This window comes from Hibiscus syriacus, unplaced genomic scaffold (genome assembly GCF_006381635.1).
Source record: "Hibiscus syriacus cultivar Baekdansim isolate YM2019G1 unplaced genomic scaffold, ASM638163v2 tig00020682_pilon, whole genome shotgun sequence".
NCBI classification, from domain to species: domain Eukaryota; kingdom Viridiplantae; phylum Streptophyta; class Magnoliopsida; order Malvales; family Malvaceae; genus Hibiscus; species Hibiscus syriacus.
Genome location: NW_024062499.1, coordinates 136,543 through 278,491, shown reverse-complemented (window position 1 = coordinate 278,491; position 141,949 = coordinate 136,543). Strand labels below are relative to the sequence as shown.

The 141,949-nt window shown below is 33.8% G+C and overlaps 7 protein-coding genes, 1 non-coding gene and 1 pseudogene across 8 annotated transcripts; 4 read left to right on the top strand and 5 right to left on the bottom strand.

Annotated features, from left to right (window-relative positions):
- Window positions 1-11,209: 11,209 nt before the first annotated feature.
- Window positions 11,210-22,108, bottom strand: LOC120209885 (dof zinc finger protein DOF4.7-like). The gene is made up of 3 exons (XM_039208769.1): window positions 21,171-22,108; window positions 11,282-11,294; window positions 11,210-11,220 (listed from the first exon to the last, which is right to left on the bottom strand). Exon 1 carries the CDS (start codon window positions 22,106-22,108, stop codon window positions 21,215-21,217), a length of 894 nt encoding a protein of 297 aa, XP_039064700.1. The 3' UTR covers window positions 11,210-11,220; window positions 11,282-11,294; window positions 21,171-21,214.
- On the top strand, window positions 15,910-17,697 carry LOC120209886. The gene is made up of 3 exons (XM_039208771.1): window positions 15,910-16,100; window positions 17,009-17,208; window positions 17,350-17,697. Exons 1-3 carry the CDS (start codon window positions 16,011-16,013, stop codon window positions 17,606-17,608), a joined length of 549 nt encoding a protein of 182 aa, XP_039064702.1. The 5' UTR covers window positions 15,910-16,010; the 3' UTR covers window positions 17,609-17,697.
- LOC120209868 lies at window positions 19,038-19,481 on the bottom strand. The gene has a single exon (XM_039208755.1). It carries the CDS (start codon window positions 19,479-19,481, stop codon window positions 19,038-19,040), a length of 444 nt encoding a protein of 147 aa, XP_039064686.1.
- Window positions 22,109-78,428: 56,320 nt separating the features above from the next.
- Window positions 78,429-79,912, bottom strand: LOC120209884 (protein LOL2-like). Its single transcript, XM_039208768.1, has 4 exons — window positions 79,738-79,912; window positions 79,159-79,266; window positions 78,772-78,881; window positions 78,429-78,616 (listed from the first exon to the last, which is right to left on the bottom strand). Exons 1-4 carry the CDS (start codon window positions 79,835-79,837, stop codon window positions 78,512-78,514), a joined length of 423 nt encoding a protein of 140 aa, XP_039064699.1. The 5' UTR covers window positions 79,838-79,912; the 3' UTR covers window positions 78,429-78,511.
- A 763-nt stretch (window positions 79,913-80,675) lies between these two features.
- On the top strand, window positions 80,676-81,388 carry LOC120209883 (CASP-like protein 1C1). Its single transcript, XM_039208767.1, has 2 exons — window positions 80,676-80,869; window positions 80,975-81,388. Exons 1-2 carry the CDS (start codon window positions 80,715-80,717, stop codon window positions 81,303-81,305), a joined length of 486 nt encoding a protein of 161 aa, XP_039064698.1. The 5' UTR covers window positions 80,676-80,714; the 3' UTR covers window positions 81,306-81,388.
- A 3,614-nt stretch (window positions 81,389-85,002) lies between these two features.
- LOC120209881 (callose synthase 11-like) lies at window positions 85,003-91,485 on the top strand. Its single transcript, XM_039208766.1, is given in 2 exon segments — window positions 85,003-90,417; window positions 91,178-91,485. A coding segment is annotated over 1 exon segment (5,340 nt). The 5' UTR covers window positions 85,003-85,070; the 3' UTR covers window positions 90,411-90,417; window positions 91,178-91,485.
- Window positions 88,054-88,136, top strand: LOC120209906. The gene has a single exon (XR_005524453.1). It is a non-coding gene; the product is annotated as a small nucleolar RNA J33 (small nucleolar RNA).
- A 580-nt stretch (window positions 91,486-92,065) lies between the features above and the next one.
- Window positions 92,066-93,511, bottom strand: LOC120209880. The gene is made up of 2 exons (XM_039208765.1): window positions 93,012-93,511; window positions 92,066-92,177 (listed from the first exon to the last, which is right to left on the bottom strand). Exons 1-2 carry the CDS (start codon window positions 93,449-93,451, stop codon window positions 92,105-92,107), a joined length of 513 nt encoding a protein of 170 aa, XP_039064696.1. The 5' UTR covers window positions 93,452-93,511; the 3' UTR covers window positions 92,066-92,104.
- Window positions 93,512-120,077: 26,566 nt separating this feature from the next.
- Window positions 120,078-125,606, bottom strand: LOC120209867 (annotated as a pseudogene).
- Between the last annotated feature and the right edge of the window lie 16,343 nt (window positions 125,607-141,949).

Below are 141,949 nucleotides of genomic sequence, written 5' to 3'. Positions count from 1 at the left end.
GAAGAATTGAGGAAACAAACCTTAGAATTTAGGTAGCCAACCTCAAAACCAACATTTCGATCTTGATATTTGTTAAAGATTTGCAGCTATCAAATATTAAAAGAGCAATTGATTTTTTTAATATCCAATGAACTCCTGTTTTATGATTTGTTTCAGTTGTGAAACTTAGAATGAGGCAATATTTTTCAAAATTCTTTTCGATATTTTTCAAAATTTTGAAAATAAAAAGAAGAAGAATAAAAACATTTTCAAACAAGATAATCTCTATGGAAGCATATCTTGGAATTCAACGAATATACCTCCAAAGCTCAAGATTGAAGCTGGGGCAAGGGAAAGCCAAATTGTTTTGGGCCAAAATTTGATGGGGAAAGGAAAATAAGTTTTCTCGGGTCGAGGTTTGCAAAAGTACACCCTGGTGGGAATGAAGACAAACTAAAATCAGGGATAGACTGAATACTGCTATTGCAACCATTCCCCTTACAGATTAACATATACATGCATCAACACATACATACATGACGCACAAAATTTGCATCTTTGAATTCATCATCATGTGCAATAAAGACTTTGATTTTCCCTCTCTTGAGGATAAATTCACTAATTCAACACATAAAATACAAACTTCATCATGACACCTGTAAGCATCCTATATAGGCAGTCATAAATACATCATTTCAATATTTCAGGAAATAAAAGCTCGGAAATAACCAAATGTCTTCAACTTGAAAGAACAAGGTCATCCACAGATTTGACTTCCTCAAGTCAACAATCAGATCTACTGAAGACATTTCCTCAACATGCATGAGTGGGTAGTTTATAATCCTTTGAGATAGTCTTTCTCAAAACAAACTTCGTTTCGCTTGAGACATTTTCTCAAAATTTTGAAATATTTAGAACAAAATTGATCTCACATGAGATAGTTTTCCTAAGAACAAATTTTGTCTCGCTGGAGACAATTTTCCTTAAAACAAAATTAATCTTAATTAAGATTATTTTCTCTAAAAAATGAATTTTGTCTCACTTGAGACATTTTCCTTTCAGAAAATTTTTTGTCTCTCTTAAGACAGTTTCTCTTGAAACCAAAATCTTTGAATTTGTTTCACTTGAAACAAAATTGTCTCTCTTGAGACAGTTTCTCTTGAAACCAAAATCTTTGAATATGTTTCCCTTTAAACAAATTTTGTCTCCCTTGAGACAATTTCTCTTGAAACAAATATTGTCTCCCTTGAGACAGTTTCCCTTGAAACAAAATCTTTGATTCTGTTTCTGTTGAGTTAATCGATCGACGGAATTAGCCAAGAGGGGGGTGAATTGGCAATTAAAAATTCGGTGGAAGCTTTTGCAGAAAATTGAAAAGATTTGTACAACGATTTAAAGTGGTTCGACTTTCTCAATCAAAGTCTACGTCCACTACCTTAGCTATCCACACTAAGGATTTTCCAACAAATTCACTAATTTGTTCTTTCTTTTGAGGCCAAAGAGATAACCTTACAATACCCTCAAGAATATACCCCAATTCTTGAGAACACTCTTTTCCCAAAGAGAAGATTACAAATTTGCAAACTTACAAGGAAAACCTCACAAGGTAAGATGTTTGCACAATTCTAGAACAAGAAAAGAACACTCAAAGATAATTACAAATGGGCACAAATGGTGTTCTTGAAAGCAAAATGAATATTGAAAGGAAAATTGGCTTGATTTGCACAAACTTGGTGTTTGATGCTTTCTCTCTTGTTTCTCTATGATTTCTTGTTGATCAAGGGCTTCAGAAATTGTTTAAATACACCTTGAATCACTTCTGAACGTTGGGGATGATTAGTGAAGATCATATAGCCGTTTTAGTGTGAAAACAATTAATAAAACAGCTTGGAGCGTGGGGGGAATCGGTTCCCCCTCATAGGGAATCGGTTCCCTAAGTGTAAAATTCAAATATTTCGACCGTTGAAAAGGGGGAATCGGTACCCCCTATGGGGGAATCGGTTCCCTCCGAGCATTCTGGAAATCTCGGAGCCAAACCATTCAGGGGGAATCGATACCCCCTTGGGGGGGAATCGGTTCCCTCTGAGCAATCTGGAATTTTTGGCTTTGAAATGGTTCGAAATACTTTGAAAGATTATTTTGAAATTGTTTTAAGATTAAAACTTAATTTTACACTTAAGTAAGGATTAAAAATGATTTTTGAAATATTTTGAGTAATGTTTTGATATTCGAATAATTATATCGAATATACTTAGAAAATCATTTTGGAAAATCTTAAAATTCATTTAACTTAATTTATTATATCGAAATATCAAAAAGTTTTCAACAATCTCCCCCTTTTTGATATAACAAAACATTTTAGTAATTTTAAGATTTTGAAATCAAGTTTTGAAATTACTCCCCCTTACTTTAACACTTCTCCCATTTATCATTTTAAAACACACTTAAAACACACACTTCTTAAAACACACACTTCTCCCCCTTTTTGTTAAATCAAAAAGATTCAAAGAAACATGAAAAACATTTAGCCAATTGATTAGGTATATGTATGCATAAGCTGCTAAGATCACAATTAAGAGAAACGTTAGACATTAGTTCCGTAATCAATATTCATAAATAATGTGATATGGCAAAATTGGTCATATTGCTAATAATGATGTAAATGATGCAATAATAAATAAATCACACCAGACATATAAGTTCAAACCATCCATAAATCCAAACAAATTCACAATCCACAAATTCAAACATTCCAAAATATTCAAAATGTTAAAACAATAAGTTTGGAAAGTAAAACATTTAATCACATATCCGGATCAGGAGGAGGAAAACGAGCTCGCATAGCGGCCATTTCGTTAGTGAGGTCATTAATACGTGCGTTGGTTGCTTCATTATTTGCACGCATTTCCCTAAGAATTTCTAATTGTTGAGCTCCCATTGTGGATAAATGGGATTCTATAGAATTAAAGCGCGAATCCATGGTCGCATATCGGTACTCAAACGTCTCCATAAAAGATTGAAAATATGGAGGCATTTGAGTCGATTGTTGTGCTTGCTCTTCGGGCTGCTCCTCGGGCTGCTCAGGTTTATCTTCAGCTTCATCGATGTCTCGCATTAATTGCTCGAGATCTTCGTCAGCTTTGGGTGGAGCTTGTGAAGAACTAGCTCCCGGTGTAGTTGCAGAAGATCGAACCCATTCACCGGTTTCTTTATTTTTGACCCATCCCGCTCTTGTTAAAGAAAGAAGATTGATTTGTTTCTTAAGAGGAAAAACGACATCTAGACCAACTCGAAGTTCGGCTTTAGAAAAGAGATTACTAAGGATACAACCGTAAACTAGTGAAGAACAGAGTTTCTTATTTGGCACTAGGTTAACGGTTTCAATGATCTCAGCAAAGATAATCTCGGAAAGGTTTATTTTTATGTTGTGTTCAAAACAATGCAACCACCATAGGTCTAAAGCTCTAAGAGTAGAATAATGACCGCCGGATGGTCGAAACCACCAAGTGATCATGAGATGAAGAAAACGCTCATGAAGATCTAGAATGCTTGCACTATCATTCCGTTTATATCGTGAGCCTAAAACTTGTTTTTCATTTGATAAACCTTCATTATCCAAGCCTAAGGCATTGGCTATGTAATCCGGATCAAGATGGAAATATTGACCTAGGAGGTAGGAACGTACTCCTATGGTTTTGGTCTTGTCACGATTTTTGATACAAACGGCATTACAGTAGAAGATACGAACAAGTTGATGATAGACAACGGGTTCAAGTTCGAAAAGTTTATCAAATTTCCATTCGTGCAAGATAGGGAGATATTTAAAGTTAATAGCAACCATAGCTTGAAGAGATGGGATACGTTCTTCCCTAATCTTATACGAGTCAAAATATTGGTAAAACCAATAACGATAATCTTTAGGACCCGGTTGATTGAAACAAGAATTTTGGATAGTCAAGTTAGGATCAAGATTTGGAATAGGATTTTGAGGAATAGGAGGAGGATTTGGAGGTGGATTTGGTTGACGACTAGAACGACTAGATGAAGACCTAGCATGTTTAGGATTAGACATGGTGAAGGAAATCGGAATTGATTGGATAACCTGCAATTTTAAAAACAAATGTATGCAATTTAATTAATCCCAAAACTCAATTGAGTCCTCAATATTTCAAGGTTCTCTAAATCAATCCTAATGGGCAAAGTTTTTGAAAACCTTTTGAAAAATATGGTTTTGAGAAACAATATATGTATAGTTTTCATAACAACAACATAATTTAATCAAAACACAATAATTTGAAAAACAAATTTTTTTTTTTAAAAAAAAAATCGAAAATTTAAAATTTTTGTGTTTTTGATGAAATTAGTTGTAACATCTAGTTTCTAATCACTAAACAATCAATGCCCGATCACTATTTCAACCTAGAACTAATTAAAACTAATCCTATGTTCAAAAATCAATGAAATAGAGAGTTTAGAAAAATTTACCTTGAAAGATGAAGATTGAGGGGATTTAGATGTTGTTTGCACGATTTTAATGATGATTGCAAGTTTAGGAGATGATATTTGAAGTGTTTTCCGATTAAAATCAATGATTTGAGGCAAAAATGGAGATTTGAGAAATTGAGAGAGAGAACGGCGGAAGGGTTTTGGTTTTGGGTGTTCTGGCCCGATTTTAACAGAACCCCAGGGGGTATCGATTCCCATGTGGGGGGAATCGGTTCCTATTCAAAGGGGGAATCGGTTCCCTCATGGGGGATCGATTCCCTCTGCACCAAAATACTAAAATCCGATTTTTAAGCACACAAAATGCTAAATTAATTTTCTCTAGTGGTATAGGCAACTCATATATTGAAAAATAATTATGTTCAAACAATTAAATTAATCTTTAATCGATATTTGAACATAAAATTAATTTTTCATCAAGAATCATAAACTCCCCCTAACTAATAGCAATGAATGCAATCAAAAATTACTATTATGAGCATTTTTCAGTATTTATTAAAAGTGCTGAATTATTTTAAACACTAAGTGAAGATAGGTCAGTTAAACCTAATTCTCTCCTAAGTGTCCAAAACCTTTCCTTATCTAAGGGTTTTGTAAAAATATCCGCTAATTGATGCAAAGTATCAACAAATTCTAGAACTACATCTTCCTTAGTGACATGATCTCTAATGAAGTGATGTCTAATTTCAATGTGTTTAGTTCTAGAGTGTTGGATGGGATTTTTAGTGAGACAAATAGCACTAGTATTGTCACACTTGATAGGAATAGTACCTACTTCAATTGCATAATCAAAAAGTTGTTGTTTCATCCATAAAACTTGTGCACAACAACTACCGACTGAAATGTATTCCGCTTCAGTGGTAGATAATGCAACACAATTTTGCTTCTTTGAAAACCAAGAAATCAGCATATTTCCAAGGAATTGACAAGTACCGGAGGTGCTTTTCGTATCTAATTTGCATCATCCATAATCCGCATCAGAAAAGGCATGCAAGCTAAAGCTAGAGTCTCTAGGATACCAAAGTCCTAAACTAGGAGTGTCCTTAAGGTATCTAAAGATTCTCTTAACAGCTAGTAAATGTGATTCCTTAGGACATGATTGAAATCTAGCACATAAGCAAACACTAAACATAATGTCCGGTCTACTTGCAGTTAGATAAAGCAAAGAGCCAATCATTGACCTATATAATTTAACATCTACACATTTACCTCCTTCATCTAAGTCAAGCTTTGTTGAAGAGCTCATTGGAGTGTCATGAGGTTTCCCATTTTCCAGTCCAAACTTCTTGAGCATATCTTTGACGTACTTAGCTTGATTAATGAAGATGTCATCTTTTCTTTTCTTGATTTGGAGTCCCAAGAAAAATGAGAGCTCCCCCATCATGCTCATCTCAAACTCACTTTGCATTAGCTTAGAAAATTCTTGGCAAAGAACATCATTAGTAGAACCAAATATTATATCATCAACATAAATTTGAACTACTAATAAATCTTTACCTTTATGCTTTAAAAACAATGTAGTGTCAACATTTCCTTTTGAAAAACCTTTTTCAATTAAAAAATTTGACAATATTTCATACCAAGCTCTAGGAGCTTGTTTTAAACCATAAAGAGCTTTTGTCAATTTAAGAACATGATCTGGAAATTTTGAATCTTCAAAACCTGGAGGTTGTTCCACATACACTTCTTCTTTTATAAAACAATTTAAAAATGCACTTTTAACATCCATTTGATATAATTTAAATTCATGAAAACATGCAAATGCTAATAACATTCTAATTGCTTCCATCCTAGCTACGGGAGCGTATGTTTCATCATAGTCTATGCCCTCTTCTTGAGTATACCCTTGAGCAACAAGTCTAGCCTTGTTTCTCACTATATTACCACTCTCATCAAGCTTATTCCTAAATACCCATCTAGTACCTACAGTAGATTTATTACTAGGCCTTTCAACTAATGTCCATACTTTACTTCTCTCAAATTGATTTAACTCTTCTTGCATAGCCATAATCCAATGTTCATCATTTAATGCTTCTTTAATATTCTTAGGCTCTATGCATGAGATAAATGCAACATAATTACAAATATTTCTAAGAGAAGATCGAGTTGTTACCCCATGGATCACCTATAATTTCACCATCCTTGACATAGTTGTACTCTCTTGGATAAGATACTTCCCTTTCTTCAATGGTTGGATTCTCAAGAGGATCATGAGTTTCCTCATTTTTCGTTTCTTCCTTTGATGATGGTTCTCCAACTTCATGTCTAACGTTATTTGTATTTATAAAACCTACATCATCATTCACACAAGAATCCTTCCTTGGAAGGGGATTATCATCGAAAACAACATGTATAGACTCTTCTACAACTAAAGTTCTTTTATTAAATACACGATAGGCTTTAGAATTTAAGGAATAACCCAGAAAAATTCCTTCATCACTTTTAGCATCAAATTTGCCAAGGTTTTCTTTACCGTTGTTTAAAACAAAACATTTACATCCAAAAGGATGAAAATAACTAATGTTAGGCTTTTTATTTTTTGAAAATTTCATATGGAGTTTTCTTTAAAATTGGCCTAATCATTACTCGATTTACAACATAACAAGCGGTATTTGTGGCTTCCGCCCAAAAATATTTTGGCAAATTATTTTCACAAAGCATGGTTCTAGCCATTTCTTCTAAAGTTCAATTTTTCCTCTCAACAACTCCATTTTGTTGAGGGGTTCTAGGTGCTGAAAAATTATGACTAATACCATTAGAATTACAAAATTCAATAAATCCAAGATTTTCAAATTCAGTGCCATGATCACTCCTAACACTAGTTATAGAGTAGCCCATTTCATTTTGGATTATTTTTGAAAATGTGATGAACTGTTCTAATGCTTCATCTTTAGTACTTAAAAATAGAACCCAAGTATATCTAGAATAGTCATCTACCAAGACAAATGCATATTGTTTTCCACCCAAGCTAGTAGTCCTAGTTGGCCCAAAAAGATCTACATGGATCAATTGTAATACTCTACTAGTTGATACGTCATTAATGGATTTAAAAGAAACACGCTTTTGTTTTCCTTTAGCACAAGCATCACATATTTTATCATTATCAAATTTAAGCTTAGGCAACCCTCGAACTAAATCACCTTGAATTAGCCGTTGCAAAACACTCATACTAGCATGTCCTAGTCTCCTATGCCATAACCAACTATCATGTTCATCTTTAGCAACTAGGCATAAATTAGTCATATCAAAAGAATCTAAATTCACCATGTAAATGTTCCCTATTCTATGACCAACAAGCATAATCCGATTAGATGCAATGTCAATGACTTTACAACCATTAATTTCAAATAAGACATTGAATCCTTTATCGCATAATTGACTAATACTCAATAGATTATGCTTTAATCCATTCACATATAAAACATTCTTAATTTGTATGGAAGAGGTATTACCTATTGTACCAATACCTTCAATGTGACCTTTTGAATTGTCTCCAAAAGTCACTTCTCCTCCATTTTTGGCGTTAAGCTCAATGAACCGACTTTTGTCTCCGGTCATATGTCTTGAGCATCCACTATCAAGGTACCATGAATTTGAATTTGTTTCCCGTGCCTTGTAGCAATGCTCCTTTCCCTACAAACATAGATTAACTTTTGATTTTTGGTACCCAAATTCTTTTGGGTCCATATTCATTAGTTTCCAAAATCCTAGTCCCCTTAGGTATCTATTTGTGTAGGATATTTTTATCTTTAGTAGTAATGAGTTCTTTAGGAACCCACATACTTCTAACGATTTTTCCATTAGAGGTTCTTTGGGGACCTCTATGATTGTAGTTTCTAAAACTTTTTCTAACAAAGTTGGATTTTGAATTTCCACCTTTTTCAAAATGTTTTGTTCCAACTTTATCAAAAGAAGTTTTAAGATCATCAATTTTCTTTTGATGATCATCATTGATCTTTGAAAGTAAATTTTGCAAATCTAAATTTTTCTTTTCAAACTCTTCTAGTTTGATTTGCAAGTCTTTGATTTTACTTTCAAGATCGTTGTTGGTTTTGGATATGAGTTTGTTTTCATTTTTCAATTTTGAAACATCATTTTTATATTTTAAAAATAATTTCTCATAATCCGAAGCCAACCCATTATATTCCTCTAATAACTCATCATAGGATAAATCATCAAAATCGGATGAGTTAGAGGTTACCTTAGAATCTTCCCCAAATGCCATCAAGCACAAGTTAGCTACTTCTTGTTCCTCTTCATCGGAACTTTCTTCATCGCACCATGTAGCCACATGAGCCTTGTGCTTATTCTTTGATTGACCCTTTTTCTTCAATTGTGGGCAATCATATTTAACATGCCCTGGCTTTTTGCATTCGTAGCAAATGATTGGGTCCTTCTCTTTCGGTTCATTTTTGAGGCCTTCATTTCATTTGAATTTTCTTCCTCGATAAGGTCTCATCATTTTTCTGAACCGTTTGGCAAACAATTCCATTTCCTCGTCATCGTCATCGTTATTCGAATCACTCTCATCTTTTGTGGATTTGAGAGCAACTCCAATGTTTTCTTCTTCTCCTTCTCCTTTGGTGTCTCGTCAATTTTGTCGAGGTCCACCTCATCTTCGAGCATCATTTCATGAGTGAGGAGTGACCCAATTAGCTCTTCAAGAGTTAAGGACGTTAAGTCCTTAGACTCGATGATTGTCGTCTTCTTTGATTGCCACGATTTTGGGAGGGAGTAGACTAACTTCCTCACAAGCTTTTCATTTGAAATGATCTCTCCATATGATTTGAGACCATTGACAATCGTTGAAAATCTATTCGTCATAGCTTTGATATCTTCATTTGGTTTCATCCTGAAATTTTCATAGCTATGCGTTAGAATACTAATTTTAGATTTCTTTACCTCATCGGTACCTTCATGAGTGACTTGAAGTTTGTCCCATATTTCTTTGGCGGTTGTACACGATGAAACTCTTCCGTATTTATCTGGTCCAAGAGCATAAAAAATGATATGGATGGCTTTGGAGTTGAGCTGGAATATTCTTGTATCTCCTTCACTCCACAACCTTGGATGAGTGAGAGGTTTGATGTATCATTCTTCTACAGCATTCCATGCTCCCATGTCACTTGCTTGAATGAAGTACATCATTCTATTCTTCCAATAGGCATAATTAGCTCCATTGAAGAAATGAGGCTTGTTGACGGGCATCGAATCGAGACCGGAGTCAAAGTTTGAAGCGGAGGCCATTGATGACTTTGATAATCGATATAACTCTTCCCGAATCGACTCAAGAGGCGATTAAACCTTCAAATGAGTTAGGATCTGATGCTAATTGTTGAGTTAATCGATCGACGGAATTAGCCAAGAGGGGGTGAATTGGCAATTAAAAATTCGGTGGAAGCTTTTGCAGAAAATTGAAAAGATTTGCACAGCGATTTAGAGTGGTTCGACTTTCTCAATCAAAGTCTACGTCCACTACCTTAGCTATCCACACTAAGGATTTTCCAACAAATTCACTAATTTGTTCTTTCTTTTGAGGCCAAAGAGATAATCTTACAATACCCTCAAGAATATACCCCAATTCTTGAGAACACTTTTTTCCCAAAGAGAAGATTACAAATTTGCAAACTTACAAGGAAAACCTCACAAGGTAAGATGTTTGCACAATTCTAGAACAAGAAAAGAACACTCAAAGATAATTACAAATGAGCACAAATAGTGTTCTTGAAAGCAAAATGAATATTGAAAGGAAAATTGGCTTGATTTGCACAAACTTGGTGTTTGATGCTTTCTCTCTTGTTTCTCTATGATTTCTTGTTGATCAAGGGCTTCAGAACTTGTTTAAATACACCTTGAATCACTTCTGAACGTTGGGGATGATTAGTGAAGATCATATAGCCGTTTTAGTGTGAAAACAATTAATAAAATAGCTTGGAGCGTGGGGGGAATCGGTTCCCCCTCATAGGGAATCGGTTCCCTAAGTGTAAAATTCAAATATTTCGACCGTTGAAAAGGGGGGAATCGGTACCCCCTATGGGGGAATCGGTTCCCTCCGAGCATTCTGGAAATCACGGAGCCAAACCATTCAGGGGGGAATCGGTACCCCCTTGGGGGGGAATCGGTTCCCTCTGAGCAATCTGGAATTTTTGGCTTTGAAATGGTTCGAAATACTTTGAAAGATTATTTTGAAATTGTTTTAAGATTAAAACTTAATTTTACACTTAAGTAAGGATTAAAAATAATTTTTGAAATATTTTGAGTAATGTTTTGATATTCGAATAATTATATCGAATATACTTAGAAAATCATTTTGGAAAATCTTAAAATTCATTTAACTTAATTTGTTATATCGAAATATCAAAAAGTTTTCAACAGTTTCCCTGGAAACAAGTTTTGTCTCCCTTAAGACGGTTTCCCTTGAAATAAATTTTGTCTCCCTTGAAACAAATTTTGTCTCCCTTGAGACAGTTTCCCTTGAAACAAATTTTGTCTTCCATGAGATAGTCCCCCTTGAGATAGTTTCCCTTGAAACAACCTTAGCTTGTTTCCATCATATAAGGAGTTGGAACAATATCGACTTTTGCTCATCCATCACATAAGGAGTTGGATCAACATCATCATTTCACTAGTTCATCATATATGGAGTTGAATCAGCAATGCCTCACTCGAGGGATCAACATTTCCAATGGAAAGATCGTGATAATAATAACTCTTAACCATAAGAACTGAAGATGAAGACTCAACCAAGAGAACGAAGTAAAGATTACATCATTTGCAGCAAAGACTCGACGAATTTTACAGAAAAAGAAGAATTGACATTCCCAATGAAGAGTTCGCAATGTGACAAGAAGAAAATAGATGAAAATTAGTGCTTTATGTGTTTGCTCTATTCTTGTTCCATAGAAATGAGCAAAGAGGGGCAGTTGTACGCACCAATTTTCACGCCCAAAGAAAAATATATTACAGAAGTTAATACCTATTACCAGTACCTAGCTGGCCTAATCCAGAAGTCGGATGACCCAGATTCAACCCGAGGTCCAGCTGAAGCCCAACCCGGATCCGACCCAACCCCCTAGGGTTTCTGAAACCTAACCCCAAGGGTATGATTTGCTATGGTCGTCGCCTGCTTCTCTTCTTATATGCCCCTACACCTGCAAAATAGTCATCACCATCATTAATCCTATGCTGAGTCAATCATCATCCACCAACAGTAAATTTTTTTTATATATGTAATGGGTTATAAAACCCCAAAAATCAATGTAAAAACGGGAGAAATGAACCCCTTTATTTACTGTAAAAAGGGTGGGTTTTTTTAATCTCCCCGAAGAACATTTTGAAACAATACAAGAGGTATTTTTTTTTACTTCATTTCTTTCCTTTTTTTTCCGAGCAATATGTTACATTTATAGGGAAGATTTTTGATCTAAAAAAATAAAGGAAGAGAAGAGTGCTTACCTTCCTTATTGGGGCTCCTCGTTGGAATATAGATGGGTGAGGGTTGGGTTTTTGGTTTGGTTTCGTTCGGGTTAGAGCCCGACCACCGATGGAGGTGGTCAGAGTAAGCAGCGACCGGTTGGAGAGGTGAGGAAGAAGAAAAAAATGAAAAGGGAGATGGGTTTTTGCTTTTAACGTTTCTGGAGATGATATAAAAAGGGGATAAGTTTTTACATTAGGATTTTGGGTAAATCATGCATCAAGTCCTCCTTGTTTATTATGTTTTACGCTTTAGTTATTAGTTAAGGGTAAATCACGCATAAAGTCCTCTATGTTTAGTATATTTCACGTTTTAGTTACTAGCTAAGGGTAAATTGCATACCAGGTCATTATAGTTTCAGCGTGTTTAAGCTTTGGTCACTATCAGGGTAAAATCACCTTTAGCTCCCTGTATCTTTCCCTTGTTTTAACGTTTTGGTCACCCGGTACCTCATTTTGTTATTTTTATGAATTTGACATTATGGTTCATTTTTGTTATAATTTAGTCATTAATTGCTTGGTTATTTCCTTAAACTGGGGTACTGTTTTTATTTATTCCATTTTAGCCCTGTATATTTATGGTTTTATTACGATTATGGTGCTCTTGTTACATGATTTTTTTTGTTTCATGCCTAGATGTTTTTATTTATATTTATGATCTCAAATTTACTTTACACTTATTTTTGTCACTATATTACGAAGGAATGCATATGAATATTTTTTTATGTTGTACCATTAAGTATGTTTTATGTATTACATATTTATTTTATGTATATTATTATGTATTTATTTTACGTATATTGTTATATATATTACTCTATTATATATATTTATATAATACTACATGTATTGTATTGTGTGTATGAATGTTATATTTTACATCTTAGTACATTTATAATAAATATTATGTTCTATGTTAAATATCATGTTTGAAAATATATGTATAGATTTTATTAAGCAAAATAAAGTTAAAAATAACCTTAAAATTGTTTTTTAGTCCATGTGTGTATTTATATATTTTTTCTTTAAATGCTTCAATGTATCATTTTTATTTCGTCTAAAAGCCTCATTAGCATAACTCAACCGATTACATAATTGGTTTAAGAGTAATATTTATTTATTTTAAAATATTAAGGAGGAACAGTCTTAAAATAACTAGATGTCCTTTTCTGATATTGTAAAATAAATAAATATCTCACTAGAAAGACCTAAAAAATTGATTGCATTAAAATTAAATAAGTTTGAAGGGAAAATGAAATATTCACTTATTTAAACTTATCGAAACAATTCACCTAATTTTATTAGGGATTAAGTTTCAATATTTTTAAATAATTGAATATCTCTTATCTTTTATAATAATATAATTCGGATAAATTGGCTTATTTTCTTTCTTTGATAGAATAAAAATTATTTTAATCTTGAATTCTTAGGAAAAATTATTATATTCTTTTTATTTCAGTTAGAAAGAGAAATATTCATCCTAAAATATTTTAGGAATTATTTTCTCTTCGATTGGAAATATTATAATATTTTTCATTTCTCCTTAGAATTTTCCATTAAATAAAAATTTTATGGTTGAATCTGAAATAATAGGATCGTAACTTAAATTTATATTCGAATTCTTAGATTTCCACTATTAGAGACAATTTATAATCGATGAGGTACCAATTTTGGGCGTTGTAGGGGTGTTATTCCTTCCCTACACGTAATCGATCCCCGAACCCATTTTTCATTTCAAAAAGAATGAATCTTATGTTACACGCAGACTTGTTTATCTTTTAAAATGATGTTTTCTTAAAAACTCTTTTAAAATATATTTTTAGGTATTCGACCTACCTAACTTAAAATGTCGATGACGACTCCAAAACATTTCAAAATCTTTTCAAAAGAAAACCCACAAGTCGTACTAAGTTTTCTCCGTCCGGACGAAAAACGGTGTCGAGAATGTGTAACGAGCGTGAATTCAAATATTAAATTACACATCAAATTAAAATTTATTTATAAATTTAAATATTTGGCCCACTCAATTAATGTAACTTTGAAATATTTGTTTGTAAGAAAAAAAAAGAACTTTGAAATATTTAAATCCTTCATGTGCGAGCTGTTCATAAATGAAATGGTTCGTTCTGGTTTGTTTGCTCAAGATCAGCATGTGAATTTGAATTTTTTTAAAAATATAAAAAAGTTTTGAATTCGCGGTATTACCGCATAGGACAAAGAGAAAGTCAGCAGAATGATATCCCACGCATTAGAAAGGTTAGATTATGCATTCTTTTAAATTTTAGGGTAAACTACACGAGTGACTATCAAACTATATCTCTTTTTCATTTTGACTACCGACGTTTTGATTCAATCAATCAGACCATCTAATTATTTAAATAGTTCAATCAAGCCATTGACCATTAATTTTTAACGGAAGTGATGACGTGATCATTAATAAAATTGACATAATTATATATTTAAACTTTAATATTTATATGTTCTATAAATTTAATCATTATTTTAATTCAATTAAATAAATTTAACCTTTTAATCTGGAGGTGCCATGTGTCACTATATGATTATATGATGGATTTAATTAATCTTAATATTTTTAATTAAATAAATATAATTCAATAAGGGGATTGTTTAAGAGGGGATTCAAACCAAGGACATCTTTGGTCCCTAGGCATGCCCTTATTAGGGGTGTAAACGAGTCGAGTTGAGCTCGAGTATTGCTGAGCTCGACTCGACTCGAAAACTCTGAAATGGAGCTCGACTCTACTCGAAAACTCGCGAGCTTAAAATTTTCAAGCTCAACTTGAACTCGAAATCCTGAACTGAAGCTTGTGAGCAACTCGAAAAGGCATGAAATGAAAAAAAAATCTTAAACTTAACTCGATTGAAGCCTCAAACTCGAACATGAACCTTAAATACATGAAATCTTATTGTATTTTTAAAAAAAATCAATACATAAATATTAATATTATTAAGATTTTATTTTTTAAAAAATAAAATCTTAATATATTATATTTTTGAGCTGCTCACGAGCTTTTCGAGTCGAATATCGAGTAGCTCTTTTCGGCTCATTAAGAACTTGAGTCGAGCTCGAGCTTGAGTCGAGTCCATTCGATCCGAGTATTTATTGAGCCTTGATCGAGTCGATCTCGAGTAGCTCGCGATCTGTCTCGTCTTATTTACAGCCCTAGGCCCCTTATCACTGGACCAAACCATTTATTTGGTATTAATTTATACAATCTTTTATATATTGTGTTTGAGATTATTTCACACGTACATATATATTAAATTATTAAAATAAATCTAATAAATAAATTATATTTCACATATATATTAAATTATAGTTAATGTAAGATTTAAAAATAAAAAAGATTTTAATATTTTTTTAAATTGTTTTTAAATAATAATATATAAATTATATTTTTTTAGAAAACCCAAATCAAAAAATAATTTAAGTCTTACATTAACTATATATATGTGAAATGTAATTTATTTATTCTGTTTATTTTAATAATTTAATATATACATATGTATATATATATGTATGAAATAACTTCAAACACAATATATAAAAGATTGTGCAAATTAAATTCAAATAAATGATTTGGCCCAGTGGTAGGGGCATGCCCAAGGACCAAAGATGTCCCTGATTGAAACCTCCTCCTAAATTTAATTAAAATAAGATTAATTAAATTTACTTTTTAATTATATAGTAACACGTATTACTTTCGAAATTAGAGGGCTAAAATGAAAAGAGACTATAATGTAATGATCTCTAGTTTACTCTAAATTTTAATTGATTATTTTAGAAAAATGTTAATTATATTTTCCTTTAAATATCAAGTTATTGTAGGAAAACTGGAGAAGAGAGAATCGAGGAGCCTTGTATTCACTTTGGCCTTTGCTTAGTGACTTGCTAATTAATTAGAAGGTTTTTTTTCATCAGAGTTACCACTAGCTTCTTTCTTAACGTTTTTCTATCGTCATTTTACTTCCCTGCGTCACATTTTCTCGAGATTTTTGCTTTTGCTTTCTGGGTTTTATTTGTTTTTTGAACTATGGCTTCAACGTTGTTACTAGCTCTGGTTTTTGTGATTGATCTGATTGCTTTCGCACTTGCTGTTGCTGCTGAGCAAAGGAGAAGTACTGTAAGTTTTTCTATTTCTTCCCTTCATATTCAGTAAACTGCCTTTTGTAGCAACACTTCCCTGTTTCAGTTTTGTTTCTTTTTTCCTGGTATATCCCTGTTTTAAACCCCCTGTAATTCCAAGAATTTTGGTTAGCTTAAGATTTGCGAATTTGGGATTTTTATTTGATATAGAAAAGAAAAGCTTAGGCCTTTTTTTCTTTTCTTATTGTATGAAGAAAGTTCTATCTTTTCGTTCCTTGCCTTTCCAAAGATAAATAATTGTTATAATTCTTGCGTTAGATCCGTAACCTGTTGCTCAGATGATGTGTAGGAAAAGACTAGAGGAAACAATGCTGAGAAATTTGTTTGTCTTTAATATCATTTAAGATGCTATATTACTGTACATTTTGAACCCAAATTTAGTGCTTTAGTACGGTTGTGTTCAGTTATGCTGATGGAAATAGGTGTTTGCATTGAAGAATTATAATTGTTGATTCTTTTTATGGATGAGATTTGGGCAGGGTGGCTGTTGGTTTTATGATAATAGACTATATGGTTCTTTCAAGAGCAGCTGAAATGTTTGATGAAGTGTCAAATGGTGTCACTGTGAGTTATATTACACTTCGTAAATATTAGTGTTTCATCCTATCACTAACTCTAGCAACCTATGTAGTAAATTTTATATAAGTTGGCGCATCTTACAGTTAAATTTAGTTTCACTATGCCTACCTACATGGTGTTAGGCAAAATATGAGTCTGTAGAAGGAATCAGTATTGTAAATTGGTTTGTTTCAAGGAATAGATTCTGGGATCAGTGTGATGGTTTATCTCTGTTAAGCTTGAGTGTAACGATTTCCCACTATATATCGGATGGCAAACTGGTTTATAATATAACATGGCGTTCTGAACGTCATTTGCTTCTTACAGGCGACTGTTGGTAATGATGGAAAACAAAGTTATTGTGTTTATGATGATGACATTGCAACTGGTTTGGGTGTGGGTTCATTCCTATTCCTTCTGCTTAGTCAAATGCTAATAATGGTGGCTAGCCGATGCTTATGTTGTGGGAAGGCCATGAGACCAAGTGGATCTAGGGCATGGGCAGTTGTCCTATTCATCACCTGCTGGTATGTTTTTAGTTACAATAATTTAAACAATCTCGTCTTCATGGTCAAGAAAACGGCTCAAACAACATTGTCAATGACTGCATTGTAATGCTTTCTGTTAATTTCCTATCATCTAAATGTTGTCCTTCATCGGTATTTCAGGGTGTTCTTTTTCATTGCGGAAGCTTGCTTGCTGGAAGGGTCCGTGCGGAATGCTTATCACACCAAGTACAGGAGCCTCTTAAACAATCACCCTTCATGCTCGACGCTGAGAAAGGGTGTCTTTGGCACTGGGGCTGCATTTGTTTTCCTAACAGCCATTGTCTCTGAGCTTTACTATGTGAGTTATTCAAAGGCCGATGATGCAACAATCAACTACGGCAAAGGCAAAGACACTGGAGTGAGGATGGGAAACATATAGACGGATGTGCTCGGATACCGTCGTAAGGATTCTGAATTTTGTATTCATTTTTAATTGACCTTAAGTAGACAAGTTGGGTGACAATGTGTTTTTGAGTATCCGTATATCTTAACCATGGACATGGACATGTACTTGTGTGTTTCCCTGTTGGAGCAAAGTATTCAGCAGATATATTGTTGTTCTTACAACTTCTGCCCAGAAACTCCATTTTTTCGTTCAGAAACTCCATTTTGCTGAGGTGTATAACCCACTGTAAGTTGACGCTCAATTCCTCCAGCTTCACTGAAAACATCAAATTCTGTAGAAGTATACTTTTTGCCTCGATCTAATATGAGTTTTTGCAGTTTACACCCACTTTGGGTTTTTGCGAGTGCTTTGAATTTTTGAAGATATTGAAAACTTATGACTTTTCTTTCATGAAATACACCCATGTAATACGAATGAAATCATCGATGAGGATGATGAAATACTTGTTTCTACCAAAAGACCAGTTCTGTGAGGTCCACAAACTTCTGTATGAACTAGTTGTAATTTTTCTGACGCTCTCCAGACTTTTTCTTTTGGGAAAAGTAGCATATGTTGCATGTCAAGTTTACAAGGCTCACATAGGTCATTGCTTAAGGAAATTTAAGGAAAGTCTCTCACCATATTTTTCTTGTGAAGTTCACAAAGAGCACGTATATTGAAATGTCCATACCTCCTCTGCCATAGCCATGTATTGTTCGAGTGAGTTGCATGCGCTCCTTCTGCTGCAAAATCCCATTTCAAAGCAAAGCTTTTGTTTTCCAGAGGGATATTTGCAATCTCCTTTTTCTTCGGATACATGATAGTAATGGTTATTTTCAAAGATAAGTGAATAACCATTTCTGACCATTTGAGCAACACTTAGTAAACTCTCATTCAAATCTAGAATAAGGAGAACATCGTTAATGTATTTTGTACCTTTCTTTGTTTGTACATCAATCGTGTCTTTTCCAGTGGACTTTACCATAGCTCCATTCCCTATGCAAACTGGAACTTTGATTGAAGAGTCAAGCTTGTTGATTATGCTTGGATCATTTGTCATGTGAGAAGTGCACCCATTGTCAATCAACCACTTATTTTTGCTTCCACTAGAGGTGAAAGCTTGTCGTGCATAAAACAAGGAGTCTTCTGCTTCATTGGAAATAAGAGCTTGTGATTGTTGTGCCGTTTGTTTGTGCTATCAATCTTTCTCCAAATATGGCCAAATTACTTGCAATAATTGCATTTTGACTTCCCCTTGTGATAGCAATTTTTTTAAGGTGATTCGTTATATTACATATGCCACAAGCAAGGTACTTGCCTTTTGATTGTAGCTGTATGTCCTTGTTCTTGAACCACCGTGATTATTTTGATTGTTCCCCTTATTGTTTGAGGATTTTTTTTGTTGCTTTGATGGAAAAACAATTTAAGAGGATGTATTTTCTTCATTCTTGCTGAATTTGTGCTCATGGGCAAGCAAAGAACGCTTTAACTCTATCACGCTGAGTTTTGTTACATCTTTTGATTCAACAATGATGATGGTCATCGTGTTGAACTTTCTGTCCAGAGATCCTAAGATCTTTTGCACTATTTTTGCATCAGAGATATTCTCCCCATGTATCTTCATTTGGTTTACAACTTCCATGAATTTAGAAGTGTAACCTTTGATATCCTCATTTTCCTTCATCTTCATGTTATCATATTGACTCCTCAAAGTGTTGAGTCGAATATTTCTGATTTTTTCATCACTATGGAACTCCTCCTGGAGAAGTCTCCATGCTTCTTTTGCGGATAAGGATCTCATAATTTTGGGAAAATTTGTATCTGAGACATGATTGATGATATGAGATAAGGCTCTTGCATCCTTCATCTCATCATCACTGAACTTTTTTAATTCTGCATCAGTGTACTGCACATCTTACTTTTTCTCTTCATAACTAGTCTACACGATCACTCATAATACACTTGCTTTAAGAAAAAAAAACTTCATTTTAATGCACCAATAATCATAGTTATCCCTCGTGAAGATAGGAGGTGATGGCATAGAAGTTTATATGGAAGAGGTTGACGTTGAAGCCATACTTCAACTGTTCAAATTCTTCTTTTTCCTTACTTATATTCCTTTTGAGTTTATTTGTAATTTCTAGGTCCTTAAGATCATATGGCTCTTGATACCAATTGTTGGAGCAAAATAGGGAAAATATGGAGATAAGTAAAGGAAAAGAAGTAGAAGTAGAGAGAATTTTGACTTTGATTGATGTGTTTGTATATATATTTAATGAGTACAAGAGTTCTTTATATAGGGGTGAGGGATGCCTTATAATAATTGTGATACAATGAATAGTCACAACCTTTTGGCATTTCAACTACTCCTATTAACTCTAAACACTTCATCTTCTCTTAATTAAACTTGACATATTTATGAATATAATTTATTGAGTAAGCTAAAAGTTCTCCTTAACTAACATTCCCACTTTACAGTACAGGTTTCTGTCTAATGACTAATCATTTTGATTGAGTAATTCATTAGTGGCATTTGACAGTGTATTTTTCAGTAATATATAGTTATCTCCATGGCAACTTAAGGAAAAAAAGAAGAGAGAACCAGTGGAAACCTGAGACTGTCCATAAATAATTTTGCAGGTGATGTACGAGGAAATATGAAAATGACTTGTTTTTAGAATTTAAAAGTATGACGCGAAGCCGACCATTCATGAAACCGACGTGAAACAAACTCCTTTCATTTTTTATGAAAGACACCCATGTTATCAGTAATCTTACAAGTAGAAATTTCTTGATTTAGTCATGCAAAACATATTAAAAAGCCAACCTAAAATTTAATCTAATCCACCCTTGTACATATTCAGTTCATAGTACAAAATTTCTTTTATATGGTGAAAGAATAATCGCTACTTGTGCAGCTGCACAAGCAATGAAACGTCAGATCGTATTGAAACAAAGATTTTGGAGCCTGATAAAATACTAATAAACTCCACATGCACATAGTTTTCGACTGCCTAGAAGTGAAAAAGAAACTAATGCATGAAACAGCTTTACAACTAGAACAGTGTCAGGAGAAAGAAAATAGAATGATTCAGAACAAGTGGTCATAAATTATGAAGAAACGAATCCATGTAAATATTACTTGTATTCAGATATCCAGAAATATGCATATCCAAAAGAATCTTCAATGACATCCAGTTTACTCGGCATATCTGGAAGAGACCCCATCACATCTCCCTCTTATTCCTTTCATAACTTAATCAAGAACAACCCTAACATAAAATACACATTCATATATATACATACTAACATAAAATACACATTCATATATATACATACATATATATATATATATATATATAAGAGGTAGAGTACTAAATGTACACCATCACCCTGAAGCAGAATTTGAAAAATGGCAGCTTCCTCATTGTTTATCAGTAACAAGTTGAAAGGGGAGACTATACATAATTAATGATCAATATGAAAGAAATAGACACCCAAAGAAGAGGGGGGGGGGGGAAGAACGTTCATCATCAAATAAGAAAACCCAAATCAAGAAAAAAAGCTGTAGAAAATGGATATATGGTTAAAAGACCTTGTTCATGGTTTGATCTCAGAATCATCCCATGGCATGTTGAGATCAGTAGAGACAAGTGCATCGATATCATCCAAATTCCAGTAGTTTGCTATGTCCATGTCGCTGCTTGTGATAGGTACTTCCCCTGTGCGTGAAACAGTGGCACTTGGGGTTGGCATGGTGATGCTGGTGATGGTTGGATCTTGAAATGAGGTCGATATTGAAGATGGGGTTGTCTCAAAAGAAAATGAGTTTGAACTTGAAAATGGAAACTGTAAGCCTTGAGTTTGAGGCAAAGATGGGCACGTTGAAGTTGAGCCCAGAAACACACCATTGAAACTTTTGCTGTCCAAAATGGTGCAGTTGATGGGATTCTGCAGCAACAATAAAGATGGTGGAACTGAACGACCCATCACCTGAAATTGCGTACTCGATGTGTTGTTTTGATCAGCAAGTGGAAGCTGAAGATACTTCCTTTGTTGCTGTGATCTTTGAATATCGCCTATGAAGTTATTGAGCCTATTGTTAACACCAGAAGCAGTTGAGCTTTTGATGGCAATTTTAGTTGTGCTAGTGCAAGCAGTGGCGGCAGCGGAAGCTACGTTGTTATTCGATGTCTTAAGCCGCTTGTTTTTGCGGCCACCACCGACAGGAACATTGCGGAGTGTGCCACCTTTAGTCCAGTGTCGTTTACAAGCCTTGCAGAAATGCCTAGGCTGAGACTTCTTGTAGTTGTTGTAATAACAGAAATTTGTGTTGGTAGAATCACATCTGGGGCACTTGAGTGGCTCAGATTGCTGCTGGTTCTGTGGATGTTGTCTCTTCATTGCTTTGGGCAACTCCAGAGTTTGAGCCTGCAACAATGATTGGCTCCATCCTACACCATCACTGGAAACCTCTTTTGAACTCAGCCCCATACTACAACAGAATAAAGGATTATTGATGAGGTGAAAACTGGAAAAAGTAAATGAAAATCTAGCCTTTTGATCGAAGAGGGATGAAGAGCAGGATGATGAAATTGTTCCTTATAAGCCAAACAGGGTTATGTTTTGAAGATATTGGATATGGAAGTAAATTCCCTGGAAGGTGGATAAATGAGCATGCTTTGAGTCCCTCTCTCTCTCTGTAATCCAAGCTATTGGATATGGAAGTAAATTCCCTGGAAGGTGGATAAATGAGCATGCTTTGAGTCCCTCTCTCTCTCTCTCTGTAATCCAAGCTATCTCTTCAATATATGCCACCCTATGCTAACTATTATATCTAATCTAAAGGGAAGATAATAATAAACTAAAATTGTAATAATTATAATAAGATAAAAATATAAATCTAATTTATAAATGTATAAGCATTCGTCCTCTTGGTCTCTCCAAATAATTTTTATAGTACAAAATGAGAATTCCTTGGTCCTCAAGGTGAAAGTGGGTGTCGTAACCGTCTTTCGGTTGGGCTCTGGAATTGGGCTTCGACTTGAAATAATTGGGTTGGGAGTCGCCACCGACCACTTTAAAACGAATTTAGGTGGGTCGGACACAATCTTACCTGATCTGCGTTTTTACCAGAAATGTGTCGGGTTCGGGAGTCGGTTACGGTCAAGGAAGGATTAACACTTTTGAACCGCCCTTTTGGTACCAATTAATTTGTTGGTTGTCTTAGTTGCGAAAATTCAAAATTTAAATTAAAATTTATCAGACCCGATTCAAATTACTTACAATTGATTGATTTGAAAGCGTAATCTTAGAAAAGTCAACAAACGTATTAGAAAAAAGGTAATAAAAATTAACAAAATAGAAAACTGATGAAATAGAGAAGATAAAATAAAATGAATAAAAAAATAAAGAAAAGAATAATAATAAGTTAACGATAACAAGTAAATTAAATAAAAATAAATAAATAAATTAAAATACATAAAAAAATAAAATCCATAAAAAGAAATGAAATAAATAAAATACTAGAAAATAATCGTGAAAATAATATATACATAGTAAATAAATAAATAAATGCAAGAGGGGAAAAATATAAAATAAAATAAATAAAATAGATATAAGATAAACGAAATGATAATATGTATATATATATAATAAATAAAAACATAAAAAAATAGTAAATATATATATAAATTAATAAAACAGATAATGAAAATTAACATATATATATATATATATATGTAATCTAAAATATATATATATATATATATATATTAAAGTAAAAAAGAAAATACATAAAATGTAAAAAATATTATATGAAAAAAAATAAAAAAATAATTAAATAAAATGAGTAACAAGGGAAATGTGCGTATAAATAAAGTTAAAAAATAATAATAATTAAAACGTAAATGTAAGGGACCGAATCAAAAGTAAAAAAATGCTACCTTTTATTTCCTTTTCGAATCGTTTACAATAGCTTTGCCTTTGTATTTTTCATGCTTTCCTCTGTATTTTGTATCTAAATCATGTGTTACAAATGGGGAGGATTACTTGTATTTATAGTGAAAAAAACTAATTATTTTTAGAATCCTATTAACAATAGAATTCTAATGCAACTACACTCCTTGCTCGGTTGTTGGTGTGGTTGTTGCTTTAAAAGATATGGTGGTGGAAGAGTCCTCCTAGGAGAGGAACTATTGCTAGTTCTATCTTTTAAGAAAATGAGTGTCTACAACTGCCCCTCTTTGTCCTTTTTTGTGGAACGAAAAATAGAACAAAGATAAAAAGACACAAATTTTCGTTCAGTGGAGTTGAAGAATAACTCCCTGTCGAATTGAATTGCGGATGGCTCCTCCGTCGCGAAGTCGAGTCCATCTTGAAATGATTTGAATCAGAATGTGGTTTCTGTTGTAGTCCACTTTGGTCTTCTTCTCGGTTTAAAGACCTTGGCTAAAAATTTGACTGGAAAGTAATCTCTTGACTCTATAATATGGTTGATATGCCCTCGAGCTAAATGAAACCGAACTCGAAAAGTTTTCGCTGACAGATAGCTTTTTTTCGACTTAAGCTATGCTGATGGAAAAAAGTTTCTTGCTACTAAGGCACGGCTAACCCAGACCTTCTTCTCGGCTTGAAAAACCTCGATTACAGCCGGACAATAGTGTGATTGAGGTGTCATCGAGCTGAATGGAATCGAACTCGACAATTTTATTGACAAATATCCGTTCTTGCCTTGAGTTATGCTGTAAATGATATGCCTTAGAGCTAAGAATAGTAGAACTCGAAGGTCTTTTGGTGACATATAACCCTTCTAGCCTTGAGTTATACTGTAAATGATGTGTCCTCGAAGCTGAGTGTAATCGAACTCGAGGGTTTGGTGTTTCAAGAGAAACAATTTCAAAGGTTTTTTGTGTTTCAAGAGAAATTGTATTCAAAGATTGAAGTTTCAAGGGAAATTGTCTCAAGAGAGACAAAATTTGTCAAGAGAAACTGTCTCAAGAGAGACAAAAACTTCTGAAAGAAACTGTCTCAAGGGAGACGAGATTTGTTTAACCTAAAACATATTCAAAGATTTTGTTTCAAAGGAAACTGTTTTCAAAGTTTATGCGTCAAGAGAAACTGTCTCAAGAGAGACAAAATTTGTTTCAAGAGAAACTATCTCATGAGTGACAAAATTCATTTCAAGGGAAATGTTTTCAATGTTTATGTTTCAAGATAAACTGTCTCAAGGGAGACAAAATTTTGTTTCAAGGGAACCTATCTCAAGAGAGACAAAATTCATTTCAAGGGAAATGTTTTCAATGTTTATGTTTCAAGAGAAACTATCTCAAGAGAGATAAAACTTAGTTCCAAAAGAAAATGTCTCAAGGGAGACGAAATTTGTTTCAAGGGAAACAGATTCAAAGATTTTGTTTCAAGAGAAACTATCTCAAGAGAGACAAAATTTATTTCAAGGGAAATGTTTTCAATGTTTATGTTTCAAGAGAAACTGTATCAAGAGAGACAAAATTTTGTTTCAAGGGAACCTATCTCAAGAGAGACAAAATTCATTTCAAGGGAAATTTTTTCAATGTTTATGTTTCAAGAGAAACTGTCTCAAGAGAGACGAAACCTAGTTCTAAAAGAAAATGTCTCATGAGAGACGAAATTTGTTTCAAGAGAGACAAAATTTCTTTAAAAAAACAGTATTGAGTGAAATGAAATGCCTTCTTTCGAGTGAAAACGGTCTCAAGTGAGACAAAGTCTGTTTTAAGAAAAGCAAACTTGAGTGAAATAAATCTTCTTTCGAGTAAAACAGTCTCAAGTGAGACAAAGTATGTTTTAAGAAAAACAATCTCAAGTGAGATAATCATCTGCATTAAATGAGACTGTTTCAAGCGAGACAAAATTTATATTGGAAACTTTGAATCTAAAGATGAATGTTGATCTTTCAATCTGTCGAGTTGGCTTTTAATCTCATATTCTTTTGAAAGATCTATAAAATGCATTTGGATGTAATTATCATGATGATGGATGTTTGATGTATGCCAAAATGAAATTTATTTGCTGTTGAATTTGTCCTCAAGAGAGGAAAAATCAAGATTTATATTGCTCATGATGATGAATGCAAAGATGCAAATTTCATGCGTCATATATGTATGTGTTGATGTATATGTTGATATGTGAGGGGAATGGTTGCGTGTGCAGTGTTCATTCCATCTCTGATTCAGTTTGTCTTCATTTCCACCAGGGTATACTCTTCCAAACCTCAACCTAAGACAATTTTTCCTTCCCCTATCAAATTTTGCCCCAAAAATGGCTTCCTTTGCCTCAATTTCGATCTTGAGCTTCGGTGCGATATTTGTTGAATTCCAAGATATGCTTCCAGAGAACTTATCTTATTTAAAAATGCTTTTCTTCTTTCGAATTTTAAAAATTTTGAAAAATATCAAAAGGAATTTTGAAAAAAACTACCCCATTCTAGGTTTCACAATTGAAGCAAATCATAAAATAGGAGTTCATTGGATATCACAAGAATCAAATTCTCTTTTAAGCTTTGATAGCTGCAAATCTTTGACAAATATCAAAATCGAAAAGTTGATTTAGAGGTGGGTTTGTTTCATCGATTTGGTCAAGGCTCGCTCCTCTTTCTTGGTTTGATATTTTAATCGGATGCGACCAAAATGACACAACTAGCATAATCAATGGCTAGACCTTTCAGAACACTTATGTTTCAGTTCTCTGAAATCTTTCGTTTGTTCAAGTTTTGTAAGCTCCTCTAATAAAGGTAGTGCAAAAATATTGGTCTAAAAATGAAATTCTTGAGTGCTCGTGTGTATTTGACTATAACATGTGTTCCTTAACTCCCTTAGTCCATTTTCACCGAAACTCCTTATTTATATTTAATTTGCCATTTTCTGTCCAGCTGAATCCATAAAGACATGGCGTTCAACCAATTGCTTTAGAGGGACAACTTAGTATTATAATCACTTTTATCAGGTTTAACTAAAGGGTTTGTCTCATCACAAAGTCTTTGACCTGACAAAAATAGTGGAGCAAACACTGAATTGCCAAGTGTCCGAGCAATGTCATGGTTTGAATGTAATATATTCATAAAGCCAGGGCTTTCAAGTTTCCTCTATAACCAATTGCCTTAGTGGAATAGCTCAGCTTTAGAGGGACAACTTAGTATTATAATCACTGAAGGGTTCGTTTCATCACAAAGTCTTTGGCCTGACAAAAGTAGTGGAGCAAACACCGAATTACCAAGTGTCCGAGCAATGTCATGGTTTGAATGTAATCTATTCATAAAGCTAGGGCTTTCGAGTTTCCTCTATAACCAATTTCCTTAGTGGAAGAGCTCAGCTTTACGGATTTAATTTCTTAAGATTGTCAAGAAGAACCTGTTATAGTCTAGGTGTTTTTGAAAGTCAAAGTATCCCATCTTTAGAGTTCAATTTCCAAACAACTGACCTAAACTAGATTGGCTTACTCGATTATTCCATCTGTGAAGATCATTATCATCACTGAACATCATAAACAAAGGTATAAACCAATTAGTTTTGCAATCTCATGTGCTAGTTGCCCCATTCTGTTCACTCTTAATACGTGTTTGGATGCCAAACCTTGGATGGACTCGTCATGAGAAGAGAAAACTTAGCTCGGTAAGAGAAAAACATGTAGTCTGATGTATCTTTTAAATTAAGACCAAGGGGTCTTTGTTTTGCAGGGTTCGATCTTGTCATTTGTCAAAGATTTACAACCTCAATTATTAAACATTTTTTAATTAAGGTGATATTCAAGGAATTCAAGATTAAAATTTGTTCATTTTCTAAGAAGGAAGCATTTTATTTAAAATGTTTAAACGTCAAATGACTTAAAAATGTTCACGCATAAGAAGTACGAAAGAAAAACAAGTTCAAACAAGATGATATACTTAATAATGCAACAAAATTCCTGACGGATGCCCCATCTAACTCTCGATCAGAATGCCCCATTACATATTGAAAGTGAATGCCCCTGAGTCGATCAGATCTTGGACCTTATGTTTCAATGCCCCATAATTCTCAGTGGTGTGCATTGAGCTCCCAATATGATAGTTGCATACGGCGTTAATATAATGGCCTTCAGGATATGGGGCCTCTCTAGGTTTGGATTGAACCGGAGTCACAAGATTCTTATCAACTAGCATTGGGAGTAGCTCCTCATATGTCATTGGGATTGGACTGATGCGAATATTTTCTTTCCTTGGTTCTCTCTGAGTTTGTTTAGAAGTACCAGACGGTACAGCTGCAACAGTTTTTGGACTTGAGATCGTAACACCTTTGTTGGCGTTGTAGGTGTTGACATTGTTAATCTCTCCCTCAATTTTTCCTTGTTTTATAGCTAGCTCGATCATCTCACCAGCCATGACTAGATCTGAGAAAGTTCCCGATGTAATTGCCACCAGGTGCCTGAAGTAAGGTGCCTTCAAGGTCTGTAAAAATAGGTTTTTAGTTTCCTTTTCATCCAAGGGTGGATGAACTTGCACAGACAAATCCCTCCAACGTTGTGAGTATTGTCGGAAACTCTTGTTGTGCTTCTTCTCCAGGCCTTGCAGTATAACCCGGTCTGGTCTCATTTAGTTAATATGCTTATATTGTTCCAGAAATGACTTGGCTAAGTCTTTCCAAGTCTTGATATGGGTTCAGCTGAGCTAGTTGTACCGCCGGATGGCTGAGCCCGACAGACTCTCTTAGAAGTAGTGAATCAGGAGTTGGTTGTTTCTTCCATATCTCGTCATCTTTCGACAGAACATGGTGATGTGTGCGGATGGGTCGCTGTTCCCGTTAAACTTCTTGAATTCCAGGGGCTTGAATTTTGGAGGAAGAACCAAGTCCGGGACTAGACTGAGTTTTGCGGCATCGACTCCAGGGTAGTCATGATATCCTTTAACTATCTTCATCTGGTCCTCCAATTGCTTCATTTTCTCCTCCATCTTCTTTGATTTGTCCTCTTCGTCCGAATCCAGTATATGATAATAACCCGAATTGTTCTCAAGGTTAAATACAGAGAATGAGGGCTTCACTTTTGCAACCGATGAGTCCTTTCGAAGTTTCGGTATGATTTCAGGTGAGACAACCACTTGTGGGGTAGGTGGTATAGTTACCCATTCCGGTGAACCTACCCCAGGCGCACTGGTCTGTTGTAGGCCAACTAACTTGGCAACGATCTGATCAACCAAAGATTCTTGGTTCTTCATGATTGTATTCAGAGTACTCAGACTACTCTGGTTTATCTTATCTTCAAGTTCTTTTTGCAATTTTGCCATGTTCTCCTCGATTTTCTCGATTCTTGCTTCCATCTTCTTTTTTTAGAAGGGTGTTATGCGGATGAGGTGTGTCCTATGCTTGAGGTGGTATATCCTGTATGTGTTCCTTTTTGATGAGACATTCTTTTGTTAGATAATGCGAATGTAAAGAAAATAACAAAATGCAAAATATGTCTAAATGCATGATGCATGAAATGCTCGAGGCATTGATCCAAAAAAATATGCCTGTTATTATGAATAATCCTTATTGGGGACAAAAGTGTTTTATCTTTTAAGAGACAAAAATATTCTGACAGCTTCTGACATGTTGACTAGTCTTCTACCTTTGCCTTTCACCGGTTGAATAACTTGTCGAACCGCTCCGGGTTCTCTGGATGAACCGTGAAAATATTGAGTTGTTTTTTTTGTACTGGGCCAAGAAGTCTCGAATGACTGCATCTCCGGCATCTATCCTTGGAGTCTGTTCCCAACAAATACGTCACTGGAGCCCTTAATTGGGAGGAACTATGTGAAGTTCATTAGTCTGTTTCTTGAGTTCATCAGCAATGGTTTCCAATTTCAGCTATCGTTTTGCCATTGTTGTCTTCGAAAGGACTCCCAAGATCAGTAACCTTCTTCTTGCCCCTACAACCTCAGCCAGTTAGTTCTTCAAAGATAGACTTTCATTGTGCTTGATGTAGACCCGGTTCATTCTGAGCTCTTTATAATGCCGCAGAGTGATATACTCTTCAATTGTGGGCGCCCCGTCTTCTGGATTGAATACAACACATAGTCGTCCTGCAGACTGTCCTCTGTATTTTTATCTCTTGTATTACAACCCCTTTGTCCATTAATGCAGATTATTTAAGTTTTAAAAAACACGTTTTAGTGGATCAATGGCCTCATATATGATGCAAGTGCTAAAATACAAATACAAATGCAAAAAGTTAGTAAAATAAAAATATAAATAATGAAAGAAAGAAAGAAAAGTAGAAAGACAAACAAACAACATGGTTAGGGTGGAAAAAGTCTTAGGGTTTGAAATGGGGTTTCGGGGTAGGCTCTATTTCTTCATAGTCTCCCGAGTTAGGTTCTAAAAAAACGGTACCCGAGTTCTCCTTGCCGGTGCCCCCTTGGGCTTACCAGACCCTTAGTCCTAAACCCATCACAGGCTTGTGTGGACTAAGTTAAACTCGAGATGACACATTCCCTTATGTCTATGTGGAGAATAAATTCACACGAAGACATAAGATATATGAATCCCGAAGGCTACTTGCTAGGCATATGAGGTGAATAAATTCGCATGAATGTGTTGCTTTCACCCCCACTTAGAACGGGTTCAGAGCTCGGGTATAGAGCCTTAGATGGAAAAAGTTAAGATCTTTTCATTGAAAAAAATGTCAGTACAACTATTTATTTGAAAAATAATCAAAGATAAATAAAAAGAATCGAATAAATAAATTAAAATTTAAACTTATAATTTTCGCTCAAAAAGACAGACGGAAATTAATTTCGGCATGACTCACTTACCTGTCCCCAGCGGAGTCCCCAAGCTGTCGTAATCGTCTTTCGGTTGGGCCCCGGAATTGGGCTTCAAGTTGAAATAATTGGGTTGAGAGTCGCCACTGACCACTTTAAAACGAATTTAGGTGGGTCAGACACCATCTTACCTGATCTGCGTTTTTACCAGAAATATGTCCGGTTTGGGAGTCGGTTACGGTCAAGGAAGGATTAGCACTCTTGAACCGCCCTTTCGGTATCAATTAATTTGCCGGTTGTCTTAGTTGCGAAAATTCGAAATTAAAATTAAAATTTAACAGACCCGATTCAAATTACTTACAATTAATTAATTTGAAAGCATACTCTTAAAAAAATCAACAAACGTGTTAGAAAAAAAATAATAAAAACTAACAAAATAAAAAACTGATGAAATGGAGAAGATAAAATAAAACGAATGAAAGAAAGACAAAGAAAAGAATAATAATAAATTAACGATAACAAGTAAATTAAATAAAAATAAATAAATAAAATAAAAGACATAAAAAATAAAGTCCATAAAAGCAAAAGAAATAAATAAAATACTAAAAAATAATCGTGAAAATAATATATACATAGTAAATAAATAAATAAATGCAAGAGGGGAAAAATATAAAATAAAATTAAATAAATAAAATAGATATAAGATAAATGAAATGATAATATGTATATATATATAATAAATAAAAACATAAAAAAATAGTAAATATATATATAAATTAATAAAACAGATAATGAAAATTAACATATATATATATATATGTGTGTGTGTAATCTAAAAAATATATATATATTAAAGTAAAAAAGAAAATACATAAAATGTAAAAAATATTACATGAAAAAAATAACAAAACAATTAAATAAAATGAGTAAAAAGAAAATGTGCGTATAAATAAATTTAAACAAATAATAATAATTAAAACGTAAATGCAAGAGACTAAATCAAAAGTAAAAAAAAACTACATTTTATTTCCTTTTCGAATCGTTTACAATAGCTTTACCTTTGTATTTTCCGTGTTTTCCTCTGTATTTTGTATCTAAATCTTGTGTTACAAATGGAGAGGATTACATGTATTTATAGTGAAAAAAATAACTATTTTTAGAATCCTATTAACAATAGAATTCTAATACAACTAGACTTCTTGCTCGGTTGTTGCACGTTTGTTGGTGTTATTGTTGCTTTAAAAGATATGATGGTGAAAAAATTAAGAGAAGAATTCTTGTTAATTCTATCTTTTAAGAAAATGGGTGTCTACAATGATGTTGATGACACATGGAATTGCCTGGACCCTTGATAGTGGAGTGGACTATATCTATGGGCTCAAGGCTGTAAAGTGAAGGTAGACGGTTATACGTATACCTTCTAAAAACAATAAACTAAATTAAAGTTTTACTGAATTTCGTCCTTACTAATAGTGACCGATTCACATATATTTGAAATTTGATTTTTTATCAATTATTTATTTTATTAATATTATATATTATTAAATTTTATTTATATTTATTTTAAGATAAATTACAAAGTTGATTATTTTTGTTTTAATTTTCTAAAAGTATGACTGCTTAATTCAAAAAAATTAATATGTGATAATTTTTGTTTTGTTTTAAATAAGATATGATTGCTAGGATGTTAAGTTTCGTTAGTTTGATGATGTGATATTTTAGTAAAAATGTTTATTTAACACGTGAATTTTAGATAAAATAGTAATTAGAGATTATTTTATAAATTCAAAGTAACTTAGAGATAAAATTCTAATTTACCCTTCTATATGTTTTTCTCTCCACCCCATATTCTTCCCTCTTCTCTTCAGCAGTGATCCTCACAGACCTAAACCCACGCTGCCGGCCACTGTTCATGGAGGATACACTGACTTTACAAGTGGTCTTGTCAATGGCAGGCAGACATACATACCATTCAATGTGAGTGCATCTGATCATGGTTACTGTCAGTCACAAGCTGCTATCTTCATTTGCATTGTTTCTAACATCATTCTTGTCCCAGTTTCTTGGATAAACCGATAACAAAAAGAACCGACGGAATTGTTGTGGCGAAGAGGCTCCTCATTTCTATTGAGGCAGTAGGTAGTATGATTTAACTCAAATCCAAAAATTAATCAAATTAGAAGTTATCTAAACTCCTAATAACCTTAAATAATCTTATACAACCAGATCCATGAAAATCAACTAACAATCGGAAAAATCAAATAAATTTAAAATTTAAAATTATTAAATAAATTTTAAAACCCAAATTAACTTGATACAAATTGACGTAATCAATTGGTTATAAGCCCAGCAGCAACAATTTTAGTGAAAAAGGGTGATTTTGCGATTTCAGAAATAGAACCAAGTTGGAAGAAGTAAAGAAAGAGATGGGGATCAGATTCATATTGATGAACAAGCAAGGGCAGACCCGTCTCGCCCAATACTACGAATGGCTCACCCTCGAAGAACGTCGTGCTCCCGAAGGCGAGATCGTCCGCAAGTGATTAGCCCGTAACGAGCAGCAGGTTCTTCTTCGTTCGTTGAAGGTGGCGTTCGGAGTAGTTACCATTGATGAACGATGGCCCGCGGCGTGGGTTTAGGCTGTGAGGGTCACAGCTGCAGAGAAGAGGGAAGAAGATGGGGTTGGGAGAGAAAACATATAAAAAAGATAAATTAGAATTTTATCTTAACATTACCATCGTCGAATAAATAAAAATCAAAGTGAAAGAAAAAAAACGTCATGAAAATATTTAAAAAAATTAAGTTGAAAAAAATATTTGTACGTTTATATAATACATAATTGTATTTAAAAAACATTTTTAATATTTAAAAATATTTTAAAAAATAAGTTAAAAATAGATAATTAATAATAAAAGAAAGAACGGTCATGCATGCTGCAAATTGCAATAGTATGCATTTCAAAGAATATAATATATAACTTTAATATTTAAAAGATCAAAGATAAATTTTATAAAATTAGGGGTTTTTTCTCTAATTTATTTTTTTATTTTTTTATTATTTTTTTGTTTTCTCTTAATTTTTTTAACTATCTTAATATTAGTTGATAATCGTTGGTGATTATTATTTTTCTTATTTTTTTTATTCATATTATGTCTTTTATTTTTTTACGCTTTTTTAAATATTAAGAATTTATGTCCTTATGACACGTTTTTCCTACGGTCTTGTTGGTACTTACATAAAGATCCTTACGATATTTGTTTTCTAATTGATTTATAGGTGGTTATGTATTGTCAGATCCCCTCTTTGATAAAAGGTAGTTTACCGATATAATCAGAATTATGTAGCGAAACAATTTGTTAAATTGTTTTGTTCACTCACCACTCATTTATCAATCGTAAAAAGTCTCGTTCGACAGAGATAAAAATTTTGACTTCTTTTAGTGATGGTTATCATTCTTAATAGATGATTTTCTTTATATATATATATTTGAGTTTAATATTTTTATATGAATTTTTTTGTGTGTGATTATTGTCTTATTTTTTTTTATATATTTGAATATGATAATTTTGATTTTTTCTATTATTATTAAAAAAATTCAATTATCATTGTTTAACAAATATAATATATATTACTAGAGGTGATACATAGTGTAGAGATTTAGTAGCTTTAGAATCTAGTAAACTTTATTTAACCAAAAAAACAAATATAATATGTATTACAAGAGGTGATACTTCTCATCCTATTTTCACTAAATAAGTAGACTTATTTAATTTAATAACTTTAAATTTAATATTATTACGTTTCTCTGACATAAAAATTTTCAACGACAATTATTCAATTTAAGGATTTACAAATAATTCTTTTGCCGATATTACATTTATGGTTTAAAAACTAACGACATGATTTAAAATCACACACACACACACATATATACATATACATATATATATATATACATATATATACATATGTATTATATATATATATATGTATATATATATGTATATGTATGTATGTGTACAAATGAATCAAGTGTTTAATTATATATGAATATTTCTTAATCATTAATAGATTATTGTTATCTCTTAAGAAATTGAGTTTCAATGTTGTATATACGATACGAGCGTTTATTATCGAATGTTAATTTTTTAAACATATAATACCTTGTATTTATTATATAATTATAAAAGAACTATATATAAATATTATACGGGTTAGGATTACTTAATTCATTAATTTTTTTAATGAGTTAATTGTATCATATGCTCCGAAATTATAACTCTTATTTTAAATTTGTCCTTAAATTTTTTAATATTCTAAATTTATCGCTAAACTATGAATCTCATTCTAAATTAGTCCTTAAACTTTTAAACATTTTAATTTCATCTCTAAACTATGACACTTTCTAAATTGGTCCCCTTGATGTAAGGCTAACCAGGCTTCTTCAATAATGGAGAAGTTGGCAACCTTGTTGTTTCCCGATCTAGGAGAGACACCAAATGCTACACCTTGGATTGAAAGTAATCCGCACAAAAGAAGAAGAATTGATTAAGTAATATGATAATTAAGAAATGAAAAGTAAATGGAAATGGAAAGAATTGAAATGGATAGAATAGTTATCAAAGAAGGGCTGCGGAAGTGTTGTAGAATGATCCTTCAAGTGATGATGGATTCGACCTCCAATGGTGGTGATGGACGAATGCCTTGTTGAGGATGAAGGATAATTCAAAGATGAAGAAATGGAAATTTATAAGTTGGTGATAATATGGGCGTGATATGGTGATGATATAGGCGTGATAATGGTGATGGACTATGGTGAAGATATAGGCGTGATAATGGTGATGGACAGATTGTATCTTATAAAACTAAGAAGGAACCAATGCTATAAAGGAGCAAAGACATGTTTCTTATAAGTTTTATAAGGGATGGTATGATAGGACTTTGACCCACTAGTTATTTAAACTAGGAACCATAAGTATCAAGGTGAAGGAATGACGCCACAAGCTTTAGAAAGGCTTGCTTAATCGATATAGTTCTAAAAAGAACTTGAAGAGAGAATAATCTCACAAAAGGATTTTAATTATCAAAGGGTTCGTTTTACAAATGAATGCCAAAGCCTATTTATAGATTTGTAAAGGCTTGGCCGAATAAATACATGTCTTTTCGGCAAAATACATGTCTTAAAACAAAAATAAATGATGCTTGGATGAGGGGAGATGTCTTTGGTCGAATGGTTCCCATAACTCTTCATCTTGGCGCCAACATGAAGCATGATGATGTTTAGGCCGAATAGAGAGAAGCCTTTTCATTTTGGCGCCTAATTCATTCACATGCAAAGCACATGGGTGGCTGGTCATGTGGCACTCACATGGATGGTGTAGAATGATTAAGGCGTGGACTCCTCCATGGCGTGAAGATGAACAGCAACTTAGGCGTGACTTGTCATCAAACATGTGTCTAGGTGACATGGCATCAATGGGGCAGAAACTTAATTATGAAAGGTCACATTTGTGTGAAACAACCTTTCATCATTTGAGCTACTTCCCATGAGTTTGAGCTGAATTTGAGCTGGCCATAGACGAAGGACATGTGTACAAGTCATAGGACAGCTCCTTGTGAAAAGGCACTTCTCGGAATGGCAACTCTTCGCGGAAAGGTACGAATCCACAAAAATTGACCTAGACCATATTTGTAGTGCTATGTGTGGTGAAGATGATGGTGCAACTCTCCAGCTGAAATGAAGTCTCTAGCTAGCTCAAAAGTCCAGCTCAAGTGAGCTATGAGCTCGGAGGTCAGCTGACAACTTTTCATCATTTGTTCTTCATGATCTCCCGAGTCATCTTATGTAAGATTTCCAAGCTTATTGACTCCAATTCTAGCTTTAAATCAACTCCCATGATGTGGCCGAACATGTACCTACAAAAGAAAGCATTTATAAGCTAAGTAATATAAGATATAAATATGTGGTTCATAACAATAACTTCATACATTCATAATATCATCATCATAATTATAATTATAATGTATGTAAGCTATTATCATAACTATGGTATAAAGAAAGATTAAGTTAAGAAAAACCCCCCTTTGAATATTGAGAAAGGTTGGAGATGCAAGTCCATTTGTGACGCTGAATCGGATCACATCATCCCCCATTCTTTAAAGCAATTTGTCCTCAAATTGAAGGGTGGTTTCTTTTCAACGTTCCTCCATTCCATAGTTGCTGTTTCGTCGGAAATTGGGATCCCTTCTTTAGGCTCTTGAGTAAGATATGCCCATGTAAATTTGCTCTGAATATTTAGGTCCCTTGATATCCCAAAAGTGGTGTTTCTTAATACTCCAATAGACATGATTATTGAATTCTTATAGGTCACGTGCATTGGTTCTTCTAAAGACACATTCTTTGAATGAAAATTGATGTCCTTTTGCTTTTTAATGGTCACATCTTTTGGATTCCCAAAGATCACGTCTCCTAAATCTTTCTTTTGGCAAATGGTGCCTCTTGGTAAATCCTGCAAGTCAAAGAAAAAATCTGCATGTTCAAAGTTAGAATAATCATCTTTAACCTTGCATTTTGTCAACAGGCATTCTCGAATCAAACACTTTGAAGAATAAGCACTTGTTTCTGGATCAGTTTCTTCCACGGTTGTTGCTTTTCCTTTCCTCATAGCCTCAATACTCTGTTTCATTCTGACTTGATCATTCTGAACTTGTTTAGGTGTTAAAGGAGTTAGGATAATCTTCTTTCCTTTATGGTTGAACGAGTATTGATTGGTAAAACAATCATGAATAGTCCTTTTGTCGTATTGCCATGGCCTTCCAAGAAGTAGATGGCTAGCGTGCATAGGGACAACATCACACATAACCTCATCTTTGTATTTACCAATGGAAAAAGGAACTATCACCTGCTTGCTAACATTGAGTTCTCCTCGTTCATTGAGCCACTGCAACTTATATGGATTTTGGTGCTTCATTATTTTCAAACCAAGGTTTTCCACCAATATTGTACTGGCCACATTAGTACAACTTCCACCGTCTATAATAACAAAACATACCTTTTCATTCACATGGCATCGGGTATGGAATATGTTTTCTCGCTGTGCATTATCTTCCGCAACTTGAAGATTCAAACTTCTTCTAATTACCAAGGCTTCTCCTTGATCAACGGGATCTGCAAGAGTTATTTCTTCATTGACTTCAATGGGTGCCTCTTCTTCTTCTTCAGGTTCTGATTCTATTTCACCATTTCCAAGTAAGAGCATGGTATTCCGGTTAGGACATTGTGTAGCTATATGGCCCCTCCCAAGACATTTAAAGCACCTAATGTCTCTTGAACGTTCAGTAGTTTGCTTTCTTCGATTGGGGTCTTTACTTACTTGTTGAGTATTCGAAGATTCGGCTTGTTCTTTAACAGGAGAAGGAGTAGGTTTCTTTATGTTTGGATTCCATCTTGATGGTGTAGGCGCAACATTGCGAGATGTATGTCTCATCTTCAGTTGTCTTTCAATCTTCATTGCCATTTGCACCATCTCATCTAGTTCGATGTAATGATACAATTCTAAGGTATTGGAAATTTCGGGATTAAGTCCAGTAAGAAATCTTGCCATAGTTGCTTCACGATCCTCCTCAATGTTGACTCGGATCATGGCCACTTCCATCTCTTTGTAGTAGTCCTCCACACTCTTATGGCCTTGTTTAAGATTCTATAACTTTTGAAACAAGTCACGGTGATAGTGAACAAGAATGAATCGTTTTCTCATAATACCTTTCATTTCAAGCCAAGTTGAGACCGGTCGTTCTCCATTCCTCCTTCGGTTAAGGGTAAGTTGATCCCACCATATTAAGGCATAGTCTATGAACTCCATGGCTACAAATCTCACTTTCTTCATCTCGGAATAGTTGTGGCAACTAAAAATATGTTCCACTTTTCTTTCCCATTCAAGATAGGCTTCAGGATCAGTCTTTCCTTGGAATTGAGGAATTTTGATCTTAATGTTGCTCAAATTGTCATCAACAAAGGCACGTCTAGGGCCTTGGAATGCTCCTTGTTCACCATCGTCAAAATTTTCTTGAACAACTTCTTCTGGAGGGGGTGTTTGTTGTTGTCTTCTATTGGCTCCATTATTACGGGTTGGTGGTAGATCATGGTGTTGATCTATCTTTTCATGAAGAGCATCGAACTCTTCACGAAACATTCTCATCATTTCACCAATGAGTGCCTGTATTTGTAAGTTTTGTGTTCCTGTATTTCCTTGGGGACTTTGAGACATGGTTAGTGAAATAAAGTAATTTAAAACCTTACCAGCACACTCACAAAACCTCACGTGATCTCTCCAAGAAAATTCAGATTGCACTCCACTCACTCTCGTGTTTGCACTCGGGGATATGATCCTTGGCTTTTTCTGATCCCCCTTCTGATCTCACCCTCTCGTATGCCTTTTTCCACTCGATTATCTCTTGTGGGTCCTTTTTAAGAACTAACTCAAGATTGAGCAAGTTTCTTTAGTTTGTGCGTCGGTTTAAACAATATGGTTAGGGTATAGAAATGGTTATGGTAAAGGTAGGATAGAAAAGGTTAAGAAAAGGATAAAGTAATGAAATAAGAAAAGATGAAAGAAAATGAAATGAAATAGTAAATAAGTGAAGATAACTTACAACTCAAGTTGCAACACTTACTATCTTCCTTCACAAGAAACAACAAGGATACCTCCTTCAAGTTTGATGCTGGGCAGATTGTATGGTGCTTCTCTTTGAGTGTACTTTGCAACTTGCTTCACTTTTCTTTTGCTTTTGATTTTCTTCTTTTTTTTTTTTTTTTTTTGCACTCCAATTTTGATGTAGGAGTCTTTTTCTTTTCTCTTTTGTTTTCTTCTTTCTTGTTGTTTTTTTGTTGTTGTAGCACTTTGTATGTCAATCCACCAAAGCTCTGATTACCGCTTGATGTAAGGCTAACCAGGCTTCTTCAATAATGGAGAAGTTGGCAACCTTGTTGTTTCCTGATCTAGGAAAGACACCAAATGCTACACCTTGGATTGAAAGTAATCTGCACAAAAGAAGAAGAATTGATTAAGTAATATGATAATTAAGAAATGAAAAGTAAATGGAAATGGAAAGAATTGAAATGGATAGAATAGTTATCAAAGAAGGGTTGCGGAAGTGTTGTAGAATGATCCTTCAAGTGATGATGGATTCGACCTCCAATGGTGGTGATGGACGAATGCCTTGTTGAGGATGAAGGATAATTCAAAGATGAAGAAATGGAAATTTATAAGTTGGTGATAATATGTGCGTGATATGGTGATGGAATATGGTGATGATATAGGCGTGATAATGGTGATGGACTATGGTAAAGATATAGGCGTGATAATGGTGATGGACATATTGTATCTTATAAAACTAAGAAGGAACCAATGCTATAAAGGAGCAAAGACCTGTTTCTTATAAGTTTTATAAGGGATGGTATGATAGGATTTTGACCCACTAGTTATTTAAACTAGGAACCAGAAGTATCAAGGTGAAGGAATGACGCCACAAGCTTTAGAAAGGCTTGCTTAATCGATATAGTTCTAAAAAAACTTGAAGAGAGAATAATCTCACAAAAGGATTTTAATTATCAAAGGGTTCGTTTTACAAATGAATGCCAAAGCCTATTTATAGATTTGTAAAGGCTTGGCCGAATAAATACATGTCTTTTCGGCAAAATACATGTCTTAAAACGAAAATAAATGATGCTTGGATGAGGGGAGATGTCTTTGGCCGAATGGTTCCCATAACTCTTCATCTTGGCGCCAACTTGAAGCATGATGATGTTTAGGCCGAATAGAGAGAAGCCTTTTCATTTTGGCACCTAATTCATTCACATGCAAAGCACATGGGTGGCTGGTCATGTGGAACTCACATGGATGGTATAGAATGCTTAAGGCGTGGACTCCTCCATGGCGTGAAGATGAACATCAACTTAGGCGTGACTTGTCATCAAACATGTGTCTAGGTGACATGGCATCAATGGGGCAGCAACTTAATTATGAAAGGTCACATTTGTGTGAAACAACCTTTCATCATTTGAGCTACTTCCCATGAGTTTGAGCTGAAGTTGAGCTGGCCATAGATGAAGGACATGTGTACAAGTCATAGGACAGCTCCTTGTGAAAAGGCACTTCTCGGAATGGCAACTCTTCGCGGAAAGGTACGAATCCACAAAAATTAACCTAGACCATATTTGTAGTGCTCTGTGTGGTGAAGATGATGGTGCAACTCTCCAGCTGAAATGAAGTCTCTAGCTAGCTCAAAAGTCCAGCTCAAGTGAGCTATGAGCTCGGAGGTCAGCTGACAACTTTTCATCATTTGTTCTTCATGATCTCCAGAGTCATCTTATGTAATATTTCCAAGCTTATTGACTCCAATTCTAGCTTTAAATCAGCTCCCATGATGTGGCCGAACATGTACCTATAAAAGAAAGCATTTATAAGCTAAGTAATATAAGATATAAATATGTGGTTCATAACAATAACTTCATACATTCATAATATCATCATCATAATTATAATTATAATTATAATGTATGTAAGCTAATATCATAACTATGGTATAAAGAAAGATTAAGTTAAGAAAAATCTCCCTTTGAATATTGAGAAAGGTTGGAGATGTAATTCCATTTGTGACGCTGAATCGGATCACATCACCCAAACTTTTTAATATTCAAAATTTATCCCTAAATTCATCCAAATATGTAATTTGTTTCAACCATAGTTTAACCTAAACTTTTTCAATAATATAACTTGGCCTAACAATTTTATTAACAAGGGATGTGATTAGTATATGCATATAGTTTGAGATGAAATTGGAATGTTTAAAAAGTTTGGGGACTAATTTTGAATGAATGTAATAGTTTGGGGATGAAATTGAAATGCTCAAAAGTTTGAGGACTAATTTAGAATGATAATTATAGTTTAGGGATGAAATTAAAATATTTAAAAGTATAGGAACCAATTTTAAAATGAAAAACATACTTTGAGGACATATAGTGCAATTAACTTTTTTTTTTTAATTTTACACATTCAAGAACGTTTGATGAGTGGAAATAAAAGTATAAAATTAACTCCTTATTTTTTTCAGTGAATATATTCTCATGTTGTTAATCTTAGAGTATAATTTCACTAATATAAGATTCCAAATTTATATAAAACTAATTAGATATTTTCTTTATATATGTGTCATGCGTGTGTAAGAGAAAAAAATGAAGAGAGGGCAATGACAATGGGGTGCTGTAGGTGTGGAGTTAAAACGAGCTGGCAGCACGTGATGAGTGGAGTGGTAGGTGATGCAGCCCTAGAGGTTTATGATGACCCGAACTCCTAAGAGCTATATTGCATGTGATTGCAAAACTTGTGGGATCACCCATATGGTGACTCATCGGCTCCAAGTTGTCTACAAGTTTCCCTAAATTATTGCTAGGTACAGAGACCCATCAGCCATGTTAATTATGAGAAACACGATCTTTGGGGTTAGATTGCGGTTTTAAATCCACAACTCGTCTTGTCTAATACCAGGAAATAGTTGGAAAGTGATGCAGGATCGCGAGATTCATCGCCGGAATGGATACTTTTTGTATTTATTAAGTACCTAGGGTCTATGATACATAAGGATGGGGTGTAGATGATGACGTTACACATCGTATAAAGGCGGGATGACTAAAGTGGAGGGCAGCTACTGGAGTTTTGTGTGACAAGAAGGTGCCTCAAAAACTTAAGGAAAAATTTTATAGAATGGCAATAAGACTAGCGCTGTTGTATGGATCAGAATGTTGGACAATCAAGAAGGATCACGTAAGGAGGATGGAGGCCGCAGAAATGAGAATGCTTCGATGGGCATGTGGTAAGACTCTATGGGACATGACACCAAAGGATGTCCTTGGGGGTGGTGCCTGTATCCGAAAAATTGAGAGAGGGAAGACTACGGTGGTTTGGGCATGTCCTTAGGCGACACCCGTCGGATGCGGTCAGGAGGGTAGAGTCGATTACAGTCGACGGTGCCAGAAGGAGAGGACGACCAAGGCGGAAGTGGGAAGACTGCTTAAGATCTGATTTGAAGGATTTAGCCCTTACCGAGGACATGACCTCTGATAGGAAATTATGGAGACTTAAAGACCAGTGTAGTCGATTAGTGCGGGTCACATCTATAGGGTGTAGCATTTCTGTCTTCTTTTAATGTCTTTATAGTAATTCTCATGACTTCTACTTTTTATACGTTTCTGTCATTGTAATTAATGAAGGCTTAGAACTAGGGTAGCGGATTAATGTTGCATTAGTTTAGGTTTTAACCCATTTAACTTTATTAATTCTCGTAGCTTGCTATCGTTCAACTTCTGTGTATCATTCTCTTCATGTTTCCTCTCTTTAATTTTAGTCGGGTCTTAGGTTTCTGTCTATATGCTGAGATTATTATGCAGGGATTTATTAGCAAGGATTACTTCCCATTATATGACGCGCATATGAAGATTGTATATGAAGACTGTTCAAATATTTATTTACTTATTTATTTATACATGCATTGCATTTTATCTTTATTTTTAATTTTCTGACTGCCGGAGATCTTCCACGGAAGCTGCTCTTAACCATGCATTGAGGGCAGCCTACTACTCTACCTCCCTCTTACCCCATTGCATATGGGAATAAGATTTTGTTGTTGTTGTTGTTGTTGATGCCTAAATTTGGCAAAGGGTAAGACTAATATTAGTCAAAAGAAGATGACAATATTGTTCAGATTTAGACAGATCCCTTTTGATTATAAAAGATATGCAGAGAAACCTTTACCAGAACGGTTTAGCCTACAATAATTTATCTCGAGATTAAAACCTGACCAATTTCATTTCATAATTAATAAACGATTTGATTTGTTAAGTGATGGGATCCAAAAGGACCAGAAATTTCAAGCTTTGGACGGCAGAAAGGGGCAAAATCAAAACCCAAGCTGTCTAATTAGTAATGTTTAACTCAATAATTAGCATATATAACGAGATTTAATTAGCGACCAAAATCGAACGCGAACATCATGGTTCAGACTCCACACACTACTTGGTAAAGATAACGTTTCGAGAAAGAGGCATTTGAGATGACGTCTGAGCACCATTATTGCAGGATTGCTTGCATGAATTAAAGGTTTAATTATTGGACTCCATAACAGGTAGGAAAACGTTTATAAAGAATCGGTTTCATGTAAGAAAAGAAAACAAGCAACCAGTCATTGTTTTGGTGATGACAGTGGGCGGGGGATTGGTCAATGAAGAATTTATGGTATTGCTAGGTGTCGGCTAAGTACCGTAAAATAATTCCAAATTGTCAACAGAAAATGGAGAACGAATAAACCTCAGGCTTGGACATAAAGCATCAAAATAATTCCAATTTCTGTAGATAAGATTCTAGTTTCAATTTTAACGATGGACTTATTTTATGATCTAAACTAATGATTATACCATATACCGTCAAAATATAGGGTTTCTATTTGTCGTAACCATGCATTTTTTTTTTTGTTTTTTTTTATAATTTTTCTTTATAGGGTTATAGGGAAGTACTGCCCCATATTGTGGAGGCATGAGACTAGGTAGGTCAAGTGATGACTGAGGATGAAAGCAAAAAGAAAAGAAAAAACAAAATTCGTACGTGTTATCAATTGAAAAATTGGACTAATACCATCAACATTAGAAGAAAACAAAATATATAGATTTTAGATTAAAGAAAAAAATCGAACAAATAAATTGAAATGAAATTATGCAAACAAAAAATCATCCATTTCTCTTATGAATTGGAATCTTTTATCTTACACACAGCCCACGGGTACGATTACTTTATTTTTTGTTCACTTAGATATTATTATCTTTCTCATTGGTATTATTTAAAAATAATAAATGAGATTAAAAACATTCTTATTAATTAGTTAAATGGAATTTGAACATCCGTACGAATTGTACCATAAAATAAGTAGATAAGGCTGGATATGTTTGAGTAAAGCGGGAGGATAAAGTACGGTAAGCAATTGAAGCTGGTCCCGTGAGGTAAGCCTGTCGGTGTTTCGCATCCCTTGCGTTTCATGAATTTATTGTCATTAAAATATCCATTTCCCTTGCCTCAACATATTCACACTTGTCCAAATAATAATAAATTATTGTTATTTTTTATTTATCATTTCATGTTTATATCTTTCAAGTTATTATGTTTTTCTTTTCATATTCATGCCGCGTCTATTTAGGTGGGAGCCTTGTCATTTATAGGCTTTAGAATCTTCTTCTATGCATATAAAAACCAAAGCTACCTAAGACTTCATTCGTTCATTCAAAAAAGAGTAAAGGAACAATGATTCTCCACAAGATAATGAAATGAAAATTCAGGGTAGCCTTCGCTTGCCAAGCCATCAGCATTCCCAGAATTTTTAAACGCCAGCACCTGCTCCTAACACCAGCAATAAAATCTATGCAATAATAGCTGATTAGGTAGTTTAATTAATAGCATGCCATTGACCTGACATTGCTCTGGGGAGTTGAAAACTTCTTTATCACTGAAATCCTGTGCTCAAACTGGACCATAGCAGCATGGAAAATACTATGCAGTAATGTTTGCAAATGGCCCAAAAGGATTTTCAAACAAGATAAAATGCCTAAAGTAGCGAACTCCCAATAAACTTCTAAATTAAGCATTGCATATAACCAGGTAGAAAACAATCTGCCTTACCCCTTTTACCTGCCAACTTATCTAAGGTGGAAGTTTTAATCGCGTACATGTATGTAGGTATCGACTTAGGCGGGGCGGTTCCTCCTAAAAATTTAAAATTATTATATATATATATATATATTTTTATGTATTTTATATTAAAAATCTATTTTCGTCCCCTTTAAAATTTTATAAGTTAAAGTCCTCCCCTTAAAATAAAATCACTACATCATAATGGGGTTATAGCGGCGTTTTGAAATCAAACGCCACAAAGTTTGAACATAACAAGGTGTTTATTGGTAAAACGCTACAAAATTTAAAAAATTAGCAGCGTTTATGGGTTAGTACTGCAACAGTTATGTACCTTTCATGACGTTTCTAAGAAAAATGTTTCTATAGACGAATATAAGGTGGCGTTTATTAGTAAAACACCACAAAATAAAAAATATTAGTGGCATTTACGGGTTAGCACCGCGACAGTTATGTATCTTTCGTGGCATTTCTAGGAAAAACACTACTACTGACACCTACTTTAATGGCGTTTGTGGTGTAAACCCCGCAATAGTCTTGTACCTTAGTGGCGTTTGTTTGTTAAATGTTGTATTTTCACATAACGTTAGTGGTGTTTTTATATAAAATGCAACGAATGTACAACCCTTTAGCCATCGGGTTCCAAATCCCTAATTTTCCTACCGTTCAGTCATCACCGGAAGCGCAGCATCACGCCGCCGTTGCCAGTGTCCGGTCACCGGAAGCTCAGCATCAGGTATGTGTCTCTTCTCTTTCGCACTCGCTCGTTTTCATTATTTATTTGTGAAACAAAAACAGACCAAGCCACTTGAAACAATAAACTGCTGATCATTTTGTTGGTCCCGTGCTCCTGGTTTCACCATGATTTTCTATGCACTCCCTCATGGGATTGCTTGACTGGTTTCACCATTGTTGTTGACTTTTACTTTCTTAACTTAAAATATGATCATATTTATGGTAGATTTTAACTCTTATAGGTGTTCGTTTCATGATATTTTCTTTAATAAAATAATACGTTTGAGAAAAGAAATTAATATAAATAATCTCGGATGATTGTCGTGACTATTAGTGAGACTGTTTCATGCTCAAAACAAAGAATGACACACTGTGTAAGTATACAATCTTTAAACCCTAAATCTAAATTTTAAATTTCATAAATTCTCTAAATTCATAAAATTTTAATTTTATACAAATTATTTTTTTTAGATAATCAAACATTTAAGAGCAATTCATGCATCTACTGTTTATGAGAATTTGGCCAACATATTTGGGCAATTCTGTCTAGTTATGTGTGTTCAAATTGGAGATTTGAAACGAATGCATGAGAGGAAAGTGAGCGAGAGATTTCGAATGGCAATTGAAATTATTGACTTAGGAAGTATATAGAGTTATTGATTCTGTCTTAATGAACAATATGATCAAAAGCTATATGAATGCATGCAAACAAGTAACCACAGAACTGTTAAACAACATATGAACAAAAAGAACTGTTAACAGCCAGATAATCTACGTTTTTCACATTATTAAGCCACTTGAAAACTGATACGAGAGGTTTAAACATTACTTTCTATATATTGATTCTTCTGCTTGCATTGAAGAGTACGTGCTATGGTAGTGCATTTCATGCTTTGATTTTCTGTTATAAACTCAAGAAGTTAAGCTTGCGTCCTAGGCTTTCTTTAAGGCACTGTGAATGCTCCAGCCAAAATTTGTGATATGTTTTTTTAGAGTGTAACATAGGAGTGTTACAAATAAACATATATGCTAAAGTCTCTCTGTCTCCTGGACAAGTGTGAACTTCTAATGTGAATGAATTTTTTATCTCTCCATGTCATGTATTGGTTGAATTTTATAAGCATAAAATTGACAGCCATATTTAATTCATAATTTCTATAGTGAAAATGGTTGTCACTTTTATGCTTATAAAATGAAAATGACAAATACATGACATGGAGAAATAAAAAATTCATTCACATTAGAAGTTCACACTTGTCCAGGAGACAGAGAGACTTTAGCATATATGTTTATTTGTAACACTCCTATGTTACACTCTAAAAAAACATAGCACAAATTTTGGCTGGAGCATTCACAGTGCCTTAAAGAAAGCCTAGGACGCAAGCTTAACTTCTTGAGTTTATAACAGAAAATCAAAGCATGAAATGCACTACCATAGCACGTACTCTTCAATGCAAGCAGAAGAATCAATATATAGAAAGTAATGTTTAAACCTCTCGTATCAGTTTTCAAGTGGCTTAATAATGTGAAAAACGTAGATTTTCTGGCTGTTAACAGTTCTTTTTGTTCATATGTTGTTTAACAGTTCTGTGGTTACTTGTTTGCAAGCATACATATAGAGAGAACCAAAAGCCTAAAGATGTGGACGGTCGAAAACTCAACCAATGTATTCTGGCAAGCTTTTGTTCATTTATTAACTCTAAAAAAATTCATCCTCCATTTTGTTGCGAAGTGTTGTCTTAATGATATTCATTGTAGAAAAAACTTTTTTAGCACTTGTTGTAGAAACTGGGAGAGTCAATAGAAGTTTTACTGTTCGGAATATATATGGATAAGTGTTCACTTTCCTAGTAGCCACCAACCACTGACTTAGGTCAGAGATTGTCAACAATTTTCTTAGACATGAATTCCAAGATAACTCCACCTCATAATGACGCAATTCTGTTCGTAAATCATTATTTTCAACTTCTGTGAAATCCTCTGGATAAAATTTATTCACAAGATTGCAAACGTCTTCAACCTTGAAAATTTTGTCACCATCTCTTGGCTCCAAAGCACAACCAAGAATTAATAACTATATCAATTTCTCCTTAAATATAATGTTTAACTCTTGTAGTTGAACTTCAACTGTAGCATAAAAAATTTCTACTCGATAATGATGTTCAACTGTAAAATGATCTTGTTGGCTATGAGTGCGTCCTCATCTTTCTCTATAAATAGAACTCATAAATGGGATATCTATGTTGCGAATTTCACAAAAAAAGGTAACCTCCATAAAAAGATTATTCCATCAATCATCTCTAAATTTCTGCAAAAGTATCTTTGAACTCTCAACAAGATGTAGTGAATTCCAAATATCCTGATATTTTCGTTGTAATGATTGAGAAAGTGAATATGTAATTTTTAATATTTTCTTTATAAGATGTAAAATAAAGACAAAATCAAAGGAAGTCAAAGTCTCTAAAGTTGTCGCCGCTTCTCCACATTCAGAAGATGTATTTCCTTCATTAATGAGTTTATATAGAACAACACAAGTGGCACTAAACATTTTTATCAAGCTTGAAATTGATCTCAAGTAATAGCCCCATCGAGTATCACCTACCCTATGCAAATTACTTGTTTGATTCAAACCAGTTCTAGTTTCAAGTTGTTCTTCTTTAATCAAATGATTTATCTCGTCAGAATAAGCATTTTTTTAGTTCACCGTTGTGCTTATATGAGGCAAGAACAACATTGATAATAAATGATAACTTGGAAAAGAATTGATAAATAGGTATGACCTCTTTCGCTGCAGTTACTAGTGCTAACTGTAAACGATAGGAAAAACAATGCACATAGTAAGCAAAAGGACACTCATTGCTAACTAATGCTTGTAACTTATTCCACTTTCCTCACATGTTACTTGCACTGTCATAACCTTGGCCTTGAATATTCTTTATGTCAAAGTAATAACGAGAAAGAACGAAAAATATCTCATCTTTTAAAGTCACTGTTGAAGTATTAGGAACATGAATAATACTAAAAAACGTTCCTTTACTATACCAAAATTATCAACATAGCCATTTGTTGTTTTCTTGATACATCCCCTGCTTCATCAATAATAACACAAAATTTTTCTTCATCAATTTCTTCACGAATTGCTCTCTTAATTTTCTCTGCCAGAATATGTAAAATCTCCTTTTGTATCTCAGGCGAAGTGTAAGAAACATTTTTGGACCACTTTCTAATACAACATTTTCAATATCTTTATTGTAAGAGACTAATTGTTTCACGAGTTCAAGAAAATTTCCTCGGTTAGATGAAGATTCACTCTCGTCACTACCTCTCAATGGTAGCCCTTGTAAAGCTAGCCAATGCAATACATCTATAGATGTTTCAAGTCTAAGACTATTATTAACAATTTGTAATGATGTTTTCTTATGCAACACTTGTGGCAGGTGTCTAGTCTGGTTAAGAAAATCCTCCAATTCTTGCTCAAAAATTTTATGAGGTGAATTAGGTTCTAAACCTACATGCATCTTAAAATAATAACTTTTTCCATTTACTTTCTTCCAATTTCGAAGCCCATTCATAGTGAAAGTCTTGTGTGATGGATGATTGTATGGTTTGTTAAAAAGAAAGAAAATAAAACAGAAGGCAACATCATTTTCAAGAGAATTTTCTAACCATGAACGAAAGTTTTTATACCAGAAAGCTTGAAATCGGCGAGGGTGAGAAACATGTCTAGATTTTTTTGAATTCAGAGAGTACTAGTTGATATGGACCCTCAACAGTATAAGATCTTTGAATTGCATTTCTTTCTTGTTCAAAAGGATATTCCCATATTTTCTTGGGCTTACCAGGATCTCGCTCCAAGTAATTAGAGTTGGTACTTGGTTTCTGATTTCTAACTTTCTTTAAAGGTCTATCTTCTGAAGGTGAAACATCAATAGGTGTACCAGTTGAAGTTTCAGTTGTTGTACTTGTATTTTTCGAAGTTTCCCCATTTTTCTCTTAAAAATCTCAATAATTGTTAGATTTTTCAAATGGAAAGTTGCATTTATATAAAATTTATTCACGAACATAAAAAAATCAAATTTAGTAATCACCATTAACCTTAACAATTATTAGATTAACTAAAGGAATATTAAATCTAAATATAAGATCAAATAATTCTAATTAAAAAAATAATAAATATAATATTATTTAATTACATACCTTTAAAAATTGAGTGTCGAACAATGGAATCAAATTAAAGCAATATTAAAGGAGCTTTAGTCGATGGGGGGTGATTAACTTAAGGTTTTTCTATGAAAGATTTTAATATTTTACTCTATTCATAAGCCTTTTGTCGGATCCTACAATTATATTAGTACTATGGTAAAAAAACATAAAATTGGAGCAGGGGTCGGGGCCCCCAAGGGTCCTCCATCTCTGTATACACTTTTTTATTTTCTTTTCTTTTTAACTTTCTCTATGGTATTAACAATTAACATTTGAAATTGATATTTCAGAAATACATAATGGATAAGAGTTGGATGGATTTGTCTTGGGTAAGCGAAGACTATCAAAATGGAGTAGAAACTTCTCTAAATTTACCTTTTTTGAATGCAAGACATGAGGATGTGATTCTTTTCCCATGTAAGAAGTGTGTTAACATTAATTGGCACATTCATGAAGTTGTCTACGAGCATCTAATTGTTTTCGGTTTTGTTTGTGGTTATAAAAAATAGATATTCCATGGAGAGTGTACACCTCATAAATCTTATTCAAAGAATAATTCAACTTTTCCTCTTAATTCTCATCATCAATCTCTTAGAGAAGATGACATGAATGGTATGTTGTAGGATGCATTTAATATAAAAAATATTACTCCAAGTTTTTAAATGTCAATTTTACTCCTTACTTAAGTGTAAAATTGTTTTTCAATCTTAAAATATTTTTGAAACAATTTTTAAAGTATTTCGAACCTTAATAAAGCCAAAAATGAATTTTAAGTAAGGGTGTACCGATACACTCATCGGATGTACCGATACCCCTAAATTTTGAATGTAATAAGGATACCGATACACAGTCGAATGTACCGATACAATCCATGTATAAATTGGCTCCGAAAAACATCGAATGTAATTAGTGTACCGATACCCCTGGGATATACCGATACACTTGGTCAAATAACGATCGAAATATTTGAATTTTACACTGAGTGTACTGATACCCTTTGATGGTGCACCCATACACCTACGCTCCTAATAGATTTTTTTAAATGGAAAACATACAACAAAGGCTCTATTGACTTCACCAATGATCCCCAACGTTCAAAATTGATCCAAGGTGTATTTAAACAAGTTCTGAAGCCATTGATCAACAAGAATTGAGAAAGAATCAAGAGAGAAAACTTCAAAGATCAAGTTTGTGCAATCAAAGCCAAATTCCTTTCAATATTCATTTTACTTTCAAGAACACACTTAGTGCTCAATTGTATTCATCTTTGAGTGTTATTTTCTTATTCTAGAATTGTGCAAACAATCTACCTTGTGAGATTTTTCTATAAAGTTTGCGAATTTGTAATTTTCTCTTTGGGAGAGAGTGTTCTCAATAATTTGGGGTATAATTCTTGAGAGATTTGTAAGGTTACTCTTTTTCCTCAAAAGAAAGACAAATTAGTGAATTTGTGGAAAATCCTTAGTGTGGATATCTAAGGTAGTGGACGTAGACTTTGGTTGAGAAAGTCAAACCACTCTAAATCACTGTGCAAATATTTTTAATTTTCTGCAAAAGCTTCCTCCGACGATTTAATTGCCAATTCACCCCTATTGGCTGATTCATCCAATCGATTAACTCAACAATTAGTATCAGAGCTACACTCATTTGAAGGTTTTACCACCTCTTGAGTCTATTAGGGAAGAGTTATATCTATATTCAAGTCATCAATGACCTCTATATCAAACTTCGACTTCGTTCTTGAGTCCTTGCCCGTCAACAAGCCTTATTTCTTCAATGGAGCTAACTATTGAAAGAATAATATGAGGTACTTCATTCAAGCTAGTGACATGGGAGTATGGAAAATCGTGATGAACATATACTCTGAACCATCCACAGATCCTAATACGTGGAGTGAAGAAGAGACGAGAATGTTCTAGCTCAACTCAAAGGCTATTCATATTCTTTTCTATGCACTTGGACTAGATGAATACGGAAGAGTTTCATCTTGTACAACCGCCAAGGAAATATGGCATAAATTACAAGTCACTCATGAAGGCACCAACGAGATAAAAGAATCTAAAATTAGTCTTCTTACACATAGCTATGAAAATTTCAGGATGAAACCGGATGAAGACATCAAAACTGTGACAGATAAATTCTCCGTGATTGTCAATGGCCTTAAAGCGTTTGGAGAAGTAGTCCCCAACAAGAAGCTTGTGAAGAAGATAATTTATTCTCTTCCAAAAGCTTGGCAATCAAAGAAGACGTCGATTATCAAAGCTAAAGATTTAAAATCTTTAACTCTCGATGAATTATTCGGTTCTCTCCTCACTCATGAAATGATGATTCAAGATGAGGTAGACCTCGAGAAGAAGGACGAGACAAAGAATGAGATGGAGAAAAAGAAGAACGTTGGAGTTGCTCTCAAATCCACAAAAGATGAGAGTGATTCTGATGATGATAATGACGATGATGAAGAGATGTCATTATTTGCCAAACGATTCAGGAAATTAATGAAGCCCAACAGAGGAAGAAAATTCAAACTCAAATCCACCAAAGGAGAAGGACCCTATCATTTGCTATGAATGCAAAAAGCTTGGGCATATCAAATATGATTGTCTGCAATTAAAAAAGAAGGGTCAATCAAAGAAAAAGCACAAGGCACATGTGGCTACTTGGAGCGATGACGAATCATCAAATGAAGAGGAACAAGAAGTAGTAAACTTGTGCTTAATGGCCACCAGGGAAGATTCTCAGGTAACCTCTAACTCATTTGATTTAGAAGATTATTCTTTTGATGAGTTATTAGAGGAATACAATGGATTGACTACAAATTATGAGAAATTATTTTTAAAATACAAGAAAGATATTTCAAAACTGAAAACCGAAAATAATCTCATATCCAAGACCAACAATGATCTTGAAAGTAAAATTAATGAATTGCAAATCAAAATCAAAGATTTTGAAAAGAAAAATTATGATTTGCATAATTTACTTTCGAGAGTAAACGATGATCATAAAAAAGAAATTGATGATCTTAAAGCTTCTTTCAATAAAGTTAGACAAAAACGTTTTGAAAAAGGGAGAAATTTCAAAATCCAACAATATTAGAAAGAATTTTAAATCTTACAATCATAGAGGTCCCTAAAGAACCTCTAATGATAAAATCTTTAGAAGTATATGGGTTCCAAAAGGACTCAATACTACTAATGATAAGGATATCCTAAATAAATAGACACCCAATGGGACTAGGATTTTAGGGATTAATAAATATGTACCCAAAAGAATTTGTGCCAAAAATAAAAAAATTAATCTATGTTTGTAGGAAAAGAAGCATTACTACAAGGTACAAAATACAAGTTCAAATTCATAGTTCCTTGATAGTGGATGCTCAAAACATATGACCGGAGACAAGATCCAGTTTATAGAGCTTAACGACAAAAATGGAGGAGTGGTAACCTTTGGTGACAAGTCAAAAGATTACATTGAAGGTATAGGTACTATAGGTAATACATCTTCCATACAAATAGAAAAAGTATTATACGTGAATGGGTTAAAGCATAATCTATTGAGTATTAGTCAATTATGCGATAAAGGATACAATGTCTTATTTGAATCAAATGGTTGTAAAATTATTGATATTGCATCTAATCAAATTATGCTTATTGGTCATAGAATAGGAAACATATACATGGTGCATTTAGATTCTATTAATATGACTAATTTGTGCCTAGTTGCTAAGGATGAACATGATAGTTGGTTATGACATAGGAGACTAAGTCACAGTAGCATGAGTGTTTTACAAAGACTAATTCAAGGAGATTTAGTAAGAGGGTTACCAAAGTTAAAATTTGATAAAGATAAAATATGTGATGCATGCTCAAAAGGAAAACAAAAGAAATTTTCCTTTAAATCCATTAATGATGTATCCACTACTAGAGTATTACAATTGATCCATATAGATCTTTTTGGGCTAATTAGGACTACTAGTTTGGGTGGAAAATAATATGGTTTTGTATTAGTAGATGACTATTCTAGATATATATGGGTTCTATTCTTAAGTACTAAATATGAAGCATTAGAAAATTTCATCACATTTTTAAAAGTAATCTAAAACGAAAAAGGTTACTGCATTTCTAGTGTTAGGAGTGATCATGGTACTGAATTTGAAAATCTTGGATTTACTGAGTTTTGTAATTCTAATGGAATTAGCCATAATTTTTCAGCACCTATAACCCCTTAACAAAATGGAGTTGTTGAGAGGAAAAATTGAACTTTAGAAGAAATGGCTAGAACCATGCTTTGTGAAAATAATTTGCCAAAATATTTTTTGGTGGAAGCCACAAATCCCGCTTGTTATGTTATAAATCGAGTAACGATTAGGCCTATTTTGAAGTAAACTCCATATGAAATTTTTAAAAATAAAAAGCCTAGCATTAGTTATTTTCATCCTTTTGGATTTAAATGTTTTGTTTTAAACAACGGTAAATATAACCTTGGTAAATTTGATGCTAAAAGTGATAAAGGAATTTTTCTGGGTTATTCCTTAAATTCTAAAGCTTATCGAGTATTTAATAAAAGAAATTTAGTGGTAGAAGAGTCTATACATGTTGTTTGCGATAATAATCCCCTTCCGAGGAAGGATTCTTTTGTTGATGATGACGTAGGTATTATAAATACACATGACGTTGGACATGACGTTGGAGAACTATCATCAAAGGAAGAAGTAAAGGATGAGGAAATTCAAGATGCCTTCAATAATCTAACCATTTAAGAAAGTGAAATCTCATTCCCAAGAGAATTCAACTATGTCAGGGATGGTGAGATCTTAGGTGATCCATCTAAAGGGGTAACTACTCGATATTCTCTTAGGAACATATGTAATTATATTGCATTTATCTCATACATAGAGCCTAAAAATGTTAAAGAAGCATTAACCGATGAAAATTGGATTATGGATATACAAGAAGAGTTAAATCAATTTGAGAGAAGTAAAGTATGGACATTAGTTGAAAGGCCAATAATAAATCTACTGTATGTACTAAATGGGTGTTTAGGAACAAACTAGATGAGAGTGGTAATATAGTGAAGAACAATGCTAGATTTGTTGCTCAAGGCTATATTCAAGAAGCGGGTATAGATTATGATGAAACATATGCTCCCGTAGCTAGGATGGAAGTAATTAGAATGTTATTAGCATTTCCATGTTTCAATGAATTTAAATTGTATCAAATGTATGTTAAAAGTGCATTTTTAAATGATTTTATAAAAGAAGAAGTGTATGTGGAACAACCTCCTGGTTTTGAAGATTTAAAATTTCCAAATCATGTTTTTAAGTTGACAAAAACTTTATATGATTTAAGACAAGCTCTTAGAGCTTGGTATGAAAGATTGTCAAACTTTTTAATTGAAAAAGGTTTTTTCAAAAGGGAAGGTTAACACTACATTGTTTTTAAATTGAAAAGGTAAAGATTTATTAGTAGTTCAAATTTATGTTGATGATATAATATTTGGTTCTACTAATGATGCTCTTTGCCAAGAATTTTCTAAGCTAATGCAAGGTGAATTCGAGATGAGCATGATGGGGGAGCTTTCATTTTTCTTGGAACTCCAAATCAAGAAAAGAAAAGATGGCATCTTCATCAATCAAGCAAAATACGACAAGGATATACTCAAGAAATTTGGCTTGGAAAATGTCAAACCCAAAGCCACTCCAATGAGCTCATCAACAAAGCTTGACAAAGATGAAGGAGGTAAATGTGTAGATGTTAAACTTTATAGGTCTATGATTGACTCTTTGCTTTATCTAACTGCAAGTAGACTGGACATTATGTTTAATGTTTGCTTATGTGCTAGATTTCAATCATGCCCTAAAGAATCACATCTAAAAGCCATTAAGAGAATCTTTAGATACCTTAAGGACACTCCTAGTTTAGGACTTTGGTATCCTAGAGACTCTAGCTTTAGCTTGCTGTCTTCTCTGATGTGGATTATGGAGAATGCAAAATAGATAGGAAAAGTACCTCTGGTACTTGTCAATTCCTAAGAAATATGTTGATTTATTGGTTTTCAAAGAAACAAAATAGTGTTGCATTATCTACCACTGAAGCGGAATACATTTCAGCAGATAGTTATTGCACACAAGTTTTATGGATGAAACAATAACTTTTAGACTATGGAATTGAAGTTGGTACCATACCTATCAAGTGTGACAATACTAGCACTATTTGTTTCACTAAAAATCCCATCCAACACTCTAGAACTAAGCACATTGAAATTAGACATCATTTCATTAGAGATCATGCCACTAAATGAGATGTAGTTCTAGAATTTGCTGATACTTTGCATTAAATAGTTGATATTTTTACAAAACCTTTAGATAAAGAAAGATTTTGGACACTTAGGAGAGAATTAGGTTTAACTGACCTACCTTTACTTAGTGTTTAAAATGATTTTAGAACTTTTATTTAGAAAGTGAAAATGCTTATAAAAATGACATTTTTGATTGCATTCTATGCTAATAGTTAGGAGGAGTTTATGATCTTTGATGAAAATTAATAAAATGTTCAAATAAAATTTAAGGGTAGATTTGATTGATTGAACATTTTTAATTTTCGAAATACCACTAGAGCTAATTAATTTAGCATTCTAAGTGCTTAAAAACAGATTTTGACATTTTTGTGCAAAGTGTATCGATACCTAGGTATCGATACCCCCTTGCTATGTATTGATATACCTTGAATGTATACTGATGCATTCCTTGAATGTGCATCGATACCCCTCACGGGGGTATCGATACCCCCCGTCGGGTTTTGGCTTTAAATCCCTAAAAATCACATTTAGCCAAAATTCCCAAAATAAAAAAACCTATGTCATTCTCATGCTTTCAACCCCTACTCTCTACATTACTTAAAATAAACAAAATCAAGTCGGATTTCATTAGTTTTTCAACTTTTGAACCTGCTACAATCATCAAAGTAGTGCAATCAACAACAAAATCCACTCAAATCCAAAATTTTCATGGTAACTTTTCAAACATACTATTTTATTGATTTTTGAACATAGGGCTAGTTTTAGTTAGTTATAGTTCGAAATAGATATCGGACTTTTCTTATATTATGATTTTAAACTAGATTCTACAACTAATTTCATCAAAAACAATTTTTTTTAAAATTTTTGTTTACTTTTTGAAATAAAAAATGTTTTGTTTCTAAATAGTTATTTTTTATTTAATTATGTTCTTTTCATGAAAACTATACATATATTGATTTTTCAAACATTGTTTTCAAAATAGTTTTCAAATTTTGCCCATTAGGATATTATTTAGAGAACCTTGAATATTGAGGACTCATATTGAGTTCTAGGATTGATATTGTTGCATACATGTGTTTTTAAAATTGCAGGTATCCTTATCCCATTCCGATTTAAACCATGTCTCATTCCAAACGACCTAGGACATCGTTTAGTCGGTCAAACCAACCACTAAACCGACCTCATATTCCACCTCCTAATCCAAATCCTAACCAGAATGACCCTGAGATTACTATTAAAAATTCTTGTTTTAACAAACCTGATAGTCGGGAAAATCTCTACACTAGGTTTGTTGACCTATTTGAGTTATATAACATCCGGGAAGAACGTATACCTTCTATTCAAGCAATGATCGATATGAAATTTAAATATGTTTCTACCCTCAAAACTTAGAAATTTGATAAACTTTTTCAGCTTCAACCTGTCGTTTATCACCAACTCGTCCGCATTTTCTATTCCAATGCGATTTGTGTCCAAAACGAGTCTCAAACTGCCACTGTTAGTATTCAGTCTTATCTTCTAGGCCAATACATTCATATTGACTCTGACTCAATCGCTAGGACATTTGGTCAAGATAACGAAGGTTTAGATAACGAGAGAGAAATTATGGCTACCCGTTATAGAGCCAAGGCTAGTGCGAGTACATTGCCATATCACCACGAGTGTTTTCTTCATTTAATCATCTTTTGGTGATTTAGACCATCCGGAGGTAGATATTATACTCTTAGAGCACTTGACCTTTGGTGGATACATTGTATCCAAAATAATAAGAAAAAAAACTTGCCACATATTATTTTTGATGAACTTGTTGAAATCGTAAACAACGTCCCGTCTAAACACGTAAAAACCTTAGTTTACAGTTATCTTTTTAGTAATTTCTTTATCAAATCCAAGCTTAGGGTCCAGCTTGATATATACATCCCTCTTAAAAGCCAAATAAATCTCAAAACTTTGTAAAAATCGGGATGGTATGGGGATAAAGATCAATGAGTTTGATCAACCCAGAAAACACTGGGTGTTAATTCTTCACGAGCGGCACCGACACCGGCTGATGATCCAGAACTTGAAGATCTTCTTCGGGATGTCGATGATCCCGTTAACCTAGCTGAGGACGAGTTGGTCCAGTAAGATAGTCAGATGCCTCCATATTTTTGATCATTCATGGAGATATTTGACATGAGATTTGCATCCATAGAGTCCCACTTAACCGCTATAGGGCCTCAACAATTAAAGAATCAATGAGAGATGTGAGCCGACAACGAATCAATGAATTATTGACTCAATACTGTGGACGACAGACTCAATGCACTCACACTCGATATGGCTCCTCTACGAGCATATTTTCCTCCTCCCGACCCACCAATGGATGATTAAACTTCTCTCACTTAGTTTTCATAGGTTGATTTTGAACTTGAATATTGCTAAAACATTTTGACTTATTTGGATGTTTGTGTTGTGAATGTTTGGATTTATTTGTTTAGTTTTGGTTTGTTTGAATGATAATTAGATTTTTGAACTTAAATTAAATTTTCATTTTAACTTATGCATCATTTACATCATGTGACCAATTACCATTACACATTTTAATATTGATTATGGACTAATGGCTAACAATTCTTTTGATTGTGATCTAAGCAGCTATAGCTATATCTATATAAATCAATTGGCTATTTTCCTTAAAAACTTGTTTAAAATGTTTTCATAGGGTTTTTTTGATTTAATAAAAAGGGAAAGAATAAAGTAAGGGGGTAATTTTTCAAAATTGATTTCAAAAATGATTTTCAAAAAGAAAATCTTAAAATGACTAAAATGTTTTGTTATATCAAAAAGGGGGAGATTGTTGAAAACATTTTGATGTTTCGATATAAAAAATAAATTGTAAATGAATTTTAAGATTTTATATTCGATTCCAAAAATAATATTTGATTAACATAATCGTATAAAAAATATTACTCCAAGTTTTTAAAGGTCCTAGATGGGTATGCATCAAATATATCTCGATATGTCAGTGTTAAAGATCGGAGACTTTATTCTCTAAAGTCACATGATTATCATATATTGATGTAAGATTTACTTCCAGTAGCTTTACGTGATTGTATATCGAATAAGGTGGCCTCTTGTATAATTGAAATTTCCAATATAATGAATGTTATATGTGGGAAAGTTTTGATGGTTGAAGAACTTGATAAACTGCAAGATCAAGCCGCCTTGACTTTATGAAATCTGGAGAAGATGTTTCCATATTCGTTCTTAAAGATTATGGTGCACTCGTTAGTTCATCTCCCTCGCAAAGCTAAAGTTGGTGGACCCGTTTTCTATCAATGAATGTATCCTATAGAGAGGTGATAATCAACTTATATGTATTCAAATTCTATTGAATATATCTTTTAATTACAACTATTAATATAATGTTATGTTTTGTGTCTAGGTTTTTGTACAAGTTAAAGTCTTACTATCGTAATAAGCGATATCCAGATGGATCAATTGCTGAAGGGTATTTGGCAGAGGAGTGTATAACTTTTTACTCTAGATATTTGGATGATGTTGAAACAAGGTTGAATTGGCCACATAGAAATGAAGTGTGCAATATGAATAACTTAGCTGAGACTTATTTTTTTGGAAGTTATGATGAACCACTCAGCAAAGTTGAAATCACACAACTAGATGATAAGTCTTGGGTACAAGCACACCGATATGTTTTTTTCCATCATGATTCAATTGATCCCTTTCGCAAGGAAGTTTTACAATAAAAATTATAATGTTCTGTCTTAATCTTTTATATTTCTCATTCATTAACCACTACAACAAATTTGTCAATTTATGAAAAAATTTCTATATGACGTTACTTATATCGTCACAAAACATACTATAATGTGACATTTTTTATTTTTCGTCATATTTATTTATTAATGGTGTATCTTTTATGACAATTTTAAAAATGGTCATTGATTTTTGTCATTATATGTTTGGCGCCAAAATCTTCCCACCAAATTTTTTGGTGGGAAACCTTTTAATGACATTTAGATAAAATAATGACGTTGTAAAATCGTCTCCAATGAAAAATAGGTATTAGTGACGATTTATTATAATAACGATTCAATTTGAATTAGTGGTGTTGAACATTCGTCACTAATAAGTTTTATTCGTGACAATTTAATTTGTCATATTTTATAAGATACTAAAAGTGACATTTTATTATTGTCACAAAAATAGTTTTAGCACGAAATTAATTATTTGTCACTTGTTTTTATCTCTCTTTTTTATATGACGATTTTAAAAGACGTCATGAAATTATGTCACTTAATGTTAAAAAAATAAGATAATCTAACAACCTTATTAAATAATGCAATTTATAGAGTTTTTTTTTTGTGTTTTTTATTTTATTGACATTATTCTATATTAGATTATCTCACATTCAAAGTTTTTTTTAGAGTAAAACATAAAATAATAAATCGTAAAAAAGAAATGACCAGATGAATTTTTATATATTATTATACTTCTATGATTTTCATGATGTTACATCAAAGTGTTTAGGAAAAAAATAGATATTTATACTTGAACATAGAAATACCCATAAAGTTTTAGTATATTTAGATACATATAACATCAATAATTCTAAAATATAAAATATTACTATTTTATATAAAAAAAAACCCAATATTATAAAACATTGAGTTGTTTTCGATCACAATAAGAGAATTGTATTGTGAGAGAGGTGACTTACTTGATGAAATAGGAATTAGGGATTGCTAAATTTGAAGTTAGCTTGTTTATTCTGTTTGGAGAAGCTTTACACGTGAACCCATTATTTTTTTAAGTTTAAATTGCAACTTTTTTTAATAATAAAAAAATTCTTTAATATTCAATCCAAAAAACATTCTTTAAAATATATTAAAAATTATTTAATATATGTTAAAAGACATTTTATTTTAAAAAATACATATAAATAAATATATTTATCTAAATTATTTCCCGAAGCTATGTGACGTACTTAGATATGTCTTATATATTTTGTTGTTCAAGATTCCTGAATGCAAGGTGGTGTGAAGGGGGGATCTAAAGGAAAAGCGGGGAGTATAAAATAATAAGGGTAAACTACGCATTTAAATTATTTTTAATAATTATTTAAATTGAATATTCCTCTTTTTAATAACTATTTTAAATTATTTTTAATTTATCCAAATTTTCTATATTTTTCTAATTTTAATAATTATGTTTAGATATATTGGAGGTAATTTTTCAACTTCTCTCCAAATAAAATTTACCTTCCCTCAAATAAAATTGAATATTCCTTATTCATAGCATGATTTTTTCTCATTCATAATGAATCATTATTGTTTTCTTTATTAATTGATTTTCATTTTATAAAAGCATCTGTATATTTGATTTCCTTTAGGGTTAAGAATACTATCATAAACAAGTAGGTGAAATAAGAAAATTCTTTTCTATATTCTATATTGAGATAATTTTGCTTTATAGTTTTATTATTTTTATAATTATTTTTTGTTTTAATTCAGATTGCAATAGTATAAAGGTTTCTCCAACTTTAATTTGTAGGTAATTGTTTGTTTTCTTTTAAATTTATTTTCTTTGTTGTTAAATATGGTTTTTATCTGATATTGTTGAATTCATATGGTTTAGGGTTAGTTTTATTATTCGATTTTTGATTTTTTGCTAAACATTGTTGCTTTTTATAAAATAATTGTTAGTTTTTTCTTTTAAATTTTGCTAAACGTTGTTGCTTTTATTATTCGAAATTGTGCAATCTAATTGGAAAGTTCATTCAAAAACATGTGCATGTCTTGTTTCCTTTTCACATTGATAATTCTTCATTTAATAAATTAATGTTGTTGACGTAAAATTTCACCTTCACAAGATATGCTCAAACTCTGCTATGTTTTATGCTTCATTTAGATGCATGTGTTTGTGAATTCTGAATTTATATCATTCTTTTTATTTATGTTAATTTATTTACATTTCCATTTAAACTGATTGAAAATATTGTTATTAGCATCATTTCAGTGTAAGCTTGCAAAATTCTGCAATTTAGCATAATTATCAACGTAGTTGGATTGCAAATGAATCATTCTCTCAGTGTAACCGAAATGTTGTGTTTATGAATTAAGTTGTAGAATGCTATGCCAGTGGAGAGCAGGTGTGCTATAATAATTGATGATTTTGGTTGTGGTTTAATGCTCCTTTGTATTTCCCTCTAATATCTAAGAGCAATCGATTGCAAAAGCTGGTGAAAGCATTTATAATAGTTTTTTATATGTTGTAGGATGGCACCAGGCAAAGTATCTCGTAAAATGATTCGAACACAAGAAAATGAAATTATTATGTATTTAGTGAAATATTTGTTTAAATCTTATTATTTTGCAGTAAGTGAACTATTTTATTTTTTATTTAGATTTGTATAAATAATTTTATTTTAATATATATTGTCATTAAAAATGTCATAGAATATAATTTTTTTGTGTTTTGCTACAATATCTCTTTCGTCACATATAAGTTGATTTTAATGCATTCTTTGTGACAATATAAATTATCAATAATGAAATCTTATTTATTTTAGTGACGTAGCCAACTGTCATAGAATATAAATTATAAAGTGACATTATGCATAAACGTCATTCATAGTATTATTAGGTAACATTTATATTATGTCACTAAAAATGTGAATATCTCTTTCGTCACATATAGGTTGATTTTAATGTATTATCTGTGACGATATAAATCATCAATAATGAAATTTTACATAATTTAGTGACATAATTAGTTGTTATTGAATATTAATTATATAGTGACATTATATATAAATGTCATCCATGCTACTATTAGGTGATGATATACTACGTTACTAACAATGTGACAATTTTCTTTTCGTCACGTATACAATGAAATTATTGTGTTATTGGTGACAATATGATTTATTAATGACGAAAATGTATATCATTTGGTGACAAAAGTAATTGTCATTGAATGCAAATTAAACTATGACGTTATCCATTAGTGTCACTACATATTTAACAATACATGACGATAACACATACATCGTCACTTTTGACATTTAGTGACACACCTAGGGTGATGATCGTCGTGACATTGACTTTTATGTCACAAAATACATCTAGTGACATAAATTGAAGTTTTAGTGACAATAACCTAGATGTCACTAATAAGAAAATTTGTTGTAGTGAACCATTCAATCTACTTTATAGTGAGTTGAAAGAAGTCTTGAGATCTCGTTCACACTCCCAACGATTAAATCAGTGAGAGATTCATAAGTTATTCACATAAACTTTTCATGAATTGTTACGACAGACGGTAAGCAACTAAATAATGTATAACTCTTCTTGTTTTAATATATTGACATAAATGCTAACTAATTCACCTTTCATATGTAATAGGTTTGGAGTGGGAAAGAGGTTAGTGAAGAGGTTAAATGAATTTCTCAATGTCCGAATTTGTTAAGAAATATAATGCCTTCATCATTAACGAGTTCAAGTTCCACGCGAAATCTCGTGAAAGATTACGGAGGACACAAAATTGTAGAGTAGTTGTTACTTCTTCAACTAAAAGTTATGCTAGTGCTAGTGATAAGCTTCATGTGGAGATAGATGTAGAATATTATGGAATCCTTACATACATTATTGAGTTGGATTATTATGGAAAACACAAGGTTCTGTTATTTCGATTTGTTTGGGCTGATGTAACTACTACTCAAGGCAATAAAAAAGATCAATCAGGTTTTACAATGGTGAACTTCTATTGGTTAATTCACACTGGTCTACAATTGATGGACAGGCCATATGTATTTTTTTCTCAAGTCAAACAAATTTTTTATTGCCACGATCCAATGGATGAGGGTTGGTATGTTGTACTCCGTAATACCCCAGAGCCTTGATAGACATCGGAGATGGAAGTAGAAATGACATTGAAACAAGATTAGAAACTTTGTCTTTGTCGCACAAAATTTAGATGAAACTATCAGTAGTACTAGTTCACAATTACATTGGGTTCGGGATGACATGGATGAAGATATTTATGAAAATTGATATGACATAACAATGTAATAAGATTTTATATCTTAATTGATTAATTTATAATATATCAATTAATAGTATTATTGTAACTAGTTACTAATGTTATTATTTGTTTATTGCAGATATTATGCCTATGAGAAAATTTAGTGATCTGCAGATTGTTCGAGCTCCTCAAGAGGAGGAAGAAACAAATAATGAAAAACCGATTAGTGGTGAATCTTCGGAAGTTTCATATACACTTAAAGAAATTGTAGAAACTAAAAAATGGTCAAAGATGCAAGACTGGAGGTCGCATGATAATGATGGAATTATACGACCCTCTTGTTGGAGACCATGTCAAAGTTACAAGTAATGATGTCAGCCAACTTATTGGGACAAAAACACGTGTTCTGGCTGGTTACTTAGCCGTGATTGCGTGCAATGCTAATATTCTATTGATCAATTTTCAGTCAAGGCATGAGATGCCGAATAAAGGTCACTTAAAGTCTAGGGACCTCTGGGTAATTATCCCACAAACAAATTACTTAAACGTAAAAACATGCTAAAGGTCTAAGGACCTTAGTGTGATTTACCCAAAAATAAAGGCTTATATCCCTTCTCTGATTCAGCCGAAAAAAACAAACCATAAAAAACTTACCCTTAACTCATCCTCTTCATGTACGTGGCGGCCGACTCCCAAAGACCCAAGGTAAACGATGCTTTGGCCACTATATATTGGTGATCATTTCACTTTAGTCGGCACCCTACAAGGCATGGAAAGCTTGTCCAATGCAATTACCAAAGACCCAAGGTTCCTCTCATTCCTCTCCTAGGCTGAGAAGGCCATATCTCTTCCATGGCGCCACCATGATCGACCTCTAAAACTGACCCCTATCCATAGTGGGAAAAACAACCCAAACCGAACCAAAACTAAACCAAACAAGTCTTCCCCGATAGTCACTCTACCCTCAATGGAGCATGGCAACCGTGAGATGGATTCTAAATCCATATCCTTTTATCTTTTCTTAGATTAAACATTACATGCATCTAAAATGAAAAAACTAAAGGCTAGATACCTTTTAGGTTGGATCTTTTTCGGTTCTGTTTTTTATTCCAAACAAATGTTGTTTCATTGTTTTTTGTTTTTTTGGGTTATATATTCATTTCATATTGGAAATAAAATAAAAAATTTTATTGGTAGTTGAAGACAAAATCAGCATATGGTAGGGCATGGTGGGCGTGTTAGAGCAGGCGGTTGGTGTGCAGGGCATGGTTGTTGCAGTAGGTATGGATGTGATGATTTTAGGACAAAAAATGGTGATTACAGCTACCTCTCTTTGCTCGTTGCTATGGAACAGTAATGGATCAAAGAATTAAAGCACCATTTTTTGCTCGAACTGCTTAAATTCTCGAGCTTGAAGTTCTTCTCTTTATGAATTTTTCACTCTTCAGTTCAGACAAGTTATCCTCTCTCTTTGTTCATCCCCTTTCTTCGAATAATTTTTGTTTATTGATGACATTCTTTTTGGAGATAATTTAATGTTGAAAACGACACTGCTCATTCACATTGAAGAGATATAGCCAATTCATGTAAATTGTTTACTGAAGATGGCGTTGTTTCTTCTCGTTGAGGAAGTCGAGTCAATCTGGAGATAATTTGGTGTTGAAAATGACGTTGCTCATCCATGTTGAAGAGTTCTGGCTACTTTTAGATGGCGTTGTTCCTTCTTGTTAAGAAAGTTGAGTCAATCTGGAGATAATTTGGTGTTGAAGACGATACTACTCATCCATGTTGAAGAGTTATGGCTGCTTTCAGATGGCGTTGTTCCTTCTCATTGAGAAAGTTTGGTCAATCTGGATAATTTAAAGATAACATGGTTCCTTCGTGTTGAGGAAGTCTTATTGCCTGAGTATGAAAATGCTCCTTCGCATTAAGGAGATATGGTCGGTGGAAAACATTGTTTCTTCGCATTGATGACGTCTAAAAATATTTGGATAATTTGGAGACAACACGGTTCTTTCATGTTGAGGAAGTCTGATTGTCTGATGATGACACTGATCCTTCGCATTCAGGAGATCTGATTGGTAGATAACATTTTTTTCTTCTCATTGAGGATGTCTGGACATATTTGGATAATTTGGAGACAACATGGTTCCTTCGTGTTGAGAAAGTTTGATTTTCTGAGGATGACACTGCTCCTTCACGTTGAGGAGATCTGGTCAGTGGACGGCATTGTTCCTCATGTTGAGGACGTCTAGTCGTACTTTGATAGTTTAATTCGACATGGTTCCTTCTTGGTGAGAAAAACTAGTCGTTCTTGAAGGATTGTGAATCTGAGGACAATGTTGTTCCTTCTTGCTGAGGAAGTCTAATTATCTATAGATAATTTGACTTTGAAAACGAAATTTCTCCTTCATGTTGAGGAGAGCTAATCGTTGCTTGATGTCAAATCTAATGAGGACATTACTCCTTCTTGTTGAAGAGATCTATTCATAGTTGTCAACGATTGACTTGAAATGAAATCTTCTTCTTTAACATAGAATTATGAAACGAAGTCTTTGCTAACTTTGAATTCCCGTCAAATATTCGACATTTGAGTGAAAATAAATGAGTGAAAGGAAATTTTTTTTAAGAGAAGCTATCTTAGGTGAGATAAAATTTTGTTTCGAGGGAAACAATTTCAAAATTTTCATTTAAAGGGAAAACTATCTCAAGCGAGACAAAATTTATTTATAGGAAAACAATCTCAAGTGAATCAATTTTTTTTCAAGTGAAACAATTTAAAAATTTGTATTTCAAGGGAAAGTTGTCTCAAGCGAGAAGAAATTTATTTGTAAGAAAATAGTCTCAATTGAGATCAATTTTGTTTCAAGTGAAATATCTCAAACGAGACAAAACTTTGTTTCGAGAGAAACAATCTCAAAGGTGACAGTCAATCTGCTCATTCATGTTGAGGAGATCTAGTTGCCTTTATAAGATTTGTTTGTTCACTTCAGGATGTCAAATCTGTGAACGACGTTGTTTCTTCATGTTGAAGACATCTAGTCATCACCAAACTTTTCTTTACTAAAAGATCTATAAAAAATGATGCATTTATGAATGAATATCTTGGATGTTAATGTCAAGATGAAGTTTATTTCATAAATTTGATTTTTATTTTAATAAAATGACTTTTTGAATTTGTCCTCATGTGAGGAGAAAATGATATTGAGAAAGGAAAATTAGATGATGTCCTCGTGAGAGGATAAAAATGGTCTTTAAGAAGAATGAAATAAGGATTTCTAGGAAAAACATTCTTAAGAAATACTAGATTAGTTTTCTTAGATGAACAATCTTGATAAATATAAAATTAGTTTCTCAAAAGTAATTATAAAAGCATCCTTAATACAAGGGAAAAACCTTTTTTATTGCATGCGATGATGAATGTATGATGCAAAGGTGCAAATTCATGTGACGTATATGTTTATGTTTATGCATGTTTTCTTGATCTGTGATGGGAATGGTTGCATGAGCAGTCTTCATTCTATCACTGATTCGATTGTCTTCACTATTTCTTTACACCTATTTCTTTACACCAGCGTTCATCATTGCAATTCTTGACTCATGTCAATTTCTTATTGCCCCTGATAAATTTGACTTCCCCTGTCTGAACTTGTGTAGAAATTCAATAGAGCTTTTATCATTGCTTTGAAAAGAGAATCCATCATTTCAATCTTTAGAGACAGTGCTGCTACATTATGACGAAAAATCAATAGCCACTGTCTAGAGCTAGCCACTACCGTAATCGATGGGACATCCACGTCTCTAAAAAGCCCTATGATACATCCATGCCAAGGATAGTAGTTGGAGCCATAGAGGAAATCAAAATCAAAATTGAAGGTGTTTGCTCAATTGCTAACATCGAATTCAGCTCTCTAAGCTTTGCATTGATTTTTTAAAGCTATGTCTCCCATTTAGTGGAAAGAGAACTTCCCTGTTATCTACTTTTGATCTTGGCGCAGATAGAGCATGAACTCCCAATTGGGATTTAGAAACCCCTTATAAACTAAACATTGGCTCAACTTCGTAACTACTGGTACAAGAAGCATTCATCATTTTTTGTGGCTTGAACATTAATGCACGAAAAATCATCAATATGATACAACTTTATGTTGTGATGGTTGACAAAACAATCATATATAGTAAGCTCTATTGTCTCTTCTTCAACATTTTCAGTCTTCACACCTTTCTATCTTATTGAAAATAAATGTATTATTGATTCAATGATCTTGAATTCCTGGATGATATGGGCTTTAACAATGCCCCAACATTTATCATTTCTTGCTCCAGTACTGATTCTAAGCATGAGCTTCTGTGTTTGGGATATATGTGCCAATTTTCAAGCTCTATTCCAGAGAGATTACCTTGTTTGAAAATGTTTTTCTTCCTCTTTTATTTTCAAAGGTGAAAATGTTTGATGGATTTTTTTTGAAAAATGATGCCCTTTACTTTAGGTTAACAATTTAGAAAAATCATAAAAAAAAAAGATTTCATTAGATATCAAAGAATTAATTACTCTTATAATTCTTCAATAATTATAGTTATTTGACAAGTGTCAAGATTAATGTTATCTTTGAAGTAGGGTTAAGTCTGGAAAGGATAAGGTGTCAGGTTGTTTTCTTTGGTCAAGATCTGGCATTCTCGTTTCTTTGATGTTCACTGATCTGATGGAGTAGCTTCTATGCTCATCTACTGGAAGTGTTCTCCGGATCTCAGCTGTCATGAGAATATTCGGGTTGTGCGATGTCTTATCAAGGGATTTGTGAGATCACCTATTATACAACAACTGCACAATCTTCATATTCGAGCCACCTTTTCAGGTTTTCAACTCGGATCCTCTTTTAGTTTCAAGACGTTATCCAAACTTTTACGTCTTGAACCCTCCTTTGTCATTTTTTATCTCAATTATGCATCAAATATTTTAAAAAACCTTTTGTAAATAAAAGATTAATCCTGATGGGTTGGATGAAAACTGAATATAATCTCTTCTGTTTAGAAATCCATGTATGATTAGAAAGGATTTTTTAGGCACGTAATGTAGGATATTGTTCACGGTTATGAAAGAAATGTGTAAATAACTCAAATAAATGTTTAAGGGTTATCGAACCAATGATCAATTCGTTTTATTGTCTTCAATCTTGTCTTGCTCGATTTGAATATGCTCGTATGTTTCTTTTATTTTCTCTTGATGTTCCATGATCTTCTGGTGAATTGGATCTTTGAAACGACTGTACTTGATCAACCTTGTGGCTTAAGGCTTAATGAGTCGCTCATCTTGAAATACTTAATTTGTTATCTTTCTTCTTCTTCTTTTTCTTCTTCTTTTTTCTTTCTTGCCTTGATTTGATCTTCGAACACCTCGTATTTGTTCTTATTTGGATTGATGGTCTTCACTCCTGCAAGCATATTTCCTTCACCTTTGCCCCCAGTGTGGAGGGTGATCATTGGTTAGGGTTGAATCAGAAGAAAAATAATTTAGGCTCAAATGGGGACAACAAGGGATATATTTTCTCTTTTTGTGAAAAGATAAATGAAACAAAGTCGGTCATCATTTAATACACGAAAGTCCTTGCAGAAGAGGTATCCCTAGGGGATAGAATTTCAGGATTAATTTTATTCACATAAAAACAATATAATTAGTGCATGATAGAATATTTTCGAATTAATTTCCCTTTTTTTATTCCTGCTTCTAGCATGTATCAATTGTTTAGGCTCATCTTCAGGAAGTTGATTTGAGATTTCCCACATTGTTTCTTCTTGTAGGAAAGTTCACGTTCAAGTGAGCATCTTGTACTCAATGCCTTCAGGTTTTATTGGTAGAAAAATATCGGTTTTGCGTCTAATAAGATGATGGTGTGACTTTATTGGCTCAACGAAAGGTAGGGGTATGACTTTTTGTGTCTCAAAAAATATAAAGGTAATATTTCAAAGTCTCAAAGAGAGGTGATGTCAAAATTTGGTATTTTGGTAGTGACCATGAATTATCTCGAGTAAAGAATCGGGAGGTTTTATTTTTGGTTTTGGATGGTATAAGAAAGGTATAATCTTTCCATAAGAAAAAAGTCTATAATTCTTGAAGAACTAAAAAAATCTGTAATTCAATCAATATTTAAAGAAATACAAGATTAAAACTTGTTTCATTGTTCATAACCTTAGAAGGTAGCATAAGTTCAATCATCAAAAGATTTAAAAAATGTTTAAGCAAATATTAGAGATAGAATAAAAATGAGTTCAAACAAAACAATGCTCTTAATGCAAGTACAAGAAAGCTTTATGGTAGATGTAAAGACTTCTCGATCCACATTAGAATGCCCAATAATTCCTTGAACGTACATGCCCCTGAATCAATCAAATTCTAGACCTTGCACTTTAGTGCCTTACAGTTCTCAGTGGAATATCATGAACTTCTTATGTGATAACTACATATGGCATCAACATCATAGCCCTCATGATATGGGGGCTCTTTTGGCTTAGACTGAACTGGAGTCCTAAGATTCTTTTCAACCAGCGTTGGAAGTAATTCCTTATAGGTCATTGGAATTGGATCAAATTATCTATTTTCTCGGATAATCCTATAAGGCTTAGCCCTATCACAAGTTGAATAGGCTCTCACCGTACTGATTTCATATTTTTCCTTTGATTGTTCGAATCTTTCTTCTATTCTTAATGTGGTGTCACATGATTAGGAACACTGTCATTGAATCCTCCATGAATTAATTCCATGTTTTTAAGAATGATGCCTATGAAAACGGTTAAATAAATGCAGTGCAGAATGTAAATATACAAATGCAGATGCAAAAAGTGTTAATCCCAACAATGAATATTATAGAATAATTTTCATCAGAGATAAAAAGTCTTCACATCACAAGATAGTCTATTTACAGACATATTTCCGCTTATACGCTGGGTCTGAAATGGGTCGATGCTTCATCTCAGAACTTCATTCTTGAAAATTATGCCCCTCAAACGCTCTGTAACTTAACTCAGTTAATGCCACATGCGATGATGAAGTCACACGTCACTCCTTGGTGATTAGTGGTGGAACGATCATAGATAAGACTCTACTTCTAGATTACTTCTCGGATCAATGGATCATCTTTCCAATCTCGAATGTTGCATGATCTTCAAGCAAGTTTCCTTCTTGTACTCTATGAACTTCTTTTAGCCCTCAGTGTATGTCTGTGTACGCGAATGTTTGATTGAATATTTTTATCTCTCATTGTGAAAATTTTCACTTAAATATCCTCTTACGAATCAACACTTTCTCATTATGCCATGTCGATGAAATACAATGCAAAAAATGTGAAAATAACACAAAAAAATAGAAAAAATGAGTTAGTACAAGCAAGATAATCAATAAAATTAAAAGATGCTATTTAAAGATAAATATAACGCCTACCTAATCATGTTATCTACCCAAGCATGCTTTTATTAAATAACAATCCTATCTAGACATGCTTTCTACCCAAAATGATTTATTTCAAGAAATTAATCCTATCCGCATGGTATCTAATTCACAACTTTCATTCGAAAAGAAATCTATTCTATGAATTTAAAGTAAAATGTAAAGGCTTAGAGTCATTCCTCCTTCTTGTACATTTATTTCGGTTCCTACTAACGGACAGAGGTTCTGTATGGCTCTACCTAGGCTGACCACTTTATGGTTCACTATATGTATGGTTTTGGCTCTGACAGGGAAAGATACTCGAATTTTCCTTATTGTCGGTGCCTCATTGGGTTGCCAGGCCCTCAATCCTCACCCATTATAGGCTTAAACGAATCAAGTTCATTTCGAGGGGATTCACTTCCTTATACCCATACGAGGAATAAATCCCTACGAAGGTATAAGGCATATGTACCCCAGAGGTTATTTGCTAAGGCTCATAGGAAAAATAAATTCTTACTAGAGCAAAGCGTTCACCCCTACTTATTTGGGACGAAGCTTGGGTATAGAGCTTATGTCATGCAAATGCACGTGAGATGTGCGAGGAGGAACTTACAAACCTTTGACAAAAACAACAAGGTGATAATCATCTTCGAAAAGAGAAAATCAATGAAGTTGCAACCATGAATTCAAACATCAGTATAACTATTTACATAAAAATGAACAATAAATTAACCAGTGTTCAACGAAAAGGATCATAAACTAATTATGGACTCGAATCAACAATTTCCACCACCATGACAATGTATAAGTGATTACGGCATGTATCTCTAAAGAAACAGTCCCCAGCGGAATCACCGAGTTGTCGTAATGTTATTTTTGATGAACTAGTAATTTTTCGATGAAAACCCTAAATTACTACTTATTTGGGAAAAATACATTTTTTGTTTATTTTGATTAAATTGATTTGGAGTCATTGTTAACCTTTGGTTTAGGTAGGTCGAACACCTAAAAATGTCTTTTAAACAATTTTAAGAGAAAACATTTTTAATAAAAAAAAACTGGTATGTGATTATCAAAGATTCATTTTAGGTTCGGAAGTCGATTACACATGTGGAAGGGAAAGCACCCCCACCGCAAAAAAAATTGGTACCTAGTCGTTTATACGTTGTCGTAATAGTGGAAATTGAAATTCGAATAGAAAATTAAATTCTGATCCATTTATTGAACATTGAATAATTTATTTTGAATTAATTATTAGGGAACATTCCTTAATTGAGAAGAAATCATGGGATTTGACATCCTCCAATGGGAAGGTTATCACATCTATTTCTCATTTACACGACAAATATCCCCTCCTCAACATTGTCAAAAAGCAAAAATCGAATATAAATTAAATATCGGTAATTTCATGAAATAACATAACATACCATTTTAAACATGCATTGATATTATTTGAATTAAAATAAAAACGAATCAATTATCATTTTTATAAGAAAATAAACTCGATTTATTTCAATTTTGCTTTTTGTTCGAATATTGTATCGAATCGCACTGCTTCGATCAAGCAATGCTTTTCACGCCCATTCTACAATAGAGTGTTCTTGAAAGCATGCAAGTATAAAATCTAATAAAATGACGATATCAAATATTTAGATCATTCTATAAATTTTAATCGATGTTTACAACAATATTGAAATGTCTATATATATATATATATACACACACACTATATACGACATATTTGCATGTGATAATAAATCAATAAATAATAAAGGAAAAATTAAAACAAAGATAGGATAATACAAATACCAAAACAACAATTTCAAAGTATAAAACAGAAAATAAATCATAAATTATAACTACAACAAAAGCCAATTAAGCAACCAGTTAAACTTAAACAATGACTAGAATATAAACATGGAAAAATGAGAACCTAAAACAAAAATAGAATTAAATTACATGTGTCAGTAGCAAGGAAAAAATAATAATATAAAAATTACATACCCATATCAAAAGAAAATAAAACTTCATTAGTGATTAAAATAAAATAAATTAAAGATCAGTTGTTATATTCAAATAAATGGCATATCAAAATGTGACTGAATTAAAATAAAATAAAATAAAATACCTAAATCAAAGAAAACATCAATATAAAGTATCTAGTGACTAAAAGCAAGAACACGACCAAGTTTGGGGGATCTAAAGGTGATTTTCCCTCGAATAGATGATTAAAACACAAAAGGTGCTAAAAAATGAGGACTGACACGAGATAATACCTTAATTTAGTGACTAGGACTCTTAAGGCTACCTAAAGTCTGGGGACCTTTGGGTAATTATCCCATAACTAAGTGATTTAAACGCAAAAACATGTTAAAGGTCTAGGGACCTTAGCGTAATTTACCCAAAAACAAAGGCTTATATCTCTTCCCTATTTCAGCCGAAAAAACTTACCCTAAAAATCTTACCTTTAACTTATCTCTCTCCCTTCCTCTTCATGCACGCATCAGCCGAATCCCAAAGACCCAAGGTAAGCGGTGCTTCGGCCACAATATATTGGTGGTTATTCCACTCTAGTCGGCACCTTACAAGGCGCGGGAAGCTCATCCAATGCAACTCCCAAAGACCCAAGGTTCCTCCCCTTCCTTTCTTAGGCTGAGAAGGTCATATATCTATCACAACGCCGCCGTGACCTACCCCTAAAATTGACCCCCATCCACAGTTGCCAAAACAACCCAAACCGAACCAAAATCAGGCCAACAAAGTCTTCCTCGACAGCCCATCTACTCTCGATGAAGCATGGCAACCGTGAGATGAGTTCTAAATCCCTATCTTTTTATCTTTTCTTAGATTAAACATTACATACATGTAAAACAAAAAAATAAAGGCTAGATACCATTTAGTTTGGAACTTTTTTGGTTATGTTTTTTATTCCAAAAAATATTTTCATTGTTTTTTGTTTTTCTGGGTTATATACCCATTTCTGATTAGAAATAAAATAAAAAACTTTTATTGGAAGTTGAAGGTACCGTGATTTGAGGGAGATGGTGGCCTTGTTGTTGCTATCGTAGAGGCATGGGCAGTGGTGGTGTGTGACAGAGTCAACAGATGGCAGGGCATGGTGGGCGTGTTGGAGCAGGAGGTTGATGTGCAGGGCATGGTTGCTGCAGCAGGTATGGTTGTGGTGATTTTAGGACAAAAAATAGTGATTACAGTAATATATAATTTATTATTGTTCATTACTAATTTATATTCACTTTTAACACTTGCGTTAATTGTAGGATAAATTTTCTCTAGATGTCTTAGATGATTACTTGAAGCAAGCATTAGGAAAGAAATGAAGAGACCACAAGAGTTCCTTGAAAAAGAAATATTTTAAGAATAATCTCAGCCTATAACAAAAGTTGTAAAATGTCCCACCTGTAATGCTCAGGTATCAATGGGAAGATGCAGTCAAGTTTTAGAGTTCAAAGAAAGGAGACGTATGATGTGAACTTTAAAAAATAATATTATGTCACTATAATTTTTATTTTATAAGTCATGTAAATTTCAAATTGTAGGATCGAGAGCATATTGGTATTGCTAGTAGACAACAATAAAAGTTTACTCACATAGCTGGATCGAAGAGCTTTGCTCGTGTAGCTCATGAGGAAGTATTCTTTTTTTTTTAATTATGATTATTCACATTGTAATGAACATTTTTCTTATTATTTATTAATTTTGTGTAAGTACTAATTTATGTTCTTTATTGTATGAAGCCACGTCCGACAATCGATTTGGACGAATAAAGCTCTTCAAACTAACACATACGAAAAAGATGGCTCTTCCATTGCTCCGAAAGCTACAGAAATCATGGCATATTTATTGGACATAAAATTTAAATTATGTTATACTTATATAACTAGTATAACATATTTATTTTAAATAACATTTAAATTTATTCTAAATTTTTAATTGATTCTTAAAAAAAATTGAGTGATAAAAGGATATAGTATGAAGCGACGACCTCATCTCATGATTCCATTTATGTGGATTATATTGAAAATCAAGTTATTGCTGAAGTTTTTGGTCTCGAAAGATATAGTCGAGTTCGATGTCAGGATCATTCGTTACACCATCCAAATATTTTGGATCCAGTTCGTCTCGGTACATGTCATCACAGAGTCTATCTTCTCAATTAGAAGTTTTTCGATTAAAAAAACAGTTGACTAAAGTAGATGAAAATTTTGATCAAATGACCCAAGTTGAAGCGAGATAAGGGAGAGAAGCAAGAGAAGTAGAGAGAGAAGTAACATATCAGGCAAAATATGATGAACTTTAAAAACAACTAGAAATTATGAAGCAGATGATGCATCAATATCAGCCGTGAAATTTACCACCCTAGGTGATTTCTTAGGTTCATGCTACGTTTATTGTAGTTGTTAAAATATATTAAATTTTACTTGAATGTTGAACTACATTCCATTTCATTTAATGTTGAATTGTGTACTTGAATATTTGTAAACTTCGATTTATTTATTTTGTTAAATATTTTTTACTTAATTTGAGTCATATCAAAGTTGATATTGGAAATTTTTACTGCAAGATACATTAAATTTGGGCAATAAAGAGTACAAGTTAACATTTGTAAATCAGTCTCTAAAACGCTGATATATGTCGTAACCTTTTGCAACGTTTATATAAATGTCACTACATGTCATAACATATTGTGGCGTTTGTAAAAAAACGGCGTCAAATGTCTGAACTTATTGTGGCATGTCTAAAAAAACGCCGCTAAATGTCCGAACCTATTGCGGCGTTTTTTTATTTACAAACACCGCTAAAGTTTGTGACATTTCTTGCGGCGGTTTTTTATATGCCGGGAAGGTTTTTTACTTACGGAGCTTAAAAATACTGCTATAGGACTAAAAATACGCCGCTATAGCCCCATTCTACTGTAGTGAATCTTGCGTCCGTCATGCCTGTATGTGGTTTAGGCTGCAAAGTTGTTGATGTCCGAAGAGAGAGGAAGGTGTGAGTTTTGGGTCGTTCGATATTTTAACTGACGATGAAGTTAGATAAGGCTTGAAAGTCTTCTTGAACTGACCAACCTTTTCTCAACTTTATTACATTTCTGAGCTTATTGGAGGTTGTTGTATCGCACTGGAGCTGCGGTGAGTTGAAAGGCACACGATCTGAGTAGGATGGTTTAGGCTTTTTAAAATTAAAACTTTGACTTCAAGTACAAATTCTTCAATCATACAAGTTAAATGGACAATTTACATTACTGCGTAAAGGCTTTTTCTGGTTTTGATTTATCTTCAAAACTCCCCAACACTAAGTTTTTGAGTAATGATCAAATAGAATATGCTCTCTGTTTTCCGTATTATCTCAATATGCTTGAACTCCCTTATTTTGGATTGATTTTCCGTATAGCTTGGCTTCAAAATTGCGTTAATAATCAAGTCTCCAAATAAACAATCTCATTATGGTAGTAAATAAAGTAATCAAGTTGGTTAGGATACTTGCTCTCACCCGAAAGACCCGGGTTCAAGTCCGGGCAACATCAATCTAAAGGTTTTTTTTCTGCATTCATTTTTGTTAAACGAGTAATATTTTTGCTATTATCTGCTAATTCCGCACCTTCATGTACCAAAAACCTAATTCTTGGACAACAACGGAGCATCGTCTTTAGCAGACAAAGCTTAAACTACTACTTAGCTTGTTGGAGCGTAAAATAGCATCTCCCAAAAATAGTGTTGTCAAAGGAGAAGGAAAGACATGATAATAGAATATCAGTGTCCCAATTCCAGGGTTTGTGAATATTTTTATTTGACTGCATAGCGCTAAATACGGGTGAAATATCTACATGTCCTGTAGCTTTTAGACGACGACAATCAAATAAATAACTTCTCCTTGATTTGTCTAATTTGCTTTTCCATTTTTCCACTCATTATTATTTGTTTCATTTTAATGGAACCATAAAGCATGCATATCCAACTTGATTCTGTAGATACATTTTTAGTAATCTTTATTGGCTATTTAGCTTGGTTTACCTCCTGCTTAATCGCAAGTCATCTTTATTCCCAAAAAAGGTGAAATGTCCACAGCTCGATGGGGGCGACAACACTTTACTTTTACATTTCTTTGTTCTCCTTGCACTCTTACTCAACTTGTCTAATCTGATTTCGTTATTGCAATTTTGATACGGAAATGGGATGTGCTTTTTCCATTTACATTTGGTTTTTACTTCGTGGGCTCTATGGTCTCTAGAAACAGGAACAGTGTGCGACTCGGGTTTAATTTTGCAGCACCAAATAACACGATGGAGTGACCAATGGGGTGCCCTAAAGTTCAATGGAGAGAACAAAATGAGAGATCGAAGTTTTAAAAATGGTTCTCTGATATGGTGTTAAAAATTAGGTATAATCGTACGACTAACAAGGCCCGGGGAATGAATGCAACAGGAGGATTCTATAATGATTGCCACCCACTCATCCCATTACTGGGTTAGACATTGAAACTAGTCGAAGATGTTTATTGTTAACTCATGTATTAAGACACGTTTAAAAAAATGATACTTATTATCAAATGAAGTACAAAGGATTAAACCTTCACGGCAAGAGAGCTGGTCTGAAACATGATTCAGGACTCTTAAAATTTGTTAGCACATCAAAAAAGATTACAACTTCATTATGATGATATCAGCATTAGTTCCTGTACGCAGATAATTCAAATATACATCAACATAACAAAGAGAGTCAATGATCAATAGATTCGAAAGACATTGGGGCAGTTAAATGCACAGCATTTGGAGGTGTCGGTTGCCCCTGTTGTACAGACCACGGAGGGCGTCTGTTGTGTGCCTACACATGAAGTATCAACATAATGAATCTACTGATCTCAACTTCACATAAGAATGGTAGCACTAATAACACAATCTGATGTGAGCAAAATACGTCGACGAAAGCAAGCCGGCATGAAAATTGCAAGAAAGAAAAGAGAGAAAAATTCACATTACCCCGATTTCCTTCACACAAAGGCAAGAGGAGCATTTGACTGATGGAGCTCCAAAGGGGTACATCAACAACAATGCACAACTGCCACACTTAACCAGTCCAACCTGATGAGCTGAAAGAGAAGAGAAGGCTAATCAAATGTTGGAGACCACATTCTATTTTCTACTAATAGATCACAAAAGTGAAGACTGAACTGAAAACCAGACTGCATGCTGTTGTCCAAGTGAAAAGATCAAGCTTTTAAAAACTATGATTCATGGTAATACCAATAATTGGAGGCAGAACATGGAAAGTTATTTTCAAACCAATTATATGTACAGCTTCATTACAGCTCTAGGCAGAAAGCAATGATATGTTTGATGTTGAACATCAGAAAAGGAGAAAGGAACCTTTAAGTACAAAATTGACTGTTTCGCAACATGAACATTTAACTTGCTGGGTTCCTCGTGGATATGAAAGCAATTGACGACAAGAACCACAAACCATTTGAGCCATTTCTGCATTCAAAATATCAACAAAAAAATCAAATGAATGAAGAAAATACTATGAAAAACATAACTCTTGGTGAAGAATAGTCCGCCAAAGAGTTTACTTGTAACCAGGGGCGGATGCACTAAGCCACCATAGGGACCAGGTGCATTCATTATTTTTGAGAAAATGATTAAATTTAGTTTAATGCGTTAAGGAAAAATAGAAACCCATTATTTTCAAAAAGAAAATTAAAATTTTGGACTCACTCTTACATTTCTGGATCCACCACTGCTTGTAACCCTTTTGGTAGTGATATAATTGGAGAAAAAAACCCAATGCTAAGGCCAAATATGACATGAAACTAAGATACGGGATGCGATAAAAATCAGATGGAAAAAGGTTTCTAAGGAAAAATAAGATGATTAATAGAAGTAATCGATTCGAGGTGATGGAAATAATTATAATTAATCACAAATACACGAATATGGGAGACAAACCGGATGAATGCTGCGGTTGAGTTGGAGGAATAGCTTGCCATCCTGTCGGCGGTCCTTCTTCTTCTTGCTGTTGTTCTCTTTTAGTTTCTGTATTCTCCATCTGCTATTTCGCTGTGTGTTTCAATCCGCCGTCAACGTGTAGGTTTCAAGTAAAAAAATGCAAAATCCGATACGACCGCGTTTGTCTCGGACGCACACTGTAGTCCACTTGGAGATTTTGAGAATACTTATACTATATTATAGGCCTAATAACAATCTTCTCGGCTCATCAATTGTACCCGCACTCTGTTGGGCCTAGATTAGCTCATTTGAAGCTCCAAAAAGGACATTAGCGGCTTCCATATAACAATCCTTCCAATGTTAAAACTTTGAATTTGTGTCTGGACAAAGTAATTGCTATTTATGATATAAAAAAAGAAGGTAACTCAAGTTTCTTAATAAAGTAAACTTCGTGGTTGACATAGCAGCAGGCAGGCAGTAGTAACTACCAGCACCCGTTCCGACATTTAGCCGAAGATACCCCAGGGGAACATAAATAAAGTAGGTCAGCGCTAGCACAAGACTCGAAGGCCAAAAGCCCACCTGGACTGAATATTGGCAACCGCCGTGCATCTTTCACAATGGTAGTTGAACTGATTCAGCCATCATCAAATGCCCTCAAAAGCTTCTCACTACACTCAACCTTCAAATCTTTTTACATTAATAATTCAGGAGACAAAAAAAAAACAGAAACATTACCCAATAGTTTTGATTCGAGATCCCTCTCTTGTTGGTTTCATCACAAATATTGAAAAGTCTAGCTTTGGCAGGTTACCAAATCATTCTTTTTATCTTCGAACACATGTCGATAAGGAAATGAGTGTCATGCATCATATTATTCAAATCTGGAACCTGCATCTATCTTTCTATATATATAGTTTAAACCACACTATTATTCATTCTATACTATTCATTGGAGTCATTGAAAACGAGCCTTTATGGCCGAAACCAAGAGAATCATCACCATTTTCCTAAGGCTTCTAGCTTTGGGTGCAACTGTTTCTGCAACAGTTGCCATGGTTACTAGCCACGACTCTGCTGAGGTTTTGAACATAAAATTCATGGCAAAATACAACACCGCCCCTTCATTCAAGTAAGTATCCTTTACAATTAATGTTTTTCTTGAGGGGACAATCCCCATACACGTCTAGTTTCCTAAAGTATGTATATTTTTATCGGTTGACAAATTTTTGCATAGGTTTTACGTGATTCCAGAGGCAATTGCAAGCGGCTACGGCCTTGTAGCTCTCTTTTTATCTAGGAAGAGCTGGGTAGATGGCTTGATTGTGATCATGGACGTGCTTATAGCAATGCTATTAACATCGAGTATCTCAGCTGCTTTGGCAGTAGGAGAGATAGGGAAGAAAGGGAATGGTCATGCAGGTTGGCTTCCCATCTGCGACCAAGTTCCAAAATTTTGCGACCGTGTCACTGGCTCCCTTATAGCCGGTTTTGCCGCCGCAATAGTTTACTTGGTGCTCAACCTGTATTCTCTTCATGTTGTGCTGGCTCCCCTTTTCCCAGTGTAATCCTAAACCAGATATGTGCATGCTGCTATGGCGTCTCTGCGTTGCACCCTTTTTTGTTTGGTTTTGTTTCTTTTTAATTAGTCTCCTCTAGTTTTTTCTGTAAAATGAATGTGCTGCGCTAAACATTAGATCCCAAGTCCCAACCCAATTCTAAAATTTACCCGGGAAATTTATGGGTTTATGCCTTTGTGAGCCTATATTGGGACGGGACTGCCTATATTTATTGCACCATAATTTTGTTTTACCATCTATATACAAATATTTAAAATCTCATATCAATTTTTAATGAATTTTAGACCAATATAGCTAGAGGTGTTAATTCGGTTAATTCGGTGGTCGAACCGACCGAACTATCATTTTCGAATTAACCAAACTTTTTTTTTCTTTAACCGTTAACCGAACCGAATTTTTTTTGAAAATATTAACCGAACCGAATAAATTTCGGTTAACTCGGTTAATTTTCGAATTAATCGAAAATTTTTAAAATTTTCTAATTGATATAAAAATTAAATATTTTATAATTCAAAAAAACAGTTTATAATTAATTTAAATAATATATAATTATAAAATAAAAATTTTATATAAATTTTTTAATTAATTAATATTGATTTAGGTTTAAAAGTTATTAGATCTTAAATTATTAATTAGTTATAAAAATTTGAAGTATAGTTATATCATTTATTAAATTGTTTGGTATTATTAAAGTGTAATCCTTTTTTTTGTCATTCTCTCGCATTTGCCAAATGTCATGGACTATAAAATCACATTTTTTTCAGAAAGATGAATACAGGAATGATCACATGATACCCATTGCATTAGCATGACTAATTGACAATTTTTAAACGGCTTTCATCATTTTCTAAGCCTCGCAATGCTTTCTTGTACCAATCCAACTCTATTACAAAAAGGTAATAAAATTACAATTTCATATTTTACATATTAACACTGATTTTTATATAACATTTAAATCACCTATAATCTTTTATTTGAAATTTCTAAATCAAAGAAAATTACACTAAAATATATTTAAACCTATGTTTTTTTAGAATGACTAACCGAACTAAAATAAATAATTAAAACAATAAATCTATATAATTTATATTTTTACAATTTTTAGAAGCCGTTAATTTTATTAAAAATAAAAAATATCCAAATTATAATGAAGGTTTACAACCATGATCGTAAACTAAACACGTAATAAATATATTTTTCTAAACACGTGAAAACTATTTACTTTATAAGAAAAATGTTAAAAAATCTAACCAAATAAACTCAAATAAAAAGTAGATACAAATAGATCTAATATCTGTAAACGAACTACAAAACGGGATGAAGATGTTGAAAGGCGACCGGTAAATCACAAATCAGAATTGAATGACGTGAAAATACTATCCACTAACACAAATCTCGTATCCAGATCTAATCCAAGGGTCAAAAGCAAGGAAGATCAATATGGTAATAGATAAAATGTCATTTTGATCAATCGTAATGATGTCAAATCAAACTCTTAAAAAAGAATATATGAAAATAACGATTAAACAACCGAAAACGTTTCATAAAGACATAGAAAAGCTTGTCCTAAAGGCAGAACAAATCATGCCATAAAGACATAATTTTTAAAAGAAAAAAATAAAGATACACTATAATAAAACAAACGAAAACAAAGAATACCAAAGGTCGATGATTAGCACTAAGATTGACAACCGTTCAGAAAGATGAAAAAAAAGATTAGCAACGGTAAAAGGGAAAAAAAAGAAACCCTAATATTCACAATTAAACAAATATTTTATATTGTTATTCTTTATGCAATCTAATATAATATATGCCATTTTGTACTCTTATTTATAAAGTTTAACAATTCAATTACCAAGAAATATTAATGAAATAAAATATTAAATGCTTTAATAAAAATATGATATTTAAATTCTAATATTACTTTGCAGACATAAAATATTAAATAAATTTTCAGAAGTTAAAGAGCAAACAAATATAAAATTGGGTGAGGATGCAAGTGAGCAGATATAAAGACAAGTCCACAACAGATAGCATGTGCGGAATTATGAAACTGTTGTGACAAGCCATGCAAAATGTGAAAGAAAATGACAAAAAAACAAGTGGCCACAGCAGAGATTCTCTCTTCTCTACTTCCTCAATAGCCAAATATTATAATCTGAGTTAAAAGGGCACACAGACACAGTAGGGGATGGTGCTAGGGTTGTTCATTCGGTGGCCGATCGAATCGAATTACTATTAGTCGAATTAATTGAATTTTTTTTCTTTAACCGTTAATCGAACCGATATTTTTTTCAAAAATATTAACCGAACCGAATAAATTTCGGTTAATTCGATTAATTTTTGAATTAATCGACAATTTTTAAAATTTTCTAATTTATATAAAAATTAAATATTTTTTAATTCAAAAAAACAGTTTCTAATTAATTTAAATAATATATAATTATAAAATAAAAATTTTATATAATTTTTTTAATTAATTAATATTGATTTAGGTATAAAAATTATTGGATCTTAAATTATTAATTGAGTTTTAAATGGTCTTGGATGAGCTCATATGTTATATATAATATTTTTTAATTCAAAAAAACAGTTTACAATTAATTTAAATAATATATAATTATAAAATAAAAATTTTATATAAATTTTTTAATTAATTAATATTGATTTAGTTTTAAAAGCTAATGGATCTTAAATTATTAATTGAGTTTTAAATGGTTTGGACTGAGTTCATATGTTATATATAATATATTTAATATTTAAAATTTAATTTCGATTAATTAACCGATTTCGATCCGAATTAACTTAACTAATTCGATTTCATCGGTTAATAGAATTAATTCGAAAATTTGAGCACCAATAGATGGTGCTCTCATTCGCATATCAAATTAAATAAATTAAAGAAACAACATCTCAACGGTTGCCTTCTGCTTCCAACAAGCTCCGTTACAACATTGCCAACCCTAAAGGTCCCACCTTCAAACCATTATTATATGAAACCCGTACTTGTTCAATAGAACCATGTATTAAATAAATTTATTTGGCATTGATGTATCACACAATTAAACGCTTAGGTCATCCAGACGGGATGGGTATAGTTCTTAAGGAAGTGATTGGCATCAATATTCTTCCTTTTTCCATCTAGAAAGACTCTAGTGATCAGGTGAATCCAGAGCCGGTTTTAATCAAACTCCTTATCATTAACTATTGATGTGTTGTTAATACTAGAAAATTCCCTTTTTCAATCAATAGATACGTGGTTCTGTCGCCGTGACCTCACTCGCCGCCATGGCATGTGGGCTAAAAAGCAAATGTTACTAGAGGGAGTCTCATCTCTTGCTTTCGTGTGCAACCCAAAGATCCTTTGTGAGTTATAACCCAACACCAAAAAATAACAACTTTTAATTTCTGTTTTTTTTTTGTTTCACTTCTTTACTCATAGCTTCTCTCTGTCATACTCTTCTCAGGAAACAGGAGTAAAGCTTCAGTCGTTCGGAGTTTGCATGAACGATGAAATGGAAAAGGTTGCTTTCGTGTGCAATCCAAAGATCCTTTGTGAGTTATAACCCAACACCAAAAAATAACAACTTTTAATTTCTGTTTTTTTTTTGTTTCACTTCTTTACTCGTAGCTTCTCTCTGTCTTGCTCTTCTCAGGAAACAGGAGTAAAGCTTCAGTCGTTCGGAGTTTGCATGAACGATGAAATGGAAAAGGGGAAGCTTTGAAGTGGAGTAAGGAAAAGGGAAGTGAATTATGAGTGCTTTACGGAAACGTCCCGTACCCACGCCCGGTCGTGGTGGAGACCCACGCTCGCAGCCTCCGCCGCCGCCTATGCAAGAAGTCTACAACATAATCCCAGTCCACGATCTTCGAGATGACCATCCGTCGCTTCGATACCCGGAAGTACGCGCCGTCGCGGCGGCCCTTTTACGTCCTATTCTAAACCTCCCGAAACCACCGTTCGTAACGTTGGCGCCAAACATGGACCTGATGGGCTGGTTAGGCGTCTCTTTCGGCTTTCAAAATGACAACGTTCGGAACCAAAGGGAAAACCTCGTCCTTCACTTAGCCAATTGCCAAATGCGCCTACAGCCGCCTCCAGCGAACCCCGACGAACTCGACCGCGGCGTCCTCCAAAGTTTCCGCAAGAAGTTACTAAATAACTACACTTCATGGTGCTCTTTCCTTCGCGTCAAATCCCACGTCCACCTCCCCACGCGCCGGGGAAACAACTACGACCCAACCCGGGAGCTCCTCTACGTTTCTCTGTATCTCCTAATCTGGGGAGAAGCAGCTAATCTCCGCTTCTGTCCAGAACTCCTTTGTTACATTTACCATCACATGGCAATGGAATTAACCAAATTTTTGGATCAACACATCGATGAATTTACCGGGAGGCCGTTTGTGCCATCAATTTCAGGTGATTGTGCATTCTTGAAATGCGTCGTTATGCCATTTTACCAAACGATTAAAACAGAAGTAGAGAGCAGTAGGAACGGAACCGCGCCGCATTCGGCCTGGAGAAATTACGATGATATAAACGAGTATTTCTGGAGTAGAAGGTGTTTTAAGACTTTGAAATGGCCGATTGATTTTGGGTGTAATTTCTTTGATACTGTACCCAAGTTTGAAAGAGTTGGGAAAACTGGGTTTGTCGAGCAACGATCGTTTTGGAATGTGTTTAGGAGTTTTGATCGGCAATGGATTCTGTTAATTCTATTTTTACAAGCTTCCATAATTGTTGCTTGGTCAAGGAAGAAGTATCCCTGGGAAGCTTTGGGGGAAAGGGATATTCAGGTGGAGCTGTTAACGGTTTTCATTACCTGGGCTGGTCTTCGGTTTTGGCAATCTGTTCTTGATGCCGGGACTCAGTATAGTTTGGTTTCCAAGCAGACGGTGTGGCTTGGAATACGGATGGTGTTGAAGAGTATGGTTGCTTTGACTTGGATTGTTGTGTTCGCTGTTTTTTATGCCAGGATTTGGAGTCAGAAGAATGGTGACAGGGGGTGGTCTTCGGCAGCAAACCAAAGGATTGTTACATTTCTCCAGGTCGTCTTCGTGTATGTTATTCCGGAGTTGTTGTCATTTTTGTTTTTTGTGATTCCTTGGGTTAGGAATTGGATTGAAGGTTTGGATTGGATGATTATCTCTTGGTTGACTTGGTGGTTTCATACACGGATTTTTGTTGGTCGTGGACTGAGGGAAGGTTTAGTTGATAATATCAGATATAGTTTGTTTTGGATTGTGGTATTATTATGGAAGTTCTTATTCAGTTATTTTCTTCAGATAAAACCCCTGGTTGCTCCAACAAAGGCTCTTTTGAATCTTTCACATGTAAGTTATAACTGGCATGAGTTTTTTGGAAGCAGTAATAGAATTGCTGTTGTGTTGCTGTGGATGCCTGTTGTTCTCATCTATTTCATAGATTTGCAAATTTGGTATTCAGTTTTTTCGTCCTTTGTCGGTGCGACAAATGGGTTGTTTTCCCATTTGGGTGAAATCAGGAATATGGAGCAACTTAGGCTTAGGTTTCAGTTCTTTGCAAGTGCAATTGATTTTAATCTCATGCCAGAAGATCAGCTGCTGACTCCCAAGGCAACTCTGGTGAGGAAACTTAGGGAAGCAATTCATCGACTGCGGCTTAGATATGGACTTGGTCAGCCGTACAAGAAGCTTGAATCAAGCCAAGTGGAGGCAAGAAGGTTTGCTATGATATGGAATGAAATAATTACTACTTTGAGGTAGGAAGATCTCATCAGTGATAGAGAAGTTGAGCTCATGGAACTGCCCCCTAATTGTTGGAATATTAGGGTAATTCGATGGCCGTGTTTTCTCCTATGCAATGAGTTGCTTCTTGCTCTCAGTCAGGCAAACGAGCTGGCAGATGCACCTGACACGTGGCTTTGGTTGAAGATACTCGAGAATGAGTATGGGCGGTGTTCTGTTATTGAAGCTTATGACAGCATCAAGCACGTGCTTCTTACAATCATTAAATATGGCACAGAAGAGTATTCCATAGTTTCAAAATTGTTTGAAGAGATAGACTTCTGTGTGCAGAATGGGAAGTTAACTGCCACATTCAAGATGACTGTGCTACAGAAAATTCATGCCAAGCTAGTATTACTTGTTGATCTTCTAGTGAAACAGAAAAATGATCCGAGTCGGGCAGTAAATCTATTGCAAGCCCTCTATGAACTTTGCGTTCGAGAATTTCCTAAGACGAAGAAGTCCATTTATATGTTGATGGAGGAAGGTTTGGCACCTAAAAATATGGCAGCAGATGAAGGGCTGCTTTTTGAGAATGCTATCAACATTCCTGGTGCTGAGGATGTTGATTTCTATAAGCAGCTGAGGCGTTTGCATACAATTCTTACTTCTAAGGATTCAATGCATAATGTTCCTGTGAATCTGGAGGCTAGGAGGCGCATCGCTTTCTTTAATAACTCTATCTTTATGAACATGCCCCGTGCCCCTAATGTTGAGAAAATGATGTCTTTTAGTGTTCTAACTCCATACTATGATGAAGATGTGTTGTATAAGAAGGGGATGCTTCAAGATGAAAACGAAGATGGCATTTCTACATTGTTTTATCTCCAAAAGATCTATGAGGATGAGTGGAGAAATTTTATGGAACGGATGCGCAAAGAGGGGATGGATGATGATGATGATATTTGGAGGGAAAAGCTTAGGGATCTTCGCCTTTGGGCATCATACAGAGGGCAGACATTATCCCGCACAGTTAGGGGAATGATGTACTACTACAGGGCTCTTCAGATGCTTTGCTATCTTGATTCTGCATCTGAGATGGACATACGAATGGCCACACAAGAAATTGCTTCTCATCATTCGTTAAACCGAAACCGTGGAGCTATTGATGGTGCTAAGCCGCCAACTGCAAAAAACCTTAACCGAGCTGTTAGTGGTGTAAGCCTGTTGCTCAAGGGACACGAGTATGGATTTGCTTTGATGAAATTTACCTATGTAGTCACCTGCCAAGTTTATGGACGGCAAAAGGCAAAGGGAGAGAGCCATGCTGAGGAAATTCTATTTCTGATGAAAAACAATGAAGCTCTTCGAGTTGCATACGTAGACGAGGTTGAGTTAGGGAGAGACGAGGTTGAGTATTACTCTGTTCTGGTCAAGTATGACCAAAAGTTGCAGAGGGAGGTAGAGATCTATCGCATTAGATTGCCTGGGCCCTTGAAACTTGGTGAAGGAAAACCAGAAAACCAGAATCATGCCATAATTTTCACTCGAGGTGATGCTGTTCAGACCATTGACATGAATCAAGACAATTATTTTGAGGAAACACTGAAGATGCGAAATTTGTTGGAGGAGTTCAAGACCAATCATGGTATTAGGAAGCCAACCGTTCTTGGAGTTCGTGAGAATGTCTTCACAGGTTCAGTTTCGTCCCTCGCGTGGTTTATGTCTGCTCAGGAAACAAGTTTTGTGACCCTTGGGCAGCGTGTTCTGGCCAACCCTTTGAAGGTGAGAATGCACTACGGTCACCCAGATGTGTTTGATCGATTTTGGTTCTTGACTAGGGGTGGAATTAGCAAGGCTTCTAGGGTGATTAATATCAGCGAGGACATATTTGCAGGCTTTAACTGCACTCTGAGAGGTGGCAATGTTACTCACCATGAATATATACAGGTGGGTAAAGGGAGGGATGTGGGTTTGAATCAGATATCTATGTTTGAGGCCAAGGTTGCCAGTGGCAACGGTGAGCAGGTATTGAGCAGAGATGTCTACCGATTGGGTCATAGGTTGGACTTCTTTCGGATGCTTTCCTTTTACTACTCCTCTGTTGGACACTATTTCAACACGATGATGGTGGTATTGAGTGTTTACACGTTTTTGTGGGGCCGCCTCTATCTCTCGCTCAGTGGCGTTGAGCGTTACGCCAAGAATCAAAGTGTCAGCAATGAGGCTCTTGGAACAATCTTGAATCAGCAGTTCATAATACAGCTTGGTCTGTTCACTGCCCTTCCGATGGTTGTTGAGAACACTCTTGAACATGGGTTTCTTCCAGCAGTTTGGGACTCCTTGAAAATGCAATTGCAGCTGGCTTCATTTTTTTTCACCTTCTCCATGGGAACACGGACCCATTTCTTTGGCCGGACTATCCTTCATGGGGGTGCCAAATACAGAGCCACTGGACGTGGTTTTGTGGTTGAGCATAAGTCCTTTGCAGAAAATTATCGACTTTATGCCCGAAGCCATTTTGTGAAGGCAATTGAACTTGGTGTTATCTTAGCTGTGTATGCTTCGTATAGCCCCCTCGCTAAGGATTCATTTGTTTACATAGCTATGACCATTTCAAGTTGGTTCCTTGTGGTGTCATGGATAATGTCCCCTTTTGTGTTCAACCCATCTGGCTTTGACTGGCTGAAGACAGTGTATGATTTTGATGATTTTATGAATTGGATGTGGTGTAAAGGTGGCGCACTTGCAGAAGCCAATAAGAGCTGGGAGATATGGTGGTATGAGGAACAAGACCATTTGAGAACAACAGGCCTTTGGGGAAAGCTACTAGAGATAATTTTGGACCTTCGTTTCTTCTTCTTCCAGTATGGTATCGTGTATCAGTTGGGCATCGCGAATCATAGCACCAATGTTGGTGTGTACCTGTTATCTTGGATATACATGATTGTGACTGTTGGGATCTATGTGGTTATAGCATATTCTCAAGACAAATATGCCGCAAAACAGCACATCTACTATCGGGTAGTTCAGCTTGTAATCGTTATACTTGTGATACTTGTGATTGTTTTATTGGTTGAGTTCACTTCATTTAAGTTCATTGATCTTGTGACAAGTCTTATGGCATTCATTCCTACGGGATGGGGTATGATATCCATTGCCCAAGTGCTTAGACCTTTTTTGCAATCCACTGTGGTGTGGGAGACTGTAGTTTCCTTGGCACGGCTGTACGATCTGTTGTTTGGAGTGATTGTCATAGCTCCTGTAGCATTGGTGTCGTGGTTGCCCGGATTCCAGGCAATGCAGACAAGAATCTTATTCAATGAGGCGTTTAGCAGAGGTCTTCAGATTTCTTGCCTTATTTCCGGAAAAAAGTCAACTGAATGATGTTGAGGTAGCTTTCTTTAATCATACATGGGTTTAAGCATTTGCATAATTTGTTCAACAATATTCTTTCTGGCTGTGCATGTATAGTTGGCGTTTGTTTTGGATGGCATATTTCGTTTTGTATTCATGGCTGTTCCAACATAAGTCGGATTTGGTGAAGTTTTTTAGCAACTTGTGCGTGCTATGTTTGACAAACATTTTTGTTCTGTTTTAGTTTATTCTAATATTCGACTGCAAGTTTGGTACTTTTAACAATATTACATTATATCACCATGCCAACTGATTTTCTTTTCTAGTCCTGTGTTTCGGTTTTCACAAGCCATAACTGTAAACTTATATTCTGATCCAGTCTGCAACATGCTTCATATTATTGTTCAAGTCTTAAAAGCATTGACAGTTTGAACTTGCAAAACCCGAACTTGTTCTTATGCATATCTATATTTCAATGCCGTCTTTTACAAGCTACATTGTAGGGTTCTCGAACCAGACAGCTACGAGCTTCTCATTTTCCACTTTGGAGTAACCATGTAAATCATTAGACATAGTCTGTAAATTGATGGATAAATGTCTTGCTTTTCTCGCTTTTGTATTGTGGTGTAACGAAAAATACAAGGTTAAGGAATCAGGGTCATTTCTTCAGTTGGAAAGGAGTCGAGGGGTCTTTCCTTTGTTGGTCTTTTCTTTATAGAGAAACAAAATGGGGGTGTGATTAAAATGTTGATATAACTTTTTGTTATCTGATTATAATATCTCCTTTTGTGATTCAGAGTTGTAGTACAAATTTCAAATGATGAAAACTCTTGGCATTATTTGAGAAAAAAAGCAGAGCCTGAAGCTTGAAAGCTGAATTGAATGCAAAAGTAAAGAATTTGGACAAACAATGCAATGATAGTGTCTGCTTCGATATCAAATGAAGGATAGTGATTATATCCTTGCAGCTGAGGACAACAATGCCATAATCTGATCTCGCTTTCCTTGTTGACCTTATTCATCTGTTATTCAGGGTAAAAGAAATGTAGTTTCAAATCTATCAAGTCTAGTTTTATCTCCTATTAATAGTTTGAATGAGTTCATAAAGATTACTCTACTCGAGTTTCACATTTAACATGCAAAATCAAGGTTTCCCCATTACAATTAAAAGGAGGTAATTGCATAATTTTTTTGATATCATGGTCTCGATAAAATTCAAGGAGTAAAATCTGTCTGGCAATTATTGAACTTCCATTAAAACAGTAGGCATTGCAACAATGGCAAAAAGCTCCACGGGGAGATGCCTGAACCAATCAAAGTCAGCAGCTTTGTTACAAGAACATGAGAGAAACGTAAATTCAGGCGACAAAGAAATATATTAATATCATCGATCAGTGGCTGCATTGAACGCCCAATGTGCATTTCAGTTTCCTTCAAGCTATTTATGATTCTTTGGTTATTCGATTCAATGATAACATTCTGCCGTTGCTGTGATTTAGCAAACTATGAACCCAGCTGGACAGCAAGAGATACTGTCAGTAGTGACGAATGAGGGAAGACTAGTTCGTTTGCTCCCAGACCCATTCGAATTGCCTGCAATTACAGCTAAACCTTGTAGTTTTGTGGGTCTGAATCGAAGGGAGCGTCAACGTTGATTTTGATGAAATTCAGAGAGGATTCATGTCTGGTGACAGGAAATCATGGTAGCTTTCCCTCGCCTCATTCTATACTTGAAAACGGATCAAGTGATATTCCTCAAAGGAGCAGAGGTTACGACACTTCCAACTTGTCCAGCATCTGCATAAAGAAAATTTTAACGACACTAATGAATTTAGTATAGTTTTGGTTGGTGTTCGAGGATGCGTACTTGAGCATCGTTATCCTTGATGACGGAGATAGAAAGGTACGCTACTTGGAATGTTTAATGTAGATAGGCATAATTGGTTTGTTTTTTCAGTTCCTTGGCTTTGTTTGCATTTTCGTTGCTGCTCTTGGTGATTATCCCCCCCCCAAAAAAAAAAACATCGCATTATTGCAATAATTAGAGATTTCAACTAAATGGTTGCACATTTTAGTGTTGTATGTTAGTATCACATGCGGTGCCACAAACACGAAAAAAAACAATTGAAGTAGGACCCCATCCCTTGCCCTACTACGTTCAACATCCATCAAAAAGCACTGATGCTCCAATGGCAACTCATCAGCTCGCTAAGCACTGACGTTTCTGCCCCTGGCCTGCAGCTCTGAGGGGTGGTTTTGTTCAGCTTCTAATGTGCACCGATGCTTCACCCAGCTAATCACTAACATTCCTCCATTCCCACCAAGAAAACTAACACAACAGAACAATGGCTTTTAAGCTTAAAATCAATCTAACACAACAGTTGCCGATAAAATTCGAGAAATCTAGTTAAGAAGGTGAAAACAAGGATAAGAAATTTTCTTTACAAGCAAAAGGCTGCTTACTACCTTCTCACTTTCTCTTTTCAAACAGTTCAAAGACCCAACTTCACAAAATATGTACTTCCAAATTACAAGATATCAAAATATTTAAAAAGAAAACAGAAGCATCAACAACAAACAATGTAATTTTTTTTTTTTGCAGAAAAAATAGAGATGCAAATCTAATCATACTTTTCTCTCCAAGAGTAAACCAAAAAGAAGACCCAGGAGAGAGCCAATAAAATGTCGCCAACTGTTTGCCTAAGCCAATCCCAAGCCAAATCCTCCACCCTTCTCTCGAACCAGAATCTCCATATCGCTACCATAACATGCAAGACCGTGCAGCCTTTGGCAAAGAAGGATTGAAAGCTTCTGTCTTTGACAAAAGAGACCATGAACAGCAAGAAGCCGATCGCGAATAGGAGCAAACCCGAGAAAGAATCGGATGTCCGGATCAAGAGCTGATCGTGTGGGGTAGAGCCCATGAGCTTCGTGGCGGTCTCGATCCCGTGGGTGAAGGTGTAGATTTCCTTCATTTTGAACATCATGAGTGCGCCGCTCGACAAGGCGATCGCTGAGTGGAGAAGACAGATCAGCGTGAAAGCTGACGATGATGATGTTGTTGTCGACATTTTTGTGGGGAGGTTTTTTCCTTTCCAAAGTAAATTATGAAGTGTTTGGCAAAAGAGGCATGGCTGTAGTAAATTAAAACCCTAACACTATGCTCGTTTCAGGAAGAAATATATTTTCGTTGGCTTTTTTTGAAGATTCAGGGGAGCTGGGTTTTTTTACCCAAGATAAGGATCAAGTGGAACTCACTCCGACACATGAAAAATAATATGATCGTCCTTGTACAGACACGTGGCATATTCTAAGTAGTGCTGACAGGTAAGAAAGAGTTTGTACATTTTGTATTGCTTTTGATTTATTCGGCTGAAAATACTCATCTCCATCTATTTAAGGAGTGTAGTTTCCAAATTTTGCGTTCCTTTCAAATAATTTTAATTTTTTATTGAATTCCGATTGTAATATTTCAAATATTGACATGTTCAAGTATATAATTTTTTCTCAAAATAATTTTCTATTCAATAATTTCAAAATACTCATTTTCCGTATACGTTTCCGTAAACAAGTTATAAGTATCGCATCACTTTTAAAAATATTTTCTTATTTGTAAACCCATAAAATTTTGTTTCAAAAACAAAACATTTTAATATAAAATGAAACATTCATCGCAACATATTACAAAAAGTATAACTTTAATATATTCCAGAGCATTTTTTTTAAAATTCAAACGCATGCCATCTAATTATAAAAAGAAGACATAGTCAACATTGGATTGATGATCTCTGCTGCACTCCTTACTCTGCTAGTCTTTGCTATTTACTACATGTGAAATCAACAAATGTAAGTATTTACTTAGTGAAACATAATAATGTAAAGGAACTATAATTCATACACAAGTATATCATGACTATCAAAATACGAAATAAATCATATACTTCATAAGAATCATTTCAAACCATCTCAGTTAAACCAAGTTTCTTTCATATAGTCATCGAAACTATTCTTAGTATGCCCAACGTACCTATCTATTTGTATTTCTCTAATTATCTTTTATTTTGCCCAATGTATGTCAACTGAGAATACAAGGTACATGCATTGCACCGAAGTGTTGAAATGGTAATTCACCTCATTATAAATACCATGGGTGACACCTTTTATGCCGAAAATGCACCGTTATGCATTAAGCAAAATCGATCGATAATTTTCATACACGAAGTATGTTGAAATGGTAATTCACCTCATTATGAATACCATGGGTGGTGCCTTTTTTGCCGAAAACGCACCGTTATGCATTAAGCAAAATCGATCGATAACTTTCATACACAAAGTATGTCGAAATGCACCTATGATTCTCAATGCACATACAATGGGCTTTTAAGTCAAATCCACATATTTAAACATTTATTTCTGCAATATCGATAACCATTTAACAACATCAACATTCATCCATTCATTTCAGAGTTGTTCATACTCTAAAACTTATTCATAATATCATTCACATACACATTATGAAAATATATCAAAATACTTTAAAACATACATTTAACAAAACCTTCGAGGTTGACTCATCGCGAGTCTTCCTCATCTCATGTAAGTACAATATATGCACTCACTTGATTTGTCTCACTAGTATGCTTTAAGGATGTCCAGCTATTCAACAACTTTATCTTTACCCTTTTTCTTGTTTGACTCTGGAGCTTGGTTACGATCTATACAAGCATCCATTATTACACATACCATACAAATGTTATTATACTTTCTAACATTTATTCTTTTGATAATACTTAAAAAATACTATTATTTTCAATTTCTATTAAAATTCATCATATCTTAAAATTCCAAGCTCAACAGTATCGATACCCCTACTATTGTATCGATACTTCTATACTATGGTATCGATACTTCTATACTATGGTATCGATACTCCTTTCAGTATCGATACCATTTTTACATTCTGGAATCCATAGTATCGATACCCACAGCAGTATCGTTACTACTTCCATTAGTATCGATATTGTTCATTGAATTTTCTCAAATTTAAACTTATAGTATCGGTATTGTTCTTCCAGTACCAATACCCTTACCCAGATTTTTCATTTCAAATTTTTACCCAAATTTCATTTAATACTCTTTATTTTACCTACAACAATACCCTTAAACTTATCATCACTTAACCCAACTAACTTTCCTCCATTTAGCTTCTTATAACATCTAAACTCTTCAAAGAACATCCCAAACTAAGAATCACACTACTTTTTCATACATGTTTTTAATCACTTTTAAGGCTTCTAATATCTTATTTACTTCTTTGACAAGTCAAATATACTTGTAAACCTCAATAAAAACTCATATTTCAACAAATAACTAAAAAAAACCCATTTTCTTTAATCTCAAATAAATCATTCATCTCTTAGTTTTAATCCTCTTTAAACCTTTATTAAGCTTCCACATCACTTAAGGTTTCAAAGGCAAACCAAAAAACGAAAGGAAAAACTAACTATATGAAGTCTTACCTTTGCTATGGGGGCTCAAGACGTGAGGAAGAAGAAGAGGAGAAAACCAACATAACTTATCCTTTAGTCTCATATTCACTTATATTAAATATCCCCATTAAATGAATATTAAATTCATTTTATCCAAATGACTAAATTGCCCCTCAATTCTTCCATTCTTAAAATTAGTCTTAACCAAATTTCCTAATTCATTTCTTGTACTTTACCATTTATTCAAATTAAATCCTCTAAATTTTAAATCCTTTTATTATGGTTACCGACCCGATATTTAGGGTATTACAATTCTTTTCCTCAAGAAAATTCTTCCTCGAATTTTTAAAAATACCTGATACGAAGAGGTGTAAAAATGTTTCCTCATGTCATCTTCTCTTTCCCAAGTATCTTATTCTACCTTATGGTTTTTCCAAAGTACTTTAACAATAGGAATCTTCTTGTTACGCAGTTCTTTGCTTTATCGAGCCAAGATCCGCACTGGTTCTTCCTCGCAAGTCAAATCTGGTCAGATCTCTATTTTCTCTGGTATGATAATATGAGATGGATCTGATCGGTACCTTCTGAGCATCGACACGTGAAATACATTTTGGATCTTTTCCATATCAGGAGGCAAATCTAACTGATAAGATATTGGTCTGACCCTTTTCAAAATCCCATAAGGTCCAATGAATCTCAGACTCTACTTTCCTTTGCATCCAAATTTCAATACTTTCTTCCAAGGCGATACTTTCAGAAATACATTGTCTCCCACTTGAAATTCAATCTCTTTTATTTTCAAATCAGCATAAGATTTTTGTCGATCGGAGGGTATCTTAAGATTATCCTGGATAACATTCACTTTCTCTTCAATTTCTTTCATTAAATCTGGACCTACTAGGTCTCGATCTTTTAGTTCAAACCAATTTAATGATGTTTGACACTTCCTCCCATACAAAGCTTCATACGGGGCCATCTTAATACTCGATTGGTAACTGTTGTTATAAGCAAATTCCGCTAAAGGCAAATACCTTTCCCATGAGCCTTTGAACTCAATTACACATGCCCTTAGTATATCCTTCATTCCCTGAATAGTTCGTTCTGACTGCCCATCTATTTGCAGATGAAAAATTGTGCTAAAATTCAATCGAGCACCCAATGCCTCATGTAAAGACTTCCAGAATCTTGAAGTAAACCTTGGGTCTCGATCGGACACTATCGATATAGGCACTCCATGCAGCTGAACTATCTCTTTTATATACAATTATGTATATTTATCCATCGAGTAATCCACCCGAACTGGAATAAAGTGAGATCTCTTGGTCAATCTATCCACAATTACCCATATTGAGTCATTTTTACCGGGTGACAAAGGTAGCCCCGAAATAAAATCCATTGCAACTCGTTCCCACTTCTACTTGAGAATGGATATCGTTTGTAGTAATCTGGAAGACACTTGATGTTCAACTTTCACTTGTTGACATGTCAAACATTTTGCTACAAACTCTGATATAACTCTTTTCATACCAGACTACCAATAACTACTCTTTGTATCCTGATACATCTTAGTCCCGCCTAGGTGCATCATCAAAGGACTATAATGTGCCTCAGAAAGAATATATTTCTTCAATTCTTCATTATCTGGAATGAAAAGTCTTCCACGATAATACAAACATCCATCACTTCTTATCTCGAAGTCTTTAGCCTCATATTTGTCTACTTAAGCAATTTTAGTCAAACATGTTCCATCTTGTCTTTGCAGCTCTTTTATCCGATTCAAAAGAATCAGATTTAGTTTAAACTCAGTAATTAAGACTCCATCTTCCTTTACTGACATATGTTTATCCAAAGCTCGTAGAGCTGCAAAAGTCTTTCAACTAACTGCATCAGCTACCACATTAACTTTTCCTCGATGATAATCGATCACCATATCATAATCTTTTAAAATCTCGATCCATCTTCTCTACCTCAAGTTCATTTCTTTTTGGGTCAACAAATACTTTAGACTCTTGTGATATGTATAAATATGGCACCGTTCACCATACAAATAATGACACCAAATTTTCAAAGCAAACACGACCAAAGCCAATTCCAAGTCATGTGTTGGGTAATTTCTCTCATGAGTTTTCAACTGTCTTGAGGCATAAGCCACGACTTTTCCATCTTCCATATGGAGTTCTTTGCTTTATCGAGCCAATATTCGCACTGGTTCTTCCTCACAAGTCAGATCTGATCAGATCTATATTTTCTATGGTGTGATAATATGGGATAGATCTGATCGGTACCTTCTGAGCATCGACACGTGAAAGACATTATGGATCTTGTCCATATCAGGAGGCAAATCTAACTGATAAGCTACTGGTCTGACCCTTTTCAAAATCTCATAAGGTCCAATGAATCTCGAACTCAACTTTCCTTTGCACCCAAATCTCAATACTTTCTTCCAAGGCGATACTTTCAGAAATACCTTATCTCCCACTTGAAATTCAATCTCTTTTATTTTCAAATCATCATAAGATTTTTGTCGATCGGAGGCTATCTTAAGATTATCCTGGATAACTTTCATTTTCTCTTCAATTTTTTTCATCAAATCTGGGCCAACTAGGTCTCGATCATTTAGTTCAAACCAATTTAATGATGTTTGACACTTCCTCCCATACAAAGCTTCATACATGGCCATCTTAATACTCGATTGGTAACTTTTGTTATAAGTAAATTCCGCTAAAGGAAAATACCTTTCCCATGATCCTTTGAACTCAATTACACATGCCCTTAGTATATCCTCCATTACCTGAATAGTTTGTTCTGACTGCCCATCTATTTGTGGATGAAAAACTGTGCTAAAATTTAATCGAGCACCCAATGCCTCATGTAAAGACTTCCAGAATCTTGAAGTAAACCTTGGGTCTCGATCGTACACTATCGATATAGGCATTCCATGCAGTCGAACTATCTCTTTTATATACAATTTTGTATATTTATCCATCGAGTAATCCAGCAGAATTGGAATAAAGTGAGCTCTCTTGGTAAATCTATCCACAATTATCTATATTGAGTCTTTTTTACTGGGTGACAAAGGTAGCCCCGAAATAAAATCCATTGCAAATCGTTCCCACTTCCACTCGGGAATGGATATCGGTTGTAGCAATCCAGAAGGCACTTGATGTTCAACTTTCACTTGTTGACATGTCAAACATTTTGCTACAAACTTTGATACAACTCTTTTCATACCAGACTACCAATAACGACTCTTTATATCCTGATACATCTTAGTCCTGCCTGGGTGCATCGTCAAAGGGCCATAATGTGCCTCAGAAAGAATATATTTCTTCAATTCTTCATTATCTGGAATGAAAAGTCTTCCATGATAATACAAACATCCATCACTTCTTATCTCGAAGTCTTTAGCCTCATATTTTTCTACTTGAGCAATTTTAGTCAAAAATGTTCCATCTTGTCCTTGCAACTCTTTTATCCAATCCAAAAGCATTGGCTTTAGGTTAAGCTCAACAATTAAGGCTCCATCTTCCTTTACTAACATATGTGCATCCAAAGCTCGTAGAGCTGCAAAAGTCTTTCGACTAAGCGCATCAGCTACCATATTAACTTTTCCTAGATGGTAATCGATCACCACATCATAATCTTTTAAAAGCTCGTTCCATCTTCTCTGCCTCAAGTTTAGTTCTTTTTGGGTCAACAAATACTTTAGAGTCTTGTGATCTATATAAATAGGACACCGTTCACCGTACAAATAATGACACCAAATTTTCAAAGCAAACACGACCGAAGCCAATTCCAAGTCATGTGTCGGGTAATTTCTCTCATGAGTTTTCAACTGTCTTGAGGCATAAGCCACGAATTTTCCATCTTGCATAAGCACACATCCTAATCTATTATGAGATGCATCACTAAATACTACATAGTCTTTACCCGACTCAGGTTGTACAAGCACTGGGGCCTTTGTTATGATTCTATTTAGCATTTCAAAACTTTCTTGGCATTTCTCTGACCAAACAAAAGGCACATCATTCCGTAACAACTTATTTAGAGGCGAAGCTAACATTGAGAAGTTTTTCACGAACTGTCTATAATAACTATCAAGCCCCAAGAAACTCTAAACTTCAAAAATATTCTTTGGTGGTTGCCAATCCACTATAGCTTGCATCTTTTTGGGATCTACTTTGATGCCTTCTGCGGAGATTATATGACTAAGGAAAGCAATTTCAGCTAACCAAAATTCACACTTGGATAATTTGGTATACAACTTATTCTCTCGAGGAGTCTGAAGAACAACGCGAAGATGAGCATCATGCTCCTCTCTTGACTTGGAATACATCAAAATATCATCGATAAATATACCACAATCTGATCCAAATAAGATTGAATACTCAGTTCATCAAGTTCATAAATGTCGCAGGAGCATTAGTCAAACCAAATGGTATTACCAAAAATTCATAATGTCCATACCGAGTCCGAAAAGTTGTTTTTGAAATATCATCCTCTTTTATTTTTAATTGGTGGTACCATACTTCATGTATATCATAGAGAACACTACTGCACTTTTCATTTGATCGAATAGATCATCAATCCTCGACAGAGGATACTTATTCTTTATAGTCACTTTATTTAACTGACGATAGCATATGTATAATCGCATAGACCCGTCCTTCTTTTTCACAAAAAGCACAAGTGCTCCCCAAGGAGAAACACTGGGCTGACAAATACCTTCTCAAGTACCTCCTGTAATTGGTTCTTTAATTCTCTTAACACTATTGGAGCCATTCGATATGGATCCATAGAAATAGGTTCGGAACCCGTGTATACCTCAATCTGGAATTCCACCTTGCGATCTAGAGGTAATCTCGGTAACTTCTCGGGAAAAAGTCTGGAAACTCCCTAACCGTGGAAAAATCATCTACTCTCACTTTCGATACTTAGGTATCTATCACGTTAGCTAGGAAATCTATACACCCTTTTGATATTATTTTCTTTGCAGTCATGGTTGATATCACATTAGATGGTGATTTCACTTTTTCGTCGATCACTACTATTTTGGAGCATTCCTCATACTTAAAAAATAATCGTTTCTTGCGAAAATCAACTCATCCATGATATGGAGACAACTAATCCATGCCCAAAATGATTTCAAAGTCATCGAAGGGAAACTCCATCAAGTTTACCGGGAACATAACCCCTTGAATCTTTATCGAGCATTTCCTACATACCCGAGTTACTTCGCACTATGGCCCATAGGGTTTACCGCTATCATCTCACTAACAATTGGTTCTAAAGGAATTCCTCTAGTTCTAACCAACTTTGTACTAATTTAAGAATGTGTAGAACCAGGGTCAACCAAAATAAACATAGATTCATCAAAAAGACGGAATGTACATGTTAAGATCTACGAGTCTTCCCGATCCTTATTAGTCTTAATGTTGTAAATTATGTTTACTCCTTGAGTCTCTTGTTGCTGCATTGACTTAGATTGTCCTATGGATCTACCTTTACCTCTGATTCTATTAGATGCTGCCACAAATCTCTCAAATTGTGCTGAATTATCCTCGAATTTCTTAGGACAATTTCGGGCATAGTGACCAGTTTCACCACATTGGAAACAAGCTCCATTGAGAAATCTGCATACTCCACGGTGAAATTTTCCATATATCTGACATGGAGCTCTCTCTCCAAATGCTTTACCCGAGCTAGTAGCAAAAAATGAGATTGTTTAGTTTTATGTGAAGCTGCAGCAGAACCATCTCTATCAGTATATCTAAAACTCGAGCCCTTACCTCTTTTAGCTTGATGGGGAATTGAAGAAATTCCAACTCTTTTCCCCGTCTACATACTTTGTTCAGCTGCTAGAGTTTCATCTTGAGCTCTTTCAATAGCCTTAGCTTGGTTTATAACATCTTGCAAGCTAGGCAAGTTCAAAGCCAACATCATCTCTTTCAACTTTAGCCTCAAACCTTCAATAAACCAATCTCGTCGAGCCTTGTCATTGGGAACTACCTCAGCAGCAAAACAACTCAGCTTGTTGTACTCAGCCTCGTACTCATGTACTCCCCGATCACCTTGTTTCAAATTAAGGAACTTTAGCAGTATCGTCCGTTTAAACTACTCACCAACATACTTGTTCTTAAATTCTTTCTGAAAGAATTGTCAGGTCACTTACTCTGGTGGTGAATACATCATAGTATTTGACTACCATACTCAAGATGATTCCAAAAGTAAATATACAAATCCACCCAAATTTTCCAAATTCGAGCAATGAAGACTTTCAAGCATTACCATAACATCATTTAGCCATAAGTCAGCCTCTATAGGACCTTCATCATCTTCTCCCCGGAACTCAGGAACTCCTAAACTCTTCAGCTCTTTTGGGATTAACATCCGCGGTGCTGGAAGAGCAGGGGGAGGCAGAAGAGGTTGGAACCGAGTCAGAATGGCATCAAGATCTTGCATAAAAGCTCCAAACTCATGCACTGTCATACCCTGATACGCAGGTGCAATAGCGTTTTCAGATGGAATCGACTGCTCACTATTAGCCTTATAACTTTTGCTACCCGATCATTCTCTAATTTCTTGTTCTCCCGCTCTTCGTGAGTTTGAAGATTCCGATATGTAATAAGAAATACATAATAATAACACTCAAGTTACTAAGGATTGACATCAATCACACTCTAATGACACCATATCAGTAACCCTTGACAATCTTAGTGGCATATAACCCTTTTTAAAGTAAAATAAACTCAGTTTCGGCCGAGAACCTGCTAAACCTGTAGCTCTAATACCAATAAATGTAACACCCATTTCCCGTATAAGTTTTCGTACACAATTCATAAGTTTCACATGCCTTTTAACAATATTTTCTTATTTGTAAACCCATAAAATTTTGTTTCAAAAACAAAACAAAACATTTTAATATAAAATAAAACATTTGTTGTAACATATTAAAAAAATTATAACTTTAATACATTCCAGAGCATTTTCTTAAATTCAAAGACATGCCATCTAATTATCAAAAGAAGACATAAATGTCCTACAGTTACTGATGAGTCAACCTTGGATTGATGATCTCTGCTGCACTCTTTACTCTGCTAGTCTTTGTTATTTCCTACATGTGAAATCAATACATGCTAAATATTTACTTAGTGAGAAATAATAATGTAAAGAAACTATAATTCATACACAAGTATATCATGACTATCAAAATACGAAATAAATCGTATACTTAATAAGAATCATTTCAAACCATCTCAGTTAAACCAAGTTTCTTTCATATAGTCATCGAAACTATTCTTAGTATGCCCAACGTACCTATCTATCTATATTTCTCCAATTATCTTTTATTTTTCCCAATGTATGTCAACTGAGAATGCAAGGTACATGCATTACACCGAAGTGCTGAAATGGTAATTCACCTCATTATGAATAACATGGGTGGCACCTTTTATGCCGAAAATGCAGCGTTATGCATTAAGCAATATCGATCGATAACATTCATACACGAAGTATGTTGAAATGGTAATTCACCTCATTATGAATACCATGGGTGGTGCCTTTTTTGCCGAAAACGCACCATTATGCATTAAGCAAAATCGATAACTTTCATACACAAAGTATGTTGAAATGCACCTATGACTCTCAATGAACATATAATGGGCTTTTAAGTCAAATCCACATATTTAAACATTTATTTCTGCAACATCGATAACCATTTAACAACATCAACTTTCATCCATTCATTTTAGAGCAGTTCATATTCTAAAACTTATTCATAATATCATTCCCATACACGTTATAAAAATATATCAAAATATTTTAAAACATACATTTAACAGAATCTTCAAGGTTGACTCTGTAACACCCCAACCCGTAACCGACCCGGATACGAATTCGAGGTGTCACATTGACCTTTTAAAACATGTACTTGTATAAAATAGTGAGTAATTTAAAACTTTTATAACATATAAATGACTAATTTACATAAAAACATTTTCATTATTACAAAACCAATCAGAGCATGTATATTTCACTTATTTATTTATATATAACTATTCGAAACATTTATAAAACTGTTCATAGCTTAAACCATAGATTCTTTTGAAAACATGCCAACTAGAACTTTATATACTAAAATACATATTATTCACATCTTTTCTGATCTGACCTTTAGTAAGGAGAACTGACATGTCTTGCTCCACATTGCTCTTTACTCTTCTCGAAACCTACGTGTAAATCACTTAGACACTAAGTCAAAGACTTAGTGAGGAATATAAACATATAAGGTAAACAGTAATTAATAATCATTCCTAAACAATTAATACTATCATTTCATACCACTCATACTTTTACATGTAACAAATATATGCATACATATATGTCATTATCATTCATATCTCTTATCTCATGTTCCTATTATCTCTTATGTCCATATCATATAACATATACCATATATATATACTATCATAAAACACGTACACCCAAGCAATTATATTATCATCTTCATTTTTTTCTTATTTTATCACTATCATTGATTCCTTTCATCATATGGTCTTATAAGTTACCATTTGTACAATCAATATCACACATGAAATTCCACAAGGAGACAAACATATTATCATATCACTTTATTAATATTATCTATTTAATAGCCCATGATACACATGTGAGAACTAAAGATATGCGAGTACATAGAGGTTGTGCACTAATGCTGTCACCACAGCTCATATAAATATCCCAAAGGACCTATCCAGAGGTCACAAAGACCCCGGTAACTATCCAGAGGTCATAAAGATCCTCGATAACTGTCCAGAGGTCATAAAGATCCTCGGTAACTGTCCAGAGGTCATAAAGATCCTCGGTAATTATCTAGAGGTCCCGAAGAACCTAGGTAAACTATCCATATGTCTCGAAAGACATAGGTAAACCCTCGACTCTTGGCATGCCAACTATACCCCTAGCTCTCATGACACATAACATGGGCATTATCTTTTATATCCTTTTACATATTCATGTAACCATATCATATATTCATATAAGCTCATGGTTTCATTCACATATGCATGTAATCACGTAGTTCATATCAATTCTCATATGAGTTCATATTCATATAAACACAGGATTCACCCTCATGTATCACATATACTTTCTCTTTCATATGGCTCATAACATTTCTCATGTTTTCATATGACATGTAAATCATTGTCATCTTATCATGTTATCACATAAACATTTCATCTTACAATACATACAAAACACATCAATACCTATATTCACATATACCTATCATTTCATTATCCTTATTATTATTCTTATCATCACCATTAATCCCTTTTACTTACCATATTCATATCAATAACACATATACTCATGCACACATATAAATCATAACAAATACATACTTCTATGAATTCATGTTTTTCACTATTGGAAATAGACTTATCACAAGTCTTATTTTCCCTTGAACCTCATATACTAGAGAAGGTGCACTCACCTTAGCTTTGCTTTGATTCGATTATAATCCTTCAATTGATCCAGAACGGGATCACGTTCTATATCTATATCATCATATATAGATCTATATTAGTATTATAACTAATATACTCTAATGGTTCACTCTTTAGACTAAGATAAAAGGCAATTTCATCTTTTAATGAAGGTATGCATCGATGCACTACTGATGCATCGGTGCATAAAATGCATTCGATGTTTGTTTATTACTGGGATACATCGATGCATGCCTTATGCATCGATGCACTAATTGCATTCGATGTATTTATTTTAAAAGAGTTCATTGATGCACTACTAATGCATCGATACACCTTCAAACAATTTCTGGGTTTTAACATTGATGCATCGGTGCACTATGAATGTGCATCGATGCACTCTGCCCATAACCTCTTTTTGTACCCAAAAATTCATTCTTTTTGGATTAAATCCTTCATATTTCAACCCGTTTCATATTCCTAACTTTCATATACATACTTAAGCTCATTAATATTCATTTATCTCATCTTTAACCTTAATATCCTCTCCTCTTTAGGAATTTCAAGAATCATACCCTATTTTCCACATGTTTCAAATCCAATTCTAACACTTAATACTTCTTAATTAAGCTGATGACAAGTCAAATTTAGCTTCAAATTCAAATTATCAACTCCATTCTGGAAATTCACTCAAGAACTCCAAATCTTAAATCTTCCCTAACTCATTTATCTTTTGATTTTAAGATAACTTAAGCTTTCCTTAAGCTTAAGTATCACCTAAGAATCATAACCCAACTTTTAATTCAACAAATAACCAACTAATTAAGAAACTCACCTTTGAGCTGGAGCTTCACGCACAAAGAAGAAAGGAGGAGAAGAGAATTCTGGAAACATTGTTTCCCTCATTTCCCACGTGTAAAATATATATCCCCACTATCACATTTATTTAATTCCTTAAATGATCAAATGACCATTTTACCCTTTATTTCCTTTAATAATTACTAAATAACCTTCATCATATATATATCCAATAATCATTGAACTATTTCATTCTTCTACTTTAGTCATCAAATTCTGAAACTTTACAATTTGGTCACTAACCCATAATTTGGGATGTTACAAATCTCCCCTCCTTTTAAAAATTCATCCTCGAATTTTCACTGCACATCCTGAGAAGAACATATCTTTTAACGTTCTCATGTTGATTTCTGAACTTAATCTTTTGTATCATCTTTAATAACTTGGTTCTTATCTTTTCAATTATTCGACTACCTTTTTACTTTATATCTCCTATCATGCCACTTATCAGATAGACAATAACATTAATTCTTATTACTCAAACTCATAAATCAATCAAATTCCTTGTAAATCTTCAATTGTCTTTCAAGAATCACCAAACTTTTATTTCATCCTGACTTGACTAACTCCAAAACTTCCTTAATACATATACATCTTTATTCATTTCTCTGACTACATCCACTTGACCAAGAAACATAACCTTAAATCTTCATCATAACTGATTAAACATACACTTTGCATAACTAAACAATTTCTCATATTACCTGACATACCTTTCTTACTTCTGGTTAAACTTATAATCTATATCTCAACATAACCTTTATCACATCTGATTCTTTAAACTTTATCCTTTCATTTCCTTCATAAATCAAAATATTCTTATACACCAATCATATATTTCTTTCATGTTCACATACTCTTTTCCTATCACTTAAACTTATCTCTGATTACCAATCTTTATTATATCTTTATAACTTTACTAATCAACTTCACTTATACAGAACCTCATTCTTATCGTATCTTGCTTGTATTTTCTTCTTTCAAAATTTTCTTTAAAACACATAAATATTTATCTCCTTGCCTATATCATATCTATACGATCAAAATACACAACCACATCCAGATTCACATCTCATTTGATTAACTTACTTTATGTTTCCTTCAAATATGATAATTCTAACATCAATGCCATTACAGCTAATTAATAACAACTTTTCAAGCTAGGGCGTAAGCCCTGATCAAATTAATCATAAACATCATTTCAGTTAAAATCAACCCAGTGTAATGCACTTATTAAACCCATACTCTCATTCATATACAGTATTATGCCTTGTCTCCTTTATTACCTTTCATTTCAATGATTAAAATACATAACCATATTTCAATCCACACCATACATAATTAGCTTACCCTGAAATCATCTTCTAATCCTTTAACTTTAATACACTACTATCTTATAACTCTGTTAGTCAACATCGATTCTTCCAATCTAAAACATAAACCTTCATCGAACCATTCATATACATTCTTTGCAGTCGGAATTATTTCAACAATAGTTTTCTCAACTAATCAAATAAACATTCAATCTCATACACCATATCACTTCCATTATTCAAGCTTAACATTCTAACTTCCTTTATTTATAAACTGATCATTGATGTACCCATACTTAAACTCTTCTTATCAATCCTTAGTTTTACTCAAACATTTGAATCCTCACTTCCTTCACTCTATCACTTTACTATAATCACAGTATACAACAGTATCCAGATTTACTTCATATTTCGTTATCATAACCTACCATATCTTGAAATCTTGTAATTTCAATACATTCCGTCCCATAATCTTGTTAGCCCACGCTAACTCTTTCCATCTTAAATACAAAAACAATATATACCTCACTTGATACATTTAAAATACTTCTTATCCTTCACATTATTTAATTTATAGCAAAACACTTAATCCATTCCTTGATCTTTATCCATTTATCCTTTTATAATCCGCATTGTCTTATACATAACTAAACCATATCATGTTCTTCATACTCCCATGCTCTTTTATATCACATATATTTATCCTTAACTATCACTCCTCATCACATTTTCATTACTTTGATAGTCAACTTTACTCGCACAAAACCTTATTCTTTACCATTCTTATACTTATGTTTTCTCCACTTGTTTAAAAAAAATCACCAGATTTCAATACTCATCTAATCCATTTAAAATACTTTTTCTGCTTCGATTTACATAACTTCTGAAAGAGCTTTTAACCCAATTCATAAGGGTTGTCTTTAACCCTGACTTATCCTCAATTAACTCTTTGTTTAATCTTTCAAGATCAAACCTATTGTTGGAGTCTGTCGAACTCTCATCTGATTTGATTCTCTGACGGAGAATACAACTAATTCATGTCTGGTTTAAAGTTGAACCAGAATCTCTACATTTCTTTGATGGTGCTAAAATTCTATGAAGCACTAATTCTCTTAATCATCTGAGATTTTATTTCTCCAAACTTTTCGTTCTGAGCTTTTTCTCTTTAAAGCTTTAACACAATTAACCATTTCTTGAAACGATAACAAATTCAAAACCAGTAACACTCTTTTAATTTAAGGCGCAAGTCCTAACAACAAATCACATGTATCATTTTCAGTCGGAATTAACTCAGCAGCAATTCTGCTTAGCTTAATAAACTTATAATCATACTCATACAAGGTGTAATTCCCTTGTTTCAAGCTCGTGTATTCCAGTTTCATCTGTCTTATAAACTGGTCATCAATGCACTTATTCTTGAACTCTTATACAATTCTAATCACATCATTTAATCTTTTAACGTTCTTATGGTGACAATTGTCCACCATACTCTAACTTACCAAAGTAGTAACAAAACTACTCAATTCAACATCTCCACTTTTAAGAAATGAAAACCTTCTATCATATCATTCAACCAAAGGTCTATAACAATAGAACCTTCCTCAAATCCACCCTTGAACTTGGGTGCTCGCAACTTTATCAACTAATTTGATACATTCATTCTATGAGTTAAAGAAGTATAAATTGAAAACACATCAAAACATTCTTCAACATGAAGAATAATTTTCCAAATTTTATACAGGCACTTCCTGAGGTATTCGCTCTTCTCCCTGCCTGGCCAGGGCAGGTGAATGCTATTACCTTTAGGTTTATTACCTTTTACTTCTTTCGAAGCTCTTATTATCATACTTCTATTATCACATAATAATAATATATTTTTATTAGCAAGACAGTATACTCCTTACACTATCATATCAGAATTTTTCACTTTGAGTTAGCATGTACACTTTTTAAAACACTTCTGACTTCGATTTAACCCTAGAATCGGCTAAACCGTAGCTCTGATACCATTAAATGTAACAAACCAACCCGTATCCAACCCGGATACGAATCCGAGGTGTCACATTGACCTTTTAAAACATGTACTTGTATAAAATAGTGAGTAATTTAAAACTTTTATAACATATAAATGACTAATTTACATAAAAACATTTTCATTATTACAAAACCAATCAGAGCATGTATATTTCACTTATTTATTTACATATAACTATTCGAAACATTTATAAAACTGTTCATAGCTTAAACAATAGATTCTTTTGAAAACATGCCAACTAGAACTTTATATACTAAAATACATATTATTCACATCTTTTCTGATCTGACCTTTAGTAAGGAGAACTGACATGTCTTGCTCCACATTGCTCTTTACTCTTCTCGAAACCTACGTGTAAATCACTTACACGCTAAGTCAAAGACTTAGTGAGGCATATAAACATATAAGGTAAACGGTAATTAATAATCATTCCTAAACAATTAATACTATCATTTCATACCACTCATACTTTTACATGTAACAAATATATGCATACATATATGTCATTATCATTCATATCTCTTATCTCATGTCCCTATGATCTCTTATGTCCATATCATATAACATATACCATATATATATACTATCATAAAACACGTACACCCAAGCAATTTATATTATCATCTTCATTTCTTTCTTATTTTATCACTACCATTGATTCTATTCATCATATGGTCTTATAAGTTACCATTTGTACAATCAATATCACACATGAAATTCCACAAGGAAACAAACATATTATCGTATCACTTTATTAATATTATCTATTTAATAGCCCATGATACACATGTGAGAACTAAAGATATGCGAGTACATAGAGGTTGTGCACTAATGCTGTCACCACAGCTCATATAAATGTCTCGAAGAACCTATCCAGAGGTCACAAAGACCCCGGTAACTATCCAGAGGTTATAAAGATCCTCGGTAACTGTCCAGAGGTCATAAAGATCCTCGGTAACTATGCAGAGGTCATAAAGATCCTCGGTAACTGTCTATAGGTCCCAAAGAACCTAGGTAAACTGTCTATATGTCTCGAAAGACATAGGTAAACCCTCGACTCTTGGCATGCCAACTATACCCCTAGCTCTCATGACACATAACATGGGCATTATCTTTTATATCCTTTTACATATTCATGTAACCATATCATATATTCATATAAGCTCATGGTTTCATTCACATATGCATGTAATCACGTAGTTCATGTCAATTCTCATATGAGTTCATATTCATATAAACACAAGATTCACCCTCATGTATCACATATACTTTCTCTTTCATATGGCTCATAACATTTCTCATGTTTTCATATGACATGTAAATCATTGTCATCTTATCATGTTATCACATAAACATTTCATCTTACAATACATACAAAACACATCAATACCTATATTCACATATACCTATCATTTCATTATCCTTATTATTATTCTTATCATCACCATTAATCCCTTTTACTTACCATATTCATATCAATAACACATATACTCATGCACACATATAAATCATAACAAATACATACTTCTATGAATTCATGTTTTTCACTATTGGAAATAGACTTATCACAAGTCTTATTTTCCCTTGAACCTCATATACTAGAGAAGGTGCACTCACCTTAGCTTTGCTTTGATTCGATTATAATCCTTCAATTGATCCAGAACGGGATCACGTTCTATATCTATATCATCATATATAGATCTATATTAGTATTATAACTAATATACTCTAATGGTTCACTCTTTAGACTAAGATAAAAGGCAATTTCATCTTTTAATGAAGGTATGCATCGATGCACTACTGATGCATCGGTGCATAAAATGCATTCGATGTTTGTTTATTACTGGGATGCATCGATGCATGCCTTATGCATCGATGCACTAATTGCATTCGATGTATTTATTTTAAAAGAGTTCATTGATGCACTACCAATGCATCGATACACCTTCAAACAATTTCTGGGTTTTAACATTGATGCATCGGTGCACTATGAATGTGTATCGATGCACTCTTCCCATAACCTCTTTTTGAACCCGAAAATTCATTCTTTTTGGATTAAATCCTTCATATTTCAACCCCTTTCATATTCCTAACTTTCATATACATACTTAAGCTCATTAATATTCATTTATCTCATCTTTAACCTTAATATCCTCTCCTCTTTAGGAATTTCAAGAATCATACCCTATTTTCCACATGTTTCAAATCCAATTCTAACACTTAATACTTCTTAATTAAGCTGATGACAAGTCAAATTTAGCTTCAAATTCAACTTATCAACTCCATTCTGGAAATTCACTCAAGAACTCCAAATCTTAAATCTTCCCTAACTCATTTGTCTTTTGATTTTAAGATAACTTAAGCTTTCCTTAAGCTTAAGTATCACCTAAGAATCATAACCCAACTTTTAATTCAACACATAACCAACTAATTAAGAAACTCACCTTTGAGCTGGAGCTTCACGCACAAAGAAGAAAGGAGGAGAAGAGAATTCTGGAAACATTGTTTCCCTCATTTCCCACGTGTAAAATATATATCCCCACTATCACATTTATTTAATTCCTTAAATGATCAAATGACCATTTTACCCTTTATTTCCTTTAATAATTACTAAATAACCTTCATCATATATACATCCAATAATCATTGAACTATTTCATTCTTATACTTTAGTCATCAAATTCTGAAACTTTATAATTTTGTCACTAACCCATAATTTGGGTTGTTACAGACTCTTCGCGAGTCTTCCTCATCTCATATAAGTACAATAAATGCACTCACCTGATATGCCTCACTAGTATGCTTTAAGGATGTCCAGCTATTCGATAACTTTATCTTTGTCCTTTTTCTTACTTGACTTTGGAGCTTGGATACGATCTACACAAGCATCCATTATTACACATACCATACAAATGTTAGTATATTTTCTAACATTTATTCTTTTGATAATACTTAAAAAGTACTATTATTTTCAATTTCTATTAAAATTTCAGGCTCAACAGTATTGGTACCCCTACTTTGGTATCGATACCCCTTTCAGTATTGATACCATTTTTACATTCTGGAATCCATAGTATCGATATTTTCCTCTTAGTATCGATACTACTTGCATTAGTATCGATATTGTTCATCGAATTTCCTCAAATTTAACCTTATATTATTGGTACAGTTCTTCCAGTACAGATACCCTTAGCCAAATATTTCATTTTTCATTTCAAAATTTTACCCAAATTTCGTTTAATTCTCTTTCTTTTACCTTCAACAATACCCTTAAACTTATCATCACTTAACCCAACTAACTTTCCTCTATTTAGCTTCTTATAACATCTAAACTCTTCAAAGAACATCCCAAACTAAGAATCACACTCCTTTTTCATACATGTTTTTAATCACTTTCAAGACTTCTAATCTCTTATTTACTTCTTTGACAAGTCAAATATACTTGTAAACCTCAATAAAAAACTTATATTTCAACATGTCACTCAAAAATCCATTTTCTTCAATCTCAAATAAATCATTCATCTGTTAGTTTTAATCCTCTTTAAACCTTCCTTAAGCTTCCACATCACTTAAGGTTTCAAAGCCAAACCAAAACCAAAATGAAAAACTAACTAGATGAAGTCTTTCATTTACTATGGGGTCTCGGGGCGTGAAGAAGAAGAAGAGGAGAAAACCAACAAAACTTATCCTTTATTCTCATATTCACTTATATTAAATACCCCCCATTAAATAAATATTAAATTCATTCCATCCAAATGACTAAATTGCCCCTTCATTCTTTCATTCTTAAAAATTAGTCTTAACCAAATTTCCTAATTCATTTCTTATACTTTACCATTTATTCAAATTAAATCCTCTAAATTTTAAATCGTTTCATTATGGTCACCGACCCAATATTTAGGGGTATTACAGAGCCTATTGGATTTCTATACTAAACTAAGAGAATAATTGTACATTATTGGTAATTCATATATCTTGTAAACTACAGAGGTAAGTCATCTTTATATACAAGTTGCATGCATGTAGTTAAACCTAATAGAAACGCAACAGCTGCATCAACAGCCAAATAACAAACTTATAATGTCAAGACGTCTATAACACGCAAGCTCCATGTGTAGCAAGTAGTTACTCTAATATTCTCCTTGTTTCTTTCCCTTATGGTAATTAACAATGATGCACAAAAATTTTAGCTCGAAAGTCTTCAAAAGCAGTTTTTGACAAGGGATTTGTATAGCCAACAACCACTTGGGGTATGGCAGGTATGTAGTTAACACAGAGTTGTCAAGTAGCTACCTTTTCCCTGAAAAAATGTATATCGAGCTCAACATGCTTGGATTGAGCATGATACACAGGGTTGCCGCTCATGGCCACTGTACTGGTGTTATCTCACCAGATAATGGGTGTACTATGTTGCTGAACACCAAGATCATTCAAGAGAGTAGTCACCCAGGTTATATCAGCAGTTGCATTAGCAGTACTCTTGTACTCAGCTTCCATAGTAAATCGTGAAATTGTTCGTTGTTTCTTTGAAGACCACACAATTAGGCACGATCCTAAAAAACTCCATACACAAAGATAGAGCGATGATCATCGAGACTAGAGCCCAGTCAGCATCAGCAAAGGAAACAATATCCAGACTAACTGCAGTAGAAGAAATAACAAGACCAAAATCCAGAATAGAAGCCAAATATCGAAGGATTCTTTTGACAACTATAAAATGAGACTCTCTGGGAGAATTCATAAACTAAGCAACTTGTCCAACACTGAAGGCAACATCAGTCTGTGTGTGGAAAACATATAAGAGCGAGCCAACAATGCTATTCAATTACGTTTTGAAGTATAACACCCTCCTCATGTGAAAGCTTAGAAGACATAACCATTGGAGTATTACAGCCAACAACGTTCTTCATACCAATTTTTTCTAAAAGCTCAATAATAGATTTATTTTGACTTAAGATAACATCATTAAAAAAATTTACCTCAATACTCAGGAAATAACTTAACTCACCCAGGTCTTTCAGAGAGAACATATCCTTAAGCATGGACACAACTTCTTCAACACCAGATAATGATTGTCCTGTAATAACTAAGTCATCCCCATACACCAGTATATAGAAAGAACAATGAGTTGTGCATTTGCGAAATAAAGATGGATCGACACGAGAGACTACAAAATCCATTTGCAGCATATTCTCATTCAATATGACATGACAATTTTGAGGTGTCTAGCGAAGTCCATAGAGAGCCTTCTGAAGTTTACAGACGAATGATACACCATGCTCATCACACTTTTCAAACCTCGTAGGTTGCTGCATGTAGACATCCTTGAACAGGTCCCTATTGAGAAATACATTGTTTATGTCAACATGTCTGAGAGCCCAACCATTGTAGACATCAATACCAAGAATTGTATTAAAAGTTGAGAATCGAATGACATGACTAAATGTTTATTTGAAATCATATCCAGTATTTGAGAAAACCCCTTTGTGACTAAATGCGCCTTATACCGATGCACGAATCCATCTGGGTTACACTTTATTTTAAAAAGCCATTTGCATCCGACTGGCGTTCGCTCTTCAAGAAGACGATCTAGAGTTCAGGTGTCATTTTTCATCAAGGCACCATACTCTTCTTGAGTTGCCTTTTTACAGTGTTCCACCTGAAATGTATCATGAATCGAAGTAGGGACATCATCTGCGAAAGTAGAATAAAAAATTTTCAGCTTGAATACACAACACCGACTACGAGTTATCATGGGATGAACACGCTGAGGAGGCTGAGACATAACATCAAAAGAAAGAGATGCAACTGCAGGAGAAGAATCCAGTTTAGTAAGAACCATATTATCAAGACTATGAACTATGCCAGAATCACGAGTCTCGGACGGAGACAAATTCTCAAATTGCGGTGAAGCACGAGAAGCAACAGGGCTCAAAGAATCCAAGGGCAACGATACCTCAACACCAATTCCCATGACACTCGTTATTGTCCCATGAACCAGTACACAAGTGGACTAAAATAAGGGTTGCTTGGGATTAACAATAATATTCAGATAAGGCGACATAGTAGAGGAGGCTATACCCGAAATACGACCATCAATATCGTCAATACCTAAAAAAGGGAACACATATTCATTAAAAACTATATGACCAGAAATGTAAACTCGACCATCTAAAGCCAAGCACTGAAAACCCTTATGTTGCAGACTAACACCTATGAACACACAAGCTTGAGAGGGAAATGCAAGCTTGTGATTCTGAAAGGGTCTTAAGTAGGGAAAACATTGACAGCCAAATACTATCATCATGGTATAATCTGGTTTCCTCTTCATGAGCTTTTCAAACGGAGAGAGTCCTTAAAGTACATTGGTAGGTAATATATTGATCAGATAAAAAACTGACACAACTGCATAAGACTAATATTTAATTGGCATAGTAGCTTGAGGTAGTAACACGAGGGTAATTTCTACAATATAACGGTTCTTTCGTTCAACTACACCATTTTGTTCAGAGGTATGTGGACAGCTCAACCGATGAAAAATATCATGCTTGGCCAAGAGAGGTGACAGGCTGCGAAATTCACCTCCCCAGTCACTCTGAACAGCCTTGATCGAACAACCAAACTGCTTATGAACAAGTCTTTGAAACAAATCAAAAGCTAGAACAGCCTCATCATTACTCTTCAAGAGATAAAGTTACGTATGTCTAGTAAAATCATCTACAAATGAAACATAGTATCTATAACATCCCGAAATCCGAGTTAGTTACTAAAATGAGAATTTTTGGAATTTAGGATCAATTTAGAAAAATTTAAAAGTTCAAGGACTTAAATAAGAATATTTCAGTATTGGATTAAATTATAATTATGGAAATATTAAAAGGGTATTATGGTCTTTTCTTTTAAAGGATATTTTTCTCCCTTAATAAGAGTTAAACACGTGGGTATGGGAGTGTTATCTGAAAGCTCTCTTTTTCTTCTTGCTTTCTTCTTCACGTTGGCTCTAGCTTTAAAAGGTGAGTTTAATTTTGTTGTTTAATTCTTGTATTTCTAAGTGGGTTTTGATTCTTTGGGTGTTATATAAGCTTAAGGAAAGCTTATATAGGATTTAAACAATAAGATGAGTGAATTAGGAAGGGATTTGTAAAATGGGTTTTAAGATGAATTTTTATATGGTTTTGTTTATAGAGTTTTGATGAGATTTTTTACTTGTCAATGTTTTAAATTAAGAGTTAGGAATGTTAGAATTGGTTAATAACATGTTTGAAATTTTGGTATGATTTTAAGATTCAAGTGTTCGAACGGGAATTTGGATAATTAAGAGTAGTAAATGGGTACAAATTGGTTTGGAAGTATAAAAATGAGTTTAAAAGCTTAAGGTATATGTATATGAGAGAGTTGAGAGGCTTTTTGGGTGATTTTCGGGGTGAAAATAGCAATTCTGGACTTCGAGAACAGTACCTATACCTCTAGGGTTTAATAGGAGTATTTGGAAGGGTAGTATCGATACCTGTTGAAGAGGTATTGATGCTATATGGGATGGTATCGATACCTTGAAACATCGAATGCTAGATTGGTTTCGGTACCTTGAGGAGGTATCAATACCCTTGAACATTGAATGATATTTTGGTATCGGTACCATGGGAAAGTATCGATACCCTTGAAGGGTAGTATCGGTATTGTTAGGGTAGTACCGATACTTCAAAATATGAAAGTGAAAATTTGTGTTTTATTTAGTTTGTTTTGATATGAATTTTGTCAAGTAATTCAATCCCAATATTCATTGGACTATATTCGTGTAGATATTGATCGAAAATAAAGTTCGGATAGGTCGTCAGAGTAAGATTCGCATAAGAGAACAAGAGCTTAGTAGTGTCAATTGAGACCCAGGTGAGTACATGATTTTAAGATTTGGTTATATAAGGGAATTAAGATTTGTGATAAGTCTAATTCCGATTTTAGGCTATATGGATACTGGAACATAAGCATGTAGTGTTATGATGTTAGATTTATAGGAGTAAAGACATATGTATAGATGTTAAGTGCATATATACATGTGGTCTATGTGAATGTATGTATGTGTGATAAATGATGTGACTTTATTAGAATGTTACATGATATGCTATATATGTTAAATGAGTTATGTGAATACATGTGTGTGTGTGATAAATGATGTGACTTTATTAGAATGTTACATGATATTCTATATATGTTAAATGAGTTATGTGAATACATGTCTGTGTAATAAGCTATGTTAAATGATATAATTGAATTATGTGATTGTATAAGAAATGATATGATTTATATGAGAACATGTATATGTGAATATATGTTTATGAGATAAGACTCATTACTATGAGCTATGTGAAAAAGAATACAAGTAAATGTGATAAGCGAATGTGAATTATATGGAAATGTGCTACGTGAAAGTAAGCTATGTGCCTATGTGAATATGTGAAATGATATAAAAGATAATGCTCATGTTATGTGTTATGAGAGCTATAGGTATAGTTGACATTCCAAGAGTCGAGGGTTCTACGTGGTCCTTCGGGATATATGTGATAGTGGTCATTCGGGAAAAATTCTACGTGCCCCTAGTGGGAATTATATGAGCTGTGGTGACAGCATATGTGCACAACCTCTATGTACTCACATACCTTAAGTTATCAGAAGTGTACATGGGCTTTAAAGAGAATAAATAAATCAATTGGTATGCCATTATATGTGCTCATTTTTGGAATGACATATGTGTTAAATGATGTGTATAGAAATGTTAAGTATATATATATGCTCATATGATAACAAGAAATTAGAGATAATAATACAAGCAATGATAAGTATATTATTAATGATGATCTATGCATGTACACAAGCATTGCATTACATGATATGAACATGTATTTGTTAATTAGTTATGTTTCCATTATATATTTACATGTCTCACTAAGTCTATGACTTAGCGTGTAAGTGTCTTACATGTAGGTGTTGATAAGCACGATGATCAAGCTTAGGACCAGTATAACAATATATCTCCACTCGAAGATCATATCAGAAGTATTTTGTAAAGTATGTCTTGTTATGTAATTTAGCATGTTAGCATATAAACAAAGTCATTAAGTATATATGCTCTGATGGAGTTGGTAATATTTTCAACATATTTATGTAAAAGAATAACCTTATAGTAATGAAAGTTTAAATTTTCTATTTTTTTATAAAAAAAGGTACATGTTTTGAATAGTCAATATGACACCTCTGATTCGTATTCGGGTCGGATACGGGTTGGGGTGTTAAAGTATCGAAAACCATTGGAAGCAATATGAGGAGGCCCCACAAATTTGTAAAAACAAGCTCAAATAGAGAAGAAAAAAGCGATATTTGATTCAACAAAAGGCATTTTATGGCTCTTGCCCATGTAACAGGCAGTACATTCTTTATTAACATCAAATTGAAACTTAACACCAAGTTCATGGACAAGCTAGCTAAAGTATGAGCTGTAGGATGTCCAAGACGACTATGCCAAAGCTCATCTAAGGAACCCTTCATGGAAGCATAATTGACCTTAGCAACATGAACATCATGATAATTGTTATCCATTGTAAAGGAGTTAAGACCACCATTCTCTTCACCTTGAAGTAAAACACAACCAATCTTCTCATCACGAACACAACAACGATTGGCATGAAACTCAAGGAACACATCATTGTCCCTAGCAAGCTTAGAGACCGAAAGCAAGTTCTTAGTGATTTGAGGCACATGCAGTAAATCATTCAACAAAAAAACTCGAGAAGAAGAAGATACACAAGATTGACCAACCATATTAACATTAAGAGGCATACCATTGCCAACAATCAATTTACCTGGACCATGAAAATCATATTGATCCAGCACATTCTATGCTTCAGAGGTAACATGATGTGTTTCCCCAAAATCCACCACCCATCGATCAGAACCATTAGTAGCATTGGCAGCATTTGCTTGGGGCAGCCCGGATGAGGCAAAATGCCCTTTACCACAACAGTCACATGCATTTGCAGAAGAGGCATACGAGTCACCCCTGTACGGAACACAATTTTCAGAAGTAACACGAGAATTCTTATTATACATGTGCGAACAGCGATCAACCAGATGTCCAATCTTGCCACATAGCTGGCACTGAACACTCAATCGGCCTCAACCTTTTCCACCAATTCGAGATCTAGAAGAATAAAATGACCGCTTATTCGAGCGAATATTTGACAATGAGGAACCACGCCCCTCTCCCTGAGCAACGTGAGCACTCATAGGTAACACCTCACTTTGCTCATCAAAGTCAGCAAGTTGGGTTTCAGCATCAAGCAGCATGGTATAGATGTTATCAAGCGACAAGGTTTCTTTTAAAGTGGTTGTAAAAGCCACAAAAGGTTGATTCTCCCGAGGGAGACCATTTAGAATACTAGCAATACGCTCAATAGAAGGAACAGAACTACCACATGACTCCAAAGTATCACACATTTCTTTGGTACGAGTAAGGTAAACCCTTATGTTGACTGTAGTTTGTAATGAAGACTCATAAAAGCAGTCGTTGAACGAGCAAAAACGAACTGCAAAATAGTGTTCCATACAGCCGATGCAGTCTCAGCACCGACAAACTGAGGAAGAAGAGGGGCACTGATGATGGAAAGGAGCCAAGAAACAAGCGCAATATCTTGCGCAACAAACTACTCATAATCTTCATTGACCCGAACAATACCATCATCATCAACAACAGTTTCTGGTGGCGTGGGAGCCGCACCAGTGAGCAAACACTCCAACCGATGACTGTGAATAGTCAGTAACACCTGCTGCTTCCTAAGAAGGAAGTTCATTTCATCGAGCATAACATTGACTTTCTTAAGAGAGAAAGCCTTGGAATTCTGCGAGGAAAACTCCATGAGTAGCTAGCAACACAGAACTTAAGAACAATATGCAACAGAAGCCAAACAAAGGAGGCCAGGACCACCAGCGATTGATACGATATTGGATTTCTATACTAAACTAAGAGAATAATAGCACATTATTGGTAATTCATATATCTTGTAAACTACAGAGGTAAGTCATCTTTATATACAAGTTGCATGCATGCAGTTAAACCTAACAGAAATGCAACAGCTGGATCAACAGCCAATAACAAACTTATAACGTCAAAACGTCTATAACACGCAAGCTCCACGTGCTCTAAAATTTCTTTATGGTATTGCTGCAAGCAACAGAGAGAGAGAGAGAAACATGGGGTTAAGCCAACAAAATGAATGAGCTGAAATAGGGAGCCCGTTTTGTTAAATTTTCACATAAATACCTGAAAGACAAAGTTGCGTCTTTCACAATCCCAGAACATATTTACTGTCCAATTTGTCTTAGTCGCAACCTTATCCCTTACAGTTGAAAAACTAATTTGGTCTCTGGAAGTAAAACGGTCCACTTCATTGAACCAAAGACAAGTGAAGAGGTTGCTAATAGGAACATGCTCCCTTATTATTACGCATCCTTCAGGAACATCTACAGAGTCAACAAACCAAGATCAAGTATCTTGGTAAAGTAAATAACACAAGATCAAGTATCTTCAACTCTACCGCTAGTAATAGGAAGTTTAACCTCAGAATATGGGGTCAAACCCTCCATTCTATAAAATTCAATCTGAAAGTCAATAAAATGCTATTGGCCTCAGCTTCAACAAATACATCAAAGCGTTTATAATGCCGATAAATTGCAAAACTAGCATTCTTTCTCCATAAGAACCTGAAGCAAAGCTTGAAAAAGTTAAGATAAACAATAAAATGCTATTGGCATAAAACTACTGCCAAAACCGATGATAGACTCACATCAAGACTCCAGTACCATGTAATCACCTAAGACCTAACAATCTTATAAATTTGCAAGTACCTCTCAAGAATTTGATATGGATCTACAAGAAGCCGGAGCTTCCCATCAATCCACAAAGAAAATCAAGCATTTGGAAATAGCCTATGTAGTAGAAGCTTTGGGATCTGTTACAGGCATAAAACTTCTGTTAACATTTTAACTTAAGGAAGGATATGCATATGCAGGATCAAGCAGATTGCATAATCTACTAAATTCGGGATTATCTAAATACTTCTGTTAACATTTTAACAAAAGGGCACAATATCATACTATCATCCACATATAAATACTTACCTTCCCATTGCGCCTTCCGTCAGCGTAAGGAAGATTATGCACAACAACTATTCTCCATAACCCAGACATATTACTCTCATTCAGGCTGCCATTAGTTTTCAGGTCAGCTTCTGTTTCTTCATCGACAAACATATAGAAGCAGACAGTTTGCGTGGAATATTCACAAATATGCGTTGGTTCTTGTATGATATCAAAAGCTCCTGAATGAGAATTGGATTATTCAATTAAAATTCGTTGGCTCCAACATATGATTGAACACTATTATATATATATATTGTATGGTTAAATACCAAATATTGCTGATGAAACCACCATTCCATGACACTGCTCCATCTCAAGAAGATCATCATCATCTATGTCAAATCCTGTCCCGTGGCCAGGTTTGTTTCCTTTGACAAATCTAGAAAATTCACGAAACACATCAATCAAAATACTAAATTGACAAACTAGATTAATATATGAATCTACCTTAGCTAAGCAGAAAGAAAAGATTAATATATGAATCAAGACGTTTAGGATGCCAAAACATGTTCACTTCTAAATTTTAACCCTCAACGAAAATAAAGAGAGGTGAACCATACCCACAATGTACATTCATCGACTCTCTTATGTCATATGAATCATCACGCTGCTTCAATGTAGGATACCCACCAAGTCAGAACCTCCAAATTCTGTCACTTTATTCAAGTTTTCTTCATAAATATTTGTTAAATTCTTAAGAACTGGAGAAAATGATGGGACTTTTGGCATCAAGGCAAAAGCTTCCTCCACAGAAAGGTAACATACAGGACAAGCTGCATCATAAACAAGTTAGGAACAATATGTGAATGGGATGAAACCTGAAATAGCAATGTCAGATTATCAAATCCAAAATATATAAATTGAGAAAAATAATGCAGAACGAAGGGGAACTTATGGCGCGGTCCCGATTTTTTTGGGTCTGCTGGTGGAGGGGGTAAACTGAAAGTATTGCATGGATGCCCCGGAGGAAGATTGTAGCCCAGAAAATACAACGGAGGAGGGGGTGTTACCCTAACTTCAGATCCTTCCGCAGCAACCGTTAAAGATGTCAAATTGTGTATTTGGATATTTTGCTCTCCATTTATCAGAGAAGATCCAGAATTATTTAGAGGCAAGCTATCATTTACCTTAGGGACATTGTAACTTCCCTGAACTTCATCTGTAAACAAGGCACATTACATTCAATTTTGCATGGTCATAACTCATACCCTCATATATTGAAGCCAACCGGCAGCTAGAAGTCCAAAACAATAATAAAATGAAAGCAGCTAGAGCTAAAGACCAATTAGCCAAAACCAAAACAAGGAGTGGGGGAAACAAAGTTATCCTTCAAGTTTGAAAGCTCTAGATGAACATTTCGCTATTCTAACACTCTAACAAGAACCAAAACACCAAAGATAATAGCTTTACAACTAATCTGTAAGCAGTATATTATAACTACACAAACTAAACACAGTTTTGCCTACTTCTTTCATCAAAATATCAGAATTCAGGACATGCCTAAGAATCACAATCAGCTCATTTTTATAATTCACCATAAATAATCCAATGAAGAAGAGAAATGAAGGGGGTGGGGGGACCAACCTTTACCGATGTATAAGACCCAAACAAAAAATGCGACAGATATGGCACAAAAGAGTAGCATTCCAACCTCTGTCCGGCCAGCAAACTTACTGACCCAATGAACCAATGTGTCCTTTTCCTTCAGCACTTTAGAAGGCTTAGTTCTTGTTGCTGACAGCACGTGAATTGGCTAAACACCATCTTCCAGTTGTTTGTCCAAAGACCCGTTAGTACCTGAACGAATCCCCGATGACCCTCCGATCATGGTCTTTTTATTAACACCACCACCAATTCAGTCCTCTCTGCAAACCTCACTTGACCCTATAAAATTATATCAACCCCACCAAAACGGTATTAAACTTAAAGCTCATCACTGGACAATAACTCAGCAAAAGGAAAATCCCACTTTAAAATCATGAAGCACACACCAACTGTTGGGGCGCCAACAAATTGAAGCCAAATACTGTTCTTAAAAAGAAGAAGAAGAAGAAGAAAAGAAGGGAAACATGGGTTTATCAGTTCTTTGATTGATTGATGAAGGGTTCTGTGAAATCAAGGGAAATGGGCTTTGTTGATAAAATCTCAGATCATGTTCTAGTTAGTAATATATTTCTATTACAGGTTTATTTTGGTGGTGGGAAAATTTTCATAGTATATTTATAAAACGAATTTTTTGTTCGAAATAAATGTCCGATGGAATGTGACATATAATTAAATCCCGATAGGTTAATCTGTCCCATGTGCGCATGATGTCAAATAATCTGACGGTGATGTTTTTCTTCTGGCTTTTGTAATGAATAAATCAAAGTAAAATATTAGTCTAACAAATTTATTAGTTAATTTAAAAAGAAAAAAAAAACTTACTATCCCCTTTTTCTTAACTTCGTTTTCTTTCAATATTTTTGTGTCCTTTTTTTTAATATTTGTTAAGTCAACGACGATACTAATCTAAATATTAGTCACCAATCATAGGAGAATATTAATTCTCTTATTTTTTTATATTATGTATTTTTTTCATGAGTTTTTTTTAATTTTGAATAAACATCTCTATCCTTATGACATGATTTTTCTTTGCTCTTGTGTCACACGATTCCTCTACTCTTTTGGCATAATCCTCATATTTTTCAGTATGTTTTTTCGCATACTTTTTTCGGTCATTTTGGTTCTCGCATAAAAACCATCATGACATTTATTTTATGATTGGTTAGTCGGTGGTCACGTATAGTCAGATCCCCTCTTTTGGTAAAAGATTGTTTGTCGATGTAATCAAAATTGTGTAGCGAAGTAGCCTGCCATATTATTTGGTTCGCTCTCCACTCTTTCATCACTTTGTCAAGCGTCTTATTCGACAGAGACAATGAGTTTGTATGAAGGTTATTGGGTTTTGATATTGGTCGTCATTTTCGATGGAATGTTTTAATTTTCTTCGTATTTTTAGGTTTATTATTTACTTTTGTTTGAGTATTTTGGTGACTATTGTCTCTAAATTTATTTATTCATTCTAATAAGTTGTAATTTTGATTCCTTTCATTATTAATAAGATTCAGTTGTCATGGTTAAAAAAAAATAAAACGACAGTACTTGAACTGAACGATATTATCTTTTTTATGCCATTTTTCTATAATCTTTTATTTAATTTTATATATTCTAAAAAGAATATTATATCAAATATTTTTTATAAATAATGAATATTGAGATCATAGGTCTAAGTAACGAATGGAAGACCAACTACTAAAAAAAGGATGCAAGAATTTTATTTCCTTCAGCTGAGTTCATACATAATACAAGACTTTATTATATAGCCATATAAAGTAGTAACTAAACCCTAACAACTTTGCTTAACTACCTTAGCAACTCAACCGCTTACAACTACTCAATATGCTCAACATTCTCCCTACTTTTCTTTCCTCTTCAACAACCTGAACACCAATCTTTGCACGAAACTCCTCAAACATAGGTATGGACAAAGACTTGGTAAACCCATCAGCGACCTGATTACCAGCTGTTACATAGTCAACAATCACTTGTTTAGCTATCACATTTTCTTTTATGAAATTGACATCCATCCCTACATGTTTAGACTTGGTATAATAAATTGGATTAGCGCTCATGGCAACCGCACTTTTGTTATCACACCACACCACTGGTACTCCTTGCTGCTTAACACCCATATCAACGAGAAGAGCACTCACCCAGGTAACTTCGGCAGTTGCATCAGAAACGCTCATGTACTCCGCTTCCATGGTGGACCTTGACACTGATTTTTGTTTCTTCGAAGCCCAGGTTACCATGTTATCACCATAAAAATACACAATGACCGGACAATGACCTACGATCATCAATACTGGTACCCGAATCAACATATACAAACCCAATCACTTTCAACACTAAAGAACCAACTACTATCACTAACCCATGATCTAGCGTGCCCACCAAATACTTGAGAATCCTCTTCACATTAGCCATATGACCTTCTCGAGGACTATGCATATATTGAGCCACCTTGTTTACATTAAACGTGATATCCTGTCGAGTATGGAAAGCATATAACAAGGCCTCAACTATACTATAGTAATCCTTAAGATCAACAATAACACCACTAGATTCCTGAGATAACTTAGCCAATACCATGGGCATCGTAACTACACGAGTACCATCCATCTTAGTCTTTACCAGCAAGTCGAGGATAAACTTCCGTTGACTCAGAGTCAAAAAACCTCCATACCTTTGAACCTCAAGACCCAAAAAATATCAAAGCTCATCTAGATCCTTCAAGGAGAACTCAACATTCAACACTTTCACTACCTCTGCAATGTACACATAAACATTCAATCTCACTGTATGAATTTTCTGTCACGATTATATCATCCACATAAACCAACATATACATATACATTCCCCCTCTGTAACATACAAATAATGATGCATCATCTTTGGTCTCCTTGAACCCTAGACGCATCACGCTTTGCTTCAACTTAGCATGCCAGTTACATGGAGCCTGGCGAAGTCCATACAACGCCTTCTGTAGCTTGCATAGAAGTTGTTTACCATCTGAAGAACACCATTCGAACCCCAATGGATGTTGTGTAACATGCTCAATACCGGGTTAATGACTAAATTATAAAACTTCAGAATTTGGTTACTAAAGTAGAATAATTGAATAGTTCAAGGACTTGTATGAGAAATATTATGTAGGATTGAATTATAAAGAATGAGGAATAAAAGGAAACATGAGTCATTTGATAGAAAGATAATTATTTGGTAGTGGTTATATTAAACCCACGTGGAAGTTGGAGGAGGCAAATTAAGTTCTAGAGTTCTCTTCTCCTTCTTCATGCGTGAAAGCCCAAGGCAAATGTGAGTTTTTCTGTTAGTTGATTATTAGTTGAAATTTAAGTTTGGTTTTGATCATTAGGTGACACTTAAGCTTAAGGAAAGTTTAAGTTGTCCTAAAACAATAAGATGAAGGGGATATGAAGGATTAAAGATGAGGGGTTCTTAAATGAAATCTTGGTAGAAAGATAGTAATTAGATTTCAAGACCAAATTTGACTTGTCATCAACCTAATTAAGAAGTATAAAGTGTTAGAATTGGAATTAGAACATGTTGAAAATTGAGTATGATTCTTGAATTTCATTTAGAGGATAGAACTTTGAGGGTAAATATATGATAAATGAGTACAAATGGGTTTAAGTGAATGTATTTGAGTTAAGTATATCAAAGAGGATGAAACATGAAGTGTTTAAACTGAAAAGAGTGAATTTTCAGGCTTAAAAAGGAAAATTTGGGCTATGGGTATTGGTATCTATTCATCAGGTACCGATACTTAAAGAGTAAAATTAAGGAAGACATTCATAAGGTATCGATACCTAAAGAATAATATCGATACCAAGGGTACCGATATCTTAAGGAAGGTATCGATACCATCATTGAAATAAAAATTACATAATGTAATATGGGTATCAATACATAGGTATGTACCAATACGACAGTTAAGGATGTATCGATACCCTATAGGGGGTACCGATACTACTTTAAATAGAAAATGAAATTTTGCCTTTCCTTTAGTTTAAAAAATAAAAGAATTAGAGTATGCCATTTAGAATACTGATATGTATCAATGTATGATTATGTAGATATTAAACGTAACCCCGTTCTAGAACAATCAAAGAATTAGAAACAGTCGAGAGAGAGATAAAGTGCTAGAATTGATTTGAATCAGGTGAGGCTAAGGTGAGTGCATACTATAGATATAGTTCAATGGAAATAAGACTTGTGATAAGTCTATTTCCTATATTTGATTTCATGATTTCCTTTTTATATACATGCATATGTTATGGTTATAATTAGTACTTGCATAACTCTTAAATGCTTTAATCTAATATAATTTGAATATATGCAATTACAATAGAGCAAATCCAATTATGTGTAATAAGAAAAGTGATCATATATGTGCATGTGAAGTGAATGATGTGTTATGTGGAAAGTGATAAAAGAGATATGAAAATGTGAAATGTATTCATATTTAAGCCCATGTTATATAATATGAGAGTTGTAGGTATAATTGGCATGCCGAGAGTCGAGGGATTATAAGTGGTCCTTCGGGACATAGTGGTCATTCGGGAAAAAGTGGTCCTTCGGGACATAGTGGTCCTTCGGGACAAAGTGGTCTTTTGGGACAAATTTTCAGTGCCCCTAGTGGGAATTTATTCGAGCTGTGGTGATAGCATTTGTGCACAACCTCAGTGTACTTACGTACCTCATGTTCTCAATAATGTACATGGGCATCCAAAGATAAATTGAATGAAAACTCTTATAAGAAGTTAAGTTTCATATGTGAATATCATAATCATATATGTTATAGTTTAGTAGATACATGTAAATTGTAATGTCGTGATTGCTTGATAGTAGTGCATATTTCATAAATTCATGGTTATATATTCTATTATGCCTCATTAAGTCTGTGACTTAGCATGTAAGTGGTTTACACGTAGGTTCCAAGAAATAGGAGGACCAGAATTAGGAGTTGCAGAGGCAACATACATCTACTAGTATATCAAATCAGAATTAATTTGCAAAGTATATATTTTTTTATATTAAGTGTGTTGGCATGTGAACAAGTTGTGAATTATACATGCTCTGATCGATTTTGTATTATTTTTTGTCTAACTTATGTAAATTAACGAAGTTTATTTAATTAAAATATAGATTTTTATGTTTTTTATAATAGTCAAGTTTGAAAAGTCAAATGTGACACCTCATATTCGTATTCGGTTTGGGGTGTTACATTTAATGATATCAGAGCTAAGGTTTAGCCAGTTCTAGGTTTAAACCGAAGTCAAAGAAGTTTTAGAATGTGTACATGCCAACTTAAAGTGGAAAATTATGATCTGATAGTGTAAGGAGTATGTTGTTTTGCTAATAGAATAAGATTAGTATGAGATAGTAGAAATCTAATTATGAGAATTTCTGAAGAAAAGTGAGAGGTGAACATGATGGTGGTATCAATTCACTTGCCCTGGCCAGGTAAGATGAAGAGCGGACACTTCAGGAAGTGATTTGTACAATCAAAAGTTGTTTTCAGAAATTTGAAAACATGTTAGAATAACATTAAAATGTCTCCACTGTTCTGAAGTGGAAAAGTTAGATGAAGTAGTTTAGTCATTGTGCAAATGAATTGAAGAATATTGAACATATGTTATCATGAAAATTATAGAAGTTTTAGTGATATGGTTATTAGTTTAGAAAAGTTCGATAATAAGCATCTCGGTGATAAGTTTATCAGATATATAAAGCCAGAGCTTATGAGTTTGAAACAGGGGAATCGTGCTAATTTAAATGAAAATGGTGTATACAAGTTATTTGTGGAGAAATTGTGCTCAGATTAAAAGGATGTTATTGGTGTTGAAATCATTCCCTTTTCAAGAAGTAGTTAATTGTGCTAAAGTTCTAGAGAGAGCTCAGAATGATTAAGATAATTGATATTTTATAAAGATTAACACTATCTAAGAGAGGCAGAAATTTTGGGTTTCAAATACAATCATGGTTGGAATTAGTAGTATTCCATGTTAAAAGATCAAATCTGATGAAAGTCAGAAACGCTTGAGTAGTATGATATGATACTGGAAGATAAAGTAAAGAGTTAAGAATAAATATGAAGTTAAGTGGTGGATTGGATTAAAAGTTCTGTTAGAAATTATGTAAAGTTAAGTAGAAGAAGTATTTTAAATAGATCAAGTGATATAGATGTTGTTTCGTAAGAGTTTAAGAATGGATACATCGGTGATCAGTTTATAAGACAAAGGAAGTCGGAATGTTTGAGTTGGAAAAGTAAGAATGTGGGTTTAATAAGTTAAGTAAATTATTGTTGAGTTAAGTCTGAATGGAAGAATGTATATGAATGGCTTAATGAAAGTTACGCTCGAGATTAGAAGTATTGATGCTAACTAGCAAAATTATATGATCGTAATTGCGTTAGAGTTAAAGGATTAGAAGATGATGTCAGGTTAATCTAACCAAGTATGGTGTGGATTTGGATATGGTTGGTTATGTATCTTGATCAAGTAAATGTGATGTAGTGAAGGAGATAAGGATTTGTATGTTTGGCGGAAATTAAGGATTGAAAGAAAAGCTAAGATAATGAAAAAGGGATATGTGTATTGTGATTCGAATAAGGATTTGATAAAGAATAAGGTTTGTGCAAGTAGTGTTAACTATCAGAGTTATGAAAATGCGATAAAGAGTGTTGATTAGGAGTAAGTATAAGTGATATGAAAGGAGTATGGGAGCATAAGGGAAAAATATATGATCTATGATACAAGGAGATTTTGATTTGTGAAAGAATAAATAGATAAGGAAATTAAATGAAAAAGGGAATTTAAAGGAACAAGTATGACAAAAGTTATATGGAAGTGTAAATAATAAGTTTGATATAGAAGTAAGAAAAGTGCGCAAGGTGATGTGGAAATATTGTTTGATTCAGTAAAGTATATGTTTAATTATATTTGAAGAAGATTTAAGGTTGTGTTCTTGGTCAAATAGATGTAATCAGAAAGATAAGAATTTAGTTATATGTATTAAGAAAGTTTACGATAGAGTCAAATGATCATATTCTTTTTGATCTAGACGTCAAGGATAAGCCTGTTATTTTGAATGATAATAGGAGAAAGATTTGGTTTATGTTCCAAAGCAATTAGAGAATGATGAAAGAAACCGATTGACTCATGAATTGTGAATGGAGAGGATTAGGATTTCTGTCTATATGATTGGTGACATTATATGGATCTATAAGTATGAATGTAGATGAAGAAGTGAGTGAGAAAAAGGTAAGTCTTCTAGCGGTAAACCATAAAGATTAAGTAAAGGAAGTAACATGAGAACACTAGAAGATATGTTCTTATCGATGTGTACGATGAAAATTCGAGGACGAATTTTCTTAAGGGTGATTTGTAACATTCTCAATATCGGGTTAATGACTAAATTGTACAACTTTAGAATTTGGTGACTAAGGTAGAATAAAAGAATAGTTTAAGGACTTATATGAGAAATGTTGTGTGTGATTGAATTATAAAGAAGGAGGAATAGAAGGAAACAAGGTCATTTGATAGCAAGATAATTATTTGGTAGTGGTTATATTAAACCCACGTGGAAGTTGGAGGAGGCAAATTACGTTACAAAGTTCTCTTCTCCTTCTTCATGCCTGAAAGCCCAAGGCAAAGGTGAGTTTTTCTGTTAGTGGATTATTAGTTGAAATTTAAGTTTTGTTTTGATCATTAGGTGACATTTAAGCTTAAGTTGTCCTAAAACAATAAGATGAAGGGGATAGGAAGGATTAAAGATGAGGGGTTCTTAAATGAAATCTTGGTAGAAAGGTAGTAATTAAATTTCAAGACCAAATTTGACTTTTCATCAACCCAATTAAGAAGTATGAAGTGTTAGAATTGGAACTAGAACATGTTGAAAATTGAGTTTGATTCTTGAATTTCATGTAGATGATAGAACTTTGAGGGTAAAAATGTGATAAATGAGTAAAAATGGGTTTAAGTGAATATATTTGAGTCAAGTATATGAAAGGGGATGAAACATGAAGTGTTGAAGATAAAAAGAGTGAATTTTGGGGCTTAAAAAGGAAAATTTGGGCTATGGGTATTGGTACCTATTCATCAGGTACCGATACTTCAAGAATAAAATTAAGGAAGGCATTCATGAGGCATCGATACCGGAAGAACAGTATCAATACCAAGGGTAAAGATACCTTATGGACGGTATCGATACCATCTTTGAAACAAAAATTACATAATGCAATATGGGTATCGATACCTAGGCATGGTATTGATACCACAGTTAGGGATGTATCGATACCCTATAAGGGGTACCGATACTACATTAAATAGAAAATGAAATTTTGCCTTTCCTTTAGTTTAAGAAATGAAGGATTAGAGTATGCCATTTATAATACTGATACATATCAATGTATGATTATATAGACATTGAATGTAACCCTATTCTGGAACAATCAAAGAATTAGAAACGGTCGAGAGAGAGATAAAGTGCTAGAATTAATTCGAATCAAGTGAGGCTAAAGTGAGTGAATACTATAGATATAGTTCAATGGAAATAAGACTTGTGATAAGTCTATTTCCTATATTTGATTTCATGATTTCCTTTTTATATACATGCATATGTTATGCTTATAATGAGTACTTGTATAACTCTTAAATGCTTTAAAATAATATAATATGAATATATGCAATTACAAGAGAGCAAATCCAATTATGTGTAATAAGAAAATTGATCATATGTGTGCATATGAAGTGAATGATGTGTTATGTGGAAAGTGATAGAAAAGATATAAAAATGTTAAATGTATTCATATTTAAGCCCATGTTATATAATATGAGAGTTGTAGGTATAATTGGCATGCTAAGAGTCGAGGGATTATAAGTGGTCCTTCGGGGCAAAGTGGTCCTTCGGGGCAAAGTGGTCCTTTGGGATAAATTTTCAGTGCCCCTAGTGGGAATTTATTCGAGCTGTGGTGACAAAATTTGTGCACAACCTCAGTGTACTCACGTACCTCATGTTCTCAATAATGTACATGGGTATCCAAAGATAAATTGAATGAAAAATCTTATAAGAAGTTAAGTTTCATATGTGCATATCATAATCATATATGTTATAGTTAGTAGATACATGTAAATTGTAATGTCATGATTCATTGATGGTAGTGAATATTTTATAAATTAATGGTTACATATTCTATTATGTCTCACTAAGTACGTGATTTAGCGTATAAGTGGTTTACACGTAGGTTCTCAGAAACAGGAGGACTAGAATTAGGAGTTGCAGAGACAACATACCTCTATTAGTAGATCAGATCAGAAGTAATTTGAAAAGTATGTATTTTGTCGTATTAAGTGTGTTAGCATGTAAACAAGTTGTGAATTTACACATGATCTGATCGATTTTGTATTATTTTTGGTAACTTATGTAAATTAACGAAGTTTATTTAATGAAAATTTAGATTTTTATGTTTTTTTATAATAGTCAAGTTTAAAAAGTCAAATGTGACACCTCAGATTCGTATTCGGGTTAGGTACATGTTGGGGTTGTTACATGCTGCATGTAAACATCCTCATGAAGATCGCCATTCAAGAAAGGGTTGTTCATATATATATATATATATATATATATATATATGTCTCAATTTCCACTTCTTTAGCACTGCTAGAGAAAGCGCAACATTCAGGGTAGGAAAATTGATCATCGGACTAAACATTTCTTTAAAATCATATCCCAGTATCTGTGAATACCCTTTAGCGACCAATCATGCTTTGTTGCGTTGCACAGACCCATCTGGGTTCGTCTTCAGCTTGAAAAGCCACTTACAACTAACTATAAAACGACCCTTAGGCAGAGAAACAAGCGACCACATGTCATTCCTCTCTAAAGCATTAAACTCCTCATCCACTAACGCAAAGCTTCATAAACACTAGATGGTTCCATTATATCATGATTGACCAAATAAATTTTAGGTTTAAAAACCCTGCATTTACTTCTTGTCATAATCAGATGTGTATTAACACCAAGTCTACTTTGCTGATCTTCACGAGGCATCTCATCAACTGAAGCAAGTAACGAACCACTGGGCAAAGAACTGTTGAATGGTTCAGGCACCTCATCACTGAAGCAGACAACATACCACTAGGGAAAGAGCTACTATTTAGATTATGTTCGTACCATTGCACAAAAATCTATGGAACGTTCCTAACGCCCAACCATAGGACGTGATAAATCCTATTGGTTCATTAGAAATTCTATCACCTCCTAAAGGCAACCTGTCACATCATTATCTTGATAGGCTACTTGTGACACACTACCCGTCAAATGAGTCAACAAGCCACGTGAGTGTCAGCTACCACAGACTCCAACGCAACACATGCATCACTAGTAGTTTTCAACCTTTGAAAATCTGCCACCACATCAATGGCCTATGACTTTTGACACAACTGAACGTGGTATATTTTTTTCTGCATCACACCTAACTTTATCTGTAAAAGGAAAAGAATCCTCATCAAATATCACATGTTTAGATATGTAAATCCAGTCATTCTCAACAAGACACCAATATCCTCTGTGTTGTGGATTGTACCCCAGGAATGTACACACTCGAGACACGAAACTCAAGCCCATGAGTAATAAAAATTTGCAAATGAGGAAAACACTTGCAACCAAACACCCTCAACTCACCACAATCAGGTTTCTTGCTAACATCTTCTCAAACGGAGAGATTTACCCCCAACACCCTCGTTAGTAAGCGATTAATCACAAAAATAATTATCACAACAATATAATACCAATACCTCTAAGGCATGGAAGTTTGAGCTAATAAGACCAAGGCAAGTTCTATCACATTCTTATGCTTAGGGGTGCAAATGAACAGAGCGTTCGGTGAACTGTTCGTATAACGTTCGTTTATGTTTGTTTATTAAGCTAAATAAACAAGTATGAACAAATTTTTTTATGGAAGTATTGAAGACGACGATTCGTTCAACTTTGATAAAATCTGGAGTCTAAAGGTTCCTCCGAAGGTGAATTTTTTTTATGGATGTTAAAATTGAATAGAGTGCCAACAAAGATCTTCCTTAAAAACAGAGGGATTATGCTGACAGACAATCAATGTTTATGTCCTTGGTGTCGAGATGCTGAAGAAGATGCAGACCATTTGTTTGTTTCATGTATTTTTATGGTGTGCTTTTGGTATTCTTTTTGCATGTGATGGAATATTACAGGCTGCAATATTCAAACAGTTGACGAATTATTTAATTTTTGCTATTAGATTAGATGGTCAGGTTCAATAGTATTGGCATGGTATGTAAGTTTTGCAGCGGTGCTTTGGAGTCTCTGGTTGGTCAGAAATGAATTTGTTTTTAGGAAGAAAGGTACTAAACTTAAAGACATTCTCGTTTATGTGAAGATGAGATCGTTAGCTTGGTGCAAGGCGTTGAAGGAATTTAATTCCCTTTATGAGAAACGTTGGTGGGATTGTCCAGGGCTTCTGTTGGATCATGTGAAGATAAAAAAAGATTGAAGATAGTCTGACAACCGCCTGGTTTGGGTCAAATGAAGTTTAATGTGGATGGATCAGCTATAAAGAAGGTAGCAGGTTGTGGGGGAGTGTTAAGGACTGCAGAGGGACATGTAGTAGCGTTGTTTTTGGGCCAGTTCCAGAGGTTAACTCCGAATATGCGGAGTTGTCAGTAATTAAAAATGCTTTAGTGGTTTTCAGTGAATCTAATTGGTGTGGTAAGGCTAAGTTGTTTGTAGAATCTGATTCTACAGTAGTGTTGAATTGGGTTCAAACTTATTTTGTTCAACCATGGTGGTGGGGAGCAACTTTTGAAGAAATTGATGGTAATGTATTGAAGATAAGGGATGTTAAGTTTGTGTTTACGCTAAGGATAATTAATAATATGGCAGATTATTTGGCCAAGATGGGATCGAAGAGAAAAGTTATGTTTAAAGCAAGTTGGTAAGATGATAGTAGGGGACATTTATGTTTTAACACTGTTAGCATTGTATAGCTACATTGGTTATATCTTGTGAGGCATGCAGGCAAATGGGAATGCTTAATATAGCTAGATATAGTGATGTCATTTTGAAACCGCTGAAATCTCTGATCTTGTCATATGTGGGACAGTTTGGTATTAGGAGTGTCTTTACTCTTGATTTTGTGTATTAATGTTTTGTGTGTTGTTCCCCAGCTGTGGAGTATTCTTTCCCCCCAGTTAGAATTAGGGTTTTTTTAATGAAGATCTTAGTTGGGGATACGTTTACCTCTCAAAGAAATAAAAATTACATTTTGCTTAGCAAAAAAAAAATCAAAATTTTTATATTTGTTTAATAAACGAATGAACACAAATAGAGGTTCGTTCGGTTCGTTTATGTTCACGAACAAGCTCGTTTATATGTTCATGAACAAGCTCGTTTAATTTTTTTATATTTTAAGTATTAGTGAAGGTATATACTAAATTGAATACATAGTAAAATATGGAGTTTAAATTATAAATTCTAAAAAGTTTAAGAACCAATTATGTAATTTTATCATTCTCCTAATTGTAACACAAAAACCCTTTTCCAACCGTTCATCTCTTCTATGCTTCCTTTCTCTTTTTTTATGAGATTTATCAAACCATAAATTTATCAAATACTAAGCTTCCGTTCATCTCTTTACAAGAGTTTTCTTTGTTGTGTTTATAAGATTTTCCTCTGTTTCACTAATATTTCTCCTTGTTCGACGATGGTAATAATCAGGTAAGAATTTTCTTCGTTGTGTTTGTAAGTATTTCACAAACTGAGCATGCATGAGTTATCGACACTTTGTCTAAAGTTTTATTTTCACAAACTGAGTATGCATGAGTTATCGACACTTTGCCTACAAGATATGACATGAACCTTGTACGGCTTCTGCCTGATACCCGCCTTTATTGACTTGCTTGTGTTCAGATTCATTTTCATGGAAATATCCATTTGTGTTCAGATTAAGAAAAAGAACAGTTGAAATGTTTTTTCAAAATAGCTATAGTTATTTATATAGAGTGAATCAAACAACTATGGTTATTTATATAGAGTGAATCAAACAGCTATGGTTATTCAACGTAATGTTCTCCGAAATATAATAGTAATTATTCAACTTTAAAATTCTTCTCCTGATGATCGGTTTGTATTTCGATATTTGAGAAAATTTAAAATCTATTATAAACGTAGCTCTCTTAACTTAAAACTTTTAGCATTAAACCTATGTGTTTCTGTGCGTGTTTATATTGAAAATTTATTGTCATTTGGTTAATGAAATCAAAGTTTTAATTATTTACAATCTATTCAGATTAAATTGGTATGGCCTTGAGATTTTAAATCTTGTGAGGAGTTTTTCCATAATAATACAGTTTGGGGAAAAGATAGAATTGGGAATATACGATTCCATAATGTTTACTAACAAATTCTAAAATTTTAACAAACACGAAGCTAATATCTACACGATTAGGAGCTATGTTATGTTATTTGGACCCGAGAATAACTGTCAGGTACGTACATATGTCAACACCGATGTGCTTAACTTTATCTAAGTATTTTTGATGATCTAACCTATGTTTAACGATAGTCCATGATTATTACTCTTTGATGAGATTTATTAACCCTCTTTTGATAGTTAATTTGTGTGTGGTGATTACCTCGGAATTTCATCAGTCGTCATAAATAATCAATTTTTATTTTTCTAAGGTATGTAAAAGAGTTCTCTTTTCCTTTTCCCCATATATTAGTAATATATATCCTCCTATAAGATCCGACTCTTTCTAGTAATCTATCTAAAATGGGGTTTGGGGAGGTCGCAAAGAGTTCGAGGGAGACATTTTTAGATCTTTATTTGTGGTATACTATTCTCTTTTACCTTGTTTAAGCAATATTTATTATTGCTTTTATAAAGCTTGTTTATTATATGTAGTGTTACCCACTAATATTGATTTCATTGTTTTAGGTATGTCTTATAACTCATAATAAGGTCATTATTCGTATACTGGTTCTTCATCACCGATGGATGTCACTGAAGAAAATGAAATTTTCAATACTCGAGATACTACTCATGAAAAACCAACTCCTGAGGAGTCTATTTTTTGGATGATATTGATGTTGGCACATATTCTATGTTGTCATGTGCATTGGAATTTAAGGATGCATTTTGTGGTATGCTCAGCAAGATGCAAATTATAAGTATTTTCCAAGTGAAGAAGATTGAGTGAAGGTTGAAGAAGTTTGTTCTTTCTTGACATTTTTTTAATGAAGTTACCAACATTATATTAGATAAACAATTTAAATATATCTAGTTTTATTTCATTATTTATTAATTTTTATTTATGATATTTAATTTAATGTGTTTTTTTTATAAATATTAGGTTCTGAATATCCAACTTCAGATTTGTTTCTTCCTTAACTTTGGAGTATCAAAGAGCTATTGATGGAGAAATCTTTGAGTGAGAAACTTTGGATGAGACAAATGGTTGATAAAATGCAAAAAAAAATGATAAATATTGGGGTGAATGCAATTTGTTGATTTTCATTGTTGCTATATTGTATCATAGGAATAAGATGAAATTGATTGGTTTCAGTTTTTTTGTCATTTATTCTGAAGAGGAAGCTCCTAGACAAATTTGCATTGTGAGTGATAGTTTATATGAGCTTTAAAAGGAATATATATATATATATATATATATATATATATGAATATGTAGCAACCAATGTTGGTGCATTAATGAAAAAAGACGTGCAAGAAAGTGGTGTCGAAAATGCTTCTACTATTAGTAGAATGAGCAAAGGAAAAGTTATGAGTGGGAGATCCAAGTTTGAAAGATATATTCGAAGTGTTGACAATTGATAATGTAATACCCCAAATTTTGGTTAGTGACCAAAATATAAATTTTGAAAGTTTAGTGATCAAAGTATAAAATTGTTAAAAGTTAGGGACCAAAGTGGTAATTTTCCTAAAAATAATTTTTATTCCATAAACGGATAGTTTACTCTTGAGAGTGGGGTTTTATGGAAAATATATGTTTGATCCGGAAATTATGTTCAAAACTAGAAGGTGTTAAAGTCTTGTAAGAATTAGGTAAATCGAATCGAATAGAAATTTTGGGAAAATTTGAAGGATGATAAATTAAGCTTAAAAATATTATTTCCACGTGTTTAAATGATGGAAATTAATATTGATCATTGGATTTGAGGAATTATTATCATGTGTAATTTAGATCGTTGGATGAAAAATGACAATATTAAAATTTTGGAAAGATTGCATAGACAAAGTTGTAAATTGTGAATTATTTTGTTCATCTTTGACTTTAGGAATTTGACAAATGTTATGTGTCTTGGTATTAAGGTAAAAATCAAGTTTCATTAATGGTAAAATGAAAAATTTTCAATTAAATAAATATTAAATTTATTTAAGCTTAAATAAATGCCAAATTAACATGAAATTAAAGGAAAATTTTATGAAGCTTGTTCATTTTCAGCTCCCATGGATGTGTACCCTTTTTGGAGGTAAGAGAAAATTTATTTTTCAATTTTGAGCAATTTCCTTTGGATTTTGGATCGAGCCGTGAAATAGAAAATTGTTGTATTCGAAAAACACTATCATTTGATACTATTATTGCATGCTAATTTGGTTTGTGTTTAAAGATCTCAAATTTTAGGGTTTATGTTCAAATTAGGATTTAAATAAATGATGATGGATTTAGATGTTTTTGAGGTTGTAGAATCATTTTCAAGCATGATTGATGATTAAAATCACTCGTACATGACTATATGAGCTTATGAAATTTCGATCAAACCCTAACCTAGGAGGAAAGTTATGTTTTAATGAAATTAATTTAGGGGTTTGATTGTAGAGGGCTTGAAATGTTGAATAGAGGTTGGTTTCATGCTTGAATAATCAAGTGAAAATCATGAGTTTTACACCTCTAAAGTATTCAGCCTTCAAGAAAATGTTGGGGAAATTTATGAAAAAATTCATGAGGCTTAGAAATGATATTTGGAAGGTTCTACAAGCCTTAGAATTTTTTTGGTTCATTTTGTAATTTTTTAAAAGTTGGAGGATCTATTCGATAATTTTGAAAAGTTATGGGATGAATGTGTAATTACTCAATAGTTGTTGTGCATTGCTAGAAATTACTGTTTGGGGGATGAAATTGAAGTTATAATATAAAATTGAGCCATTTTGGAAAGTTGGTGAAGTTTAAATACAAAATGGCAAATGTTGGAAAAGTTAGTGACTTTTGTAGTAATAAGGATTTGTTGAGGTACTTGATGGAAATTTAAAATGCTGGAAATTTATTAGGCTTATTTAAGGCTTGAATTGAAGAAAATTATGGCAAAGGCTCATTATGAGTAAAAAGGAAAATTTTAGATGAATTTTAGAAGAATTCGAAAAATAATAATACCTTTAAGTATTATTATTATGTATAAAATGTTAGCATGAATACCAACATGTAATTTTATATTTGTATGTGCTTGTATGGATGGTTATGTAGATCGTGAAAAAACTCGAGATACAAGCAAAGCGAAAGGCAAGGAAAAAGTTCAAGAGTAATCGAATATAAACAGTAAGGCATAATAGTGAGGCATATCAGGTGAGTGCATTTATTATGTACTTATATGATATGAGGAAGACTTGCGATGAGTCAACCTCGAGTGTTTTTATTAAATATGTTTTGAATGTATTTTGATATATAAATATTTTCATAAAGTTTATGAAAATGATTTTACGAATGATTTTAAGGTATGAACTGCCCTAAAACGAATGGATGTGTTTTGCACAAATTATCATTTATTGGTGGTTTGGAATAAATGTTTAACTTGCAATTTGGATTTTAAAGCCTATTGTATGTACATTGAGAGTCAAAGGTGCAATTATAATACCATAAATAAGGTGGTATTGTAGTAGTACTTTGTGTACTGTAACACTATGTATGTAATTGGCATACTTGGTATATGATGGTTATTGATCGATTTTGTTTAATGCATTTGTTGCATATTCATGTTAGTACCTTGGGTACTTTCAGCACTTTGTGTGCAAGGATGATAGTCGTATGGGATTACTACTCTGGAATTGGTTAGTATAGTTATACTGTGTACCACAATATCTATACGTTATTGTGGCATTTAGGTGCTTACCAGGTACCTTGCATTCTCATTTTTCATACATTGGGTTGTGAATGGATTTTTGAACACATCGATTAATAGTAGGCTATGCATATGGAAATAATATTTCGCATGTTATTTGATGGAAACTTGGCTTATCAAGTCAGTTTTAAATGTTTATATATTATACGGTTTCAAATCGTATTTAATCTTTATTGATATGCCTATGTTTTAAAATACCTTACTTTATTATGCCTCACTAAGTGAATACTTAGCGTGCGATTGTTTCACGCGTAGATAATAGCGTAAGATCGGAGTAAAGAGTGTAGTTGATATCAACTGTCAAGGGTTGCCTTATCAGTAATAGTATGACATCTTTAGATGTTTATTTTGATATTACTAGTTGTCATGTATGAGTCATATTATGATGCTCTAGTGATAGGGAAGCGGTGGCGGATTAATAAACGTTGCTCTTGTTGAAGAATCAAACCCAAAAAGCTCTAGACTCGATGAAGAACAATGGAGAATGAATAAGGGAATGTGGTAGTAGCAGCTAGGATTATTTAGTGTTTCTTTTAGGTGCTGGAAAACAACTAGGATTATTTAGTGTTTCTTTTAGGTGCTGAAAACTAGTTAAGGAACAATATTAGAACAATATAAACAAAAGATAAAGAACTTAAAAATAAAGTATGATAACCAAGAAATCAAAAGATCTCCCTTGTGAAGGTAGATGGCAAATGTGATGATGGTGAGGATGGATTTGTGGAAAATAGATGGATAATGTCCTATCGAGCCCTTCTAGTCACAATGAAAAGGAAAACACGATAATATAGCTCTAACCAACCCTCCTAGTCGCGATGAAAAGACAAATTAGAGTGTGAAGATTAATCTCCCTCACAAGAACTTGAAATAACTCCAGGAGAAGAAGCTTCGAAGGCACAAAGCAATCAGCACTTGCAAAAATGAACTCTCGTTGTATTATTAATCAAAGAAATCTCTCTTAGAAAGTTGAATAAAACCTCCTTTATATAGGGGACGAGTTCTAAAGGTCCTAAATAACTAATGAATAAAATAATAACAAACTAAACATGTTTTAACTCTAATTCCTAATAAAATAATAATAACTACAACTAATATTTTAACTCAACCTTAATTCCTAATAAAATAATAAATCTAATCCTAAAAGATAATGCACCATCCTATATTAAATTATATTACAAATAATCAATATAAATATTGAAAAATCGTAATATTTACAAAATCACGTATTAATCTCGTATAGGAATTTCTGCATGTGTTGTCTTCACTAAAATGAACGTATCTTGAGTTCCCGATATCATATTGATGTGATTCAAGAACCGTTGGAAAAATAAGAGACATACAATTGTATTTTAATAAGACATGTTGACCAAATAAGATCAGGATCCCATTAGAAAGTCATCTCAAGTCT

What these genes read in the sequence shown, in the direction of transcription:
- LOC120209886 (XM_039208771.1), top strand. Translation starts at nt 16,011, where the DNA reads ATGGCTTCAACGTTGTTACTAGCTCTGGTTTTTGTGATTGATCTGATT. An exon ending in CTGAGCAAAGGAGAAGTACT is followed by an intron (nt 16,101 to 17,008) that starts GTAAGTTTTTCT and finishes TGCTTCTTACAG; the next exon opens with GCGACTGTTGGTAATGATGG. An exon ending in GTCCTATTCATCACCTGCTG is followed by an intron (nt 17,209 to 17,349) that starts GTATGTTTTTAG and finishes TCGGTATTTCAG; the next exon opens with GGTGTTCTTTTTCATTGCGG.
- LOC120209885 (XM_039208769.1), bottom strand. Translation starts at nt 22,108, where the DNA reads ATGGGGCTGAGTTCAAAAGAGGTTTCCAGTGATGGTGTAGGATGGAGC.
- LOC120209868 (XM_039208755.1), bottom strand. Translation starts at nt 19,481, where the DNA reads ATGAAGGATGCAAGAGCCTTATCTCATATCATCAATCATGTCTCAGAT.
- LOC120209880 (XM_039208765.1), bottom strand. Translation starts at nt 93,451, where the DNA reads ATGTCGACAACAACATCATCATCGTCAGCTTTCACGCTGATCTGTCTT. An exon ending in GTTTACTCTTGGAGAGAAAA is followed by an intron (nt 92,178 to 93,011) that starts GTATGATTAGAT and finishes TTCTTTATGCAG; the next exon opens with ATGCTGGACAAGTTGGAAGT.
- LOC120209883 (XM_039208767.1), top strand. Translation starts at nt 80,715, where the DNA reads ATGGCCGAAACCAAGAGAATCATCACCATTTTCCTAAGGCTTCTAGCT. An exon ending in AACACCGCCCCTTCATTCAA is followed by an intron (nt 80,870 to 80,974) that starts GTAAGTATCCTT and finishes ATTTTTGCATAG; the next exon opens with GTTTTACGTGATTCCAGAGG.
- LOC120209884 (XM_039208768.1), bottom strand. Translation starts at nt 79,837, where the DNA reads ATGGAGAATACAGAAACTAAAAGAGAACAACAGCAAGAAGAAGAAGGA. An exon ending in TCAACCGCAGCATTCATCCG is followed by an intron (nt 79,267 to 79,737) that starts GTTTGTCTCCCA and finishes TTTTGAATGCAG; the next exon opens with AAATGGCTCAAATGGTTTGT. An exon ending in TTTGTGTGAAGGAAATCGGG is followed by an intron (nt 78,617 to 78,771) that starts GTAATGTGAATT and finishes CTTCATGTGTAG; the next exon opens with GCACACAACAGACGCCCTCC.